The sequence below is a fragment of the Ursus arctos genome, unplaced genomic scaffold (genome assembly GCF_023065955.2).
Source record: "Ursus arctos isolate Adak ecotype North America unplaced genomic scaffold, UrsArc2.0 scaffold_6, whole genome shotgun sequence".
NCBI classification, from domain to species: Eukaryota; Metazoa; Chordata; class Mammalia; order Carnivora; family Ursidae; genus Ursus; species Ursus arctos.
The window spans coordinates 26095907-26240085 of NW_026623078.1; the positions used below are offsets into that span (position 1 = coordinate 26095907).

Below are 144179 nucleotides of genomic sequence, written 5' to 3' on the forward strand. Positions count from 1 at the left end.
AATACAATGTGAGCACAAATTGGAGCCACATATGTAATTTTCAACTTTCCAGAAGTTACATTAAAAAAAGGAAAAATAGGTAAAATTAATTTTCATAATAAAGTTTATTTAATCCAGTATACCCAAACTATTATTATTTCAACATGTAGTCAATATAAAAGTTATCAATTAGGCATTTTATATTATTTTCTTTGTACTAAGTCTTTTAAGTGCTGTGTTTACTTTACTCTTAACAGCATATCATAATTCAAGCTAGCCATTTTAAGTGCTCCATGGCAACATGCGGCTAATGACTAATGAATTGGATGGTACAGTTCTAAATATAGTGATTATATTAACTATATCAAATATATTATTGATATTTAGTTGCATGTACAGTTGTATGTTCTTATGTAAGAACAAATTAACGAGAAATGCATTTATAGTTATGAGTCATATATTTATGAACTTATTCACTAAATATGATAGTTGAATGTATTCATTTCAGTGAAGAGTATTTTATCAAAATTATATATTGTATTACATATAATATATCTCTCTGTATTATAGAGATTGTAACATGACTATGTTCAAAAAGAATATTTCTAAAAATTTTGTAGAACTTGAGAATATTGGTTTTTTTTTAAATAAATACACCTGCGGTTATCTTTTTTAAATATAGATTTGATCACTTTATCACCCTTCCTTATCTGAGGCTGAGCTCTTCTCCAGTGTTGCATCCTGACATCCCTATATATTTCAGGTTATAGTCAAATAGCTGAGTAACATTCCCCAAAATATTATGTACTTTTAAATCTGTGTGCATTTTCATGTTCTTCCATCCTTCCAAAAAGTCCTTTGCCACCTGTTCTGGCCTGTATTCTTTTACTCACATCTTACTTAATGTATCCAGCTTTCTAATAATTCCTTTATCATTCAGATTTCAGTTTGAGAACTGAAAATATTCTACATAATTAAAAAATAGTGCCAAGTGCTAATAAACAATATCTAGGAGTTTTGTCTTTTTTTTTAAACCTCAGTTTGTTGCTTTGTTATTTGTTTTCCATAACATTTAAAACATTTGCATGTTTTGTTTCTGGGATAGGGCTAATCACATTCTATTACAGTTACCTACCTTCTTAAGTAGACATTAACATCCACTAGATACTTAGATTTCAAAGTATCAAAATAGAGCAAGAATATTTTTTAAAATTCCCATCAGATTATTTTAACATAATATTTCTCTACCACTGTTGTCTTAAGAATCATGAGATTCTCTGATGAAAAATGTATTCCTGATTGCTTTAAAGAAATTTCTAGTTGCCTAGAGTCTCTCCTTAATAGACTGAATTTGTATCTACTTACCACAAAGATAGTATATGGTATATCGACTTTATCTATAACACTGGGCTGCCTATCATGGAGAATGTCTTGGAGAAATTGTGTTTAGAAAAAAGGCTGAGAGGGAAGAAAATGAAGGATGGAAGGAAGGGAGGGAGGAAAGAAGGAAGAAGGGGAAGGAAAGACAAAAGAGAAAGAGGGAGGGAGAAAAAGAGTGAGCAAGGGAGAGAAGAAGGAGGGAAGGAAGAAAAGAAGAAGGAAACGTTGATACCATTGATGTTCCCAGATTCCAAGTTTTCTATATTTAGAAAATGTGCTCGGCATTTCTTCCCTTGACTTATCCGGTATTGAAAATTCCTTGGACAGAATCCTTCTCAATGCTTTAATTTGTTTTTCTCTTTCTCTTTCAATTTATGTAAACTTTCCAAAATTTTTAAAGTTTAGGCGTTTCTGTTTCCTTCTTTTGATTTATTTAATCCTAGACACCTGCTCCCTATAGTAAAGTTGTTAAGGAAATGGAGCTATGGAGACCTAGATTTGTATTTTTTTTCCCTTTGAAAACTAAACATAGATTATTAGTATTCTTCCATGACTAAACAGGATGCAGGAATCTTTATAGTTGTATCACCCTTTAGAGCTTGGCAAGTATTCCGTAGTTTTCAGGAGCTTATTGACCTTCTGTGCAGAACTAATATTGGTAAGAAATGAAAGAATGAGTGTTTCTCAGAGTAAGCCTTCTCCCACGATTTCAAGAGCCAATTGCACTACCATCATCACAGCTGCACAGGACACTGGACAGCCACCACAGCTGCTGAGGTACTTAGCTTACAGCACCCTAAAGTCTCCAATGAACCAGCAAGTAAATTCTAGCAGGCTTCTCATTCTAAGGTTCTCTTTTTCTCCCACACTGTGATGGTTATTCTGAGCTAGAAAAAAAGATGATACCCAGATGGGGATAGGGTGTTTCGGCTATCTTCAAAAGGCCTTATGAAATACCCCTTAATTTGCAAGTAGAAAGAAAATTCTGGCAAGGAGATTCTACTGTTTGTTGGGGGAGGGGATGGGATGGATGGATGGCTTGAGGTATGTTTTGATTGGAAGTTCCCGGCATGGGGAACCTGGAGGCAAACTAACTAGAAGCAGACTGCCTTGTGCACTTGGTTTGGAGAGGATATATGACTTTCTCTGAATGGTTCTGAGTTGGAAATGGAGAAAAGGAGGAAACCTGGCCTTTATAAACCAAGTCCTGAATATTTTGGGGCTAACTGCTCTGAGGCTTCACTGGTTGATCCCAGCAGAGGTTGTGGATAGTGTTCTAATGTCTATATGATCTTTCCACTGTCTGTTTGTATGTTCAGTCTCTAAGTCCCCTCTTTTAGTCATTCTTTCCTTTCAGGAAGTTGGCCAAAAGATCCACATCTTCAGTGCTTGATGATTGTTCACTTGTCTCCATAATCAATTGTATCACAAGGGCTTCTTAATCTTTTTGATGTTGTATCATCATGGTGATCATCTGATAAGAAAGTGGCTGACAGAAGCATTTAAAACTTGCACTAAGTATTAAGTATTAACCTGATAGAGTTAAATGGACGGTATCATGACCACTGTGACATAAACAAGAATAATTAAAAGTCCATTTAAGATGCTTCAGAACCAGAAACCTGAATGTCCAACCAAGACCAAGAGAACAATCCCACAGGTCATAAAGATCAATCTTACAGAGCCAAATAGCTTTTTTCCTTAAGATGATATATAGCCTTCTCTAACTTATGTGTTTCATTGAGCCAAGTACAGCAAGAAGTATTAGCAGTGGCACAGATACCATCATGACTAGTGAACAAGAAATCTAAATTGTCTATTACTACTCTTGCCAAGGAATGGAGACTGATTTATATTCCATCTAGATTATAAGTGGTATAATTTTATAGCTTCTGCCAAAGTTAAAAGGTCTTACAGTCTTTTGTTTGTATGATTCTTATTATTGGAAACACTGCTTTGATTGTTTGTGTAAATTCTGAATTGGTAACCTCTAGGTAATGTGCTTGAATAATCAAGGGTAGCGTCATTTGGGGGCTTGTTTCTCAATTATAATTTCTAGATTTGATGATTTATAGATTTAGAGTGTCTGTTACAGATAATTTTGTAATACTGTTCTTAAAGTGCATGAGATATTAGTGAGACAAGCAAGACTAGTTATCCCAGCTGTAAAGGAAATAGTATCTGGTAGGAACACATGGATATCCAGGAAAAAGAGAATTATTCATGACTTGAAGTTAGAACAAAGGCTTTACATTGGCTGGCTTACATATTTGTATTTCTTTTAGTCCAGATGACAAATAATTGGCCCATCAACTTAGAAACGTCCCTCTCTTTTTCTGTAAGAAAGGGACACTAGCAGAGTCAGAAATTGATCTGTTTAAGGTCATTTGTCCCTGTAGGTACAAGTGAAAACACCATTGGTTATAATTCCCTTTGATCTCATTTCCCATAGATTGGAATTTCCCTTAGATTTTCATCATTAGGGTCTAGTGAGGAATAGTATATCTAGCAATCAGGAAGCTTGAAGGCTATTGCTGGGATAATCTGAGATTGGTGTTATAATGATTATGCTCTGATCAAATTTTAGTTAGAGGGAAATAAAAGAAAAAGGGCCATTATGCATGGGCATAGAGACCAGGGGTCTCTAGAAAATGAGGAATGATTGTAAGTAAGCAGATAAAAACAAAATAAGAATTAGGCAGAGGTTTTGATCCAGCATCATGTGAAGGAGCTGTCCACCATCTTGAGTGGATTATTCTAAAGTTGAGTCTTAGGTCATCTGTCTACTGGCAAGATCAGTTGCTTCTAGAGAATCTCTGAGAATCTTCAGCTGAGGTCCCCTGTTAGGTCAGGCTTCCAATTTGGTTGATTCTGGATTGCTTCTTTAGTCGTGAAATGTGAACCCAAGGATTTAGTCTAAGGAATTTTAATTCTGTATCTGTTGTTAACAATAGCTGATAGAATCCCTTCCAATGAGCCTCAAGAGCAGTTTTTCCCTAATATATCTTCCAAAACATGAAACCTCATAGTTGGATATCATGAAGAGGCCTTTTAAAAAGACTATTTGAATGTACCCTTAACCTGTAATATTTTGTGATGTCTGTGCGCATGAATATAGTATCCTAGGTAAAATCCTTAAACACGTGGGCCTTGAAGTTGCCAGCTCACAGCAAAGCAAACAACGTGTCCCTGAGGGAGCAGACCATACTGCTTTAAGGAAGGGTAGGAGTCCCTTTGACCAAAAGAGCTCAAGGGTTTCTGAAAGCTTTGTTAGTTTTATTTCAAGGACGTCATTGATTCTTTCCACCTTTTCAGAAGTTTGTAAGTGGTAAGAACAACATGGTTTCTGAATAAGGGGTAATACCTTACAGAGTTCTTTTATAGTATTTCTTGTGAAAGGTGTGCCTTGGTCACTTGATACAAAAGCTTATATTCCCAAGGTTAGAAACACAGGATTGAGCAGATTTTTAGCAACTGTAAAGACTGTAGCTTTTAGACAAAGAAATGTTTCAAGACATCTTGAAATTCTATAGACAGACAGTAACTAAAACAGAAATCTCATGGAAAGTGGAAGCCGTGTAAAATCCATCAGAAGGTTTTCAAAGGGTCCTTGAAGCTTTGGTTTCTGGCCATGTCCCACATTTACAGTTTTTCTAGAATTATGCTGGTGACAAGTTCATATGACTTAAAAAATACCTCAGCTGTCTTTTTAAAGTGTACCCAGCCATGTAAATTTAAGATAATAACCAATTTATCTGTACTATGATGAGTAGTTTCATGGAGAAATTTAGCTAATATACATTTGAAACCATATAGTGCCACCAAGCAGCTGTCTTGAGAGTACCAGCGATTATATAAATGAAGCCAGAACCACATTTTTTCCATTTTATGTTTTTCAAAATGAGGGACTAAATGTTGATATTTTATAATGGTCTTTTTGAATTCCTTTAAGGATTTATCTTTTGAGTTTAGATAGGATCAAAACCTTGGTTAAGGCCATTTGTTTGGCAAAATGATCTGCTAGAGATTATTTCCTTTAGCTCCCATATTATTTATTGTTTCATGAGCCCCAACTTTTATAATTGCTACCTCCTTTTGAAGAAGGAATGCATGTAAAATCATCTTAAACACCTTGTCTCTTTTTAATGGGGGTTCCAACAGGGTTGACCCCTTTGTTTCCAAAGCATCCCAAACTCATATTTTATATTATATATATATATATACTTTAAAATATATTTAAAGTATGTGTATATATTTACTCTGTGGTCTTTTGTCTAGTTGACAAGCTCAAGTAAGTGCAATAATTCTGCCATTTAGACTAATTTCACTTCACATACAGGGTTGTATTCCAAAATCAAGCTTAAATTGGTAATAGTGTATTCTGCTCCAGTTTGAAGTTTTGAGGTATGATCTATCAACAAATAACATGAGGCCAGACTTTTCAATGGGAGTCCTCGAAGAAACTGAATGGGGTATAGTAAGTTCCCTTACTGAGCTAAGAAAATCATGAGGTTTTCTTCTAGTAGGGGCAGGACAGCGGCATATCAAGGTGTTGCAGTGGTAGATAGTAATGCGAGGATGAGACACTAACAGAATCTCATAAAGGCTAATTAGCGAGCTGAAAAGTGCTGTGTTCTCAGATAGCAGTCATGTCTGTGTTGTATGAGGACCACAGATCCGTAAGATCAAGAGAGAAGGCTGTGTAACTAGTTCAGCAAAAGCACCAAGTTTCGAAGTGGTGGTTAGTGCTTTTAAAATAAAGGGAAGAAGATTTGCAACCAGGTAAATGTGGTGAGCTTTTATGACTCCCATGAAATTGAGTTAAAACTCAATGGGCTTGCGCAGATTGCTTATATGCAAGTAGATGAAAAGATTTTAGTTGGTATTGCCTATGGAAGGAGTCTATTGACAAGTCTTCTTCAGGTAACAGAAAGCCTGTCTATGACTTAAACTAAAAGTTGTCACAATCTCAGGAAAATTTGACACTTGTTGGTTACAATATCCAGTTAAACCAGAAATACTCTTGATTGTTTTGTGAAGGGTCTAAGATGTTTGGATAGTCTATGGTCTTATCAGGAGAACGTAATTTCCTTCCATATATAGGCTATAACCTCAAATAATGGATCATGTTTTGGCAAAATTGTAATTTATCTTTTGAAACTTTATGTCCCTCTTTTGCTAAGACTAAGAACAAATAAATTGAATCCATTTTAACAGAGTCCTTGTCCTCTGAATAAAGCAGGAGATCATGTATATGTTGTATCAAGACTGGATTGCAGGGGAAACTTAGATCTTGAAGTCTTGATTGAGGACCTGGGAAAAATAGGAGGGGGATTCAGTGAACATTGGGCATGGCTATCCAAGTATATTGTCCTTCCCACATGAAAACAAAAAGGAAACGTTAAGAGTGAAAACAGAGATGGCTTCAGATGTGCTCTTAATAGAGATTGTTGCATGGGGAAGCTGTGAAGGCAAGCTAATTAGAAACAAATGATCTTATATAATTAGTTTGGAAGACTACATGTCTTTCTTTGGTTGGCTCTGAGTTGGAAGCAAAGGCAAAAATTGACCAAGTCCTGACCATTTGGGGCTAATTGCAGCGGAGATTTTGGTGTGGTTTCTTTGAACCATTACGGAAAGGTGGCAGATCCATGTTCTGTAGTCATAGATGATGGTCTGCCCATTGTCTAAATGGATTCAGCCTCTCACCATTTTTCTTCTTATGTATGTCTCCAACTATATTGGGAAATGATTTGAAAGATAACTGATACTTGAGGTAATATTTTTGCAAAGTGGAAATACAATGTTTTACTTAAATACTGGCAGATACCTGAAAACATATTATTAATTCTATTAGGGCTAATTTTTTCTCTGCAATTGTTTATGTTGTTACAGAGGATCTTGATGATTTAAGAATGGAGGGAGTAACTACCCTTGTACCTTCTGGGAGCAAATTTAACCAAGGTCGTGCTACTCACCCTGCTGAACCTCAGGCCAAGGTCACACTGAACATCTGTTCAAGGTGTGCCAGGTAAAACAAATAATAGGTATAGTATATAAATATAATCTTAATTTTTAAAATCTAAGATTTTGATGCAAAGGGTGTAACTCCTCTGTGTTAAAAAAAAATGATTTCTTTCAAATTGTCTTTTGTGCTAACAATTGGCAAAGGAGTTAGTCGTGCAGTTTAACCTTGTCTCCAATGCCACTCAGACCAACAATGAATCAAAGAGTTTAGCTTGTCCTCACTACACAGTTGGGGAAATTTTAAGTCTTTCTGTCTCTGAATTTCATTTGCTGTCTGCCCTACTGGTTCCCTTTCAAGGGAAGACTCCAAGGGCTCTAAAGGTTCAAAGCCACTTTTAAAGCACCTGCATAAAGACAAGTTTGCCCAGGTATAGTTTAAGATCTGATATTATTGGCCTCTTAACCTGCTCCTCATCTTGTTCACCTCCTGGAAGGAATTTAATCAGCTTGACACTTTTCAGTTTTGGCAGCTGGAAGCAATCTTTGCATATACTGTATGTGGCCAAAGAAGTAGCTTAAGTTACTGCCAAGTCAGCTTCCAGTGCTGGTCTAGCAGAAACTCACCAAATAGCTAGAATTCATTCTTTTGTAGGAACTAAATCTCATTTGCAAAGAGGCTTTTAAGCCTGTTTAAATGATGAAACAAGCCTTCTAACCCTTATGTAAATGGTGCAGATTAGCAAGAACAATGCACTGGCTGGCCAGTTTTATCTCCTTTTCTTTATGTCTAGCTGTTCTATTGTACTGTTTGAGAGGGGATTAGCTGCTTGGCAATAGGGAGGGAGGGAGTGTAGGAAAATCAAATCAGATTCTTGTAGCTTTTCTTTTACCTTTAGTCTTTCTTTTACCTTGTAGTCTTTCCTTTTACCCTTTTGAAATTTTTATTTTAATTGTCACAGGCTTAGAAAAATAGAAAGGATACCTCTTAGAAAAAGCAAGGATGTTATTTGAGACCATTAGAAATGCCACAGCACAGTGGAAGCATCAATGGAAACATTGCTTCAGACAAGTAATATTTGGGTGACTTGACTTTGATAGGGCAAAGAAGACAACTTCTGTTTACATGATGGTATTTAGTTATCTTGAGTGTACAGAGTTATCTATGCGAAAGTTGTTTGGCAATTTTGAAAAACCTTTGTAGTATGGTTAAATAACAAAAATTCAACTGAGTAAACTTTGAAGATCTAATTGGCTTTATCAAATAATTCCTGAATCAAACAGCATCCCATGTAGCAGACAGAAAAGAGTTCCACAGAGCAACAGGAAAGGAAAGATTTTCAAAGGTACGGGAGGGGTGGGGAGCTGTGGGGGGAATTGTTAGCAAAGAATCCATTGTTTAAGGCTAGGCTGCCCTCCTGGGTGGAACGGAAGGGGTCTATCAGTAAACTTCCTAGGGCTGACCAGGAAATTCCCATGTTGACTGGTTAAAGGTTACACAGTCCTGGAGAGTTGAAACTGCAGTTAGGTTAAGTATTAAGTCTTGGTTTACTGACGTGGGGCCTTAACTTAAATGGCTCCATTATGGCCCTGTGGTTTCTTTTTAACAGTATATTTGTTCATTTACCATTTGACTTGAGGGGGATTAGTATTTGGTCCTTCATATCATTTGTAGAAGATGGTTTTTTCAAAAGGGAAAGCCTAGGAAAATGATACGTTTCTAAACTGCTGAGGATTTGAATTGAGAAAGGACCAAGCACATACGAACCCTGAATTATTCACCATTCAGCTTGCCAATAATAGAGTTAGACCATAAGTCGCAAATAACCTGCATTTAAGGTTGAGCCTTTAACTAATTTATTGAAGAGATATTCAATTGAATAAATAATCGATTACATTTATTGCTTTCTCACTATGTACCACATCATTAAATATATAAATTTATTTAATTCTCAAATAACACTAGGTGTTAATTACTATTGTATCCTCATTTCATAGATAAGGAAGCTGAGTCTTGAGTTAGTTAAATAATTTGTCCAAAGTAACAACACAGCAAGTAGATGGCAAAACACAGTTTCAAATTCAGGTAGTATAGCTTGATTCCCTCTTCGTCATTTTATTTTATTGCTAAGCACCAAGCTATTGTCTGAAGGCAAAGATGGAAGCCTCAAATACTTAGAAACAATAAGATAGGAAGAGATTTGGGTGTTTGAAATGATGGGAGCTCCTGACTGTTTCGATGGAGAATAGGCAATGTTGTACTTCGAAAAGCAAGATAGGGATATACTAATTCAAGGAAATGTGGTAAATAGTATGGAAGAAGACACTAGGCTGTGAATTTTATTTATTTATCTATCTTTCTATTTATCTATCTATTTATTAAAGATTTTATTTATTTACTTGAGGGAGAAAGAGAGTGAGTGAGAGGGAGAGGGAATCTGAAGCAGACTCCACACTAAGCACAGAGCCTGATGTGGGGCTTGATCCCACAACGGTGAGATCATGACCTGAGCTGAAACCAAGAGTCAGATGCTTAACCGAATGAGCCACCCAGGCACCCCTAGGGTGTGGATTTTAGAGAGCTACCATAGTCAGAATTCAGAGTGGAAGAAAAACTATTATCAGTTGCCAAGAACTCTGAAGAACCTGAGATTTTACCCTATTTGCAGCTGAATGTGTTACATGCCACTGTTTTATGAATGCTGGCAGAAGACGGCTGTCAGAGACCAAGGACTTAGCATTTACGACAGTAACAATTGCCAGAGTGTTGTCATTTTCACTGGTCCCCCAATCCACAAATTTCACAGAATGACATAAATAGGATCGTAGGTTGTAGTACTAGCGAGGAACCCTGAGTTTAGGAAAACTGAATGTTTTATAATGGCAAGTTAGCATTGCTCTAGAGGGAGACTTTGTATCTCTTCCAAGTCCGTTAGCAGTACAAACATCCCTGAAGAGATTGTCTGAAACAACGGCTGTCAGTGTCTTTGTTCACAAGATGTAGTAGCATGAGAAACTCATGGAGAATTATCTCCCAATACTACTTAGAATGCATTGATGTGGTATCTCCCTATACTACTTTTGTAATGCATTGATGTGGTAATCAAATTTTTCCATAATTAATTTTCAGACATCAATTTATATTGTTGGCTTGCCTCTACTAGTTGCAAGTAGGACTTTTAAGACCGTGAGAATTAAAAAAAAAAGACTGTGAGAATGGAAATTATACTTTTTAAGCCAGGGCTGAGCAATTATCTGAGGCAGAAATCATAAACTGGAGGACCTGTGGGCAGTGTCCAGTTGTTTTGTCTCTATAACATTTAAAAATACCATTGAAGGGCGCCTGGGTGGCTCAGTCGGTTAAGTGAAGGCTCAGGTCATGATCCCCGGGTCCTGGGCATCGGGCTCCCTGCCCTTAGGGGAGACTGCTTCTCTCTCTGCCCCTCCCCCTGCTTGTGCTCTCTCTCTCTCTCTCTCTTTCTCTCACTCTCTCAAATAAATAAGTAAAATCTTAAAACACACACACACACACACACACACACACACACACACACTGGATTAGTTACCAATTTTACATAAAATATTGAGATTTCTGTCTTCTCTTAAAAGTCCATACAGGTGATAACACTGGGCCCACCTTCTCAGATGATGACACAGTAGCAGCTTCCTCCCCTGACCCTTAGACCGCACAGTTGTGCACTAGTTCACGTTAGCTTGTCTGTCTAGCTTCATTCACTTCTGCTACCTGTCTTAAGTCTATCGGCCTTTGTAACCTCTGATTTGTAGAAATGTAGGAACTTTGAAGATAAGCAATGAATCAGGACTAGAGGAATGCAGGCTGAGGTACCTAGCCAGGCCACTAGGAGAAGATTTTGGTGCCCAGAAGAGGCAGACGATGCTGTCTCAGGGCTATGTACAGGAGTTTATGGTAGGCAGCTGGTAGGTTTAGAATGACCAGGGGATCACTCAGAACACAGAGAGAGTGAGTCAGTAAGAATTCCAGTGCTGCAGACTAGACCAGCATGGAGGAAATGCTTGCTTCATTTAGAGAGCTGTGCCCATTCTCATTGCTCTTCTTGACTGGATATTGGTACCCAGCCTGGAAGAGAATAAGAGATAATGTGGGCTTTATAGAGGAAGACAGGATATTAGATTTTTTGGACTTTTGGGGATCAGTATTTAATTCCAAATCTTACTGGATTGGAGACAGTGTGGTGCTAATAGATAAGAAAGTTTTGGAGAATTAATGTTCAGTTGTAGCATATAATTACCAACACTTTTCAAGGCTTTACAGCAAAGGTAAAATAGAAAGACAAGATCCTTTGAAGTCTGGCAAAGGGATCTTTACATACCCTAAATTACCTAGTGTATCATTGTGGGAAAAATTATGCAAATATTCAGAAAATCTGGTCCCTCATCTGTGAAATGGAGTTCTTGCAATCCTGGAGATAACCTCTAAGGACAATTGAAGGTCTGGACAGAATAATATATGCAAAGGCAGCTAGCAAATTGTTCACAGAGCAAGACTGTTAAGGAACAGGGGGCTTCCTCTTTTTCTCTCACTCACTGGAATAATTACCATGTAAATACTTAAGCAGTTTAAAATGCTTCGAGTTTTTTCCCCATCTTTTTGAGAGGGCTGCATTAAAGTGCTCAGGTATTAAAGAAAAAAAGAGCCTCATTTTTCTGACATTCTGGAATTTTCTCCTGCCTTAGGCTTCTAACTGGGAAAAAAAATATGTCCATTTCCAGGATTTCTGTATTTAATAAAACGGCGTAGGGTGGCAATATTTTTGTTGTTTGTTTGTTGTTTCTTCAAGTTTCAAGCTCAAGAAATCATTTTTGTCCATAGAACTGGAGAGGTAAAATACGTAAGTGAGCTTAATGGGTTTGTTGTGAAATAATACTATAGCTGCAAGGTACTAATAATCTCAGTGGAGCATCAGTGAAACTTAAGTGATGTTCAGAGTTTCTGCAAGGAACCCATCAATGAACAAGTTAGAGTTAAGAGGTAGTCTTCTCTATAGATTGCCATTTTTCTCCATCTTTTATTCAGGTACTGTACCACTTATGAGCCACTTCTGGGGTCACAGTATCTAGAAGTGAGTTTGCATATGATATGTCCAGAAAATTATCCTCTTATCAAGTTGAGGGCATTCAGCCCAAGGCCACAGAGCCCTTCTCATTCAGAACCTGATGGGAAGACACATCTATAATGAGACTGATACATTCTACTGGAATGATTGAGGGATATAAGATACATGTGACCACTGGAGAGACTTCCACTTTCCAAGACATCAGGAAAAGAAGAATTCAGCCCACATTAAATTGCTCTGTGAAGTTTTGTGTGGGACAAGGTGACTAAAATATCAAGAATGTCAAAAAGTTTATTGATTAGCCCAGTTACAAGAAATAAGAAGATTATAGATTTTTTTTTTCATAAATCCTTCACACATGGTTGGGAAAGTACAGATGAAAGAAAGCTTGTGTTTTCAAGCAAGAAAATTATTCCAGGGTAGTGTTACTCCTCTAGCGCTTGATGGTCTTGGTCTGATGTAGGCATTGCTGCAATTGGTGTGATTTAAACAAAGAGATGACATCACCTGGAAGTGGGAAAATGTTGGCTAGTAGAGATCTGACCAACCAAGATATATTAAGATTCTAACCCAGAACATCTCATCTTTCCCCTCAGGTCATAAAGTAAAGAAGCCATTATAAAACAGCAATTTTAAGTAAATAAGAATTTTCTGTGTAGGGTGTAGTGGTGCCCTTATAACTGGTGATTTTACTCATTACAAAGTAGATTTTTAATATATTCATTGAGTATCTTGGTTTGACTTTTAGAAGATTCCACTGATATGGCTACAAATCCTTGAACGTATAGGCAAAAGAAGTTTCATTTGTCTCTAGGAATCACACTAAGTACTATCAACTAAAAAATAAAGTGTCAGTAGGTCAATACTGCAAGTTATCAGTAATTATCAGCAACACTTCCGTGGTTTTAAAAAATAGTGGTTTGTAAAATTTTTATTTCAAATGAAATTTTTTATTAAATGTCCTGAATTTTTGTGGTAAGATAACAACTAAGATACCAATAGCAAGCAGGCAAATGTGGATACGAAGGCACCAAATTACTATTTCGGTGAAGTTTATAAGCCATTTTTCTGGAAAGACCACCCATTAATTCTGTCCACCCACTGCCATTCTGAGAGTTAAATCTTGTTTTCTTGGACTCCTGCCAGTGCGTTCCGGGTGGTAAAATGCTATTTGTTTTTGATGGTGCAAGTGTTTGCATTCATTCATGCTTAACATCAATAGTGCACACACAAAAAGAACTGAAAGCCATTTTAAAAGAAATTGGATTATAGAGAACATACAGCGACACGCTCAGAAACTCTAGCATGAGAATGCTAGGGGAAATTTGTTTCGAATAGCCTGCCGAGTTTTAACTGATTTGTTTCATGTTATCGTACCAACACTTGTTCCTCATTTTCCTAAACATCATGACATTAAAATACTGGATTTGGTTGTGCATCGACTTGATAAAGCAGAAGGAGATCGTGCTTGGTGATGACATGCTGCAGTAGGGGTGAATGAGAAGTCTTGTAAGTGTGAACTAATTTCAAACTGTCTATATGAGGATTTCCTAGCTGACCTGAGGACATCTGCATAATTAATCAGACATTATATTCTGGTTTTGTTCCTGGGCATTTTTTTCTTTTTTTCCCAACTATTTTTAGAAGGCTTGAATTCAGCAAGTTCCCATTGGAAGGAAAGGTGAGCAGAAGGGACATAAAGAAAAATGAATAAGGACAAAGTGGGATGGCTATCACTTGTTTAAATTTAAAAAATTTTTCATGAAAATTGAAATGTCATATTTTATACTATATCTACATATAGCTTTAGCTTTACATTAAATTTAATGCAGAAATCTAAACCCACATGGAATCAAATAACATTCCTCGAATTCCCAGTACTACACTCAGCTATAACTATACGAGTTACTACAAAGTAAAACTCTTAATTGCTTTCTTTTTTTTTTTTAAAGATTTTATGTATTTATTTATTTGACAGAGAGAGACAGCCAGCGAGAGAGGGAACACAAGCAGGGGGAGTGGGAGAGGAAGAAGCAGGCTCATAGCGGAGGAGCCTGATGTGGGGCTTGATGTGGGGCTCAATGTGGGGCTCGATCCAGGACTCTGGGATCACACCTTGGGCCGAAGGCAGATGCTTAACGACTGAGCCACCCAGGCACCCCTCATAATCGCTTTCTTAAAATGAAAGTAAACAAATACATCACCCAATTTCATTACAAAATAATTTTTTCCTATTGTAAATTACAAGGCATTTAATACAAATTCCTTCATTTTGACTGGAGGGAGGGAGGGAAAAAACTCCACAACAACAGCAATAGATTTAAATAGATTTAAAACTCGGCATTTATCTGATACGAAGGAGAAAGGTACTCATTCTACTCCCATCCTCTAGCATCTGGGCTTTAGCAGGTTAGATGCCCTAAGCTTTAGACCCAGGCCACTTTTTCATTCTTTGCCTGTGACTTTTTTTTCTCATTAACCTAAAGTTAAATTGTTCTTTTGGAGCTTAAAACTGCTAAGGGAAGGATAGAATTTTTGTTTTGAAAAATTTAACTCAGACAGGACCATGTCCAAGGGCCCTGTGCCAGTGCCCTCAAGCACTGCTGCTTGGGTGCTGCAGGCCCAGCCTCAGGAACCGCAGAACTTCACCTGCATTAGCTACTGAATCTAGACGCACCTGCTGCGACTACTGGTTTCTCTACACGTACAAAGGCTGTGACTTACTGCTGAGGGCAGCTGGCCAGCCTGGGATCAACTTAGAGAAATCCATGTTGGGCACACTCTATAAAGAAGCTCCCTCTCTGGAAATAGCACCCAATATAAGTGCGCAAAAGCAACACACTCTTGTGGACCTACTTCTTTCCACTCAATATCCTGATGCCTGACCTGTGTACAATTTAACAACATTACCAAGAACTGATGAGAGGGGAAGGTGGAAAGGATTCTAGTGACTTAAAATCCCATAGCATTGTCTCAGAAGAAGTGTGTCCAGAAAAAATAAATGTAAGACTGGTAGCCTTTCGGCAAGAACAATTCCTCAAAACGTTGAGACATTAGGAGCAACACCAACAGTCAATTATGTAAGAATTCAAATGATTTTACCTGGTTTCCCCAGCACTTGATGAGTTGACAGATGCTGCTCTTGGTGTTCAGTCGTTTATTCGTGGAGTCAACACCAGTTTTAAAGTGACTGAAGAATTAGCCTCTAAGAATAGTCTGCTTGGGGAGCTCCTGGGTGGCTCAGTCGTTAAGCATCTGTCTTCAGCCCAGGGCGTGATCCCAGGGTCCTGGGATCAAGCCCTGCATCGGGCTCCTTGCTCCACTGGGAGCCTGTTTCTTCCTCTCCCACTCCCCCTGCTTGTGTTCCCTCTCTCCCTGGCTGTCTCTCTCTCTCTGTCGAATAAATAAATAAAAATCTTAAAAATAATAATAATAGGGGCGCCTGGGTGGCACAGCAGTTAAGCGTCTGCCTTCGGCTCAGTGCATGATCCCGGAGTTATGGGATTGAGCCCCACATCAGGCTCCTCCGCTGGGAGCCTGCTTCTTCCTCTCCCACTCCCCCTGCTTGTGTTCCCTCTCTCGCTGGCTGTCTCTATCTCTGTCGAATAAATAAAATCTTTTAAAAAAATAATTAAAAATAATAATAATAATAGTTTTCTTGGAACAGCCACAGGTATTTTGTGGAAAATGTTTGAATCTCTCATGTGTTATTGACCTAGTAGTGTCATTGATAAATTTTTACTTACTGTTGTGGGCTGAACCATCATCAGTTCCATGAATTTTTGTCAAAAAAGCTGAATATTCTGACTCGCCCTACCCACATCGGTTTGATGTCCTGTTAGTGGTAATGTTTTCTTGCAATTTCCTGAGCAAAGGGCTGAGATGAAAAGTTTTCTGAATGAGAAGAATCACCCTCAACCATTATTACTGGACACTGAATAAGTTTGGAAATTAGCTTCTGCTTCGAACTTGATGATGTTTCCTACTGAATTCAACCTAATATTACAAAGTAAAACGGTGCTTATATGAAAACCTTATATTGTGTAAAGTCATTTTGATGACAACTAATACAGTTTGAATTACATCATGCCAAGCTGTTTTATATGCTTGTGTTTTATATGCTTCTGAATTAATATTTGTATTTGGTAGTATCTATCTATGTGAAAGGACATTTTCAAAGGTGAAATACATAAGATCTCATTACAGAATCAGCGTTAGCAGATGAAAATTTGTTAACAGTTTTGGTGAAGGGGGCCCCAATTTTGAAAGATGTTATCCTGCCCCCCAAGATTTTCATTAATAGACCTATATTACAAAAGATCGTAATTGTAATTTTTTATATATATTTATATATATAGTATATATAAATTATAACTTATTATATTTTGAATTTAATCACTGAAAACTTATGGAAAAATTGATTAACGTCATTTTTATTTACAGATATTACAGGTATTTACCCTGTGGCCCCCAAAATCAGCATACTGTATTCAAACACACTGTTTAAATTCACTTAGCAGATTTCATGTTTATTAACTTTTATATTGTAATTGTTTGATGTGAGGGCACCTTTCCAAACAGATAATGCTTGAAACATTCAGATCTCTTTAATTGTTTTTAATAGGATAGCATTATAATTAATTTGTAACACTGATCAGTGCCCGTAAAGAGGGTGTGGTCTTTTACTCTGAAGGGCATTTTAGAGTTTCCTGAGGATTCTTCTCCAAGATTTCTGTTCCTTCCCTCTCAGATTCTTTTTATTTTTATTTTTTTAAATGATTTTATTTATTTATTTGAGAGAGACTGAGATAGCGAGAGAGAGCATGAGCAGGAAGAAGAGGGAGAGCAGGATCCCCACTGAGCAGGGAACCTGACCTGGAGCTCAATCCCAGGACCCGGAGATCATGACCTGAGCCAAAGCCAGCCACTGAACCAACTGAGCCACCCAGGAGCCTCCCACCCCACCCCTTGAAGTCTTCAATGAGTTTCTGCAACCCTTATTGGATGTTTTTGAGAAAGACAATTAAAGAACTTCATTTTTCTTTTTATAGCTTTACGATACCATGATTCCGTCTGTCTGAGATAGGAGTTTGATATTTCAGGGCATCTTGGTTCTGGATTAAACCAAGGAAATCAAATAAATTAAAGACAAATAAAGGAAAAGAAAAGGGCTGGGATACCCTCCTGACCCTAGAACTGAGGAATACATTTAAAAACCTGAGTAGCCAAGGGACAAGAATAGTAAATTCCTATTTTTGTTTGCTTGTTTGCTTGTTTTTCCCTAGTGAGAGGAATAACAAAGGTAATAGACAAAGAGGCACACAGGTTCAGTTTATGATTTCCACCCGAAACAAAAAAGTGATTCTCTCTTTTTAAAAAATTTTTTAAATTCAAATTCAATTAATCAACATATAATGTATTACTAGTTCAGAGGTAGAGGTCAGTGATTCATCAGTCTTCTATAATGTCCAGTGCTCATTACATCACATGCCCTCTTTAATGTCCATCACCCAGTTACCCCATTCCCCCATCCCCCTCTCCTCCAGCAATACTCCGTTTGATTCCTATTATTTAAGTCTTTTTTTTACATATATATTATTTAATATTATTTAATCATGAATCAATACTGATATTTCCAATTAAAATTTTTAACATTGCAGGTTTTTCTTACCTTTAAAATTTTATATTTGCATCTGTTTTCCCCAGCAGTGAAAATTTTAATTCTTTTTTTAATAATAATTTTTTATTATACTATGTTAGTCACCATACAGTACATCCTTAGTTTTTGATGTAAAGTTCCATGATTCATTAGTTGTGTATAACACCCAGGGCACCATGCAATACGTGCCCTCCTTAATACCCATCACCAGCCTATCCCATTCCCCCACCCCCCTCCCCTCTGAAGCCCTCCGTTTGTTTCCCAGAGTCCATAGTCTCTCATGGTTCATTCCCCCTTCTGTTACCCCCCCCTTTCTTCTTCCCTTTCTTCCCCTACCAATCTTCCTACTTCTTATGTTCCATAAATGAGTGAAACCATATGATAATTGTCTTTCTCTGCTTGACTTATTTCGCTTAACATTATCTCCTCCAGTCCTGTCCATGTTGCAGCAAATGTTGAGAAATCGTTCTTTTTTATGGCTGAGTAATATTCCATTGTATATATGGACCACATCTTCTTAATCCAGTCATTTGTTGAAGGGCATCTAGTCTCCTTCCACGATTTAGCTATTGTGGACAATGCTGCTATGAACATTGGGGTGCATATGGCCCTTCTCTTCACTGCGTATCTTTGGGGTAAATACCTAGTAGTGCAACTGCTGGATCATAGGGTAGCTCAATTTTTACCTTTTTAAGGATCTCCACACTGTTTTCCAGAGTCTTTTATGGTTTGTCTCCGTCTATGATTTCGTTTTGTTTTATTTTTTCCTCTTTCCTCCTATGATCCTCTGTTTTGTTTCCTAAATTCCACATATGAGTGAGATCATAGGATAATTCTTTGATTGACTCATTTTGCTTAGTATAATACCCTCTAGTTCCAACAGAACAAAGTGTTTTTGGTCTGAAAACTGCCCTGGCATGAATCATAGCCAACCCTACCTGGAAGTAGAAGAAATATAAGGAAGAGAAGATGAAAATAAGAACTTGTCCATGTCCTGTAGGCTGCCTGTTGTATTCCTAGGGTTTGCATTGCCCAAATCCTACTCAGAGTATGACACATTTCATGTTAAAGAAAAAAAAAAATGGACTCAGTATCTTGAAATATGGTTTATGTCATTTCATCAAAATCTGCAGGCAGGAATAACTGAGTTGATGTACTCACCCAGCTTCTAGTATAAAAATCTTGAGAATACAAGACATATGTCTAAATTTCCTAGTCTTAGGGTGGTAGCTGTAGAGGCGGTGAGAAATTGTTAGACTTAGAAATCTTTTGAAGACAGAGCTGACAGGATTTGCCATTAGATTTCAGTGATACATATGAGTTAAAGGGAAAAATCACAGATGATTCCAAATATTTGCCAGAGTAACTGGAATATGGTATGCCCTTGGTGAGATAGAGAAAATGGGAGGGCCTTGTTGAGGATGATGAGGAATTAGGAGTTTTGGCACATGTTAAATTTGACATTCCTATTGGATATATGTGATCAAACTCTCCCAGCAACAGAACTGACAGTTAATAGAGTGAAAGATTATATTCTCTTTCAGCAGTATGAAAGAAATGAAAGAGTTTGCATGTCTTTCCAGAACAGGCTTTGTGATTGTCACTGACACTGGGATTAATTAGCTACACTGATCAAAAATCACCTCATGTCTCACAACTCTTCGCCTCTCCCAGCATGGTTGGTTCAAGGTCTACCATAATCTGCTTAACTTGCATTTCCTTGTTAAAGCATTTATCATTCTTTCACTCTCATTAGCATTTTAACTCTATGAGAGCAGGGACCAAATCTGTCTTGGATCACTGATACAACCTCAGCACCTTAAATAATCTTGACCTATATGAAATAGTCACTAAATACTTGGATAAACAGAAGATTAGAGGAATATCACTGGAATCTCTTTCTCTCTATTCCTCTCTTTCTGTGCCTCTTTCCATTTGTATCTCCATCTCTATCTCTACATTCATCTTTCTTTCTCTCTATCAACAACTCTTGTTTACCCCTAGATTTCACTTTCTGTTGGGCTGCTCCATGTAGATGGTCCTGGTGCCTGAATGCTCCATGTTTAAAATATCCTTAGAGCTTATGTCCTTTCTCCCTCAGGGTTTATATCATAATCTTTAAAAAGACATTGCTAACCTCTCCCCAAGTAATGTGCCTGCCGGAGTTTGGGCACTGCATGAGGGTGACGAGATCTCTAACTAACTTTTGGTCATGGGCTCACCCATGTGTTAGGGAAGAGACATCCCTTATTTGACAATTTCAACAGAATCATGAGAAGTTGGGGAGAAGCATTTACCAAAAGAAAAAGATTCAGCACAGACAAAATAAGAGCATGGCCATCATAATAAAATAAAATCAATAAAATGTTCCATTTCTAGAGAGATTTAAATTATAGAAAGAATTTTTAAAGACATTAATTTGTTTAAAACCAGTCCTCATAATTTTTATATCAACTGTACAAATGATGAAACTTGATCCAGAGAATTTAAATAACTTCTACACACAACTAATAAATATCTTTGATGGACATAAACCCAGGGCTTCCAAATCAATATTCGGTGTTCTTTCAGCTATAGTACACTGCTTCTGTAAATCACTCTGAAACTCAGTATCATTCCTGATTTTCCATTTTCTACCTTGGGGTTAATAATAACCCTTTGTGATTTTCTTTCCACTAACATTGTCATCACCTGAGACCCTCCCAAAATTTCCTTTTTCTTCCAACACACACTTGAGTTGTTATCCATAGCTACCTTGGTGACACTTTCCTTTCTCCTCTCTCAAGTGCCCATTGTCTTTACTTCAACCCAGTGCAGTGGATCCCTCTTCTTTCCTGGATCCAATCTCTAGTCCAAGTAGTTTTCTCCCCTTCAAATGTGAGAATTCTTATAGTGTGACACTAGATTCTTTGAGTACCAAGTCAGCAGGACAAAAGGTTAGCAGTTAAGTCCTGAAAAGTGGAATCTTCTTTTGGATTTTAGTAAGGAGAGTTAAAGGTAGGTATGTGAGAACAGCTTAAAAAAATAATAATTTTTGTCTTTATCTTTTAATTTTTTTTATCTTATGCCCTAACTCCCAGCTAAACTGGGTTTCGCTCTTTTTCCATAAAGATTCCGTGTGTGTACCCCATAGTCTTCCTTCCAAAATAAACTCACCTCCCTCTGCAGGGAAGACTTCTGCCCTATTCACAACCCACAAACATATCCAAATACTCCTTCTTCCAGCATAGCGCCTATTTGCTTACTTCCCTTTAAAGTTCTCTCTGATACTTTTAAATTGAAAACAATTACTTTTTTTTGTACTCCTGCTTAATTTTTTATCTTTACTTCTGCCCATGTTCACTTTCTCACTAGTTGTTACATACTTGCATTCTCTTCTCTTAGAGAAGAAAAGGTGGCAATCTTATATCCAATTCAGAGCTATAGCTCCTTAAGGGGATATGTTTGGAATGGCTGTCATTCCCGCCACATTTCCTATATAGATAATAAAGGGAAGAGGGCTGGAGCCCAGGTTAAGAGCAGAACTAAATAAGAAATTTGTGATGAAGATTGAAAGTTGGACAGTTTTCCATACTGAGTGCTCTAGTGAATATAAATTTCTAATCTGATGGTTTGAAATTGTCTTTATTGTGCTCTCATATCTCTCATATTTTTATTAATTTGTTGATTTTATTCACCTGCTTACAGCTGTTTTCTTCTTTAAGAGTAAGCATGCATTTTGTCCATGTTCTCCAGCCCACATACATCTTTTTTTTTTCCATAACAGTAATATCAAAATACTTTCCGGGGCGCCTGGGTGGCACAGCGGTTAAGCGTCTGCCTTCGGCTCAGGGCGTGATCCCGGCGTTATGGGATCGGGCCCCACATCAGGCTCCTCTGCTATGAGCCTGCTTCTTCCTCTCCCACTCCCCCTGCTGGTGTTCCCTCTCTCGCTGGCTGTCTCTGTCTCTGTCAAATAAATAAATAAAATCTTAAAAAAAAAAAAAAATACTTTCCTTTGAATCTCAGTAAGTTAGGAGATTTTCCCCGTTTAAAAAAACAAACACTTCTTGAAATTCACATTTTTTTTTTTTTTTTTACAATTTACTTTTCTTCTTGCTGTAATAAACCATTTAACAGTTTCTTTAGAGACACCATGGGTAGTAAATTTTAGCTTTTGTGTCTGAAAATGTCTTGAATACTTCCTTCCCTTTGAATAATGGTTTATCCAGTGATTAGTGTTTCCTTCCACTTATGGTTGTTTCTCCATTGTTTCTCTGTTTCTCCATTGTTTCTCTATATAATTGTTATAATTGCTATTCCTTCATAGGTAAAACTTCTTTATCTCTGGAAACTCTTAAATTCTTTTTTTGCTTGATATTCAACTACCATTTAACATAAAACCATCAAAATTAATGTTTTCCACCTGAGACTCATGGCTCTTCTTTAGTGAGGTGCTCAGTCACTATGCCTTTGGCTCTTTACTCTCCTCTATTCCTCCTCTCCTGTCCTTCAGGCACCCGTCTAGAGTTTTCAATCTATTCTCTATGTCTTCTTATGTCTCTTTGATCTCATTTTTATGTCTTTTAATGTCATTTTTTCTTAGCTCAATTCTCTTTCAATTTCTTGATCTTACTTTCAACTAACCAAATTGTCTGTTTATGTCCAGACAATATTAAATATCTCTATGTTCTTAGAATTTACTCTTTTCCCCCCTGCAATACGTATATTTAAAATCTTTTTTTTTCTTTCAACTCTTTTCCCCCCTGCAATATATACATTTAAAATCTTTTTTTTTTCTTGCTTTGAGATTCTTAAATATACTTATTTAAAGTCTTGGGGGTTTTTATTTTGTTTTGTTTTTTGGCTGGATGGATTCTTACCATTTTATTTTCAGTTGCTTGGTGATCCTACATGGCATGTCTTTTATTCCTATACTTTAAAGTTTTTAAACTTTTAAACTCGCTTCCTTTTCCTTACTCCTGTCTGTTTGCTGGTGTTTAATCCACCCTTTCCATCATCCACCCTTCCCTGGGGTGTCCAGTATATAATAGAATGCAAGATCTTATATTGGAGGCTCAGGGCTCCCAGCCATCAGATCACTTGGTTGGGTTTCTCACTGATGGCTGTCTCTGCTTCCTTGAGTCATCTCTGGGTCTACAGACCACCAGTGGTTTTGCTCATTACCAGCCTTCATTCACCAATAGGGCATCTCATTCACCTTCATCTAACTCCGTAAGCCTGGTTTTATGAATAGGATATTTTGCATTCCTTTCCAACCTCTTCTGTCTCTTTCTGATGCTGGGAGCTAAATAGCTTTTAGCTGTTGTGATTTTAGCCTCCTGTTACTGTTTTCCATTTAAGTTCATGATCGTGTTTTATCTTGTATTGTGCATGGTTCTATCTTTTAAAATATGTTTTAAATGTATTTTATCTCTTACTAGTTTGTGTGCATGTGCCCGTGCACATAAGCAGCAGGTTTTTTATATATATTTACTCTATCATCTTGATTTGAAGTTATCTCATTGATGAAATACTTCACTATCCATACACACAAGTATTTATGGAAATAGATGAATGGGGTCATTAGATAAATATGAGAATTAAAACAAGATTTTCTGGAAGAAAACAATTATAGGGATAGGAGGGAAGCAAATCAGAGTATCTTTAATATAACCACATATATGTTTACTTTCCTACCATATTTTTAAGAAAAATACTTTTTTTGTTGTGTTAGTCATGGACCTTCAAGTTATAAGAATTAGAAACGTTAGTGGGATTTACTTTAGCTAATGGGGATTTAAGATAAGGTTGTTTGGGAAGAAATAACAAAATAGTTCAGTCTCATTGACATCTGGAATATTGCTCATGACTATTTTGCTTACATCAGCTTCTCTCGACAACCGTGTTGGGACCAAACGAGACACCATTCTACTTTCCTGACTCCTCCAAATCTGCTTCTTTGGCAAGGTACTCCTTCAACTTTTTGCTTGCTCCTGGAGTTTAATTCCTCCTGTCATCTATTTATGGTCTTCTTGTCCCCCTCTGTTTCTACTGTTATAGAATAAATATTTGCCATTCCCACAAAATGGATATGTTGAAGTCTTAAACCTTCAATGATGTTTAGGAGGTAATTAGGTTTAGATGAGGTCATGAGGTAGTACCCTTATGATGGGATTAATGCCCTTGTAAGAAGAAGAAACAGGAGACCTCTCTCTCCAAATGCACACAAAGAAGTCAGGTGAGCACACAATGAAATGGTGATCGTCTTCAAGCCAGGAAGAGAGCCTTTACCAAGAACCAGATTTGAAGCCACCTTGACCTGGCACCCGGTCTATGGTATTTTGTTACAGCAGCCTGAGAGAAGACATCTTTACAATCATGTCTTTCACTAAATCTTATCTACAGATTCCTAGAGAGGGAATCTGATGGAATCCATCAGTTACCATTTGGTATTTGTCTAAATTTGAAGAGCAGGGTTCTTATTCTATACCATTTGACATCAGTGACTCAACTTTGAGTGATCCCTGGTATAATCTTCCAGAACCAGGGGATCTGGAGCCATTTTGTACAAAATGAGGGTATATAGGTTTCAGGAGACTTATGAGCACCTTGCCCAGAATTTTAAATTTAGTGACCTAGACTTTTTAGACTTTTTTTGTTCAACACCATAAAAAGTATTGCATTACTGTATTTTTAAAAATAATTTGCCATTCATTTGTAACAAGATTAGCCAGATGCCCCTTCCTCCTTCCTGCAGCTTACATGCATCCATGTGCCCTGTTCCATCGTCAGAGAAAGCACCATGGAATCCATTGCATGTCATGTTCTGCTGGATGCATGAGAGGATGTGCTGGTGGCAGAGTAGCTGCTGCTCTAGGAGATTCATATTTCAGTATGATTCACAATGTCCATTAACCATAAAAGGATGGGGGTACAATTCATATTTTAAACCATGCCAAGTTAGACTTTCTGATGTAGCTCTTAGGCTATCTTATATGTTTATAATGGAGAGAATACCTAGAACTTAGATTTATAAAAACATAATCTAATATGATACTCATGGAATAGGCTATGTTGTAAAAGCTAATTCTCTACCATAGATTCAGCCAGGAAAATGTGGGTTCAATTTAGTAATGTCATAAGATCGGAAGAAAAATCATTGCCAAGATGAAATTCACATTCGTGTAATGAAGAGTCCACTCCTTCAAGTGAGCTAATATAGAGGTATTTATGATATGTTTTAGTAAATCCATTTTGATTTAAAATACACATGGAAATAAGAAAGGCAACTTTCAATTGCGTATACAGGCAACATGCAACCATGAGTACATTAAATTATCTGGATATTTCAGGAAAGTACCTATTATGGGGTCAGGGAGGATTGTCCTTTGGATCCAGTCACTCCATTTTATTACCTTCCCTCAAAGGAATTCATGAGTTAATTACTTGACTCTCTACTCAGAATTCTCTACCTTTTGGAGAAGCAGGTAGGAAAGGCCGCAAGCAACATTTCTTTCTCCGCAGCTGCCTCACCTCCAGCTGCAGCTTTCCTTTAGTTGAATAAAGGCAGCTGGCTGATAGGTGTTGCGGCCAAGGCTTCCTCTTACATTTGCCCGAAGCACTGAATCCTGCTTACCTGTGAATACAGTGCCAGCCCTTTCCACCTTTCTCTCTCAGATCATTCGTACCATTTTCCACTTTCTCCTGACCAACAATCACACTGGCCTTCTGGCATTTCCTCCAACAGGAGAAGTGCATTTCAGTCTTGCTCTATGGCCCTTGCTATTTCCCCTGATAGGACACCTTGCATGGCCTACTCCTTCATTTCAAATGTCACCTCATGAGAGGGGCCTTTCCTGATCCCAACTCCCAACAAGTTTCACACTTCTTTCACCACATGCTTCCTCTGTCTCCCGCTGCTAGAATACCAGCTGCATGAGGCCAAGAATCTTGCCTGTTTTGTTTGCTGTTCTAATTCCAACACTAAGAACAGTGGGTGGAACACATGTAATTATTGAATGGTTGAATAAAATAGTGGCAAGTGTATAAGGCACATTACTTACTAGAATTAGAAATAACTGTTGATTTTTATAAATTTATATCAGATATTTTATCTACATCAGATATTTTTCTAAGCATTTTATATACTTTAATTCATTTAATCCTGACAATATCAAAGAGGTTGGGTAATTTGCCCAATGATACACAGCATGTAAATTGCAGAGCAGGGAATTTAACCAAGAAGTCGTGCTCCAGAGTAGATACTCTTTCTTCCTTTGCTGCCAACAATGGGGAGAGGTAGGTTTCAGAGGAGGCTGGGAAGGGAGAGTATGATGTCGCTGTGGCATGTGCCTATCCTGGTGAGCTAAATTTTTTATAATAAGTTATCCTGTCATTTTCTCATTAGCATGATAAATATTCAGTAAAAGTGAATTGGCCAATGTTACTTTGCCTGCTCTTGTCCTAGCCCCCTTAGGGTGTACGATCTAAACAGACATTGCTGTTTAAGCTAGAGTGAAGGGATACTCAGAGTTATCAAAGAGTTTGGAATGTTTCCAACCAAGTAACTTCACTATAATTCTTTAGAGAGGGATGTGTATATGAAAAAGAAAATTTGGACTTCAGAGTCACTATGCTAGACTTTGTGTTGGTAGCAGGGTTTACAAGCACTGAGTCTGCCTCTTATGAGTTGACCAGAAAATCATCACAAACAGACCCAAATTGCATTTGACTCATGTAGATTTGAAATAAAATTTGCTTGTATGTGTTCTTCTTAAGTAGGTTTGTCCCAAATTATATTTTGGCTTGCATACAAATTTCTATTTAGAAACTTACATTTAGAAAAAATTGACACTTAGAAAAAATAAACTGATTAGTGTTTTTCTTGGTTTTAATATGATTTTTGCTTTTTTAAAGTGGCTTAAATTTGAAACAGGAAAATACCACTTTTTATCTTTACTATTATTTTATCATCTTGCCATGATAAAAATTAAATAAGCCTCTAGAAAGGCTAACTAAGAAAAAAGAGAGAGGGCACAACCTATTACTAAATCAGAAATAAAAGAAGGGACATCATTACAGATCTATAGTCATTAACGATAGTAAAGGAATACTATTACAACTCTATGCCCACAAATTTGATAACCTAGATAAAATGGACCAATTCTTGGAAAGATGCAATTTACCAAAACTCACACAAGAATAAATAGATAATGTGGATAGACCTGTATTTATTAAAGAAATGGAATCAATAATTAAGCCTCCAAAACAGAAAGCACCAGACTCAGATAGGATTGCTGGTGAATTCTACTAATAGAATATTTAAGGAAGAAATGATACCAATTCTCTACAATTTCTTTCAGAGGATTGAAGCAGAGGGAATACTTCCTAACTCATTCTATGAGACCCAAATTGCCATCAAACCAAAAACACAAAAATATTATAAGAGAACTACGGACCAATATTTCTCATGAACATAGATGCAAATGTCAATTGCTTTCCTAAAGAACAGTAATAAGCAAGTGAAATTTGAAATTAAGTATACAATACCATTTAGATATCCAACCCCCAAAATGAAAACTGCAAAACTCTGGTTAATGAAGTCAAAGAACTAAATAAATGGATAGGTATTCCATGTTCATGAATGGGAAGACTCAATATTATCAAGATGTCAGTTTTTCCCAACTTAATCTATAGATTCAATTGCAGTCCCAGGCAAAATCCCATCCACAAAAGGTTATTTTGTGGATATTTACAAACCGATTCTAAAGTTTATATGGAGAGGCAAAAGACAGAGTGGCCAACACAATTTTGAAAAAGAAAAATAAAGTTGTAAGGCTGATAGTAATCTACTTCAAGACCTACCATAAATCTAAACTAATCACAATAGTGTGGCATTGGTCAGAGAACAAACAGATCGATGGAACAGAATGGAGAAACTAGAAGTAGGGAATAGACCCACGTGACTGTAGTTAACTGGTCTTTGAAAAGGAGTAAAGGTAATAAAATGGAGCAAAACCAGTCTTTTCCACAAATGGTACTGGAACAACTGGACATCTCTATGCAGAAAAACAAAACTAGACACAAAACTTACACCCTTCACAAAAAATGAACTCAAAATGGATCACAGACCCAAATGAAAGATGCAACACTGTAAAACTCCTAGAAGATAACAAAGAAGAAAACCTAGATGACCTTGGGTAAAATGATGCCTTTTTAGGTACAACACCAAAATATGACCCATGAAAGAAATAATTGATAAGCAGGACTTCATTAAAATTAAAAACTTCTGCTCTGTGGAAGACAATGTCAAGAGACAGAGAAGACAAGACACATTGGGAGTAAATATTTGCCAAAACATATCTGAAGAAGAACTATTACCCAAAGTACACAAAGAACTATTAAATCTCAACAATAAGAAGACAAACAACTGAATTAAAAAATGAACCAAAGATCTTAAGAGACCTCTCACCAAAGAAGATATACAGATGGCAAAGAAGCATATGAAAAATGCTCCAGAGCAGATGTTACTAGGGAAATGCAAATTGAAACAACAATAAATTTAAAAAAACTGAACACAAAATACTGACAAGGATGTGGAGCAACAGGAACTCTCACTCACTGTTGAGAATGCAAAATTATACAGCCACTTTGAAAGATAGTTTGGTGCTTTCTTACAAAACTAAACAGTTTTGTCATTCAATCCAGCAATTGTGTTCCTTGGTATTTACTCAAATGAGTTGAAAATTTATGTTCACACATAAACTTGCACATGGATGTTTATAGAAGCTTTTCTCATAACTGCCAAAATTTGGAAGCAACCAAGATGCTCTTTAGTAGGTGAATGAATAAATAAACTGTGGTACATCCAGACAATGGAATGTGATTTAGTGTTAAAAGGAAATGAGTTATCAAGCCATCAAAAGGCATGGACAAAACTTAAATGCACATTACAAAGAGAAAGGAGCCAATTGGAAAGACTAAACACTATATGGTTCCAACTATGTGACTTTCTGGAAAAGACAAAACTATGGAGACAATAAAAAGATCAGTGGTTGCCAGGGGTGGTGTGGACTGGAACAGATGAATAGGCAAACCACAGAGGATGTTAACTCAGTGCAAAGCTTTTGTATGATACCATAATGATAGATACATGTCATTATACATTTTTTCAAACTCATGGACAATGCCAAAAGTGAACCCCACTGTAAACTATAGACTTTGGGTGAGTATGATGTGTCCATGCTTGTTCATCAGTTTTAACAAATATACCACTTTTGTGGGGAATGCTGATCATGGGGGAGGCTGCACACTTGTGGGGACAGGGATTTATGAGAAGTATCTGTACATTCCCCTTAATTTAGCTATGAACTTTTAAAAATTGTTTTAAAAAATTCATAAGTTTTAATAAAATTTTAATGAAGAAAATAAAACAAAATACATCTATTATTTATAGTATGGGTTATTACATCACTATCATTTATGTTGATTTATTGTTTATTTGAAGATTTATTTTTGCATGTAGAAAGAATAATTCTAACAATGAAAGAAGAGATCTCACAAAACTCATGGTGATTAACTATCACAAGATATAAAAAACCTTTGATAGCCAAGATATAATTTTCCTTGCAAATAAATCAAACTAAAGGATACCTCCCTATTTGTTTATTGGTTTACTAAGTAGTGTATGTATAATAAAATAACAAACTCAAAAGTTTATAATTCTTTTTGTCTATCAAAATAAGTATATTCCTTAATGTTTACCAAATGATTTTATGCCTTAAAAGTTAAAAAAAAACAAAAAACCTTCATGGAGATGTTTTTTGCTTTCTTCTTTTAGAATGAATCAAGTCAGACAAGAACCAAAGCTGTCCAAATTAGATATCCTCTTCCCTGATTTCTAAATCCTTAATTTCAGTTTTAGGAAATACTTGTTAAACAGAAGATTAATGTCAACAGTTCAGTTATTATCTCAGTGGTTGTAGATTTTTTTTTCTCTTCTGTACCAGATTTTCCTGCTGAGCTAAGTCCAGGAGCAGCTGCTGTTGTTACAGCAACTTGGTTAAATTTAATCAGTATTTTTTGAATGCCTACCTTGTGCGAGGAACCATGGTACTAACTAAAGAAAAAATGAGACTTCATCAAGGATGCAGTCTCGTGAGCTGAATGTAATAAATACTTCAATGACAGTGATTTGAAAACTAGCCTAATAGCGTTCATTGTTCTTGATCCACTTTAATTCATTTTTATTATTAATGAAAAACATTTTACACCAATATTTTAGTCAATTCTTCTAATATGTGAATAGGTGTTTATCAATGGGCCAATTTTCTAGTCACTAGGTGACTGAAAAGAACAGGGTCCAGGGTAAATGTTTTTGCTTTGGATGAAGGAAACCAAATTCTCTATCCTAACTGATCAGCGAGCACACTTTGAAAGAGACTTCATAAAGATATGAAATCAAATCACTTTCCAACAGCTTAACTCAGTGAAATAAAAACCGAAGAAAAATGAAATGCCCTTGTAAAATATTTAACAATGTAAACCTGAAATTTTAGGTGAGAGTTACCTAGTAATTTAGAAATAATTGAGAGTTCAGAAATTCTAGAAAATAATCTGTATATTTAATAGATAATCAAGGAAGGCCCTTTTATACTTCTATTTTCAAGTATAAATTTATATAAAATACATTCTTTTTTTCTACATGACAATACAAAGCTACTATAATTAGTCTCAAAAATGCATGATTTTAGGGATGCCTGGTGGCTCAGTTGGTTAAGCATCTGCCTCCAGCTCAGGACATGATCCCAGGGTCCTTGATCCTTGGGATCAAGAGCCCTGCATCAGACTCCCTCCTCTGAGGGGAGCCTGCTTCTCCCTCTCCCTTAGCCTGTCATTCCTCCTGCTTGTGCTCTCTCTGTCAACTAACTAACCAAATAATCTTTAAAAAATGCATGATTTATTTATTTATTTATTTTTAATTTTGAACCTCCGTTAAAAATCGCCTTTGGGTCTAAATACCACATTGTCCAACACAGGAGAAATATAAAATTTTCCTCAGCTCAATGGTTCAAGAAAATAGGTGGATTTAAGGAGTTTATATTGGAAAAGAATAAATAGAGCTATATATATTTGAAAGGCAGTCCCATGGAAGAAAAAATATACTTATTTTTGTCACTCCAAAAAAGCAGTACTGGCACTACACTACAGGACACACAGGCTTTACTTCAACTTAAGGACAGTTGGGACAACTGGAGTAGTAGAAAAATAGGAAGGTCTGACTTCCAGCTAGTGTAACTGCTTGATTGCTTGAAGTGCAAACAGATGCTAAATAGCGCTCTGGTAGAGAATCTGTGCAGAATAAGAGATTGGGCAAAATGACCTGGTAGGCAGAAGTAATATACTAAGTAAATTTCTGGTGTTTAGAAGCCATCAGTTAGTGGTGTTTTGTTACAGCAGCCTGAAGGGACTAAGGCAATGTTCTATGCATTTTTCTCAGCTATGAATAGAACTCTGAACTGAGCTTGAAGTCCCACATCTATCATTTACTGAGCCACTTCTTCCAATCCAACCAGGTGGGAATCTTCGTGTATCAGTAGGGTGTTCTAGAGTTCCAAGGAAGAGATGCAGACCACTAATTGCAGTGATGGAGCTTTACTTTAAGGTATATTATCATCTCAGGGGGGCACTGTCCCTTCAGGTCCCCTTTACCCAACTCTGGGATGGGTTTCTGCTTCCCCAGAGAATTGAGAAAGATGCTTTTCATTGTTGAGGACAAGTAACATGAGCACAATACCTCTGTTCACTGAGCAATCATGCCTCCCGGATAGAGGGCTTGAGCTGACCGCATCAGAGCCACTCATGACTGTGGAGCTTCTGTATTGAGGCTGTGCTGCTGTCCTCCCTGGTCAGCAGGTCTCTCTTCTGTCCTGTGTCATAATTTCCTGACTAGGTTAAGTCACCCAATTATGTTAGGTGACTTAGTGCTAGGACTTTTTCTTATAGCACTTTAAAAAATTGTGACAAATCAATAGTTACTGATAATGATAGCCATTCAGTCATTGGGCTTTTCTCTTCTTTTTAGAAAGTGGGCTCCATGTAAAAATTAGACTGAGTCTGTCATACTGTCTCATTTATTTTTCCGAATATAGAGCAACGTAACACACATACCATGTGCTCAATGTTTTAAATAGCCAGATGGATAATTGGCACCAATACTTTCCAAAAGTGGAATTGCCGTGTCTAGAGTCACAGCTGGTGCCACCTCTAAAATTATGAGTGATAGTTAAGAGGGGAAATCTGACAGCCACTGAAGTTTCCTAGACGAATTAGGGTTTTTCAAACTACATTTTATTTTTGGATCCCCACATTTTCTTTAAGAACTAAAAATTAATTCTGTATTTTCATTTTAAAGATGAATCAGAAACTATGAGCATTTTCCGGTTCATATGGAAGACCATCTGATCCCTGAGAACTGTCACATGATGTGAGTTCCCACAGGTGTTTAAGATTTACCAGTGCCACTTAGTTGCAAGTTATTTAGAAGAACAGCTGAAGCTAATATTTCCATGACATGTTAGAGCTAAGTAAAGGCCAAAATATGTCTTAGTTTACTCAAGGAACTAAATTTCTCAATAGTTCAAATGGAGAAAAGTGGAGGGACATGTGAGGACATGCATAATAGCAGAGTCATGCTATAACTGTCAGCATCACATATACATTAATAGCTTAGTTTCAGCCAAACCTACATCTATAATTGTGTTAAATTATTGCTGACAATTTAAATGTTTATTTTATAATGTTGATTTTATTTAATTTACAATTTAAAAATTTTATAATTAAGAATTGTCTAAGGAATTTAAACTTAACAATATGGTTCATTTCTTATTGTATTAACATTTTAAGTTAATTTAAATTGATGCTAGGCTTCCAGAATTCTTTCCTTTTAAACAGTTTACTGAGGTTTGAAATTCAACTAGCTGGACTAGTGCATTCAGTACGCGGAATCACTGTGCTAGAGGCAGTTTAAGTCAGAAATAAGCAGTGTTGAATTAAATCAAGTTGCACTAAAGTATTAATTTGGAAATTAAAAAAGTAAGTTTCAGAGCCTAGACATATTCACATTATTTTCTGGCTAAAGGAATTTTATAATAGATTCATGAATTTTTTTTTCAAATCTTGTTTATCTTTTACAAATTGAGAAGCAGTCCGTTATATTTCCATTGAGTTTTCAGGAGAAACAAAATATTTTGTCCACCCCTATGTGGAAAAATACTCTTAGAGATTCCACAGTTTATTGACTCATTGGAGCCAAGTGCCAGCAAGAGAGACTGAACGTCAAGGGTGGCTATGGAGATTTAGCACTGATTATGGACCCAAAGATTTTTTTTAGTACAGTCACATTAAACAGAAAGAAATCAGGTGTTTTACAAATGAATCTGACAATAGTGAGAACACGGAGAACTCTGGACTCTCAGACCCCTGGACTACCAGGATGTTGTCAAATGATTTTACATATATCGTTTGGAATATTGTTTGCGCAGATTGGTTTTTGCTCAAGAGGATATTTATAAGATTTAGACAAAATTATGGCTTTGGATTGATTTGTGAATATCGATCCTCCTCACTGTTGAAATTTTAGAAACGGAACCAGCAGTCAGGCTCCATTAGATGGTAAGGAGCTTAAAATTGATTGCTATGAAGAGGAACAAAGACCCCATTGTAGCAAGGAGTATTGATCTGTTTTCTACAAACTACCCATTTCTCGAAGTGCTTGGAGAAAGGGTGATACAAAGGGGGCGATTACACTGGTTTGCTTTGCCCCTCTGGATACTAAACAGAAAGAGAAACAAAGAAGCAAAAACCCTGACATATACAAGTCTAAAACATGGGTAGAGATCAAAATGACAAATTTGATCAGTCTGAAAAGAGGTCTCAGTTGCAGAAAGAAAATGTATCTCCCAACCGCTTTTAAATATTTATTTTAAATATTTATTGTAGTGCAAAATCAGAATCTACACGTAATTTTTCCAACAATTAGAAGAAAAAAATAGGAGGTAGTTTGACAACAATAAAAAAGATGTTACATATATATTTTTTCATACCGGGCTTTGGGGAAACTTCACTTTCAAATTATGAAAATAATCATGAACGTTAGACGTGGGCAGAACTGCTTCTATAAGCCAGTGAGCGCTGACTACCCACAGGCAGTGTAACTCACAGATAGCAGGGGCAGACGCAGAGCGGCACTCTGCTTACCTTCAGGACTATTTTAAAGGTCGGCAAATGTCTTTATTTTATTTTAAATGTGTCTACTTTAATTTTTTAAAAAATTTTTATTTATTTATTTGACATAGAGTGGAAGAGAGAGCTAGAGAAATCACAAGCAGGGGAAGCAGCAGAGAGAGAGGAAGAAGCAGGCTCCCCACTGAGCAGGGAACCTGATGCAGGGCTTGATCCCAGGACCCTGGGGTCATGACCTGAACCAAAGGCAGACACTCAAAGGACTGCACCACCCAGGCGCCCCTGGTGAATGTCTTTAAATTGACTTTTAAAACAAACTAAAAAATATCCCCATGAAAACAGTAAGCATTATGTGTAACATCCAAAGGAGAGCGAGTTTGCTTATTTCTCTGTTTCTTTCATCTGCTTTATTTCACTTGTTTCTACTTCCCTTTTCTTTCAGTGTCTGAATGAAGTCCCCTGGGACCAACCAAACCTTTGTTTATTTTAAATGTTCAATGAGCTCAGGAAAACAGTGCGCTGGGGTTTTCTTCTGAAATTCAGTGTGTGTGAGTGTTGGCCTGGGATATGTCTCCTTCGTGGCAAAAATAAAACACAAGATTACCACTTAAGAAGAGAAAGAAAATTGGAGAGGACCTAGGTACCTTCTCTAGAATGGTTCCATATCACAGAAAGACAGTTTCTAATAGGCATAAAAGTATAAGGATTTAGGGGCCAGTTTGTGTAGATATTGGGATTGCAAAAGAATTCAAATTGTAAGCAATATTCTTAAATTTTATAGAGGAGTGTATTGCTCTGAATAAGAGACAGCCATTTAGATAGCTAGCCATTCTTCTTTCTCCAAAGTCATGAATTGTCTTTACATCTTTTATTTATCTTTCAGACTTGAATAAGGGATAAGAATTTAGAATAATTGCTGTTTTGTTATGTATTATTTACTGTATTATATGAACTATATATTCTATTAGTAAGCAGTAGTTAAAATGAGAGTATGATCATTTAAATAGTTATATAAATTTCAAATATCCTATTTTAGTCAATCTCAAAAATTCAGAGATTTGTACCAGTTGTTTTATTATTATAACCCTCTGAAACTAAGGCACTACATAAGCAACATAGTAACACTTTTCTGGAAGAAAACGATCTATGATAATGGCAGTGGTAAAAGAGTCCATGAATGAATGCGTTGTATATTTAATGTGTGAACCTATTGTTATCCCAAACTTTCCACTCTATCCTTCATTTATTTTTCGCAACCAGAGCTCCTTCTCACTATCACTTTCATTACAGTTAACACAAAGACTTCAGAGGCATAGAGTTCAGATTAAATTCAAGTAGTTGACTAAATTCTCAAAGTGCCATGATCAGGAAAAAAGGTGGGGAGGGAAGGGTGAGGATGTGGTAATTCAGGGTCAGAACTGACATTCATTCAACAACTCAGACTCAAACATCTTATGTCTGTAAAGTGCTAAAACAGATGATCAGTCCGTTCAAATTCCCAATGAATGAATTCAGCGAAATTGATCAATGCAGTGGCCTTATATGTAATATTGAAACAAATATGTTCCGGTGAGGCATGGATTTGGAAATTGCTTCAAAAACAAGGTGAAGGTATCCTTTGCTCCACAGCATTTTGAAGCTATGGTTGTTACAAAGTGCCAGCTGTGTACCAAACCCCACTGGAGGCATTTGGAAACATCGCTGATCCCTACAGACAAGTCTTCCAAGTGGGTGCTTTTTAGCCTTATTCTGCAGATGAGAAATAAAGTTCAAAGGGACTAGGTAGATTGCTTGAGGTCAGAAGGTTAGTAAGTGGCACAGGTAGAATTCCGAGCCCTGCTCAGACTTGAAAGCCCCAATTCTTGTATTATATGGTGCTGCCTCCTAGCTTTAAAGCAAACTGTTGATCCTAATTTAGAATTAGACACATTTTTTCAAATAATTTATTGTACTGCCTAATCCATTTTTAGAATAAAAGGCTAATGGAATGGAGTTAGGCATGTTATTTGTAAGAAATCAAAAACTTAATTTGTCAGGCTACAAAAGTACAAATAAAACAGAGATTTTTGCCCATGTTATTGAGATGAAATGATTATCCTGTTTTTATAGGTTATGAGCTTCATGACTTAGATACTATACTAGAAATTTAGAACTCAATGTAGTAATAGCTTTACACTGAGATGTCAGTTATTTAAATATCCTTTTTCTAGCTATGTTTTAAGATAAAATTATTTAGCTGCTACTGTGGAATGAAAACACGACAAATTATGAATTTTATAGGTATCTTGAGTCTCTTTATTACTGTGCTTCATATCAGGGATCAAACGCTTTCTTTCTAGTTCTTAGTAGGTTTATTTAACGTTCAGATTCTTTTTAGGTTTCTTCTCAAACGTTAGCTTGTCAGGAGACTATGCAGACGCTCTAGTTGAACGCTTGTGTCTCCTCAAAGTTCATATGTTGGATCGTAGACCTCCAGGTGATCGTACTGGCAGGCGGTGATGAAGTCATGAAGGTGGAACCCTTATCTTCAAATTGCATTGCTATGATTTGATAATTGACCCATCTCCCTGGGTGAGCCTGCAAAATAAGGATAGCATGTAGTGAAGGCCTTGAACCTCGGACTCTCTCAGTGCCCCCGGTTTGCTACTTACTGGCTGAGTGTGCTTGAGCAAGCTAGACACACTGCAGCTCCCACGCCATTGTCAATGACTTTTAAAATCCATTTAGGAAGGAGGTGAGAATCAGGAAAGCGCACCAAAAGAGTAATGTTGCAATGTACAAGATGCTATTTTGTTGTTCAAATAAATAATCTCTCTTCGCACAAGCAATATCCTCAAACATCTACTGATTTCCTATGGAGATGCCCCTGAAATTCCAATCTTTATAAGCCTTTTTTTAAGTGCCTCTAAGGTTTTATTTTATTTATTTATTTATTTATTTATTTATTTATTATTATTTTATTGGATGTTTCCTAAGGGCTATCCTCTTGGACATAGGAGGGCAATTGTTTCATCTGCAAATTAGTTACCTAGATAAAGCCCCTGCCTTAAAAAATTTTAGGAATATAGGAATAGACCTGAAGTGTATTTAGCATATTTTCCTTTCGGAACATTAAAACAAGGTGTTTGAAAGAATGACACACAATGAAGACATGTTATTCAAGTGATTTGATAAATGATGACAGTTTGGTTGAGAAAGGATTTTTACTTAAATGCTACCTCTATGGATAAAATAATCATAAGAAATTGCTTTGGCAGAAAATAATGAGTTCCTTCGTTTTGTGCATATATATATATATATATATATATATATCTTCAAGAATACCAAACATGATGTGAAAAGAGTAATTTTTGAAAGTCTGCTAATACATAGTCTTGCTTAAATACCTTTCTAATACTGTAATAGCAATAGCATTATGGACTTTATTTTGTTGTCATAATATGGGAGGATTGATTTAAACGACTCTTCCTATTTTTTCCCCCACTTTTGTTTCCTTGCTGGCACAAGATGAGGTATCTTATGTAAGAAATAGGGACAAAAGTAAAAAATTATATTTCACATCATTATCTATATCTGAAAGCTTATTTATTCACTTGCTTGACATTCTGGACCTCCCTGGTACACTTTGTAGTAAAATTGAAATTGCAGTTACTTTCAATTATTTGTTATGCTAATTACCTTTATAATTGGGTCACAACTCCTGAATAGCCTGCATAAGTCATATCAAAGGTATAATTATATTAATTTTATTTCTATTAGTGTCTTCTATTAACTAGCTTCAGAATTGCCAAATAGTTAATTAGCTTCACTAATTTAAAAGAAATATTTTAGAATCAAACCAGACTGGAGATACTATTACTATTAAAACAAAGAATACGAAATGTCATTAAATTCTGAATTTTCTGATAACATTGCAGAATAAAAACCAAAATTCTTAGAGTATGTAATATTTTTAGTTATAAACATTAGTGCTCAAAATAGAGTATGAAATTCCCCAAAAGAAAAGCCAATTGTTTTGATATCACTGTCCATGATGTATTATGTTTCAATAAATCTGTGTTTTTAGGAAAAGTCATTTGAGGATTTTAATGAATTTTCTTCAGAATTTTTAATATAATGATTTATTTTCTCACTTGAAACCAGAAATTCTAGAGCATCTAAATCATGCAGTATAAAAGTCAGGAAAATAAAATCTATGGAGTACTAACAAGATTTGAAATATGATAATTATACAACGATAAGTTAAGAAATACTTAAGACTCCTTGGAAAAATCTTATGTACAAGCTAGGTCTTGGTACCAATAGAAACCGTTTTTAGTTTCCTAAAGCAGAAGACTCAGAGAAAAAAAATTTCACTATAAACAAATTCTGTGAACTTCTTGAGAGATCAATCAATATGCACATCAGAAAAAATAAATTCTAGACTAAGGTAGCTAAAATTTAACAAAGCAGTGTTTAGGTTCCCTAGTAAGTCACTGACTTTATTTCTTTTTCTACAGTGTTATGCCAAAAGATGAATCATCCTAATATCTTTATGCTTTATTGGCTTTTCCAATTATGCAGACATTTGTATTCAGTGTTGTCCTTCTTAAGAATTTTAAAAGCATTGTTAAAAGAATAAAAGAATGCCTTTATCTTTTCTATTATAATCTCTTCAGGGATCCCACATATTTAACATTTTCTAAACCGATCTTGTTTGCCAGATCACCAATTTGCTTACCAGAAAATTTCATCATGCTGTCCAAATACTAATATGTATGACAATTTTATATTGAGGAATCAAAAAAAAAAAACAACCAAACTATTATTACACAGGGCCATGTTAAAAACAAACCTAAACCAGCCAAGCTTCCTGTCCCACAACAATCTTACAACATAGAAAAGATCTCAAACTCAGAGATAATGCTAAAGATTGGTTGACTCAACTGGCAACTGTTTATTGCCTGTTAGGGGTACATCAGGGCTACATTAAAGCATGGAGGAAAGGGGAACCGTGTTTGTATGCTTAAATGTTTTGTATTCTACTGTCCTTTATTGAAGCATGGAGAATTACCTTGTAGGGAAGTCAGGTTATAAATTCCCCACCTGGAGCAGCCTTTCAGTTTGATGTAGAAGCAAACTGGCTCACCTTTCTTAGGCTATGACTTCAGTGCACAGTGGTTTCAGATTTCTGAGTGTATCTTCTCAGATTTCCCCTGTCCTCTATCCACCATCCCTCCTAAGTAGATGGAACTTGGTAGGATTTGCTGGGACTTCCTTTATTTACTCCTCCCCAAAATGTACAACTTTATCAAGAAGGATTACCATGAGGCTGCCCATGGTTCATCCCTTCATGCTAGTTGCATACCCAGTAACAATTGCTCAGTTTGTGATACTGCATTTCACTGGCAACAGTTCCTCAGTTGCCATCTGTGAGCAGATAGAACCCTGCTAAAACATTACCTCTCTCTGGTACAAAGTAATAGCACTCATAATTTGGTAGTTTCAGTATACCTCATAATTCTACTAGCTATCACAACTGATACCAATTCCAAATTTTGTGAAATGGAAAAAACAAGGAACATAAACCATCTGACTAAGGCAGCAAGATTCATTGTCTCTACCAGCACTATAGCAGAAAAAAGTCTGACAGGGTTGAGTTTGTTTTTAACTACGAGAGAGTGGGAGAAAGAATGGCTCCATACAGAAGAACTCCGCCATCTAACAGATGCTTCCAGGGGGATATAGGAGAGAGGAGGTGGACTTCTGTCAGGTACATGTGTGAGGCAGCCTTCTGGTTTAGTACTGTGAGTAAGGGTCTCTGATTAAAGAAAGGAATGGCTAAGGAAGAAACAAAAGTTTTGGCAGTTTTCCAAAAGGGTGTTTTGACTCCCCACACAATCCCATTTTTCAACCTGTTAGAAATCAGCTCTTTAAAAAGACCTCACACAGCAGCCACTGACCTAGATGCCTGCTGACCAGGCAATTCTCTGACTTGGGCTAAGTATATAGCATCCTGAGCTCAAGAGGAATCTGACTTGGATTTTTAACCTCATTAAGATGGAATCATACATGCCTGGGAATAAAGTTTAGTGTTCAGCTAAAAAAGTCAATACCCAGTAAGTTCGAGTAGGAAAAATACTAACATCCCCTGGTAGATCCTTCTCTATTTTTGGTGTTCGAGGTTTGGCACAATACTATGACCACCTTGAGAATGGATGGGAGAAGCCATCTCCTTGTGTAGCTGTGAAGAAAGGAGGCACTACAGAGAGGACAGTCCCCTGGCCATCAGTATCAGCGCCACCTGGGAACTTCGTAGAAACAGAAATCCTTGGGCTGTAATCCAGACCTTCTGAATCAGAAACTCTATAGATAGAGCCCAGCAATCTGGGTTTTAAGGTCCTCTAGGGGAGTCTAATGCATACTAGAAATTGAGAACCACTGGTCTACAAAGTCAAATAAGCACCTTAATTGCCTATTTTGCTTAGATATATTTTTAAAAGGGTCCTCTCTAGGGATAATGGCAGACCGAAAGCATACCTTCACTTTGCCAGATGGTAGACATGAAATCGGGTTAAAAATGTGCATGAATGCTGTGTTGGAGGAAGCCTGAGGATTCCAATGCCCAGAGCTGCCTCTGGATCAGACCTTCTGTATTTGGCTGCTTTCTCTTGATGTTTCTTTAGCTCCAGAGCTGTCTGGCAATTTGATTTTAATCCTTTGTCTTGGCCACCTCAGTTTCCGGACGGTTGGAGTGCCTCCACTGCTGTCCTTTGTGAGTGTAATAATCTGGCCAAGATGTGGGAGTCCGTGGCCCACATTCTGGTCACATCTGCCTGGAAACTGCTCTAGTAGTCGCAAAGTGTCTGAGAATCAATCCTGCTCCATGCCTGATCTTCTCCACCTGACTTCGCGTTGACATTTGTACCTTTGAGTTGAGACAAAGCAGAGGAGACCGAAAACAAAATATCTATTTTCCACGTGTGCTTTCCTCAGATTTAGCTTTCAAATTCTTAAGCCTCTGCCAGGAGAGTAATTAGCAGCCCAGATTAGAGGCCACCTATGGCAGCTACATGTCTGCAACTGGCCCCGCAGGAGAGCACTCTACCTTTGACAGAGAGTTACAGAGTTTGCAGACCCATAGCTCATTTTCAGGAGATAGGAAGTTAAAAGGAAAATTTAGCAGGAAAGAGCGTGGTTTTTATCTCTGTGTTACCATCAATCCTTCTATTTTAGAGGCTAACGTTCAGAGGTTCTTGCGAATGAGGGAGAGAATTTAAAAAGCAATATTTAAGGGAAGCCCTCTGGTGAAGGAGGATGTTATTCTCCCGCCTTCTGCTTTCAGGAGAAAGGTGCTTCATCTTGTTACCTTGTTACTTATCCTCACGTGACCTAAACAAACAGAGTCAAGAAAGAACATGAGTGTCTCAGATGAATTCTGGAAGGAAGATTTTAAAATGACTATGCCAAGATGAGGGAAATCGAGGGATGGCTGGAAGGAGTATATGCTGGAGGCTCTGGGGGGTAGACCTGTGTTGGAGGTCCAGAGAAGGCTGCTGAGGAGTCAGAGAGATGGTGGCAAAGGGCCCGAGTCACAGTAAGCCGACCATTCACCTCACCAGAGGGTCAAACCGGAATGGCCAGGAGTAAGGGAGAATGCCGGAGTTGTGTCTGCGGGTTTGGAAAGGAGTATGGGAGGAAAAAGGTCCAGGTAATTCCCTGAAGAACTTAGGGAGGAGGACAGCAAAGTTCCCTAGACCAGCAGCTGTAGGATAGAAAAGCAATTACAGTAAGCATTTAGTGAATTCAGAGAAATGCCGTTGAAATGATGTCGTTATTCAAGGGGGCACAAAGGCAAATGAATATACGAGGCCCCAGTTGTGTCAGGAATCTCAGGCCTGGTCTCTGACTTCACGAAAGCTTGCAAAGAAATTAGAAAGATCATGCAAATCCATGCAGGTCTCATGCCAGATTGTGGGCTCAGTGGAGAGCTTGGCCTTTGAAGGTCCCCAATAAATTTTTGATGTTGATGACAATTTTGGCTTTTTTAAGACTTCAAAATTGAGTGAGTGACAGTAAGTTGTTAGAACTTTTCTCAAAAAATAATTCTGGAGACATACTGGAATCCTAAAATGGAATATTAACGTTTAGAAGGAGACTTAGAAATAACTTGGTGACTGATACTATGAAAGCGGCTTTTGTGAATTAAAAGCAGACTTTGGAGGGGGAAGATAAGTTCATTTCTAACCGTTTGAAGAAAATGGTTCAAAATTTCTGAAAACTGAAACTGTTTATTGTGGTTCACTTGCTCTAATTGACATTTATTATGATATATTATTTATTTTCCCATGAAACAGAATATCATATTCTTCAAAACAGCTGACCTAAATAGTGTATCGTATTCTGAAGTCCTTTGTAGAGGTTTTAGAATCCAGAAAGGACAAGCCTCCCTCCACAGCTCCACACAGTCTTTTCAGCATCTCCACCTCTACCTATATGTCTAAAATTCATTTTACATTTTTATGTCCCCAACTAAATTCCACTTAATCCCCAACAAATCATTGCCCCCCTACAGTCTGTGCTCAACACAGTGCATTCTTCTCAGAGCAGAAGTCTGATCATGTCACTCTGCTTCAACCCTCCACTGGCTTCCATTTTCATCAGGGAAGAAGACTAGGAATTTCAGCATCAAATTTCTAGATAACATTGTATAAAGTTCTGCTTCACCTAGCCTCAGCTATACCTATCTCTCTCTCTCTCTCTCTTTTTTTTCTTTGCCTAATCAAACGTTAGCCTTATCAAAGCTCAGTTCAAATACCACCTACTCTATTAATGCTTCTCCAATTAATCCAGATTTTGTTTATCATGTCCTCTGAACTATACAGGCTAAAAATCTTAGGGTTGGCATTTAATTTCAGGCATACCATAGTGTATTCAATTCTTGGTTCAGAGAAACATTTGATAAGTGTCCATTCTAGTTATAGGTAGATACTACTTTCTTCCAGAAAGTATTCAGAGAAGATTAAAATATGTAATATATAGCATAATAACATAAAAACAGAAAGATGACCGCTCACGAATTTGAGTGTCTCCTAGGCCAAAGCGAAAAAGTAAGAATTCACTTATTTGAATCTTCTCTCATCACATCACAGAGTTCAACTGGATTGACACTTAATAGCAGAGATTTAAAGAAAAGGGAAATATGTCTCCTTTTTGAGTGTTTTGGATTTTGTTTTTTAAGTATAAAAGAGAAGTGGCACTAATCATCTTTTCTATTCTCCTGCTGCTACAATATTCAAAATTTCCTCCTCTGAATGGATATGGAGTAGTATGTTTTTACTGACCATTTTGGACTAGGACTAGGCTGCTATTTGTCCCTGTTTTTGGTTTTCCTTGTTTCTTCTTACAGAATGAGACATTGGGATCAACTGAATCTCAAAACATCCACAAACACCAAAATTTGAGCCACTGCTATAGCTACTAATCTCCTAAATGAGTGTCAGCCTTCCTTTTCTTGACTGGTCCATCTTCCTTAAATTGATTTTGTAAGACCCAGGGACTTTTTGATAACATTTACTTAACCAATATCTATTGATCACATACATGTGCCTGGTACCATGATAGGCTCTGTGATAGACATTATAACAGTCTCTGAGCATGCAGTCTTTCATTGGATCAGTCACTATCAAGACTGAGTCAATGGAAGATGATTGTTGACTCACAAACTCACAGATAGAATATACTAATAGGTATAATAATAGCATTTCCTCTAGCCAGGTCTCACTGGTCAATATAAAATTAAATCTGATTGATTTCTTTTAAAGCCAAGCACATTTACTGTCATTATCAGCCCCACTTGTATGTCATTTCACATACTTCTTATTAACAACTATATCTGCTCATATTTCTAACTGTAGCAACCAGCTTTGTGCCCATGCAATCTTTAGCATCTCACTTTTGCTAGTACCTTTTATATCTCATTTCCTGCCCTGGGATGACCAATGAGAATCACTCAGTACTAATGTATATGCAATTTATAGGTTCAGGATTATCAGGGCTCAAGGATCACCATTGACCAGGAGCCTATGGATAAATTCTTTACCCTTTTGTCCTTCAAGTGGACACGTTTCATAAGGATCCTCAGAATTTTTGTGGGATTGTGCAGCAGCCATCTGTACAGAGGCTGGCTCAATAACACGTCCTTGTATTGGCTTTCTCTCCTTTTGCATTTTACTCCTGCCCCCCAGATCATACAAGCACTGGCACATAAGCCTCTGTCTCATGTTCTGCATTAGGGAGAACCAGGCTAAGAACTGCTTAACCCTAAATATACACAGGATAGTGTTACCTCTTTTCAAGGAAATGTAACTCTACTACAGTGTTCTGTAGAAAATTCTTCATATATACTGTGTGCCTGTTTTCCCATCCTTATCCCCAAGGTGAGCTAATCATTAAAAAATGCCTTAAGAAATCTCTTTTAGAGCTTACAATGTATCAAACTCAACCTAAGCTAGGTTTTAGGGATACAAATATGAAAAATAAAATTCCTGCCTTTAAGGCACTTGGAGTGTATTGACAAACAGATGTCTAAACAGACAATTAAAATATAGTTAAACAAGAGCAGTGGTAACGTTTTGTATAGATGATAAGACTTCTGGAAGAAAAGCTTCTGAAAAGAGACTCTAGAATGAAAAACTAGGATTATTCCAGATAGTAAAAGGGGGGAAAGTAAGTCATGCCAAAGATAATTATACGATAGTCTAGAGACTTAATAACCAAATATCTGCAAAAAAGTAAAAGCAGTGGAGTTTATGGAGTATAAAAATCAAAGAAGATGAATTTGCAGAGACAGGTAGGGGTTGTGCAATAGAGAGACTCAAATGACTTGGTAAGGAAACCATAACTCATCTTGCAGGTGATGAGAAGCTAGTAAAAATGGTAGCTCTTAAACTTTTCTGAGTCAAGGATTATTTTGTAAACCTGGTTAAAGTTACTGTCTCCCTGTCCAAAAAGAGCACATCTGCCAAAAACTTTCATTCTATTCATTGTGAATTATTGTGATTCCCCTAAAACCAGCCCATGGACCCTCTAAAAATACTCATGTTAAGATCTCTTGCACTAAAATATTTAAATCATAAGAGTAATATGTTTGGATTTGTTTTGAACATTCTGGTAGCCATATGGAAATGGATTTTTGAAGGGCAAGTTTCTAAGTATGACCATCAGTGTGGACACTACATAATAATCCAGGTGAATAAAAATGAGCAGCAGAATTATAGTAGTGTATAAAGAAGAAGTGATGGATTCAGGAAATCTCCTTAGGAGGCATAATTAGCACCACTGGGATTGATTAGCAAGACAGGGTGATGATGAAAATGAGTTTGCTTTCAGACATGTTGCCTTTGTGATGCTTTTGGTACATCCAGGTAAAATGTCCTGCAAAAATATGGCTACACCAGTCTTGAGCTGAGGACTCAAGATAAGGCTCTAAAAAAGTCAATCTGGGGCGCCTGGGTGGCACAGCGGTTAAGCGTCTGCCTTCGGCTCAGGGCGTGATCCCGGCGTTATGGGATCGAGCCCCACATCAGGCTCCTCTGCTATGAGTCTGCTTCTTCCTCTCCCACTCCCCCTGCTTGTGTTCCCTCTCTCGCTGGCTGTCTCTATCTCTGTCGAATAAATAAATAAAATCTTAAAAAATAAAAAAAATAAAAAATAAAAAAGTCAATCTATATGTGATTAAAACCATGAGTAAATGAGCTGATTCAGAGAAACGGTATAAAAGAGAGTGGGAAAAGAGTGTTCATACAAAGTATAGTTGAAAGTTAAATAAGAACAAGGTTTGAAAAGTTCCTGTTTTGTATGGAAGTTAGATCAGACAGTCATTTCAGAATGGCAGAGACACAAACCAAATTAAAATAGGTTGAGGAATGAATGAAAACTATGGAAACAAAGGCAATGAATGAAGAATATTTAAAGAGTTTGGCTCAAAGAAGAATGAGCAAGAAAAAGCAACAGTTAGATGTTTGAGATAATTATGGGACGGATTTTGTTTTGTGTTTGTTTTTTTTTTTTTTAAGGCTGAAAGAGAAATGAGCTTGCTTCTATGCTGTGGGAAATGAGCAGTGGAGATGAACAGAACGAATAGTAATGGATAAAATAAATTAAGGTCCAAGAGAGACGAGATGAGGAGATCCAAATCACCAGCCTAAATGGATGGTCTGAGCCTTACACAGGAGAGAGGGTCTCTATCTTCGTGAATTGGAAAGGTGGTGAATACTAGCTGGCGTGAAGATAATTCTCTAGGTGCTGTGTGAGGGGGACTAGCATATCTTTCTTCCCTAATATATCATTTTTCTAGGTGACCTAAAAAAGAGATAAAAATTTTGTAAAGACTTTGGAAGGAACGGAAGAAAAACAACCAAGAAGCCAAGAAGCCCAAGTTTAAAGTTGGAAACCATTGACTTTTACTCACCAATCCGGGAGTGTCCGATTTTCTCTCACATTGTTCCAGGTGCACATGTGTAGGAAAATGATGGATTAATACAGGATTAGGGTCTGGTTGGTCAGTAATGACAGGAGGATGTAGGTGCATGGGAACTGAGGAGAACGCAAGTCCCAGCTGAGTTGGACAGCACTGGAATGAGGGGAAGCCAGGTACTGGGAGAAAATAGAAATTGGGATCCATATTTGACTGAAGAGAAAATGTTAAGGAAAGTGAATTTGTGAAAGAGCCTAAAGGAGGTGAGTTTGTTGTCAGAGAACAGAACATTGGATTTAAAGATTGCTGACATGGAGCAATCCTGGGTTAACTGTCCTTGGGCAAGGGAAGGTGAAGTAGAAGGGAAGAGCTCCAGATCTGAGATCAAGAGACTTTGAAATTAGTGGGTAGATACACAAGAACACAGAAATCATTCAAGGTGATAATGATGCTTGAGTTGAAGACGAAAACTTTGATTCTGAGCAAAGTCTCCACAGGCAGAAAGAAGGAAGGTGAATATTTCTAATCCTGTGTTAGCTGAGGTTGAGGGATTAGGCAGCCTTCTTTGGAGAGGAGGCACCTCATATTCTTAGAAGAAAAAAGGATGTAATGTTCTTAGAAAAGGGTTTCAGTGACGACAAGGTGGAACAGGAAACATTTTGTTTAGGTACTGAGACTATAAGAGAGCGTTTAATATGGAAAAGGAGTTTTAGAAAGCAAAGAGAAAAGTTTTGGTAGTATAAGTAAAACTCTTGTAGTGTAAAGAAAAAAAAAAGATTGAACTTTTGCTAAGACTGTATTTCCCGGACTTGCCCACATAACCCTTGTTTGCATAGTGCCTATTAACCTCTTACAGAAGTAGTGCTGTGTGGATTACAGTTTGGGAAACCTTGGCGGAGCACTCAAGGATAGCAGGGCTGTGAAGCATTCCTTAATGGAGTTGCTGCCAAGTCACGGTAAATCCAACTCGTAAGGTATCTGGAGGGCAGTGTTTGGACAAAGATGAGCCAGCTTCAAGGCCACCCAATTTGTTGGGTTGTTTTCATGGTCATTTGTCTTTTTGACTCAGCTAAATTGAGAAGTCTGTGAAATCAGGATCAGTTGTAATTTATTTACTTCTCTACAACATCAGGGTTATTACTGAGCATATTAATAAACACAAAATAAATCTTTCTTATTGAGGCTTGCAATGAACAAAAAGAAATTTACAACTTAGTTTTTATTTCTTGTTTCTTTCTTTCTGCCTTTGTTGGAGATTTATTTTCCATTTAGGTTTTTAACCTAATTTGAAATACCCAAATGTGTTGGAGTTCGTTGCCAATTTTTAATAATACTTTTTACTGACACCTTTCAGTATTTCATGTTTCTATATACTTTCTCTTTGAAAATTTGATGAAATGGACTTAGACAAAGAAAATGTGAAAAGACTATTTGATCTTGCAGATTAACAAAGTATTTATTCTAATTATTAGAAATAAACAAAATAAGAAGAAATAATTGGACAGGTTTGAGATGTAGCTAAATCATTTAAAAGTGATGTTGTTCTTTCAAACTAAAATTTTGAAAATTAATTCAAAGTATAAAATCAATCAAAAAAAGTATAAAATGTACATATTTGACTAAAAAGTGTTATAACTATCAGGAAATTACTTTTGACAATTCTTTAGTTAGCTTATATAATACAGTAAATATGGTTTCATGTGTAGAAGGTAATAATGTAGCCACTAGCATATAATATGCACAAAAATGTGCAGAATTTAATATTAATATTAATTTAACATTAAAAGAATAAAGATGAAAACATAATTTATAGTATTTATAGTTACACAAAAGGTAAAAAGTCATGCATATGTGCTTGAATATGCAAAAGCAAAATGCAATTTAGTAGGTGATTCTACAGTGGCATATAAAAGCAAAGATGTAAAACAGTTGAAAAGTTTAACTTCTGAGCCCGGTACAATTATGAATTGTACTTGAGTTTGTATTTTTAAAAATATTAATGCTATTTGTTATGCATTTATTAATATTCTCCCATGAGGGCACTTGCCATCAGGTAAATACAAGAAAAAAATATGGGCACTGATAGAAACTTATGATCTCTGGATTATTTGATATATTGTCCTCCAATATTAGCAGAGTTTATTCTTAGGACAGTGTTCCAACAGTTATTAATAAGCTCTACCTCCTTTGATAGAGTGATTTCACAGTATAATATAAATCCAGACTGTTTGAATTAGATATTGCTAATCTCACTACAGTGACGTGGACACGGAAGTTCAGAAATATATTGTCTTCCCTTCCTGAAGACCCATGGCTATGAGAACCCCAGGGAGTCACACAGATTAGGAATCTTAACTTCCATTGTTGAGACTTACCTTGACCTGCTGGTCTTTAAGCTCAAGTTTGGTTGATTTGAAGAACTGTGTTTAATAAACTTCTGTGTAATCATGGAAACCCTCTCATGCCCCTGGATTCAGAAGTATGGTGAGCCCGCTGTGTTGGACTCCTGCTTTTCTTTCACTCATTTCCCCATTGTAGTTTTAGTGAAGACATTTGCTTATAAACCTTCCTCCAGTTAGGCTGAGAAGAAAAGCAAATTTAGCCTAGACTTATTCTTCCCATGTATATAGGAAAAAAGATGATGATGATGAAAGACTTGTCCTTAAAGGCTAGAAAAACAAAAACACTACATGACAAAGGCTTTAGTAAACCTGTATTTCTACTTTGAAGAAGGATTTCTGATTTTAAGTTTAAAATTTCATAGTCACATCCAGTAGTATATAGTTCATATTTCACAATTCGACATTATTCGAGGTTTCAATGATCATTTTTAATTATTTAGGCTTCAAGGAGACAACTTGGCAGAAAGGACAGAGGAGACATCACAAGCACTTCATTCTCCAGATGAAATAGTCCCAGATTCTTTGGGTAAGTTTTAAATCCAACATTATTTACTGTAATTGAATGGGACCTGAAGATGAAAGAAAGAAAGAAAGAAAGAAAGAAAGAAAGAAAGAAAGAAAGAAAGAAAGAAAGAAAGAAAGAGAAAGAAAGAAACTAAACAAACATCTTGCCCTTCATGAAATCATGGTAACGGTCAATCATACATACCTCGGGCTGTGTGTGTCAGAAGGTTAAGGGCAAAGGAGAAAAGGAAGCAAGGTGTGTGAATTCTGAGGAGCAGCCTCGTAATGTCTGTGCCTAATTTAGGTACAAACAGGTCAACTATATGTTCGCTCCTCCCCAAACTTTGTCTCTACTTTCAACTTCTTTCTGTAACTTACATTGCGTAGTCCCATTTTCACATTATAGATCCCTTCAGACTTTCCCCGTGGAAATGTCAACACCATACTTGGTTTTCCTCCCTCTATCTCAGCCCTATATTAAATTGGTCTCATAATGTGGCAGTGAATTTCCTCTCCAAACCAGCCTCCTCTTCATTTTCCCTGACACTACCGCCTTTATACTTCTGTCCTTTTTCTCTGCCTACTGGAACAAGCCTGTTAACAGGTACTCCTTGTGCTGTCTTATCTCTTTTAGTTTATTATCTTACTAAAAATAAAGCTGCTTCTTTACCCCATTTTCTATAGGACACAATTCAAACTCCTTAACACAGCATATTATGGAGTGCCTGGGTGGCTCGGTAGGTTAAGCATCTGCCTTCAGCTTGGTTCATGATCCTGGAGTCCCAAGATCACACCCTGCACAGGGTTTCCTGCTCAGTGGGGAGTGTGCTTCTCCCTCTTGCTCTCCTCCCCCGGCTCGTGCTCTCTCTCTCTCTCTAATAAATAAATAAAATCTTAAAAAAAGACACAGTGTATTAAGTTAATGTCAGGGCACTTCAAAAAATTCCTGCATAAATAAAAAAGTACATATAGTGCCATGACAGTGACGTCTAAGATACACCACCGCTTCATCATTCAGTGTTCTGTCTAGATGCGGCCAGTACATGCAGTTGAGGTAATTAGAAAAGAAGCTATGGGAAAATATTTTCCTTACATTTGGATAGAGAAGGACATATTAAAGAAGGTGAAAAAAAAATCCCAAACATAACAAAAAATTTGACTCAATTATAGAGTGTTAAAAACTCCTATTCATCAAAAGATGCCAGAAATAGGTGAATCAATAAACCACAAAAGTGCAAAATACATTTGCAATATATTTGTCACTGGTTAAAGATTAATATTTAGAATACATAATCAACATACAATTTCATAAAGATCAACAAACCAATAGAAAAATAAGCAACAGATATGAACAGATATCTCACAGAAGAGGAAACACAAATGATCAATGAACATATGAAAAATGCTACCTACTTTAGTAATCAAAGAAAAGCAAATTAAGACCAGAGAGGGATGCTGTTGTACAATCTTTGGTTTGGTAAATTAGGAAATCTGGCAAAAATAAGTGCTGGTGAAGACAGAGATGAAAGGAAATGCATACACTCTAGGTAGGGCATAAACAATTTTGGAAACAGTTTTCCATTATTTTAAAATCTTGAATATTCACATAATCTAAAGCTCAGAAACTCCACTTCTGGGTGAATAGCTTAGAGAAACAAGTCTCATATACTATGAAATATGAACAACCTTTGTCGATAAGCTGGTGGACAGAAAAATGGATACATTGTGGAATTTGTCCACACACACACATAGTATGGATGAAATCAGAGGTGTGCTGGTAAATGTTAACAACTATTTCTTTGAAAAAGAAAGCCCTGATTTATAGATTGATGTTTTTCATGATGTAAATACTACCACTGTGGCTGATTTAAAGCAACTGATCTGAAAATGGCAGGGGGTCTCCCAATCTGGTAGGAGCAAGTTTCAGCTCACAACTGAATGAGTCTTAAAAGCATAATATTGGTTGGAAAAAAAGCAAGTCATAGAACACCATTTTCATAAAGCCAGAAACTAGAAAATCTAAATAATATATTCTTTAGGAAAATATACATAAGTGATAAAATTATATTTAAAGAAGGGAATGAAAGACTCAAAATGGTGGTTATCCTCAGGGGATGGGGAAACAAGGAGATGGGATAAGGAAGGTGCTCACAGGTATATGCAGGTTATTGGAAATGTTCTAATTCTTAAGTTAGGGGGTGGTTTGAGGTGTTTACCATTGTGCTTTGTAACTAAATATACTATATATATATATATATATATATATATATATATATATATATATTTTTTTTTTTTTTTGTATAATTGACCCTTGACCAACATAGGGGTTAGGGGTGCCAACCCCCTGCACAGTTGAAAATCTGAGTGTAACTTTTGACTCACCAAACACTTAACTGCTAATATAGCCTACTGTTGACCAGAAGACTTACCAATAATATAAATAGTTGATTAACACATATTTTATATATGTTATATACTGTATTCTTACAATAAAATAAGCTAGAGAAAAGAAAATGTTATTAAGAAAATTATAAGGAAAATACATTTATAGTACTGCACTGCATTTATTGAAAGAAATCCATGTGTAAGAGGACCGGCACAGTTGAAACTCGTGTTATTCAAGGGCCAACTATATCTACTTTTTTAGATGTCAAATATTAACAACATTAAGCATTAAAAAGCAAAGTGTTGGGGTGCCTGGGTGGCTTAGTCCGTTAAGTGTCTGCCTTCTGCTCAGGTCATAATCTCTGGGTCCTAGGATTGAGCCCCACATCAGGATCCCTACTCAGTAGGCAGTCTGCTTGTCCCTCTCCTTCCAGCTCATGCTCTCTCTCGCTATCTCTGTTCCTATCTCAGTCTGTATCTCTCAGATAAATAAATAAAATTTAAAGGAAAACAAAGTGTTGTGGGAACATAAACCAATGCCAGTGTAGCACAAGACAAGAAATGATAATAGTTTCTTTATACTCAAATCTCTTGTAGTAATGATGAGATGACACACTCCCATGGTCGACCTTTAACATTGACAATGAAAGTTGAACCATGTGGCACTAGTGACATGGAGGACCCAGGTTGGCCATTCCTTGACATTCTAGGTTTGGAGTCAGCCTGGCTTCTCTTCACTGATAGTCTTGCATGTGTACCTTTACTTAAGCCATTCTTTCCTGATTCATAGTAAATTCTTTCTCCTACCCTCTGCCTAGTCAGATCCTATGCTCAAAAGATCATGTCAAGTCTCCCTGGTGTCCAGCCCACACCAATGTTTCCTTTACTTTTTTCCCCTAATAGTTTTTGAATTACTTCTTGTGTGTTGTTCTCACTCAATTGGATTATATGCTTCTTGAGGTTTTCTTGTGTCCCCATCATGCCTTGTATAAAACTAGATGAAAAAGCAGATATTATTTAATTACTGACCCATTACTATTTTTTAATTTTGTCAAAACCGCTGGAATCCACTAATCCACCAAGGAGACATATATCCTTCAGCAATCACATTTGCATAATAACTATTTTAATAATTTAAATTTTTTGGAAAATTTAACAATGCAGCATCACTAATAGGTGGTTGATTATACTTAATTGCACCCACTGGGGGGGAAAATATTCAGTAAGTTCCTTTCTTGGACTGCTTATATCCTGAATTCCTCACATGAGAATTTTAGTAAACCTAATCAGCAAATTACAAAATACAAGTTTCTAATTCAGTACATTCTTTTCCACTTGTTCGATCACTAGATTCAGTAACTATTTTTGGCATTATCCAAACGTGCTGGTGTGATTTTTATGTCAACTGTGCATCCGCATTGAGCTTGACTCAACAAACATACATATTTCTATGGATAGGTATAACTTTCTGCATAAAAAACCTGTTGTGACATAAACAGCAAAAGTAAAACTAATGAGAGGAAGAAGTTGGAGATAGCCAAACATTGTGATAAACTGTATAGATTTCTAGGTTCCTACCTGCATGCCCTATCAACCACACGGGCTAAGTTTCTCAGCCTAGTGCTGCCAGATACTATTAGATTTTGGCAAAATTACTTTGTCTTTCTTTGTTTTGATTTGTTCTCCTCTAAAATGAAAAGACTAGATAAATTCTAGTATTTGAGAAGTTTAGATACTCATTTTTCCCCTCCATGTGATTGAAAAAAGCTCAAAGAGTTAGTTCATTGCTTGTATTTTGAAAATCATTTATACTTTATAAGTACAGTAAGTAAGTACACTTTTATAAAGAAATTGTTCTGGAATAGAGCAAAATAGCTTACACATATGCATCCACCAATTATTGCTAATAAGCAATGCACTCAGAACACTTAAAATATGGAATGTGGAATGTATTCCCCCAAGCATTAAACATTAAGATTTTATTTTCATGATGTCTATTGTCCCTACTGGTATATTAGATTGATATTCTGGCACTAGATTTGGACCATTAAGAAGGGTTCTTTCTAACAGCTTTTAATATGGATATGTAAATTTGCAAATATTCCAGCAGCACTTCACCATTATCCTTCTACGCTAAGTTGAACAATGGACTTCACTATATTGTAGATCTCACTGGATATGGCACCAATAGCCAGGAAGAATTCAACCAAAAGAAGAAGAGAACAGAATATAAAACCATAAGAAGTTTCCACTAGCTTCCCTTTATAAATGTTCATTTTTCTTAAAAAATTAATATTGTAAAGGTGTTCAAGTATATTCCAAGAGAGAAAGAGTCATAGAAAATTATCTTGCTCAACTTGTTTCGAAAGCATCAAGTTGAATACCTGGCATACAGTACTTATTGAATTAAATGAATATACAAATACACAAATAAATGGATGAATGAATTGATTAATACATACATGCATTAAAAATCAAACAGAATGACAGGGTGCCTGGATGGCTCAGTCATTTAAGCATCTGACTTCAGCAGCTGACTTCTCCTTCTGCCCCTCCCCACGGCTCATACTCTCTCTCTCTCTTCTCAAATAAATAAAATCTATACAAAAGAAAAATCGAACAGAATAACAATACTCTTTAAAATCATTAACGGGGGGTGCATGGGTGGCTCAGTTGGTTAAGCACGTGTCAGACCAGCTCAGGTCCTGGGGTAGAGCCCCACATGGGGCTTCCCAGTCATCAGGGGGCCTCTTGACCCTCTCCCTCTGCCTCTCTCCCTCCTTGTGCTCCTTCTATCTCTCTCAAATCAGTAAACAAAATCTTTAAAAATAAATAAAATCATTAACTCACCAAGAAAAACTTGAGAATAGTGAGTATTTCTAACTTAAAAAATCAACAAATCCACAAGAGGGATGGTTTTCTTCTTCTGTATACATAGTTTGTTTTGTAATGTAGAATAGAACATTTTACTATTATTTATTAAGTCAATGTTCTACTTAATAATTTTAATACATAAGTGAAACAAAAAATAGTGAATGAATACTAAAATTACACTAATATTTGCTCATAGTCATATAGAATATAATTCAGCCTTGCAGGACTTCAATTATGCTAATTTATGAATTCTAATTTAAAGAGTCAATGTATTGTCCCCCTTACAACGGGGTATTAGTAGGTAGGGGTTCAAGTATTCTTCATAAACGGATTAATATTTTTGAACTTGTTGTAATTCTCATCATCTATCCTGATTTTATCAACAAAAATTTGCTTCTTTTGGATGTCATTGTTCTGTTTGGAAGGGTGGTAGGTAACATTTTAAAATTTATCTATGGCTCAAGAAAGTATGTTGTTCTCCCAAAGTTAGTTTTATGTTGGAAAGAATTCTGTGTTCTAAAAAAAAAATCTACATTTACATCTAGATAAACTATGTGCTCTGGGACTTAGTAATTTTTCTTCTTGAATGTAAAACTCTGAATTATTAGAGACAGAGCTCCATGGTTCAAAAGCTATGATTATGGATTTGCACTAAGTTTTCCACTGTCTCCCTGGTCTTAGGTGACCATTAAGTATTTGAAGGATTTAATGCTTTGATTTTCTTCCCAGAGTGTACATTTTACACAGTGGAAAAAATCCGCCTCCATATGTATGTGAATCTGAAGGAAAGTCTTCCTGAGGAATTCATATGGCTCTTTCAAATATTAATAAATATAAGAAATCAATTTTAAAAGTTTCCAGTGATTTAAAATACTTTCCTCTTAACTGATTCTTGAAATTCAAATAGAAGGTTATTAAAACACAGCCTTTTTCTAATGCTCCATATGTCTATCCTTATTGCAGAATCGTTTATAGCCCTTAGAAATCCTTGTTGTTATAATTAATGTAACTCAGTAGATATATGAAAAGAGTTGTCATCATTTTATTCACGTATTAAAAAGTCAGTACTCACCCACTCCTCAAATCTAGTCAAGCTAAGTAATCACAACTTCTCACTTGATACTTAAAATGCAAAACCCACCACCATTTCATGGGATGCGCCTTTCTCCAAACTTTTCAGAATTTTCCATCCCATTTAATAGGGAACACAAATTGGATCTTAAATTATGTAGCCTAAAAGGAAGAAAGAAAAAAAGAAAGAAAAGAAAAAGATGGTTGAGAGAGAAGACAAACAAATATAAAATTACAAGCCAACAACTGGACATTAATAATAGTTCCAACAGTTAGCTAAATCATATGCCGAAAACAGGCTTGCTCTGACTAACATAACTGCAACTGTCACACATTTTTTATTTCATTGTGTCCTTCTCAATTAGAAATACTTAACATTTTTCATATGTTGTCTTTAAATTAAATAAACAGCATTCTACTGTTTATTTTAACTCACAAACACTATGATTTTTCAAGAACCAGTTCGGTCACTTTCATATCCTTTTCATAATACGTTTACATATCACAGAGTTAGTAAGCAATATGTGACAACAATTTATTCATTCTTTTTGTAAAAATAGATTCTTTACCCGGGACTGAAGAAGCACTAATGGAAGAAGGTGAAGAATTTGAGAAGGCATCTAAATTAACAGGATCTGTAAGTACATTCATTTACTTACTTTTTTCTTAATTCCTAAAACTATTGGATACTACCAATAGGAAAATCTTAAAATAGGAAATAATATTCTTTAGATTAAAAAATAGTTTCAAATGTGCATTCAGTATATCATCCCACACCTTCGGGCTGAGTGCTTGTATTAGTAGGTGGCCAGCTTGATTACAGGTATAGAGAAAGGCTGGACTAAGCTCTTTCAGCAATTGGGGAAGAAGATTTTTTTAGTTTTAAGATTTTATTTAGTTTATTTCAGAGAGAGAGAGAGCGCATGCAAGAGAGAACAAGCGGGGGGAGGGGGTTGGTGGGGTGCAGCAGAGGGAGAAGCAGACTCCCCGCTGAGCAGGGCGCCCATGCAGGATTCAATCCCAGCACCCTGGGATCATGACCTGAGCTGAAGCCAGGCACTTAACCGACTGAGCCACCCAGGCGCCCAGGGGCCAGAAGATTTGAATGAGTTAGGAAAAGCTAAGTTTTGCTATTATTAACTGCTGGTTTATGCACATGAATATTCTCAAAGATTATGAGCTGCCATTCTAAACTTCGTTAACTATACACATCTTGATAAAAATGAATATTTTGCATATCCTGAAAGTTTACATATAACTTAAACTTGCTGTTATTGGTTATAAAGTCCTTGTGCTATTTTTTGTTAAAGTAGATCTCTTCAATGGAGTATACTGAGACAAAACCCGTTAGGTTTAAGCTTGTCGATGAAATTTAATGTTAAAAGAATAAACACAGAAAAAATAAAATCTGCATGTGAATTCTAAGTGTGAAGTTTATAAAAGATTTTGAGTTGCTGTAAAAATGACTGTGCAATCAGGCATGACCTTAAATTTAATATTTAAACTGGGTTTATGTACTACGATAGTCTCTGTATTAGCTTGCTAGGGCTGCTGTAGGAAAGCACCACAGAGTAAGTGGCTTACACAACAGAAATTTATTTCACACAGTCCTGGAGGCAAAAGTCTGAGAACCAACTATTAGGATTTGTTTCTTCTGAGGCCTCTCTCCTTCCTCTTAAGTGATCTTCAGATATTAAAAGCCGTTAGCATCTCTCATCCAAGACTTTTTTTCAGCCCAAACACAATCTGTTCTTTCAACAAATTCTTATATTGTGTCGTTTTCAAAGACTTCAGTACCTCTAATACTTTTCTCTGAGCATATCCTTGTTTGCCAAGTCCCCTGTAAAGTGTGGGTTCTGCCACAACCAAGCCCAGGGTTCCGGATAATGTTCCCACATCAGAGAGTATCATGGGGTATGCACTTGATCAAATATTATCTTTGGATTATAATCTGGGGTTTTACTAACTTTTTTAAAGGAAATTTCTGACATTTATAAAATTCAGTATGTTTTGATAATCTCATGATGAAAAAAGCATGTCATCCTTCAGGTTGTGAGAATGTTTCATTCATTACTTTTGGCAAACATTTTTTTTAATTCCCCTGTGAATTTCACCAAAGTCCGTGTATCTCCCTCATATGTAAAAGAATATCACTAGATTCTTTTCCTAATAATCACTTTCTAAAATCAAGATAGATCGTGCCCACGGTATTTGGCTTGCTTAGTAATACCTAATAACCCAAAGACGGAAAGAAAACTTCTCAGTGATTTCAAGCTGCCTGTGAGAGATTTTTGCTTTCTTTTTTCAGTGTTCACATAGTGATCCTAAAGCAAAAATTTGTTCTAAGCCCACTTTATTTGTTTTCACTTATCATTCATTAGATTTTGGGTTCTTAAAAATTCTACAATTATATTTAATGTCAAAAATAACTATTTAATTCTTTTTGGAAGCATGCAGATTATAAACAATACATGGAGAAATAAATTAGTATCAGGACCCTGAACATAATTTCTATACAACAGCTGATTTATTATGAAGAAAACATGGATTTAAAAAAAGTCAGATGATATTTTAGATGCACATTCCCTAAATAATATTTTTTAAGATTGTATTTTTGGTAGATCAAAGAGAAAATTGTGGCTTTATCTAAATATTAATGGAGAATTGGATGAAAACAGAACTTTTTTCCTTATTACCGTAAGAAATGCAAAATACTTCAAAGCAAATTTTGAGTCACATCCTGTAAAAATATAAACATGCCACAAATGTTGAAATCCATCTAGAGCAGTTTCAACACATGCTGTCTTATTTGCTAACTTTCCTTGTTGGGTATTGGATATTAATAAGTAGGTAACAGACTCTTGAAAACTGTTTTCCCCAGTGGCTTAACTTGTGTTTAAAATATTTTGTGAATATTTTGTGACTATTTGACTGAGGTAAAGGGAACATTTAGATTTACATTTTTATCCTCCCCCAAATAAACAAGTCATTTTTTTGAAACTTCCCTTTCCTCCTCCTCCTCCTCCTTCGTTCTGGAATGTTTCTTAGCATATGTACCTGTTATGAAGATTAAAGCTAGATTTGTCAGAGACATCTATTTATTAGAAATGAACCAACAAAAGGAAAATCTTAGGAAGAAAATGTCAAGGAGCAGATACTGGTTAAGGAACTTTTGTTTATTATATATAGTTCATTATATATATAGTGCATAAATACAGCACACAACTTTTTTTAGATCAATGATCCATAAAGATTTGATATTAATGATTTTTTAAATTTCACAATTTCTATAGCTTTCTTAATCTTCACAAGTCTATTTTGTTTTGAAAGTATGAAACACATATATAAACATAATGGGAAGATGAAAAGATAACTAAGAAAGACATTTAACATTCAACATCTTACTGACTTTTTTCTTTTTCCTTTGTAAATCTCTCTTATTTTATTTATTCGTCAATAACAATCAGCCCATCATAAGCAGATTCCTATAGCATTTTATGTAACTAGTCATCGTTTCTTAAAGTAGAAGAAAAATTTTAAAAAGGACTCCAATAGGGAAGGTTTTCCTCAAGTTTTCAGGAGTTACTAAAAGCCTGCTTTTAATACGTTTTCCTTCTGAAGAGTGTTATCTCTTTGAAAAGTTATGTTAAACTAACTAGAATGATAGTAGTAGTAATAATAATGATATCACACGTTTCTACAGCGCTTTTTAATTGTTAAGCATTTTTACACACTTAATATCAATTGTCTCGGAATTCTGCAGTCCTTGTGCACATGGGCTTGACAACCCGTCAGTGAAATCAGTAGTACTCTAAAGTTTAGGTGAGCGTACTGAGCTTCCAGAAGCTCTGGTGGTTTGTCCCATGTCATATAGACAGGGCAGAACTAAAACTCGCATTCCCAGTGCCCCACACTCACAGAACTCGTCAGGGTCCCTACAATTGCTAAGGCAGTAGGGCCACTATTAAATAGCATACGTAATATAGAAAAGATAAAAATTAGGCCATTATCAGTAGCCGACATCAAAGGTAGAATTATTCATTAGATTAAGTAGATAGTGAAAAAAATAGAAGTTTGAGTACTGGATCACGACAGGTAATTTTTAAAAATTATTTTATTTAAATTCAATTAATTAACATATAGTGTATTATTAATTTCAGAGATAGAGGTCAGTGATTCATCAGTTGCGTGTAACACCCAGTGCTTATGTCATCATGTGCCGTCCTTAATGCCCATCATCCAGTTGCCCCATCCCCTCACCCATCTCCCCTCTAGCAACCCTCAGTTTGTTTCCTATGGTTAAGAGTCTCTCATGGTTTATCTCCCTCTCTGATTTCATCTTCTTTTATTTTTCCCTCCCTTCCCTTATGATCCTCTGCTTTTTTCCTTAAATTCCACATGAGTGAAATCATGTAATTGTCTTTCTCTGATTGACTTATTTCGCTTAGTATAATACCCTCTAGTTCCAGCCATGCCATTGCAAATGGTAAGATTTCGGTTTTTTCGGTGGCTGAATAATATTCTATTGTATGTTTATATACCAGATCTTCTTTATCCATTCATCTACAATAGGTAATTTTTTATGAGAGGAAACAATCAGTAAGTTTGGAACCTAAAAGACTAGTCTGCTTGGGTCCTCAATTACTGAAGGAGTCTGAGAAACCAATGTAGCACGACAAGAAGGGGGAATCTAAAAATTAGGGGGAAGGAAAGGTAAAAGGAAAATAATAACACATCTTGGAAAAAATTCCCGTGACAAACGATTCAAAAGTGAAACTCAGGGGATTCTGGAATTTTCTGGATTAGAGGTGAACTTTGATTACTTTAAGCTTGAATAATATTATAATAATATTATAAAATAAAATAATATTTTAAATAAATATAATAATATTTGTTTAGTGATGTAGGGACAAGTAGATGGCCTCTCTCTCTCTCTCTGTCTCTCTTTCTCTTCATTGATTCTTTCTACTTCCACTCACAAGTAGTAAGGTGTAGACTTGATCGTCTGAAGTTGAAATTTCCCACACATACCACATTTTCCCAATATCCCATGAATATGAAGTTAAAAAAGAATAAATTTGGGTTAGATATAAATATGATTATCTTTTGATAACAACTAAAATTGGAAGAGACATAAAGATAAAGAAACATTTATATGCATACTTCCAGTAACACATGCTACTGATGTACAAATTCAGAAAAGAGTTTTGACAGGAAGGACACTGTTCCTAAATGAATTTCTTTTTCCTGGAAAAAATTAGGTGAATCAGTTTTTGTTAACTTAAAAAATTTTCTTAAGCTAATGAAGTACTTAGGTCAGCAAGGAGTTCCACATGTATTTCTATTCCTGCTCTGATCATTAATTAGTACTGTAGAATCTTCTTTTAGCCAATCCTGGGTGCCCTTGGGAATTACGTTAAAAAAAGAATTCCACCACACACAGGGAGCACTGATTGCTGAGAGTTAAGGGAAATTTTGCAATCTGCTGAAATCCTATGACTTTTCACATTACATAGGTTGCTCAAATGCCTTTAATATCTCTGCTCTACAAACCTACACTCTATTTTCAAGCCAAATAGCCTGTGAGTCTCCCCTTGGAGATTCATTTCTTTTATCCCATTTCTTCCTTCCCAGATCTTTATTTCTTCTCTTATAAGGCATGCCAAAAAAGACATATACATTTAAAAGATAAAAAATTACAAAATTATCACATAGACTTAACAACAAACATAAAAAGAATTGTAACCATAGCTTTCAAGTAAAAACTACAGGTAAGGGTATTGAGTGGACCTTTAGACTATTTCTTATGAATTTTGATATCCCTACTTTCTATCTTGTTTCTTACTAATATTATTCCACCCTACACACAACCCTCCCCTCAGGAAAATTTTGTCTTTTCATCCTTCGCTCAACTCAACATCTTACGTGTTTCCAATAAAACAGCTTCCAAATTCTTTTTTCATACCCAAGTATAATTTCATGATAAATAAATATTGTTACGCATATTTTGGAAAGTTTATAATTCTATGGAAATTGATTTAAAGAGCTGGTCAATGGAAGCAATGTTGGATGAATTGGCTAGTGAACATGTTGCAGTTTTTTCTTGCATAATGTGTCCAGGGTGAAAAAATGGATAGCAACTCACATTTGTGGAATTAAGACTAAACAAATTTCAACTTGTACTCTTGCAAAGTAAAAAAGAAAAATTAATGTTTCTTATCATCTCACCAAATAGAAGTAATAAATTAGGGTGGATTTCATGTCTTGAAAGATAATGTTGACAATTGTGGGCAGCTAATTGTAGCAATGAATTGTCTGCTAATTGGTATACATTTTGCTCAACCCTAAAGGTTTTTACCATTTCTTTTTCCTTCTAGCCTGTGGAATTTTGCTTGGCTTTTATCACTCACAGATCTAGGACACAAATAACACTGCTTAAAATTAAGTACTATCATAGGAAATTTATCTGACCAAGTTTTGAAATTTGTGAGATTTTTCCTTTTGACATTTTAGGCTGGTTGATTTCTAACACATTGAGGATGGAAATATTGGCCCAAACCTATGCAAATATTATTTCTTAAAACTTCTATGAATTTTTGAAATGTAACTTCTAAATGGCACATTTGAATCAGAAAAAAATGGCCTTAGATGATAAATTATGATGTAATAAATGTTAAAACGTTGATTGTAACTTTTGTCATTAATCAGTGTCTTTACATTATTTCACTGTTTTTCCTTTAGTAAAATTAGGAAATTATTTCTTAGGATCAGTTAAATTCTATATTTTATTTTTTAAAATAAAAAATAAAATAATTCTATATTTTATTTTTAAAATAATTTATTTCTAAAATAATTTAAAATAAAACAAAATAATTTTTAAAATAATTATTTTAAAAAGTAATTTTTAAAATTAAATAATATTTTTAAAATAATTTTTAAAATAATTTAAAAATAAATATTTTAATAATATTTTTAAAATAATAATTTATTTTTAAAATAATTAAAATAATTGAAGGGTGGCCTAATATGCATCGATGTAGAACAAGTTGATTACTAAACAAATGATACCCAAGAAGATGTAAGACAGCATGCTATTAATGTCCTGAGATTCCCAATTCATGATGATAAGTGTGGTGAACAAAAAAGAAAATGCATTTTGACATTTTAGGTATTTTGACATTATTGCTAATTCTTCATTAAAATGATTGCAAGCTACTGAAAATTTCATTTGATTGGTATATAAATTGACTTAAAAGGAAAATAAAAAACAATATCGATTATGTTTGTGTAGTGAGGTAAAACCCTTGTATGTACTCTGATTAGGAACTGTGCAGTGTGTGTGCTGAAATGGCCTGTTTTGTGTGAAACACATTAAATCAATATTCAGTCACTAAGTGGAGATGAAAAAACGTTAAGATCCCCACAGAAAGGTTTTCCTTTACGTGTTCATCTTCTTCAGCTAAGGGAATGACATAGATTACATAAAAATGATTAGATGCAAAGTGCTTTCCTACAGAAACCTAAACATTTGTGGGCTTCCTTTCCCTCTGAACCACAGTGATCTTACCAAGGTCTTTTTTTGCCTATTATAAGAAGTGGTCACATTAAAGTCTGAGTCTCAGGAATGTGCTGACTCAAACTGAAAAAAATATATATTCCTGCTATTATGTTGATCTAACATGATGTATATTAAAAGAGTATTTAGGAAAAAAATTATTTTAGGAACCATAAATGATCTTGATTATTGGGTCAGATTGAATGATCATCCCTTTTTAAGACAGTGAACACTTTTTGCTTCTTTTCCAAGCATCACAGACTTTTAAAGAGATTTCCAAATGGTAATAAAATACCAACATCAGTATCACATTCAATGTGCAAAATATTTTTAAGTTACAGTTTGGTTTAACTTTCTGGCATCTCTGTTACAGGTTTCTTTATTTCAAATTTGTTTACTTTTATTATAAATATAAAACTATTTATTGTATAAATTTTGGAAGAGCCAGTAAAGAATATGAAAAAAGATGAATTGTCACATTTTATTTTTCCAGTATTTTTAAGCACGTATATCAGTAAACACGTCATATCATAATTTAAATTTTGGAATGTAGTCACCAAGCAACTTTACATTCTACATTTCTTTATATAACATAATGACAATAGTCTCACATAAAATTCTTTGTAAAACTAATTTTAATACCTATATGTTATTGCAGACTTACCTGTTTTAGTATCAATTAGACCAAATATCCAACTTTTTAAAAGTTTAAGACTTTAATTTTTGCGTCAAACCATAACACAGAGTAGTTACATTTGATTTAATGTTAGATTTTTAGGCTGGTTATGACCAACTAATTTGTCCCAGGCTGATGATGGTCATGAATTGGCGATAGACACTTTAGGATCCAGGCAGTCCAGTCCTCCTGGTAATTGTTTTGAGTCCCATTCAGCTGCAAACAGCCTATTCCAGGACCCACTGTATGTTGTACAAATGTTATTTTTCATGTTTGTTTTGAGGTGAAAGGGCTGAGAATCACTGCTTTGGGTTGCTTCTGAGATTTGGGGCTTGGACATAATGCTTTAGAGACCAACCATGCACAAAATCCTCAGTGTCTCAGTGTTTTCCTTGGGCTAGATTCTAAAAAGTGTCAAATAGTATGAACTATTTCAAGTTCTTGATACATAACCAGAAAAAGTTCATTTGCCATTTTAACCAGAAATCTTCCAAAGCCTTACCAGAATTAACTATTCTCTTAAAATGTATAAATGAATAAACAAAAAATTCACAAAATTAGTTTATCATACTGATAAATATAAAATGGAACATTTTTGGTCCTTAAAGTTAGATTTCTTCGCTTACTAGTAAATTTCTTTGATTACTAATGAACACTTTTTACATTTATGTGTTGGACTCATGTAATTTCTATTTTTTATGAATTATTTTTCTTTGCCATTGGCCATATTTCTTTTGGGGCATTTTTCCCCCTTGACTTGTCAGTATTTATTAGGCATTAAAAATAATAATTTTATGTTTCTGGTAAATATTTTTAATAAACTTTTTTGCCTTTTAATGTTGTTTATGATAGTTTTTTTAAATTATACTGAAGCTATACTTTTTCTGATTTCTTTCATTTTTTTAGACATAGCTTTCCCTTCCCAATATTTGATAAACATTTGCCTAAAAGTTCTTTACATTTTCCCCTGCAATTCTTTTATCAATTTTGAGTTCATTTTGGTGGTTATTGTGAAGCATAGATCTAAATACATTCTCAGAGAAAATTTGCTACTGCCATTTGCTTTTGAGAACATTCCCTTTCTTATTAATGTATATTTTTTCTTTTCACTTTATTTATTAGGTATAATAATATCACAATTAATATTTATTTAATTTTAATTTTTACCAGGTGCTTTATAAACATTAATCCTTATTCTTTGCCAATAGGTCTTAATTATTACCCAGCTTACAGATGGGGAGACTAAACTTTAGGATGTGATAACTAGTCTCGTGTAACCCAGCCAGCCAGGATTGTACTTACCCCAGGTGGTCTGAATCAGGGTCTGCTCACTTAACCATTCTACCATGTGGGAAGTAGAGACACAGCCTCAGTTGACTTGTATACTATTTTTGTTTTAGTTCTTGTAACTTTATATGTTTTAATATAGAAAAGATAAAGCCCTCACTTTCATTCTTTTTTTCCCCCAAATCAAAGAATTTAACCCTTATACAATAACTAGCTGCTCTTTATTATAGCTCTGAAGCATGCCTTCTTATATATTTTTTAAATATAGGTTTAGGGTTTTGATCTTTTAAGAGAAGCTTGGTATATCATTTGCCAGAATATAGGAACCTATCCATCAGTTTCTGCAGAATATTTTAGTTTGCTTATATAAAAAGCATTTCACCTAGTGATTTTTATTGTTTCTAAAACAATGCTTCAATAATATTTACAAGAATCTTATAAATTAGAGACAGAACTGATATCTTAACTTTCAGTTATTTTGTTCCACATATTGGGACATTTTGATTCAGAAATAACACAAGCTTTTTGAGAAAAAGGGAAGCTGAGTAATTTTTAAGTAAATATCTCTCTGTGATGTCACAACTATAAAAAGTATTGGTATTTCTTAAGAATCATGAGTCAGATGCCTGTATTTATTTTATTTAAATCTGAATTTCTGGAAATTGTCATTTCCTTTTCAAGTTTTTTGCTTTTTAATATTTATTGAAAAAGTATTTGCATTTCAATGGTAAAAAAGCAAGCATGTCATAAAAGAGAATTTCTAGAAAGATTGCTTAATCAAAGAAGAAATATGAAGGTATTATTGTCTAAGAAGACAATCTTTAAATGATGTCAAGAAAATGTAATTAAGAATTAACAGACCTCTTTACTTGGAGACCACAGAAGTTGAGAAATAGCCATGTAGAGTCTACTTTTTCAAGAAGGGACAAAAGTATCCCAGCCTGGAGGACCTGCAGCCCAAGGACAATAACATGAGAGTGGACAGTACTCAGATCTTAGACATATGAGCCATTTATCTCTGCCTGGGATGCCATTCCCTTACATTTGTCTCCTTCCTGTGGTTCCACCACTTGAGATCCACTTGGGGGAAATCGGGAATACTTTGGTGGATTTGCGTCACTAGATTGCATTTCTGGTGGATCACAGGATACATGAACTCTTCCTGACTCCAATTTTGCTTGCAGTCTTTTCCATGCTCAACATATCCTCCACTTCCAAATCTCTTCTCCTTTCATTTCTGTCTTCTGGCCAACCACACTCATCCTTAGCAGAAATTTCTTCCTACAGAATGCCACCACTGTTTCTCCCAGTCAACTAATCTAGGAAGCTAGCAACCATCCTAGAGCCCTCTGCCTGCTTTGATCCTGGATCAGGGAAGTTACACTCACTGTTTTAACATCTCTCCACTACTCTGTTTGCATTTGTCCACATGGAAGTCCGACCCAGGTATTCTCCTCTGGCAGGTAGTGGACTACAAACCTTCTAGGAGGCCAGATCTTTCTGCTTGAGAGTCACTGCTATGGATATTGATAGGTATGTAGAAGGAATCTATTTGAGAAAGGCTAGCAACTCTCTTAGAGTATATTTCCCTTGAGAGCAGGGACCTTGGCTATAACCATGTGAAGTGCTTCAGCTTTATTTTCATTAGCTTATTTAAAATTGTATAACCACTCTGTGAGATTAAGTTTATCTCCATTTTTAGATGGAGACATTAAGTCTCAGAGAAGGTAAATAACTACCACTAATGGTGAAAGCATAATTGGAACCTGCTATAGACTAAATGTTAGTGTCCCCTCAAAATCTGTACGTTGAAACCTATTCTTTTAATCCCCAACGTGATGGTATTTGGAGGTAGGGTCTTTGGAAGGTGATCAGGTCACAAGGTGGGGGCTTCATGAATGGAAGTAGTGCCCTTATGAAAGAGACCCCAGAGAGTTCACTTGTGCCTTCTGCCTTATGAGGACACAACAAGAAGACAGCCATCTGTGAGCCAGGAAATGGGCCTTCACCAGACAACATACAGAATCTGCAAGTACCTCGATCTTGGACTTGCCAGTCTCCAGAACTATGAGAAGTAAATTTCTGCTGTTTATAAGCCACCCAATCTATGATAGTTTATTAAGACAACCTGAACAGACTGAGACAGAACCCAAGTCTGTCATCCTTGAGATTTTGAATGTCTTTAAGGTCCCGGAAAATTGTGTGAAGTTTGGTCAGGTAACAAACACATTCAATTATATGAAGCAAAAGGATATTAAACTTTATCAGGACTGATAAAATTAGATATAAGAGGCACTTATAATTTCTTATTCTTTAAATTATTTGCAAGTATGTCTGATGAATTCAGTCCTTAGAGATTCAATTAAATATCTGACTGCGTCTTTGAATTACTCTTCAACTTGAGAGAAAGAAAAAAAATAAAACCACGTAAATGCAATAAGTCATGACTAAATGAAAATTGTCAAAAATTCATGAGGAAGTGTTTTATACTCAGAGACTGACTATAGTCAATCTTATCACTTTCACTTTTAATGGACATTAAATTTTAACTGTCTTACTTCTGATCCAAATTTTCAAAACACCAAATTTTCATTTTTCTCTCTTTTTATGATAATGCTTAATTATTCAAATTCTGCCCTGGGGGGCTTTTTCTACAGAATGGAGTTAGTTCATGACCTTTGATTCAACAACTCTGTAGCATTTAGGAAAACCTTCTTATTCTACTGTTGACTGGTTTCCAGCTAGACAACAGAATACTGATGTTCTCCATTTTTTAGACAAGTAACTTTTTCATACCCTTGTTGACATAAAAGGAAAGCAAAGGAACTTACTAAATCATCTTTTATATATTGGAGATTCAAGCATAGCATATTCATTTTTATCTGTGGTTTTTTAGTCTATGCTCAGCCATGATGTGCAGATGTCAATAAATAGTTGACCTTTGATGTGTTTTCACACAGTTGGTAACAGAGACCGTAACAAGGCAAACTTTGTCTTTATGATTTGTGAAAAGAAGCTTAGAGAGAATAGTTGCCTTAAACCACATAGAACTAGAATTTCTTTAGGCTTATTCTGAATGTCTCTTAGAATTTCAGCAAATAGATGGCAGTGTCGCTCGCAAAATCACCAACCAAATTATTTTACCAGTGTTTGACATGAGTCCAGAGATTTCCATGCTATGGATTCTGAGATTATCACCATTATGATATTTTTACCAATAATATAATAAGGTAGAAAGTAAAATTTCTATTGTAATGAGTCATATTTATCTAAAGATATTCGATACCTAGCACAGTGCCAAGAGCAGGAGATGCTCAATGAATGCTTGTTGGATTGAATTGAAGGAAGAAAAAATACTCTTCGAATATTTGGGTGTTCTTTTATTCATTAGTCACCTTTTCCAAAGGTCTGATGTCCTAAGTGGAATATAATAGTGTCCTTAAACTTAACATTACAACTCTTTTAACTGCATGTAAAGCCACAGTTCTTCTGTCTTGGGTACCTCCCAATTTGCAGGAGCCTGTTGCTTAGGCTGAAAGTTATAGGATGATGTAGATCTGAATAATTTCCATTTTGTGGCCTTTAATTTCTTTTCAAATTCCTCCTTTTATCTAAGTAGGTAACAGTACCTCCTAATCAGATGTTTGAATATGATGGGATATTGTTAATGTCATTGTGATTATGATGTCAGCATAACTCTAAGAGATGGAGTTGTGCTGGAGTTGGCATTAGAAACCAGGAGGTCCTAGTTTTTCCAAGACATGTTCTTTCTTCTAAAACAGGCTTGGAAAGCACTCCCTAAGCAGAATGTCCTTAAAACTACCTTATTTTTGAACTCTTATCTTACAGAAAATCAAATGTCCAGTATCTTCAACCTTTAGTCAGCCATGTGATCATGAAAGTAATCAACCTATATATGTAAAACCATTCTGTACCCATACAACCAATCTGTTTTTCACTTTTGGTGTAGTATTCAATAAATTACATAACATATTCAGTACTTTACTTTAAAATAGGCTTTGTGTTAGATGAATTTGCCCAACTATAGGCTAATGTAAGTGTTCTGGGCATGTTAAAGGTAGGCTAAGCTAAGCTATGATGTTTGGTAGATTAGGTGTATTAAATGCATTTTTTGACTTAGGACGTTTTCAACTTACAATAGGTTTACTGGAGCATAACACCATTGTAAGTTGAAGATCTGTACTTTCCCAAACATGTCTTCATTACTCGTGCTTTTATGCAAATACTTATTATTTTGTTATACCAGTTACATATAAAAGGCAATATTGTATTTATCCTAGTTCTTCATTACAACTTACTGACCATTCGTTTTCAACTCTAAATAACAATTCTCTTCCTCTGAGGTTTATTTTATCTGATACAATGTCAATATACTGCTCACATTCTTCATTGAGGATATTGATATCTCTCATTACCAATCTATCCAACATGCTATCTTGAACTATATTTTACATTCTATTCCTCAAGAGCTTCCATCCAATATCTGGATGGATCGGTCTTCATTTCATTTAGTCTTTTCATGCAAATTGGTATAGTTGACTAACACATTTTTTCTTCTTGAAGCTCCTATTTCTTTTGTTTCCTAAAATACCATTCTCTTCTGATTATCTAGGCTCTGACCATCTAAGTCCTCATTGCTAGGTTTATTCCTCTGTCTACCCCTAAAATTTTGGTGTTTACTGATACTACTTCTTGTCTCTGTTGTTTTTTTCTTTTCATCTTGCATACTCTCTCCAACTAATGTCATTCACACCCATGACTTCTGTGGGCTTTAAGTCTAGTTCTCTCTTCTGGATCTCTCCCTAAGGTTCAGAATTATATATACCAAACCAAATCAAAATAAAACACCACCACAACCACGAAAAGAAAAACAACACAGAACCTATTCACCAGAGGCATTTCAATCTTAAAAAATCAAAGCTGAAATTCTTTAAATTAATCTGTTTTTGCCTCAATCCAGAGAACTCACCATCTCTCACCCAAGCTATTTTGAAAAATTATCATAATGCCTTTAGTCTTTTACTCCATTAGTCTATCTACTCAAAACTAAGGAGATTTTTCTGAAATAAAAATTTGATCATGTTATTGTTTCTGGTAGGGTAACATTCAGATTAGTTGTTGTTTTGGCATACATGATTCTCAATAATCTGGCCCAGCTATCTCTTCACCTTATATCCTGTCCTTGGAACCACAGGTGTTGGTTTCAAACTTTCATACATAAATATTCTATATTCCTACTTCCTGGAAAATTCTCTTGGCCTCTTTTTCACTTCTTGAATCACCAGGAAAATCCTTATCTTCTATCAGTGTTAAGCCTTCCAAAATTGTTTGGTAACTTCCCTTGCATATTTCCTGTGTCCCAGTTGTTGATGCATTCCTATGCCCATCTCAGTCGCATGTGCTATGATTCTTTAAGGAATTTTGTTATTAACCTATTTATATCAGCCTATTAGATTCTAACCTTCTGAGGTTAGTAACTGGTCTTATTTATCTTTATCCCAAGGTATAATTATGCAGAAGGATGAATGAATGAATGAATGATTCAACTATGGGCCTCTGGAAATAAAAAATTGTTATGTTTCTGTTTTCTAATGATGTGATACAATGTGTAGCTTCATATTGCAATTGTTCTCTGACTGTTGCATCCAAGTATGGACAAACTCAAGAAGATAGTCATTCAGGCAGAACTGGAAAAAACCCAACAATTCCATAATACTTAGCATAAATACAGAAACTCTGTTTTTCTTTAAGTTTTTAAAAAAAATTAGTCAATCAATAATTCAATAAATAAATAATTGTCTAGTGCTGTAGAGAACACACAGACATATCGGATATAATTTATAACGCAAATATATCATCTAGTCATCCGAATTAAGACATTCACTAGAGATCAGATTACAAGTTTTTGTAGAAAATAATAAAAATTTTAATAAGAACTGGCATTTATTGATTTCTTTCAATGTTCCAATTGCTGTGCTATGTGTTCTCACACATGACATACAATTTTTTGCAACAAATTAGTGAGAAATTATCTGTTTTATTGATGAGTAAATTAATTAAAGGTTAATTAGACTTGCTCAAGGACAGTGATGGTCCAGGGATAATTCAAACCAGATGATCTGTTTTCCTACCTTTCTATAGTCCAATAGCATCTCTGTTTAAGGGTACAAATCAAGAAGTAAGACAACTTTTACTACAAAACACTAATGTAGGCATTAGTGTTGTTGAGTAGGAGAAATAATGATGGATTGTGGGTCCTGAATGCTAGGTTGAGAGAAGGAAGTAGAGACCTTTGGATACCTCTGAGCTTGTTCTTTTTGTTTTGGAAGAGAGAAGGGATTACCCACCGGTTTCTTGACGTAGTTAAATTTGAATGGAGAGCATTATAGAGATGGCAAGGACACCAATGGGAGTCTTTGTAATCCTTGAGTATGATGATGAATTTCTGAACCCAGAATAGCAATGGATAACAAGGAGGAAAAGCATGATTTTTACCATGCATTTTCCTCTATGGAAATGTTTTTACTTTAGGAGGTACAATTTATGTATCATAAAAATTCAACCATTTCAAGGATATAATTCAGTGATTTTTTATTAACTTTCATGAGTTGTACAACCGCCATCATTATTTGGTTTTAGAGGGCACCTGGGTGGCACAGTAGGTTAAGTGTCTGCATTTTGGCTCAGGTCATGATCTCAGCTTCCTAGGATTGGGCCCTGCATCAGGATCCCTGCTCAGCGGGGAGTCTGCTTCTCCCTCTCCCTTTGCCTGCTGCTCCCCCTGCTTGTACTCTCTCTCTCTGTCAAATAAATAAATAAAATCTTAAAAAAAATAATTTGGTTTTAGGACATTATCATCACCCCAATAAGATAACTCATGCTCCATTTGCAGTCAATCTCCATTTCCACTCCTGGTCCTAGGGAACGACTAATCAGCCTACTTTCTGTCTCCACCATTTTGCCTATTCTGGACATTTCATGTAAATGGAAACATAGCATGTGGTCTTTTGCGTCTGGCCTCTTTCATTTAACATGTTTTTGAGGTTCATCCATATTGTAATATGATCAGTGGGTTCATTCTTTTTTATTAATGAATAGTAGTTTCCATTGCTGGATATACCATATTTGGATTATCAGGACATTTGAGGACATTTGATGGTGTTTCCAATATTGGACTATTATTAATATGCTATGAAGATTCACGTGCAGATCTTTCTGTGAATATGTTTATATTTCCTGTGGGAGATTCACATGAGTGGAATTGCTGGGCTGCATGGTAAGTTTATATGTAACTTCTAAAATTTTGCCTTTGCGGTTTTTAAAGGCACAAAATGAAAGCTGTGAAACGCAGAATTACCATATAGCCTAGCAATTCCACTCCTGGGTATATATCCCCAAATTGGAAACAGATGCTCAGAGAAAAATCTTCGTGAAAGTTTATAGCAGCACTATTCACAATAGCCAAAAAGTAGAAACATCCCAATTTCTATCAACAAATGTATTATAGATAAACAAAATGTAGAACAAAATTATAGATAAACAAAATGTAGAATAGCCTATTACTCAGCCATAAAAAAGTGAAATTCTGATACATGCTACAACATGGGAGAACACTGAAAATATTACACTAAGTGAAAGAAAACAGACACAAATAGTTACATATTGTATGATTCCATTTATATGAAATATCCAGAATAGGCAAATTCACAGAAACAGAAAGCAGATTAGGGGTTGTCAGGGGCTGAAAGGAGAGGAGAAAGGGAAATCATTGCTTAATGGGTTTGGGGTTTAATTCTGGGGAGATGAAAAACTTCAGTAATTACATAGTGGTAATGGTTGCACAGCACTGTGAATGTACTTTGTGTCACTGATTCATATACTTTAAAATGGCTAAAATAGTAAATGTTATGCATATTTTACCACAAGAAAAAAGATTAAAGCTTTGTATGATCCACAAACTGAAAATTTTTAAATCCACATGAATAGAGTAAATTGATTTGCTTTGGTACACTGCTCTTGGAGAGTCAGGATGCCAAGGGAAATTCTTCTTTCTTTGAATCAATTAATCATCATCATTATCATCATAGCTCACTTACTCAGTGTCTACTATGTCCATACATTGGTCTCGGGGCTCTACAGACATTATCTCTAATTTTCATAACATTTCAAACAGGCAGGCATTATCCCTAATTTTCAAGATTAGGAAATAGAAGCTCTAAGAGGTTAATATATCCACAGTCACAGAGTTAGTAAATGCGGGAAGTGTGAACTAAGAGATGTTCTCTTTTATTCTAAAGGCTTTGGATTTTATACGATATTTTGTTCTTAAAAATTGTTTGAGCATGTGCTAGCTGGAAGGCATCATGCACAAAAGAATAGTAAAACAAAGCATTATTATCGAAGAAGGCAGAGGAACCTGGAAAGGGACTCTATTATTGGAAACCTCAGTATTTTAGGAAATCCACATTGTGTTTAATGCTAGTGGACCCTGGATAAACTGAACAATGACCATAATGTATCCCACATTGTAACATGACAGTTCCTAGCTCAATATATGCTTACTATAAGCTGATTTCAAATATTCTGGCTTACTTCCAAGAAGAACACAGAGCTTATAATTTCAATTACATGGCATTTCAAGCAGAACCATGTCCTAATATTGGACTGAGGGATTAGAGTTGACTGCCAGGACAATAACACAGTTCAGGAGAGAATTATTATTTTTAGATCACTTTGGGGACCAAGTGGAGCAGCTTACCCTTGTGCTAGAAAATATCACAAAGGCTAAAGGGCTTAATACTTGGTGAGCCTTAATAGAAAAAGTAGGTTATGTGAAGTTGTGGTATATAGGATCTCAATGGAAAGTTTAAGGTCTTGCACTCCACATTTTATAGAGGGGTTAGAGGCTTGAATTATAATCAGCCTCCTGAAGTGTGGGTTAAGATTTATTTGACATTAAGATTTAACCGTTAGTTATTAGAGAAATATGAAATTATTTTGAGATATATTTAGTTACACTAAAGCTTGAATAGATAAAATGTAGGGATTAGAAGACATATGTGAATTATTTTATTATGAAGTTGCTTCCTGAAATTAGTAAAACTTATATTGCATTGACGTCTTAAAAATATAAAATATTAATATCTGTGAAATTTTTTTAAAAAAGAAATTATATTACAAATAATTTGTCAACATTTCTTATGTAAATTTAGATATATACCCACAATCCATGAACTTCCTTCAAATCACAAGGTGAAAAGGTTAAGATTCCTGATATTTTAGTTTAATTGCAGTCCCAGCTTCATTGGCTCAACATGTATGGAGAATCCTAAGAGCAATTCCATTCTCAAACATTGATGTTGAGGCTTTCCAATCTTACCTCAACTTTTCCAGGTTAAAGGAAACTAAGACCTCAGGTTGAAGAACATATCTCTATTAAACTTGTTGGACAGCTCTTTATTATTTAGAGTGATCAAAATTTGATCCCTTTGACCTCCCACAGATGGTTTGTATTGCTGTCCCATTAAATTCAATTTTCCTCCCTTTGAATTCTATGAAAGAACAACTCCCTGAAACCTTTCTAACTATTTCCTTGGCAAGGCTTATAACTGTAAGCTTGTTCCTTATCACCTAGGACATACTCTTCCTTTGACCAGACTGTTAGCATTTTGAGCAACGTGATGGAGCTGGCTCACAGTGGCTTCCTGGAGCTGGTAGTGCTGTCCTTTCCAGCGCTGTGTTCAATGACATCTCATTGATAGCCTGCCATCAGTACTCTGGGAATATTTACATGGCAGAAATCAGCAAGTGCTGCATAATGAGCCTTCGTTTTTCCCCTGTAGAACTAGTTGTTAAACTTTGACTACCACATCACTGATGTGAAGAATCCAGGTGAAAAGACAGAATGAGTGAAATAAGTCAGTCAGAAAAAGACAAATATCATGTGATTTCACTCACATGTGGAATTTAAGAAACAAAACAAATGAACAAAGAAGAAAAGAGACAAATAAAAAACAGACTCTTAAATACAGAGAACAAACTGAGGGTAGCCAGAGGGGAGGTGGGTGGGGGGCTGAGTGAAATAAAGGGGATTAAGAGTATACTTATCTTGATGAGCACTGAGTAGTACATAGAATTGTTGAATCAACACATTGTACGTCTGAAACTAATATAACACTGCATGTTAATTATACTTGAATAAATATAAACAAACAAATTAATAAATAAATAAAGCTTGAGCACACACACATGCAAAAGAAGTCCAAGTGAGAGACACAGAGAAGGATGCTGTAAACACTGACAGGTCGCTGCTCTGGGGTATCGCTGGCAACCTTGATTATGGACACACAGCTGGAGAGCCTATATCCTTATGGGGACTGCCACAGGGCTGTATTTATAATTATGATTAGGATTTGCAAATTTAAAAGGGGGGAGATTTTCTCCCATTCTTACATAAAATAGCAGTGCGATGCTGTACTCCATGGACCAAAGAAAAAGTGGTTGAGTTAGAAAATGTTTCTTAATTTTAACATTATGTGGCGTATTTAGACCAGCATTTCTTTTTAGTTAGCTCTTAAATTGTAGTGGGTTCTTTTTTTTTTTATGTTTTGTTTTTTTGAATATCAGGAAATCCCCCATAAATTCATAGGTAGGTCTTTTTGAGAATAGCATGGATCCAATTTCCTACCAATACACCAGAGGGTGTTGATGTTTTAAAATGACAGTATATTGTGAAGTTCTGCAGTGCTGCACATTATTTTGTTGTGAAGTAATACTTAAAAGAAAATGACAAATAGCATATTTTATGGTTATAGCACTGGAATATTGAAAACATATTCTCTTAAAGCAAATTATTACTATTTTGTAAAAAAAAATGAGCACCCTTGGATCATATAGATGTGTTGGTGAATATTAAGTATAAAATTTAATATACTATTAGAGCATGTATCCTGTTTTGTTAACCAACTGAAATTTATTTATTAAGTTGTTAATATGGCCCCTTCCACCACACTCATTGCATAAAGCCTCATAGAAGAAAAGTGGAAAGTGAAATAATTTTAGCCCTAAAGATATTCTAGTTCTCTTAGGTAGATTATCTAAATTCACTAAGAGGAAAACCATTGAGTAAACTGTATGATACAGACTGTACACTTAATGTCAGTTTAGAGGCAAGAGAACTTTCTATAGGTTGGAAGAGTTAGATAAGATTTTAACAGAGATTTGTACTTTATCTTTATACCACATAAGTCATTTTTGATTATTTGTTTTACTATATGACATAGTGTCTCTTTCTTTTTTTTTTTTTTTTTTTTTAAAGATTTTATTTATTTATTTGACAGAGAGAGACAGCCAGCGAGAGAGGGAACACAGCAGGGGGAGTGGGAGAGGAAGAAGCAGGCTCATAGCAGAGGAGCCTGATGTGGGACTCGATCCCGGTACGCCAGGATCACGCCCTGAGCCAAAGGCAGACGCTTTAACGACTGCGCTACCCAGGCGCCCCCATAGTGTCTCTTTCTATCTCTGCAAGTAAAGACATAAAGAAGATAGAAAACTAGAAGCCTCAGGGAAGTTTTGAACGACCCTCCTTTAGAAATCTGAGGATGTAGTTTACATATGACTCAATAGGCCTTGTCCTACAAATTATACTTTCAAAAAAAATTTTTTTTAGAAATGAGGTTTGTAATATGATAAAGAGGATTTTGATGTATAACATGCTCCATATTGTTGAGATTAACTAAGAACTAGCCTGTCATACATGGCCCCTACATGACATTTCTTAGTGTGTATGTTCTGTTCCTGGCAAGGAACAGTCATGGTCAGTGGGTCCGAGCCATTTCTGTGGCAGCTGGAGGGGTCAAGTCATGTTCTAGTCAGGAGCAGGCAGCTCTGAGAAGGAGCTGTGGTTTTCTAGCGTTTCGTTAACCGTGTTCTTTCAAACAATTCTGTGCATGTACTAAGTTAAAAAAAAATCACTTAAAAAAATGCCAGGAGTGATTTCATTAACCAAATGGATTAAAAAATATAGTGCTACATGCTAGGGGAAAAAACCAAACTAATAAATCATACAATAAACTAATGAGGCATACTGTTGACCTTAGAAATGGAAAAGTATATCCTGAAAATATATCCTGGAAGTGTTACATTTACATTTTTTTCTAAAGCTCTGTTAAATTGCTACCTTGGTTCAAAGTGGGGGAAAAGAAGCCAAAACCTGCTACCGGGAGTTAAGTCGACAAGTACGCTCTTTCATGATTACTTTGTGTTAGGGCATAGAATTCCTTTTCGATGTAAACAGGGCTTTTAAGAATCTGGAAAGGAATGTTAAACAGCAGGTGAAGGGTGGAACCTTGAGGCCAAAGAAGACATTAAGTAAACTTTACCTATCCAATTCACCCTGGAACGTGAATAAATCTAGAGCCTGGAAAAGAATACCTAAGGTTCTTCTGGCCACAGTGGATTAATGTCTGAGTTAACTGAAGCTGTACTATTTGCACAGAGAACTTTTGGGATTTTTTAAGATAACAGAAATGCAAAGATGACTCCAATAAGCTCTACCTTTGAAACTTTTAAGGGGATATGAACGTCATAGTCTACCAATCATAGTAAAAAGTACACTTAGAAGTGTTTACATAAAAATGCCTACTTTTACATAAAAACCAAGGTAGACCAGATTTCTCAGAGCAACTACACTGCATATATCCATGTAAGTTGGTTAGCCATAGAATAGACACATCAAAACTTTTTTTAATGGTTACTTAACCTTTAGCTAATAAATAGTACATTAATATATTTTTCTGTATTCAGAAACTTCTTGGAAATATTTAACCTTGTAGGAAATTCCGGAACGTACAAAAACTAGAAATTCTGTAGCACAAGCGGAATACATTTTGGGGTTGCTTATTCTGAAGAAATAATGTGCGCTATGGCATTATAAATACTCACATCATTTTGAATGTCTTCCTCCCAACTTGCAGTAAATATTTCTCACCAGGCAGGTATGAGAGATATTTCTAGAAGATAACCAGATCACTCCAGGTCCATGGCTTCAAAATAGAGCCCAAGTTCCGCTCTGGAAGAACTGTCATGATTTCACTGAAAAGGAAAGGTTTCATCCCAGATTAATGAGGTCTCCTGTTGAGAGTCTTCCTGACACTAAAACAATTGAATCTTCTGTAACTCCCTCTGGACACTGACAGAAGGAATAGGTATAATGGCCGTGTCAGTAATAACAGTAATAGGGTAATAATTCAGCATCAGGTAAAGAGCTGCCTTTATATTAAAAATGTATTATTTGCTAGTGACTGTGCTGTCTTCACGGATTCTATCATATAAAATTTTCATATGTGACGGGCATTGTTATACCAGTTTCACAGCTGTAGAAAATGCTGTCAAGAGACTCAATAATCTCTCAAGTTTACAAAGCTAGGGGATAGCAGAACTGGCTTTGACACAGGTCTACATGGTTCCACAGCCAGTACTCTTACTTTTGGTAGTTAGACTGCTGCCTTTCTCTAGATGCCCAACACCTACAATTGCCCAAGCCACCTGGTACCCATGGGGAAATACAGCCCCAGCTTTGTAAGAAGTAACTGCACACACACGTGCATCTTGGCTTAAAACTATGAGTGTCCCGAGTGTAGACAGTGCGTGTGAGAGCAATCGGCAGCCTTGCATTTTCCATTAGACCCTCCGATGTCCCTGCATCAAGTACAGTACCTAACACAGAGCGTATGCTTGCTTGAAGGCATGAGGTAGGCGGGGGGACTCTAGTTTCCCTACATTCATAGCCTGCAAGAGATAGAAGTCCTCAGATGCTATAGACCACTTACATAGAATTAATTCAACTAGGAACTAATTTATTCTGTTTTGAAAAGCATAATTCTAGCAAATTTCTGGCCTACTATTCATGACAAATGTAGAAAATGCAGGGTTTTTTCTTAAAAAATTATAATGAACACTAATTCCTTCATTATCATTTATATAAAGTTGATATATTCATATCAATATTCATATTAAGATCCCTAAATATTTGCTAAGCACCTATGCTGGGTATTATGCCAAGTAGAAGGGTGCAGTGCTGAGGTGTGGGGTGGAGGTGGGGCGGCAATTTTGCTTCTAAACTGAGTCCTTAAGGATGAAGAGAAGTCATCTCTGCTTAATGGAAAAGAACTTTAAGAAAGTAAGAAAATTTAGATAACATTTTAGTCAACTATCCTATACTTTTTTGGTTTTTGTTCATTTTTGATGTTCAGTGATGTGTTAATTGGAAAGATAGTAAGGAATGTGAATCTAAACAGGAAAAGTATGGAAGCGAATCTGTGCACCACAACACTCCAAAAATTCTATGTAAATAAATACCCTGATCAAAATCTTGAATAACTTCAGTGGTGTTGATGGATATGATTTTGAACAGTCCTAGCTCATTTCTCTGTGAAAATCTGGAGTCTACACATATGGATATTTCTTCCTACACATGAAAGAGAACTCTTATTTAGTTAAACACAGTTGACAGAGGGCTTAATAGATGATTTACACACAGGGTGATCAGATGCGTACCAAGTATACTATTCACGAATTGAAACAATTCCTCCTCCATAACACAAAAAAAGACATCTTGCCAACAAACTTGGAGTTCATCATCAAAATGTGATTGTCAGAGTGGAAATAAACTGGATTCCATTTTAAAGTCTTGCTGTGCAACTGATAACAGACAAAACTTTGTTATTATTATTATTATTATTATTATTATTATTATTTTGCATTTTTCTTAGAACCAAGATCCTTCAAGCCGGGTTTTAAAACGAAAGTCAAACCCTGTACTGCCTGTAGGAAAGTTTTGTAACATCTGTGTCCCTGTACACTTTCTGCTATCAGTCTCTGGAGGCAGTGGGGCAGGGATGCTTATTAACCAGCTCACTTTAAGAAGTTTGCAAAGTTAAAGATGTTCCCTGCCTTGAACATTATGCTGAATCCACGTAGAGTTTTCCCAAAACAGGCCAGGCCAAATCTCCTATGTATTCTGAGAAGTAAAAGACAATGCACAAGGGATAGAACATGGACTCTGGAGTTCTACAAACCCAAGGTCAAATCTGGCGTTAGTAGTTTTTAGCTTTAAGATACCGAGCAAGCTCTGTAGTTTCTCTGAACTCGGTATTTTCACTCATAAAAGCAACTCTGTACGATTGCAGGAAGGGTGAACTGAGATCATTTATAGGTAAAGTGCAAAAAATGGTAGCTATTGAACTTGGCCACAGTTGCTCCTCATTGTCATGGGTTCTTAGATTGAAATAGCCCAACAGGGTACGATTCAGTCAGGCAGCAGACACGGAGAGCGCGCCTGCTGGGTGCCAAGCATTCTGACCGCCCAGGGAACATAAAATGGTGATGAGGCCCTGCCTTTGTCCTCCAGGAGCTTCCGGTCTGTTCGCAGAGGTCAGGACACGCTGTGCACTTCCGCCAACCCGGGATGGGTGCTGCCATGACAGGAGGGAGAGTCACAGGGATAAGGCGGCTTGTTTTTATTTTTGTTTTTGCTTTTAAATTCTCTCTTCTTTATACAAACAATAAAACGACTTGCTTTTTCCCCAGAGGTGGATGTTTTTGTTTTTCTGTTGGCTCAGTGGTTTTGATCGGCCTACCCTCTGTATTACAATAGCAGATTCTCAAGCTCGACTAGAGTCAGGACAGACAGGAACACAGGATGAGTATTCCTTCATGAAGTTGAATTCAGGCCATGCTTCTTGGCTGGGATTACCAGGCCAGAATATCCTCTCCTAAAATGAGTGATGTATGAACATATTTACATTAGTTCTGAGAAATCGGGGAGTATAGTATCACTATTAAGGACTGTCTATCCTTTAATTGAGCTTTGCAGAGTCTGTTAACTTTATTCCAAATTCAGGCAGGCAGAGTTATAAGGGATTATGGCGGCTCGCTGTCTGTGTGGGAACCAGGGGCCTTTCAGAACTACACTTCCTTTCACCCAAAGCACAGATAACGTAGAGCGTGCGTGCAAATGATTCTTAGACTTATTTTCTTGTACTGCTCTTACAGGCTCACCCATTTAAATAGTGCGTTGTGTTTAATAGGTAGCCTTCCTTACCAAATTGTCATAACTTTCCTCAAAGGTTGGAAGTTGTTCTAAACTCATCAGTAAAGGCTATTGAACTTAGAGTTACTTTTTCTGTAACTATTCTTAGCAACATTGGCACAGCTATGACCTTGGCACAACTATGGCAATAACGATAAAAATAAAAACAAATTATTTTAGCCTAAACTATTTGCATTTCCAAGAAGAGTGCCAGCATTTTTTAAGAAAGCAATATTTAAAAATTTCTATATAGATGAATGTACACACAGTTTGTATTTCTTTTATTATTATTATTTCTTTATTTTTAAATTAACATACAATGTATTATTTGTTTCAGGGGTACAGATCTGTGATCCATCATTCTTTAAGCCATTCTAATATTTGTATATGTATAACCAAATTCATGTTTTCTTTTTCTTTTTCTTTTTTTTTTTTTTTACCCATTATATACACATCGATTTTACTTAGGGAGGAAAAAACATTAAATTATCAGCCTAAAGGTAAGTCTACTAAATTTGCAAGAGAATATGTCATCTTCATTCAGATGAAAACAACAATGGAGAATTTGGCCTTCCTTTGTGTGGAAGGAGTGAAAACTAGAAAAACATAAGTTACAATTTTCTTGTTCCTCCCCACAAGTCCCCTTGTTTCAGTCCCTGCCCTCCATGTGGGACTTCAGTAACCAGTCTGCCAGAAGTGAGAGTTCTCCCAACATTAAAATCTTAAAAGACTTCTTGGCTGTGAGATTATAAAAGTGTGGATAAGCACCTTGTTAATATGTATTGGGTCTATTGAATCCACACATACATGTAGAAGTAAATAAATGGTGTCTTTATTTGACTATCAGTGGAAAATGTAGAGAAATCTAACCTTTGATTTTGCTGAATGCGTTTCACCTTATCTTCTTGCTATGGTCTGAGGGTTTGTGCCCCTCCAAAATCTGCATGTTGAAATCCTCATACCCAAAGTGATAGTATTAGGAGGTGAGGCCTTTGGGAGGTGGTACCTTCGGAAGATGACAGGGTTTCAGCCCAGGAGTGGGTTTAATGCTCTTATAGAAGACAACCAAGAGAGCTCCCTTGCTCCTTCCACCATGCAAAGATACAATTGGAAGTCTGCAACCCAAAAGAAGGCTCTCACCTGGCCACAATGGCACCCTTGGACTTTCAACCTCCAGAACTATAAGAAATAAATATTTGTTGTTTATAAGCCACTCAGTTTATGGTATTTTGTGATAGCAGTCCAAATGAACTAAAATGCTTGCAAATGCACGTTTGTTCTAAGTCAGCTGAATTGTTACATAAGAGTTTGAGAAGATTCACAGATAAAACTATTCTTAGAGAATGATTTAGTATAGCACTGAAATAATATGCTATCCTGACCTTCTGGGCTTCGTGATCTGTTCTTTCAATAAATATTCATTGACCATCTTCTACGGCAAAGTATTCTGTGAGGTACTGGGCATCTAGAAATGAAAGCTATACTTCTTGCCATTAAAGAGCTGACAATGTGATGGGAAAACAGATGAATGAACAGACTTTGAGAGAGCACAGAAACGCTCTGACATGTACACACTGCATGCACATAGAAGGCGGAGCCATTTAATGGAGCCCGCAAGGTGAAGAGTGATCAAAGACAGCTTCCAGGAGAAGGTGGCCTGTGGGTTGATGGCTAAGTGAGTTCTTGGGGAGGTTCGCTACCAGGGAGCGAAAAGTCTGCCTGGGAGCGGGGGACTTAACATGCAGTTAAGCACAGCTGGGGAATTAGATGGCAGAAGCACAGTGGGTAGAGTGAAGGCCATGGTGTTGGAGTGCTGGCTCATAATCAAAGTGGGAGCGAATTATTGAGGGCCTAGCACCATACATATGGATATTACCCCTATCTTTCAATTGAAAGCATTCTTATTCTTTTTATTCTCTCTTTACAACTAAAAAAAGAGCAACTTGAGGATTCTAAGGAACTTGACCCAAAGGCCACATGCCTAATGAATGATATACACACAAAAAAAGATTCAGACCCAATCTTGTCTCCAAAGCCAATACTCTTTCTGATTTGGGGGCTTGGCTTCCCGGGAGTATTGAATGGCATGTTTATATACTGAAGGCCTTGAGGAGACATTTAATGATTCTAACACTTGCCCTTACTTCCTCCTCCTGGCAGAAATGAAATAATTTAACTGGGCATGGAGTTTTTGCAGTATTACTTTGTAAATTCTTATAAGAACTTAACACAAGCTTTGATGATTCATAGTAAGTTTTTTTTTTTTCTTTAAATTACTTTACTTGTACTTAAATGGGTTCATTGTCCAGAATAAGAATTTGCATTCAGGTTTATATAAATAAAAGTGTAAATAATTTGTTGGGTTGACCCTAGACTAGCAAAACTAAGAAGGAGAAAATTACAGATAGCAGAACTGACATAGAACTGGATTAGGAGTCTAGGTAGGGGCTTAATTCAACCTCAGTCACAGTCTAAACATTCAACTTGACTAATGCAATTGATTTCATTCTCTGTCTTCTAGAAAGATCATAGGCTTCAAGACCATAAGATTCAAAACCTGGCTCTACTTTGGAATTTTCTTAGTGTGTTTCTTAGTGTGTTTCTCTGTAAAATAGAGATAATTATTTGACAGGAATATTGTGAGGCTTGAGCACAGAGCCACATGTGTGGTCTATAGTAGCTAGCAGATAAAGGGCCATTTTCCCTTCCTTTCTTCAGATAACACAGTGAAAAGCAAGGCTAACTATTGAAGGTTTTTCCACCTCATTGTCCTGAATTAAATGCAACGGGGTTATAATCACGGGAAACAAAAGTTAGTCTGATTCTATCCCCTCACTGTCAATATGCCTCCGTGTAGATGCCCAGCTTGGGAACTTTAGGAAGATCAAGTCTCCTAAGAGAAGGAAATATAATGAAACTCAGTGTAAGAATATAAGGCAACTTCTTCCTCAATGAAGAACTCCTCCTGTAGCTCACGGTCTCATCTTGCTCCCAAGATTTCAGGCAACAGTCTTTTCTGAAACTTCCTGCTCCCACCCATGTTTTGTTACTGCTCTATAACAATGACTCCTCATTTTGAGAGAAAAATCTGCCTCCAAGAAACCTTCATCTATATGCCTTAATTTTGCTTTCTGAAATAAGAAACAACTCTACTTTCTTCTCCATCTTTTAAATCTTCTTTAGTTAAGTATCTCCCTCTTTCTTTAAGTCTTCTGTCCTTATGATGAAAAGTGAATAACTTCTTCAAATATTCCTTATGTGACATTCTTCCCAGACTTTTCTCCACTTTAATCATCTCCTTGCAACATACCAAGCCTAAGCACAATACTCTAACCTAGTCAGCTGTTTACAGTTCAACTATTAACAACCTGAAAGAGTTTGATTGTGCTTTTATGAACCATGCTTACTTTTGAAATAGCTTTTCAGTAGTTTCCATTGCACTACTATACATACTAATGTTGTAGTTACCTGAAGGTTCCCTCTTTTTTATATGAACTGCTATCTGGCTATGTTTTTATGATTCTATATGTGATCTTTTAAATAACATAGAGTATTTTACAATTAGTTTCACTGGGTTAGTTCCAGCTTCTTGAAAAACTTGAAAATGTATCGTTGTAAATTGCTTTATCTCACCTGCCATTGAAGCTTTTCTCCTCCACAAAAGCGGCCAATATTTGTCTCCGTCACCTCCTTGGTTGGGTTATATGCTGCATGATTGTGTGTGGTGGTCAGCCCTGAGTCTGGGGCTCAGCCAAGTGAGATTAAAGCCTCCCAATATTCTAAGACGAAATTCTTTCTGACATACCTTAATTAGCTTGATTTGTGTTGTCTCTGGGCTTCAAAGGGTATTCTGGAGGAGTAAAGAGAACTGTTTCCCAGGAGATTTGTGATCTTTGAAAATACTGAGGCTGCCTTCTCATGACTTAGCTTTGTTAAACTGATATGTTTAACTAACTGGCAGTGACCATAAGATGAGTTACATTTAACTTCTAACTTGCAGTATGGCTCTGGATAGGAGACAGGGCTAAGTATTTTGGCTCTGAAGTTAGTTCATTGTCAAAAAGTATCCAGGATTTCAGGTGTTTATCTCAATTAACATTGAGAGTATGTAAAATTAGGCTACACATGTTATTAGAATTATTTTTTTCTCTTGAAATTTCTGGCCTTTAGATTCCCAGACCTGGCAGCAAATCTTTTTGGCTTCTCTGCTTCTGATCCTAGCTGTTTTCACAAAATGCAAACACATGCAAAAACATTATAATAAACCTCAATGTTCAGTCATGTTCAGTAAGACTTCAAAAGATGTTTGCTTTGAACTTGGTTCTAAAGATGGGCATACCTTCATGAGAATGGAAGATATCTTCTTACTCTCTATGATGTGGTTTGGCCCTTTTCAGGGCCCCAGAGTAAGCTTTGTTCTGTAAGGCACATTAAATTTACTTTTTGGACTAAGAATTAACATAGCAATTTCTTCTTATAGAACATCTTGGGGCTCTACTTCCCAACGGGGCAAGGGTTTTAGACCACAAAGAAAAAACAGTACTGCATCATCATGAGCTCCACATTCTATGCCCTGCCTTAGATTTAACCAAGCCTTCGAACTGTGGTCCGCAAGGTTGTTGGGTGTTGGGTGATCCACATAAACGCTGGTATCACTTCATAGTTCACAGAAATGCGAGACGAGGCTGAGGAGGTGTGGTATACCTTGTAGCCAGCAGAATCTGATTGCAAGGGTACCTTCTCTAAACACATCCTTCCACATTCTTTTTCACTTTGTTTCCTTTCTAAGTTTTACCCAGCTTCTCTGGTAATCACACTGCAAAGCACTCTGCCTGTCCTAGAGAAAACTGTGCCTTTGACCTTTCCTCAGATAGACCATTTCAGCTGGTGAGACTCAAGGTCTCTTTTTTGATAGGGCAATTTCATTGGGTCTCACTCATTTATTGCTATTCTTATGTTCTGTCTTTATTTTTGTTCATCTATATTTCAGGGTCATTGTCCAATTAAAAAAACAGAATCTATTTTTAAAATATCTTTCTCTAGTTCATCTTTGAACCATATTTTCTGTGGATCCTAAATAGATCTAAAATATGACCTTTCTCCCTATCTCTTGCTACTAGAATCTCCATGATTCTGTCATTTCTGAAATATTCAAAAACTTTTACAGAGTCTTTGTCTTCCTATGTTTCTTACCACATTTTCTAACTATCTTTTGATAATTTGAACATGTAATTAAAAATTTGTGCCTTTTGTAATAATCCTCATTCGGTCAATAAAATATTTTGGAGTGACTCTCAGATGCCAAGCTCTGCTTTAAGTGCTATAGACAGTAAGGAGATAAAAGTGTCTACTGTCAGAGAGCTTCCATGGTATCCTTAGTCCAGGCCCGGGCTATGCCCCTTTGCATGGGATGAGGAGTCCCTATGTCAAGGGAACATACCTACCTGGAGCCTGACCATGTGCTAAATACAGGATCTTGGAATCTTCTGCCTAAATGATTTGAAGCCTGCTTCCTGAAACTGCATGGCCTCTTTCTTTTGTCCATCCTTCCCCAAGAGCTCAGTTTCCAGGCCTGAGGTGTGGACAAGCAGCAGCTACTTGGGAGTGAGCTTGGAGATGCAGGCAGGGATATCTACATATATGTTCACAAAGCCCCTGGTAGTACAGCATGGGGTGGGGGGAAAAAGAGGCAAGAATATGGTGCTGGGGTCACCACTGCCTTCCTGCTGTTCCTTTTCTGCCAAGTTATGGTGCAGAACCTGAAGGAATATAAGAATTCTGAATTTGAAGCTGGCCTGCCAAGTCTGTTTGAAAGTCAGAATGTATTTTATTTCATGGCTTGTTGCCATTTGGACATCTGCTTGACCTCTTGCCTCAGGCCCACAAATGTTAAAGATGTGGCTATGGAGCTGACAATGTAGTGGACAGGCCAAGGCAGTCAGTGTGGTAAATTCTCTAATTTTAGGGAGTCGGGGGAACACATGGGAAGGGCAACACAAATGTGTGGGTCAGGGAAGTCCTCTTGGAATGAGAGGCACTGCACTTAGCCTTGCCAAGAGTAGAATCTTGCTAGGTAACATCAGGAAGAGAGCATGGAATCCACAAAGGAATGGGTTGAGGAGGGAAGGAGAGACAGAGAGAAAGAGACAGAGATGCTAACTGTATGGGGACCTGGAAGTTACTCATTATGACTGGACTATTGGGGATGGTCTTGAGTTGAAGGAGAGATGGTCAGGAACAGAGTCCTAGTAAGGATGCTGTCTTACGCCCTTTTCTCAACAATTTCTCTTCACTTGTGTCATTTGCTTCTTTCTAGAACTTTTGATATCCAGTCTTGTAAAAGTCCTCTTTCTCTCACCATCAGTCAACCTTAAGTTACTGATGAAAATTTATTTGTATGCGAAGTCATTTGATAATTACCTGTCATTGAAAGTGTAGGATCCTTGTAATGAAAGTGACACCAAAATAAGACTAGATAAATGAAAAAGTAACATTTGATTTCCCCACAGTTGGGTCCCCTTTCCCGCTATCTTCTTGAAGAATTAAGCATATCTCTAATTTTCCTACCTTACATAGTATCACATTGGTTTTCTCTGTCTTTCCTTCACTGAAAACCTCCTAATACTGGTACTAATACTTATTATCCTGATTAATAATGATGCCAGCCAAACTTTCAAACTTGTCTTCTATACTTTATAGACATTATTTCATGTAATCCTCACAGTAACCCAAGAGGTACACATGGTGTTATCACCATTTACTGAAGAAGAAATTGAGACCCAGGGAAGTTATATAATGTGTCCAATGCGCATAAGCATATGTGGCAGAACTGGGTTATGAGCCCATAGTTGCTTGACTCCAAAGCCTGTACTCTTGCCTATCTAGGACATCACTTTTTGCCTCCTTCTGATAGTACAGCGAATCAAGGCCAAGTCTTAGTCCAGTGACCAACTCATATTAAACAGAAGAAATGCTGTGCAAATGTTTATACACCGGTGGCGAGTTCAGACATAGTAGTGGGTATTGTCTTTTCAAATTATCCTAGAGACTATGGGCAAAACTTCAGAATCAGTAATTGGGATACTTTGAATACCCCCTCCATCTTCCCTTCTAAGTCACTTTTCTTATTTATTTGGAGGTCACCTCTTTTTCTTGGAAAATTGATTATGCTCCAACATATTTCCTCTAAGCAAGTCACAACTCTCCTAGTGACACTGTTTATGACATCAGCTGCCAAGTTTGTGACAGGCTAGATAATGTTACTTCATACATTTTATTTATTTGGTATGAAATTTAATTCTACAGATAGCATTCTCCTTGGACCACTTAAGGAATCAATTAAAACATAAAAAATCAATACCCTTTAAATAAATGTTTTAAGGATTAAAAATACACTTTTAATGCAGTACTTCTGCACTATACTGCCTACATTTATTTATATTTACAAGTCAGTGAAAAAGAATTTTTCTTACTAAGTTTAAACTATTCTAGAGCCCTTTGATGTCTATTAAATAATGCAAGGGTGTCTGAAATGTGAAACTGGTCTTTTTGTTTTTGAATTAAGAAATCAGAGATAATGTTGAAGGAAACACAAATTTGATTCCATGATCTGTTAGAGAAATATGTTTCTTTCAATGTAGAGAAATGCCTAGTATTGTTACTTATCTAAAAAATCAATCATTTTTTTTTAAATTAAGGAAGCATAGGCTGAGAACAGGAGAGACATAAAAGTCTTGGTATTTCATGAGCATTGGGTATCAGTTTTCCTGCATGCTCCCATTTGAGTCACAGTTCAGGAAGTTGGTCACCTTAGCCATTTAGCCATTTTGCAGACACAAGTTAATTTAATTTTAAAAGAATACATTGTATGTTTGGTTTAAATTATGAGGCTGACATTCATATTTCACTGACCTTGGAGAATTTATACAGGTACTTTACAGATTCCAAAGTGACATCTATTGATTTTTTAAAAAGCTTAATGGAAGAGAATTTAAAGGCGTAATTATTTCAAATGGTAAAAATCAAAATTGCCAACTGGTTTTTATGAGGTCAGTGTTATAATTAAATTAGCTTAAGATTGAATCAGAACAATAAGAGTGTTCTTTAACTACTTGTCTAGATATATAACCAATAATTACTTTGTTACATACACCAAAAGATTTGGATCAATGAGAGGTTAGATATGTGACCATGGAGATGTAGCCAACAGCAAATAGGGCATTATAACATTTCACTGTAATTTTTTTGAGTTTCCCTTGTACCTTACAATTATGCCTGTAACTTTATAGTTTAACATTAGAAATGGCTAGCTCTAATTTTAAATATCTTTTTGTTACAAAATAAAATACAAATATACAGAATCACCCAAAACAAACATATGGCTTCATGACTCACTAAAATGACAACACTACACATGTCAAGAAATAGAATTTTGCTAGAAAACCTAGAAGTCCCTCCACTGTGCCCTGTGCCGATCACAACCTCTGCCTCTCCCCACAAATAACAGATATTCTAACTTTCATAATCATCAGTTCCTTCCATTTTAAAAGTAGCTTTATCAGTCAGATATGTATCTATTGACATTATGGTCAACTTTGCCAACTTTTTGAATTCATGTGTGTCTTTAAGTCTCTTTTAATCTATTGGTCCCTCTGCCATTTCTAGCATTTTCTTGCAGTTCAGCTGTTAAAGAACCCTGGCCAATTGACCTGTGGTTTTCTGCCATCTGAATTTTACTAACTTCATATTCCTGGTACAATTCAACATGTTCTTCAGTCCTCTGTATTTTCCTGCAAATTATCCCGAAACTGGATAAAGCTTTGCTTTGGTATAACTAGAGGAGGCACGTAATATCTGGTTGTTTCTCATGTTACCATCTTAACAGCCACTATTTCTTGATCTCAAAACCTGTCGATTCATTGATAGTTACAAAGTGGTGATATTTTAATTTAATGATTTCTTTTGTGTTTATTTGTTAGAATACTTTTGTTAAGAGACTCTCCCCTCATTTACCATTTGCTTAGCCAGTTATACATTTCCCATAGGAAAGGGAGGATAATGCTTGATTTTTCTTCTTTACTAGTTTTCTAAGATGATGAATACTTTCCCTATTATCCTCAAAAGATAACCAATTCTTTCTTTAAACTTACTTGACATGTTTTAACCCATGGAAATTACTGTCATTGCTAAAGCTCAAATCGTACCATTTTTGGCTCTTAAGAGCTTCTTCAAGTTTATTTTTGGGTCATTTTGTTATGCCCCTGGTAGTCTCTGGCAGCTTCTTTGGTATGACATAGCACAAGATGTTCCAAGCTTAGGTTTTATATATCCTGCCCCAAACATGGAATAAATCAATGTTTTTTGAAGAAGCCCTAGTTTCTTTTCATGCAAACCTGTATTTCCGGGTCACAGTCTGGACACAAGGGATGGTCATTGCTACTGGGTTGGTCATTATTTCTAGCCACTTCAAGTGGACATTTAGTTCATATTGACACTTTGAATTCAAGATTTTAATTAACTTTTTTATTATATCTTTATCTCTTTTTTTTCCACACCCACAATTTCAATCTTCATTGATAAAAGTGATATTAGAATTAAAATATTGCATAATAACTTATTTGTTTCAAAGCATTACACACAGCAGTCTCAGAATAAAAATACCAATCCATCTACCAATATGAATACTGAAAACAAACAAAAAATGCATATGCTTTCTCTATTCTCTCCCAATTTTTTAATAGTTGCACAAAATCCACATTGTCAGGGTATATGCTTAATGCATAATATATTCTCCCCTTTCAAACTGCCATGTGGCCTCAGGACAAGTAAGTCTGTAGTTAATGTTCTCTATCCATTCTTATGTGTAGGTATTTTGGTTTTTTGAAGCTCACTCTCCATAAGATTCCTGGGCTCACATTTTCTTTCCTTCAGTATCTTAAATATAGTACTTCATTTTTCTACTGGTATAAATCGCTATTGTTAAAATCTAATGACAATGTAAGTTCCCCTTACAAGTCATGTGATCTGTTTTTCTAAATGCCCAAAGGGCTTTTTTTCTTTTTCTTTAAAATACAATAAATTTGCTAGAATTTATCTTTTGGTAGTCAGACTATCTGGTTAACTATTGTCAGATACGCAGTTAAGTATGTAATTTTTTATTATTATTTCCGGGAAGTTTTCTGGAATCACAATTTCTTGCATCTATTCTGTTCCCTTGCTTTTGTTTTCTTCTTTAGGGTCTTCTTTTATCCATAGACAGTTGACCCTTGGGCAACATGGGTTTCAACTGTGTAGAGCCACTTATATAGGAATTTTTTCACCCATAAATACAGTAAAGTGCTGTAAGTGTATTTTCTCTTCCTTACCATTTACTCCATAACATTTTCTTTTCTCTAGCTTGCTTTATTGTAAGAATACAGCACATAATACATATCACATATAAAATATGTGTTAATCAACTGTTTAATATCATGGGCAAGGCTTCTGGTCAACGGTAGACTATTAGTAGTTAAGTAATGGATGGGTGAGACCAAGGTTATACATGTATTTTTGACTGGTGTGAGGGGAAGGGTTTAGTGCCCTTAACCCCTGCATCATTCAAGAGTCAACTTTATTTCACCTTTACCTATCTTCAGTATTTATCACTTTCCCTAAAACACTGTATTAAAAATCCCTTTCTTAATTTCTTTTTGATTAAAAAAATTCCCCCCCCCCGCCTTTTTTTTTTTTTACCTCTGGTTCTCCTAACGCATTATCTGTTGTGCTTGTTTCATCTTGTGTCTCTTCCGTTTTAGTCTTTATTTCTCAAAACTTAAAAAAAGTGTTTTTCCTTAATTCTGTATCTCATTACATTTTTAAAAGGTCAATTTTGAATATTTCCATTTTTCAGGTTATGAAAATAATCATCCATAGCACTCAATTATCAAAAATAATAAAAATATACTTATAATACATATTTTTCATATTTCAAGGTAAAAGTTCTATTCAATAACTACTTACAAATCCTAATTGATCCGCAGCTTCTTCAGTGGGTTTGATGAACAAGCATTCAATAATAATTTCTACTCATTGTTTTTAAAAGTGACTTAGTTCTTTTATCCAGTTATTTATAAATTTTGAATTGTATATGCTCTGTGTAGAATCCAGAGACACGTAAGATCTACAGATTGCTTGTTTATTTGTTTATTCATTCCTTCTTCAAACATTTTGCCATGCCCCGTACCAGCACATAGGAAGCAAAAATTAATTAAAATAATTTTTGCTCTCCAAGAACTTAAATGGGAAAGATTGAGCAAGTAACCAATGATTGTAATAGAATGTGATATGTGTTTTGATAAAGATGTCATAGTGTCAAAGGATAACATAGAAATTTGAGTAATATGGCCAGGGCAGGAAGCAGGAAAACCAATTGGTGGGAGGTCAATAGAGATACAGACATTTGCAAAATAATAACATTGCACTTCTCAGTGGAAATTTCCCATACTCTTACACATTCACTATGTCATATGAAACACAGCCCTGTGGTTCTATTGTCTACGTTTTGTATACGAAGAAACTCTGCTTCAGAAGAAAAGTTGACTCTCCAAGATCTTATGGCTGATAGTTTGCTCTGTTGGCACATTAAACAATTTTATTTTTGTTTTTTTTTAAAGATTTTATTTATTTGAGAGAGAGTGTGCACAAGTGGAGGGAGGGGCAGAAAGAGAAAGAGAGGGACCAGAAGACTCCCCACTGAGCACAGAGTCATGTCAGGGACATGGGGCTCGATCAGCTGCTTAACTGACTGAGCCACCCAGGCACCCCTAAACCATTTTAAAAAGAATGAATGAATACTACCTTCTGCCTGTGATAATAGTGAAACAATATGAATCATTGATATGATAAATTCATCAGCATATCAGAGAAGACATACACGAGTAGTACAATAATAGTTCAAGCTTGGTCAAATGGATTTTTCTAAAATCAATTGACCAGTAATATATATCTCTGTCTTTTCTATAAATCAATGCAATTAAATACCATTACCACTAGCCATCCATTCTTACAGCTGCACCCTCTCATCCTGTCCCTTCCCCTGTCCAACATCCACGGACAAAAGTTACCACTCTCTCAAACAGGGAGCCTCTCATTACCGGCTTTGCATTCCCACCCTTTTTTTGTTTGTTTGTTTTACGTGAGATTAAAGGAAAGAAAAGAATAAAATATTTTCCCCCATTTTTGCAACAGCATGGTTACTTTTCAGAAAATAAGAAGGAACACTAAAATGCCTCAAATCATTTAAAATGTAACATTTTAGTGATAGTCATTAACCCCATAATTACTCCTGCCTTTTTCCATTTTTTTAAGGTAAGTCTCTACGGCAAAAGCATTACCATAAGGGAATTTTTTAGTTTAACATAAAAAAAATTGGAAGAAAAATATAAATTGTTTTCATTTTAGGTTAACAGTTACATACGTGCTTACGGATTGAGTGTTATTTGTTCCTTCTGAGGAGACAAATTTGGCTTCTGATCGTCCCTTAGATTGCTGTACAGACAGACCCTGCAGCACCAGTGGAACTCAAAGAGAGAGTGAATCATGACATCTTATCCTAAAATGTCACTGTCGTTTAGCCCTTAACAATGATGAAGCAGTCAGATATCTCCTCTATTGGATAAAGTGTTCTTTTCAGAGAAAGAGGTGTCTGCACTAGTGTGGCATTTATTCATAAGATTATGGGCAATTTTTCAGAAAAAAATTTTAACTTAATATGAAAAGACATCAAGGCCAATTAGAAACAGCACTTAAGATGAGTCTGAAGACAAGTGTAACTATTAACTTATTGACTCCATCAATGATTTGAAAGACTTTTGAGCTTTCCAAAAATTTCTGAATTACAAACTACTGCACCCAACTTTTTACTAATTGGAAATAGATCACTGCCTGTTTTCTTGTACATCAGTGATAATTGCTGCCTGTAGAATTTGCTGGAGTTTGGAAAGCTGAACTTCAATTTCTGTAACATCTGCCACAAATTCAGTGATCCTGTGTAATAATGTAATTAGAAAACAACATATGACCTTCATATTAGCAGCTGTATTACAGGAAATTATAGTATAAAGTTAGGAATAATGCATGATGTTAATACCTCCATATCTAAAAATAGAGTGTATTTCTGTGCATAGTCTAATTAATGCTCTTCATTGTAATACTTGTGGTTTCATGTATTTGCTATATTGTGTCTGGGCCCCTGCACAAAATCTTCCTTCCTTCTAAGAGTTCTCCTCTTTATTCAGCTCCTTCATCTGGCTAATTGACTAAGTCTTTAAGATTAAAAATAACTTGCTCTTGAAAATTCCTATATTCCTCTACTTTGTCTTTCTGATCACATGTATGCAGTGACTACAAAAACTTCTAGCACATGAAAGTTCTCAATGCAACCTTATTAAATAAATGAAAGGCTAGGTGCCCTTGCCCCCAATTTGTTCCCCCGTAGCACCCTGGGCTCACCTATGTCAAGTAACATTTGCTCTATATTTGAATAACTTGTATATCTGTCTTCTTAAGGTAAATTTTTTATGGTAGGGGTGAGTTTGTTTTCACCTCTTTGTCCCCACACTGAGTGCTGTATGTAGCATGCAATAGGTACTTAATAAATATTTGTGGAATAAATAATGGGTGAAGTTTATGAGTCCCTAGGGTTTAGATATGCTTTGGCCATTCCTATCGAGCTCCCTTTCTCCTACAGGTTCTTCTTAAGAGGGTGCCGTGTTAGGATTATTGTTTAATTTCATTTGAAGAGGTGGGACGAAAGAGCATTCTGGTGAAAGTGGGCTCTCATGAAACTTTCTTTGGAAGAAATTCATGCCAGAGGCCTCAGACATAAAATGTTTGTGAATAAATATATTCTACGTGAAAGTGCAAGTCTATATGCATTTTATCTAAGGATTTGTAAGAGGTGAATAGAAAATACTGATTTAAATAAGAGAAGCATGGTTAGTGAAAAACAGTGTTGGATTCAGGAGAGTGTGGGCCTAGTCCTAGCTCTATCTCTAGGATATTCTGTCTCGCTGAGAATATTTTCTTAAATGGAAAATAAGTAGGGGAGCAGCAAGAGCCTTCATCTCTAACAGCCATAATCCCATGCCAAATGGTAAGCCGTAATGATACCAGTTTTTCTTTATTTTCTCTTTCTCTGAGTTTTTGCATTGGATAATTTTGATTTACTTCTGGGTAATTATCAAAATATTAGTTTGTTGAATGACTTGATATTTAAAGTGCTAGTTCTTTAAAATATAGAGTAGGATGACTTACGTGGGCAACTGTGTGCTTTGAAAGGGATTTTATTTCATTAGCGCGCCCCCAGAAGGGGAAGAAGGGAAGGTCGGCATCAGCATTTCAACAGTCCCGTGTTGGAAATGGGGAACCCGTGACAGACATCTTGAATGGAGCCTCTTGATTGGAGCCATCTATTCCCACCCTAAGAATTAGAGATCCTGACATCTTGTTCTTTGTTGTGTGCCCTTGGCCCTGTGCCAGATTTGTAATCCTCTGTGCAAAGTGTTTGTTTCCTCTGTATTTTCCTCCCAGAGTCTTTTTTACTTCGTGCTCCTCATTCATCAGTGCCACCCAGGTCAGTAATTTATGAATGGCAGTTACAGCCCAACTCCAGTCTGTGTGGCCTTTGAGACAAATGCTGTTGTGTAGGTTTCTCCTTTCCTGTGGTACAGATATTGAAAAGTACCTGGCACTGTGGGAAGAAGCAAGTCTGTCGGGAAGCCCTGTAGTGTACACCGTGCTTTGGTCATATCTGACCATCGAGAAAACCCTCAGTCATTACCAGGTCATAGCATAAGGCTGTAAGTGTCCAGACAAATGGGGAAAACCGTTGCACTCTAGCTCCAAGGAAACAGCCCTCTTCAGTGAGTACCCAGGGGCCCGCTCTGTAGCACCTCGCTGTGAGCCCTCAGATGTTCAGAGACCAGGCAGGCAGGCCTCCGACGCTGGCCCCTCCAGAAAGCAGATCCGAAACAGCCAGTCACTTGTCACCTTGTCTTCTTACCCCTAGCAACTCAGGCGAAGTGGGGGGAGGGGGGCTGCTGTTAGTACACAAAGGACTGGTTCTGTCACAGGGAAGAGCCAGACTGGAAGAGTCCACAGCTTTCTTTCTAGAATAATTATCCAAATAAAGGGAGATAGTATAGCAAGTTCAACTAGAAAAAGCAGTTTATCTGAAGAAAATTTCCAACTTTCTCCGTATGCTTTGGTTAAATTCCTCCCAGTTTGGGGGTTTTACATGGATTTGATTTTTCCTAATAGTTTATATTTTAGCTTAAGTAAATATAACTGTCCTATCTCTTTGACTGTCTTATCCATTGAAAAGCCCACAAGCTTGGAAGCATTTGGAAATATTTAAACTATAGCATACAAATTTTTCACCAGTGGAAACCATGATTTGGAAAAAATAGTATATATCTGTGATTTCTAAGCATTTAGGGAAACCAGCACTTTATTTCCAGCTTAATTTTTGGTTTGAAATGAGCATGCTTTTTTTCAACCCTCTCCAAGTGTTTTGGAGTATACAACACAACTTTTAAGAAATACATTTATTATTTATTTATTTATTTATTTATTTATTTATTTATTTATTTTTATGTTTTAAACTTTTCATTTCCATGAAAGAGAGGAGTGTCAGAGTTGAATCCGGTCCCAGCAGAGCTTTGCCTATACCTAGCCACTTGAAGTGAAGCACTTCCCTAAGCCCCTCTGCCTTTAGGGTCTTTGCATATCAGATTGGCTTGAGTATGTTTTGCCCTCAAGTTGCAGTGAAAAACTAATCAAACGAGATAATGTATGGAGAGCCTTTGAAATGTAAAAAAAGAGTGTCTTTGAAAAATTAGAAACAAATGTAAGCTTTATTCACACTTATTTAGCTATCTTTTAAACACACATGGTCTCCTAGAATTTATCATTTCATGATATCTCAGAATTTATTTCCAAATGTCTCTGGCCAGATAGTATAAAAATATAACTTATTCAAACTAGTGAGTTGTTTGACAGTTTTGACCACCAATGTTTAGAAGAATTTGGGATATATGTTTAATCCGATGTTAAATTTCTTTGGTTTAAATCTCAGTGATTACTAGCACCCAGTGAAGGTCTAGTGAAAAGCACAAATAATGGAGAATTTACTAATAACATACAAGCAAGGTGAGAAAGGCTGCATATAAACATTGAGGAAAGGACAGGTTAATTATCTATATTCTCCCCACAAAATATTTTTAAGTCCATGTATTAGATCTTCATACAGATTTATAGAATACAGAATGAGTGACTTTTTTCTTAATCTAACTTTTAACAACATAGTTATAAAACGAGTAACAGAAAATTTTATGCATCTCCTTTAGTATTCTGTCCTAAGATTTAGTTAGCTATTCTAAGTGGTTTGTTTATGTGACTTAAAATCCACTTAAGAGAGATATTGTTGCCTTAAAAAAAATTATTTCCTTTAGAGGAGAAAGTAGCCAAACTGATCGTCCCATAAATATCAACTGAGATGGTGGGAGAACAGTAAGGATTTGGTGTTGTTCCCAGGTTGCACTACTCTCCATGATTCATCTTCCATCGTCCCTTCTTTCTTCTTCCTCTGACTTTTTCAACTTCTTTTCCCCTTTGCCTCTAGGGAGAAGCCTCCAGTGGAGGACAGTCACTGAAAAACTACATGGAAGAAGTGAGTTTTAAGGTAGCCTCGTAACATAGTCTGAAATCAGTCTGTCATATAAGACGAATATTCACTTGGGCTTTCTCCATCCTGCTATAGGTTTTCCAGTCTATACCTATTCACTGGTCATGCCCACAAAAACAAGATAAAAAATAATATGTTAGCAAAATATTTTTTGGTCCTCGTTGATAGGGGGGTACTTTATAACAATTCAGTCATCCTGAAATTGAAGGCAAAACTGCACAAACCTAGGGCTATCATATATTTTCACTCACAAACATTTGTTGTTATCCTAATAAATGAAAAACATGTGCATAAAGTAATAAGACATGATCATTGCTGTTATGGAAAGAACAATCTGTGCCAAATTGGTTTTCATTCATGTGATAAATGCTCATCAAGGACATTACTTGTGCAGGCTATTAGGCAAAGTGCTGTCTTGACAAATAAAATATATGCTAGATTTTTGTTGGAAATCCGTTTAGACGTCTGGATTTATTTTGGAGATATCCAAGGGTGCTGTGTGTCACAGGATGTGTCTTTGGGCTGTCTGCAAATGGTATTTGGGAACTTGCAGATAAATCCGTGGATAGAATCCATAAGACTTGATCTGAAGCCAAACCACAGTGGTCACTAAATTAGATATCTGAATTTGTTGTAGGTGAGTGGAACTGGGAAATAGTTTGATGATGATGTCATGGAAGTACCAAATATTTGGTTTGAATATTGCTACTCAGAAAGATAGAATCTGGTTCTCTAAATATTTTATTCTTGCATGCATGCATCCATCCAAAACTCAGTTTGAGTGGCCTACTGAATGTGCCACTGAAAATTTATTCAAAAGAGCATATCCATACTTAAACTCACCCTTGCCTCCAAATACCACTTGGAGAGGAAAATCAGAGTGCCTAGCACCCCTTTAAGGCTCTAATTTCACTGGTTTGCCTGTTTGGAGGTGGTTGAAGTTTTGCCAAAGGCACATGGAGAAAAGAAAACGAAAGGAAATGACCAGGTTGATTGTCCGGGTTCAGGTTAGAAAAATCAAAATATATGGTGTAAAAAAATTGGAGGGTTAGAGCACCAACTTTAAATTTCAGTTTAATGAATTTGATGCAGAGATTGAGTAGAATACATTGAAACAATTAATGTTGCCAAAGAGAGGCAGACACTGTTTTCAATGTGTATACCAGTAACATTTCTCTTTAGGATTCTGTGGTCCCTGAAGCTCTTGGCTTCGGTGGTGGGACTGGGGGTGGTGGGCACCTCTACAAGAAGGGCGTCTGTTACCTGTTGTAATGCATCCTGTATGGGTCTAACACTGCTAGAGGAAGGGGAGAATTGAAATGCTAGCACAAGAAATAGACTGCATATAAGATGATGGAACTTTTAAAATAAATCATATTTTAATTTTGTAGCTCTTATCCAGGAAACAGATCTTTCTTCTCTCCATTATTATGAATGTGGAATCTAAACATACATGTTTCACACAATTGTGAATGTTCAGTGTGAGAACAGGGTTGGGAATTTGTGCCTTTTCATTGGAGGTTCTGGCAGGGCATTGCTCCTGAATGTGGTCCTCTGACGAGCAACATAGACAACTGGGGGCTTGGACAAAATGTAAAATCACACCAGATCCAGAAAATAAAAATCTGGACTCTAACAAGATCCCTCTGTGATTCAAGGCACACTAAAGTTCGAGAAGCACTGCCCTGAAGTGTTCTTTCAATGTTCTTTCTAGAGAGTAACTACATACATTATGGAAAACCCCCAATTTTTTATAATACAGGTAAAGAGGAAAATTCTATTAATAAATTTCTGAGTTTTATTTATTAATTTACTCTCAAGAACAAAATTTTTGTTGATTAGGGGTATAAAATCTCTCTAGCTTATGAGATTCATCACTGACTTCCAGTTTAGAATTACAAGTATGTGCGAACTGCCCATAAGCATTTTGGGGGGGTTCAGTATCACATAGGGTTTTTATCTAATATTGGTTGATATTAAGACTTTAGCTCTTTTTTAAACCAACAAATGATCATTCTTTACAATAAAACTAGAAATATGACCTTAAGTGGAGAACTATTAACTCATTACTAGTTGGTTTCTTTTTTGTGGACATTAATCCATTTGGCCTTTAGGAAATATATACTCAAATTCTTCTCCATTGAGAACATATTGAGAATGTGAGCCATAAAATGATAGTTGTTTTTTTTTTTCCCACTTGTGCTCTTATTTCACTTTTGCTCTCTTTCTGCATGTTAGTTGAATCAGCAAGCAGTAAGGAACAATATTTATACATGTTAGAAGCATTGAAGTTAAAACTGTGCTAGCAAACATTTGTTTTTATTTAGTATACACTAAAACTCAAATAAACCATAGTGTTTACATTTTTAATATATTTAACATTTCTTGTTAAAGTTTGGGCAACTCTTTGCAGATCAAAGTCTGGTTTTTTTTTTTTTAATTTAGTCTTATAATTAAACAGAATTATAACCACATGACGTTAGACAATATTGTTTAGACCTAAATCGAAACTAGAGACAATAGGGTCTCCTCTACAAAAGTTAAAATGGAATTTCCATTCTATATTTTCTGGTTTTTAATGTATTATTTTTCCAGAATAGGATTTGTATCTTTTTTGAGATTTTATTTGTTTATCTGAGAGAGCGAAAGAGAGCGTGAGCAGGGTGAAGGGCAGAGGGAGAAGAAGATTCCCTACTGAGGAGGGAGTCCGATATGGGGCTTGATCCCAGAACCCTGAGATCATGACCTGAGCTGAAGGCAGATGCTTAACCGACTGAGCCACCCAGGTGCCCCTAGAGTAAGATTTGTATTTTTGACCATATAAAAAATGAGATATTTTACAATAGTCTACTTTTCCTAATCTTCAAAATCATTCTTACGGTTAATTTCTTTTAAAGAAAGTATGTGCTCTTCACTTGAAAGACACTTCATAATTCAGGTAGGCATAATAATTTCATATTGCAGAGATTTCAGTTTCAAAATAATGTAAACATTTATTCAAAAAATCCGTATAATTTAGAGGAACTTACCAAAATCAAGTACCTCCAAAGCTTGATTGTCACACATTTTTATAGAGAAGCTAATCCATTTAAAATATCACATTTTCCAGGTGGATAATTGGAAAGCAGCACACTATACTGGCTAAAAATCCCCTAATCATGAGAAATTTATTAATTTACATATGAATTTATCAGAAAAGTATTGTCAATTTAAATGGTTGAGAAGCTATGAAGTACTGAAGACTCAAGTTAATGATTTTTTTGAAACTTTCTGAAGAGCAGTTTAGAGCGGTTCCCCACAGTTCAGGAAGTTAGCTGGTGAAGGCCGGAGGCAACATACATGGAAGCGTGAACTAACTCCAGGTGTCAAGAGGCAGCTTCGCAATCTGTAAAGGTGTCAGACAGAAAGAGAAGCATGTTAAGCGGGCACGCCTTTTCCAGATCTGTAGAGGTTGGCTTTGCCAGCTGTACCACCTGAACTGGAAAAGGGATCGTTTTTATGCAACAGAATATCTTAAAATCACTTCTCATGCCAGTTTTGGCCCGTCTTGTTTCTCCTGTGTTGTACTATTTGTGTGATCACTACTGTCGTGAAGTTCCTCCCAACTCTACTTCTGTGGAAAGTGCATGACATCATCCTATAATAAATAAGACATAATTAACTTTTTATCATGCACAGGGATTTACTTTTAGAAAAATTGATGTTACTATTGAATTATATGGTTTTATTCAGTTAAGAAACAAGGGAACAAGGAATTTTGTCAAGAAAACCCTATTTTGTCTTTGACATTCCTTAAGAACTAATACATATTGTTAAAAGAGTTACATTTTTAAAAAGTTATAACCATGGCTCTTAAACAGATATAAAATGAACACATATCAAAGATTTATTTAACTCACTCGTAAGGGAACCAGTAAAGTATTACAACCAGTTCAAGGGAGAATTTAAACCCTCCTTTAAATAAGGAATGCTGAAATGAAGTTATAAAGAGAGGCAAAAATTGGCAAAACTGACCAATAGCCATAGGGTAATAAACAATTACATTCAAATGGATGCAAGGTATGGACTAGAATCATTTGCACTACTATCAATGTCTATGAATTATGTAGTTATTAAACAGCTTGAAGTCAAGAAAAGACCCAGAGCCTCCACACAATCAGGTAATGAGAAGGACATGCTAGAAAAATGTATTGTTTTTCATTGTCTATACCCATAATCTTTCATCCATTTCAAAGGCTTACAATTTTGTCCTACAATTTTCTTGAAGAGAAAAGTCACCAAATGGAATGAATTAGGACATAAAATGGAGTGTGATCCCCATGCACAGTATAATATAGCAAATTTGTCAGATAAATTTATTTTAGCACCTTGCATTTATTTTGTAATATTTTTCACAATCTACCATTTATTTCTAACTAAATTATTGCCGTTTCTCTTTTCTTTTCCCAAATCCTATTAGTTCAAACTTACAGCTTCCTAAACTTATTACTTCCCTCTTCTTATGTCTTAATTGCCCTTTTACAATTCCCAAAAGAAATGGGCTGTAGAAGTATAATTTACTAAAAAATTATGGATTTCAGTCTGATAATACAAGGAATTTCATTAACAAATACAAAAAGAAAGATATTTTCAAACTTTACAGCCATACCTTGGTGATATTGTGGCTTTGGTTCCAGACCACTACAATAAAGCAAATGTTGCAATTAAGTGAGCCAAGGAATTTTTTGGTTTCACAGTGCATATAAAAATTATGTTTATAATCTACTATAGTCTATTAAATGTGCAATAACATTATGTCTAAAAAACGTATATACTTTAATTTGGAAACACTTTATTGCTAAAAAATGCTAACCATCATCTAAGCTTTCAGTAAGTCATAGTCACTGATCACAGATCTCCATAACAAATAGAATAATCATGAAAAAGTTTGGAATATTGGGAAAATTAGCAAAATGTGACACAGGGACATAACCTGAGCAAGGGCTGTTGGGAAAATGGTGCTGATAGGCTTGCTAAAGGCAGGGCTGCCACAAACCCTCAATGAGTAAAAAAAAAAAAAAAAAAAAAAATTCAGCATCTGTGAAGCATGATAAAATGAGGTGTGCCTGTATTAATTTGTGTGTAAGTTATATATGGAGAAATTCATTTTAATGGAAGTATAGTCTTAATTCTTTGTCAGTAGAAGCAGTCTATTAAATGTATCTGGAGAGGAGAGTAATTTTGTTTTGCTTTACATGCGACATGCCTCAGGGATTTTTATTTTATAGGGATCCAATGGTTATAGAAGTAAAATGAAAGTGATTAATCTTTTTTGAAAGATAGAAGCTGATGTTTTGTGCATTAATTTCATATTTAACCAAAGGGAGAGGAATATCTGTTGCCTCAAAATTGAAGTATCCAACGGTGAAAGTTTAAGCAGAGGAGCATTTTTTTTCTCTAAACATACTGAGCTTCCATGGCCACAGATGACATAAATCACTGATTGATTGCATTTAGAGAATCCAAAAATAGGCTATCCATGTGGAATAATAATACTGTTGAAGTTTATAAAGCACTTATTCTGTTGGCAGATAAAATGATATGCTGATATAGGGCTAGCAACTGTTTTCCATGCGATGCATGTTACTATTTCTCAGCACTCCTAGTCCCTGGATGTTTACATACTTATGGTGAAAGTGTTTTAGAAAAAGGATGAATGGCATTTCTTCTAAAAGCAACCCAAGAGCTTGCTCTTGGGCATATGAAACAGTTTGTGCTATGCTCAGACGTAGTTTAATATCCCTGTAGAAAAATTTTCAATAAGTTGACAAAGATGAACATGTCAGCTCTTGTTTTTAAAAATGTTCAAGATTTCAGCTTCCTGACCCCATCAAAAAGTCTTATGGGCTCAAGGTTGAACATACCTTGTATTGCCTGATGGCATTTGATGAAGCAAACAGGTGCATTGTGTTACTAATCGTATTTAAGGGAAAACCGGAGTAAAGCATTTAAATGATCTATTAACAGTAATATTTGTACTATCTCTACAATTCCAACAACTCAGCATTTTAAAGTTCTTCTCAAACTACATGTTTTATTGAGCTAATGTTCTATTTGTACTTTACGTAATTTGCAATAAACAAAAGAATAACTGAATGCTTATTATCTCTTGAGGAGTAAAGCCGTTAAAACTGGAAACCGATCAGTAGGATTGCTCAGTGTTCTGAACTATTGTGGGAAAAAGTAACACAAATGACTTATTAGCTATGTCTTTCCTTATGAAAACAGGTTTTAATATTTGGGCCCAAAAGGTAAATAACCAAAGTACCTTTTAAATTAAAAACATTTTTTCATGGTTACTTTAAAATTTCATGTTTTAAATGAGTAAGATTTGGCTATTTTAGCTTACAAAACCAAAAAGGTTATTTTTCATAGTTCTTTTTTAAACAGCAGAGATCATGTGTTCTATTTTTGATAAATTGTAGGAAGGTGATTTTCTTCTCTGTTACATGAAAAATTTTGAAATTATATTTCTGTTGTCCTCTATACTGCTATGGAGTTTTACATCTAAGTTGTTTTTTTTTTTGTTTTTTTTTTTGTTTTTTTGAGTTTATGCTGTTTCTTTGGTCGTGGCTCTGCAAGACCAAATCCAATAATTGATAAATTTGAGAAAAAAATAAGTTAAATTCTAAAAATAAACACTGATTTATACGTAAGTGTATATTCCAAGAATGACTCTCTTTATTTTTTCTTTGCTAACTTTCCCTACAATAGCCCATCTAGTACCTCTCACATTCTACTGGCTGTCTGAAGAATCTGGGCCTAGAAATTTGCCCCTCGTGAAATACTAGAGATCATATTATCCAGGACCTTCGCCCACTCCATTCCATCCCAAGAGGAGAAGTGACATGCCCTAAATTAACCTTGGTAAAAACAACTGTGACTCTGAACCCTTGAGGCAAGGACTTTTCACTGCAAAGGCCATCTCTCCCATGACAGCAATATACGTTTTTGGTTTTGTTTTTTTTTAAAGATTTTATTTATTTATGTGACAGAGAGACAGCCAGCGAGAGAGGGAACACAGCAGGCGAGTGAGAGAGGAAGAAGCAGGCTCCCAGCAGAGGAGCCCGATGTGGGACTCGATCCCGGAACGCCGGGATCACGCCCTGAGCCGAAGGCAGACGCTTTAACGACTGCGCTACCCAGGCGCCCCTGGTTTTGTTTTTATCTTTTCTAGTTTTTTGAGATGTAATTGACATACATCACTGTATAAGTTTAAGATGGTCCAATATACATATATTATGAAATGATTACCACAACAGGTTTAGTTAACATCCATCATCTCATATAGATACAATTTTAAAAAAATGTTCTCCTTGTGATGAGAACTCTTAGGATCTATTCTCTGGAATTTAAGTTTTAATCCTATTAACAGACTGTTTTCGAGTTGGTGGTGCTAAGAAAAAAAGATGTGCTTTTATTTTAAAATTGCAAGTCACTTAAAAATACTGTTTTGATTATTTTAACTTTTTAAGTAAGTCTTTTTATTTTAGAACAGTTTTAGGTTTATGGAATTGTTTGCAAGGTAGTGCAGAGAGTTCCTATAGACCTCTCACCTAGTTTTAATTATCATTAAGACCTCATATTAGTATATTTGTCACAATTAATAAACCAATATTGATACATTATTAGTGACTAAATCCATATTTTATTCATGTTTCCTCAGGTTTTTTCTAGTGCCCTTTTTCTATCCCAAGACCCCATTCAAGTCATCGTATTACATTTCGTAGTTGTATCTTTAGTATTTTCTTGGTTGTGACAATTTCTCAGACTTCCCTTGTGTTTGATAATGGTTACCATTATCAATACATTGAAGAATATTGGACATATATTTTGTTGATTGTTCCTCAGATGAGATTTGTGTGATATTTTTCTTGTGGTTAGACTGGGATGATATATTTTGAGGAAGAAAACCATAGAGGTCCGATTCCGTTTTCATCATATCCTACCAAGAGACCAACATGAATCATTGCTATTGATGTTGACCTTAATCACTTGGCTTTTGGTGGTGTTTGTCAGATTTCTCCATGGCAAAGTTACTCTTTTTGCCCTCCCTTTCTATATTGCACTCTGGTAGAAAGTCACTATGCACAGTGCGCACTTAAGGATTGGGAAATTATTCTCCACCTCCTTAAGAGCAGAGTATCTATACAAATTATTTGAAATCCTTTTGCATGGCATATTTAACTGTTCTTACCTATTAATTTATTTAGTTAATCATTTATTTTTATCAGAATGGACTCACAGATATTTATTTCATATTTCATAGTAACCCAGTGCTACCTTATTTATTTTGTTGTATAAATTGTGCTAGCTTCAGCCATTGATAGATTTTTTCAGTTGGTTCCTTTAACCCTTTGATATATCCCTCATTATGTGTGTGTGTGAGAGTTTGCGTGCGTGTGTATGCGTGTGTGTGTGTGTACATGCATATGTGAACACTTTCTTGCTTTCTGGCACTCCAAGATGCTTCAGGCTTATCTTGTATCTTTCCTGCCTCAGTCCTAGAATCAGTCATTTCTTCAAGAGTTCTGGCTCTTTCATTGGAGAATGGTATTAGGAATCAAGATCTGGGTGATAGTTGTGTTCGTTGCTATTGGGATGTCATTGCTTCTAAACCCTCTCAGCTACCAGAGCAGAGAGATATATCTGTATATAGTAACCCATGTATGTATAAATATCCATAAATATTTCTCTGTGTAGCCTTCTGTATATATAGTAAGCTAAACATGAGTTCCTACTGATGTCTCCAATTGTAACACATTATACCTGTATCAGTCTAGCTTTGCTTTCTATTAACTCCAGCTTCACCAGTGAAATATGTGGCTCCCAGCTTCTGTCATCCATTTATTTCTTTGTTCAATTCCAGAATATATGTATAGTAGTTTCAGAATTGTTAACATGTATATACATAGGGAAAACCTTTATCAATTAGTGTACAGTATTTGTGCATAGTTCTTTTTGCTTTTGGTTTTACAGACTCCACTCATTTTCAGTTACTTAGGTTAGAACCTTATTCCCCACATGTAACCTTCAGTTTCATTTCATACATCTGTAATGTATCTACTTTCTTTTTTAGTATTTTGCCTTCCATCTTGGGATCCCCCAACCTTCTAATTGATTTTTTTTGTTTGCTTACACTAAGTTTTATGCTGTTGTGTGAAGTTCTATAGGTTTTGACAAATGTTAGTGTTTTGTATTTACCATTATAATATCAGAATTGTTTCACTTCCCTAAAATATCCCCTCTGATTCACCTATTCAACCCCCTATTTCCCTCCCAAACTCCTGAAAAACTGTAACTTTTTGAGACTCTAGATTGGGACTAAACATCAGAGGTAACTGCCACAATCAAGAGATAGCAAATAGGATGTTTCTCTCATACAGGAATCATTTTAAGCAAAGTGGACATTCAATACTTGGTGATATCATCTTTCTTAGAAATCAGGAGTTGTGGGCCCTTATTTTTATCTTGTCAGTATTTGTTTGAACAAAATAAACAAAATACCTCAAGCTGGAGAAAAAGATTATTGAAAGAGGGGGAAGATGATGTGAATTTGAGAAGTCAAAAGAGTAAATTGACAGGTCATACTGATTTTGTTTGAACATTTCAAAATATATTTGAAAAGATTTTCTTACATCATGGCTCAATAAATTTGAAATTTAGAGGTAACAGAAGTTATCCATGTCTTTAGGGACTTTCCACATTATTTTTGAAGTAGGAGAATATGAAAGAGCAATTACTATGCAGTAATTATTACGTTGGTACAATAGGCACATAAAGGAATAGAGGAGTAGTTCTGTCTTCCCTGAAGAAGGCTTTCAGTAGAGATAACATCTAAGCCTTGGGAGAAGTGTTAATGTTTGAGACAGATTAATGAATGTAGGCAGGAAGTATAACATGCGAAAACATATTGGCAGATCGGACAGAATGACCAACCTGAGGAGCTATCAGGTAACTGTAGCTGGAGTGGAAGTGTTAGTTGAGGTGGGATGGAGATGGAAGTGGTGGTATAATGGGGTAGACACATATAGATCATAAGGGGCCTTGAGTTTAGATTTTATCCTAAGAATTATGAAGCCAATGGAAGATTATGAAAAGGTTATGAGTACATTATATGGCGTCTTCAAAAGCCCACACTGGCAGGAAACTGGTGGGGAGAATTACGAAGCAACTTGACCCTAGAAAACATCATAGATGGCTACGATTGCAGTCAGGGTGGGAGAAGATGAGGGTCTGCTTTAGGGAAATGACAGAAAGCACAGAGCAAGAAGGAAGTATGAGAAGTATCTTTAAAAAATAAGGAAGTGAGAAGAAGAAGAAGGCAGTGAAGTAAGTAGTACTGAAAGGTAAAGTTGAGAATGTTCTCTAAATCCTACAAATCTTTATTCTAATTAAAAGGAGTTTGAAAACTTTGATGGCAAATAGGCACATTTTGTGCAATTTTATACTGAATATTTCATTGTTGTATTTCTAAGCATAACTTGCCAAGATTTCCATAAAAATATTAATTCAGGAAGGAACAGAGTCTAGATATTTCCTCTTACTAAGATATTAAATTTTATTAAAAGGGGAATATAAAAAAATGAGTTCAGAATTTATGGCATGACTGACATGAAAATGAATTTAAACTTAGAACTCTTCTCCGTTGTGAAGAAATTCTTCTTCTTCTTCTTTGTTTTTTTTTTTTGGACATGTAGTTCATAAAGCAAAAGTATTCACCCATGTTGGTATTCATGATATCCATCTAGAGTTTAATCCAGAATGAACTTTTTCTTGGGCAGGATGAATCTTTAAAGCAATTGCAAGTAGTTCATCAGCCGTGGATCTTGCCAAGTGACACAGAAAGTGAAGGAGTAGAAGCAGAACAAGATAAACGTGAGTAGACATTGCTGTTTACTGACAAATTGCTCTTAGCCAAAGGAAATCCACAACGAAGGTATCTCCCTTTCCTAAAATTAAACGCCTGCAAAAAATTCAGGCTTGTTTAGGGAGACCATGGAAAGATATGCTCTCCTTCAGGTTAAGTCTTGATTCAGTGATGTTTTCATTGTGGTGCAGAAGCTGCAACCTGACCTTGCAAAGAGGGATAGGTAACACCTCAAAAGAAGGAATTATTCTTTCTGAAGACCAGCACAGAAAGTCCATTTGGAATGTGAATCTTTTATAAATATTGTGGAATTAGATCAGTGATAATTTGTGATTATTAAACAATTTTAAAATATGTGAAGTTCCTCTCATAATTTATTATATGTGAAATTATCATTGTTGGTTAAATGAATGAGTGCATGTACATAGAAACTCTTGTAAGCTCACAAAACAAATTAATATTATAGAATTTAAGACAAATAGAACATATAGCTCTTGATCTAAATCTCTAGATTATAATCTTAACAAAGGATGGATTACTCTACCTTAGCATGACACAGTGCGTGCTTTCTAGGGGTTTACTGACATTGTCAGATATATGGGCTCAGCAATCCAGATGACAGGTTGGAGTCTGGACTATATAGAAATAGCATCATTAAAAAAATAACATATCAAAATTTACTGTTTTTAATCAATGGTAGCCTGCAGAGAGAAATAAAAATTGTAAATGATAATGTAGCTCTCATGATAATTGGTGTGAAGTGATTACTTAAAAATTCCCCTAAGCCATAGCTACCAGGAATACCTACTATGTTATACAAACATTATGATTCCTTACCCAGGGGGATCCAGGAAATTACTCTTCGGGATTAAAAGGCATTTAAAAATATTCTTATTCCATTTCCATAACTGTAGGCTTACGTGTCAGAGGGAGCATAGACAGGAGAGGCACGTAAGACAGAGTGCTCAGGTAAGAGGAGGCATGTGCCAAGAAGTGTCACTTGGCTGGCACATTCAGAAACAGAGAATAATATGGTGACATTTGATAGATTCGCTTTGAGGGAAACAACACCTTCCTCAGACAACAGCTGATAAAGGCTCAGAAAGTAGGCTGTACTTTAAGCAATTACAAAAATAAAGAGAACATTTTGAAGATCTTCAATGCAAGCGATCCTGAGTAAAATGGTCTAGGAAAAGAGCAGCATGGACTACAAAGGAGAGAATCCTCCAAGTAAGAAAGAATTAATAGTAGCCCAAAGCTTTTATGAAAACAAATGCAAACACACTTATACCCGCTCCCTACTCTCCACACATTTAAATATACATAAACACTATTCTACACTTCGGATTTAGTCGTTTTCACCAAATTCTTTTGAATCCTTTATAAATTTTGTGTTTTAAAGAAACCCTTCAAGGTAATGTGTATGTGTTTTGAATAAATGCAATATATATACAATTTTGCTCTATCAGAATCAACGCATAGGTGCCCAGAGTGAGTAAGTCCAGTGGGACGCACAGTATGTTAATTTTATGAGTATGCTATAACTTATAATGAACTATAACTTAAAAGCAAGAACATAATCGGTCAAAATAGTGTATTTAATCCATGTGCAAATTTAGACTTATTTTATCCCTTAAATCCAATGCCTCCAATTAGTATTCAGTCTAAAAAATAGCTTAAAAATGCAAAGGAGATTAAAAAAAAAATCCCCAAAACTTTCTTTAACCCTTGTTGTCTAATCATATTGCCTTTCTGCATATACTTTCACAAGATTTTGATAAATTGCAATAATCTCCTCTTCCACTAGGATGCAAAGTTTTTGAAAGAATCTGTTTATATATTGACAAACACAATAAGACCTCAATAAATATCAGAATAACGAATGAATGAATATATTTCTTTGATTCTTTCTAATTCACTTATCAAGACAGTTGGAAATTTAAACATATAAAATAAATAATAATTGTGACTGAATAATTGCCATAAAAATTATTTACTGTTTTTAAAATTTTAATATTGGATTTATAGTTTAGTCATGGCATTTGCCATATGGTCTATCAATCACTCTAAGAAAGGCCATTCGTCAACTCTTCTAACCAGAGACCTAGAACCAAAAATATTTGATTTCAGCAGTGTTGTACTTGGAGGTGACCCTTGACAATGGTAAATTGTTTGAAATAAAATCAGGGTTTAAAAATAATTAGGTAGTAATAAGAACCATCTGGAAATGGAATGCTAGCTAGCATTGTAGCCAAGCTCATAGCACAGAGATGCAAATTCTTCTCAAGAACAGCATCCAACATTCAGGTGCTGGGACAAGTGTAAGATGGAGCCACGAAGGCACTAACATCTCCACTAAACTTGTACTCAATGCATGTGGTGTGTGAAACAGCTGGCAAGTTATGTAGAGATCATCTACCTCTTGATTTTCTCAGTGAAAGAAAATTAATGACATAAATATATGTGAGCCCAACATCTGATTTAGAGTCTAGAGGCTCATATATTAGAAATTTATGAGTGAGGAAAAGGACAAGATTCATCATTCCAACAGTAACACCTGTTTCTTGAGTCAGCTTTCTATAAATTATACCTAGGTAATTTTGTAGAATTTTTTCATTTCTCCTGAGACAAAATTATCATGGCAGAAAGCTTCCAAATGTGAGGATCTTTGTAGTAGTGCATATTTCTTATTGCATCATTTTAAAATAAGACAACTCAAATAAGTTAAAAGAGACAATTTTTAGGAAAAGATGTTTTGAATCATTAAATGGGAAGCTTTAAAAACTTTTATTATAAATAAGATAAGCAGAAGCTTTAATTAAATAGGTTTTTTCTTTATTCTGCTTTTGTTTAAAAGTATAAATCAAAATTTTAAAAAAGTCATGCTAGGAGTATGTTTGTTTTTAATCTCTTAGATTATAGTGTGAAGTCACTAACTCCTATCACAGATATTTGAATCTACTGTTTGATGTTCATATTCCTGGGCTTCATTCAGACCTATTGGATCAGAATCTCTGATGGGACTCTGAATTCTGCACTTTTAATACACCCTCAGGTGAACCTTGATTATTTTAAAGATTGAGAACCAGCGGAACGAAAAGTCCAATGAATCAGAGGGTTGTATTTTCAGAATTGTCTCCATGGTGTTGTTCGATTTTGGACCTTATTTCTCTAGGCTGCTTTTCTTATCTGTAAGTTAAATTCGGATGTAAAATGTGAGAATGGAGAAAGAAGGCTGAAATTTGAAGGAATGAATGTGGAATGAAATTGAGGTACAGGCTCTCCGGTCAGTAGGTTCAATATATACATGGACACAAATAGCTACCATCAAACCAGCCAGCACCCTCTAATTATATTGTGGGGTTTTAAAACTTGAAAAACCAAGCTAAAACAACAACAAAAAAAGAAAAATGTAAAGAAAAAAATGACAAATAGCAGATGCAAAGTGTGATGGCATAAATTAGTCCAAATACTTCATTAATCCCAAAAAGCTAGTGTATGGAGTAAAAAATAAGGCAAAGTGCTACTTGATTGTAGCTGAATTCCTGAGATTTGAGTGTAGATCAAACAGAATGATAGGTGTGAATATACTTTGTCAATTTCTGTACAAGTATAGTTTATTATTAATATAACAAAATTATATTCATAAGCTTTGAGGGTCTCCAGTGATCAAAGTAAGTTATTTTTCAGTCTATTATTGTTTTTTCTTGTTGTTATGGCCCTCGCTACTTTTTGTTTACTGACTTCCCTGAACTAATTTTTAAAGTCTATATTATTTTTGCTTTACCTACTGAAGTCTCTGCTCAGTAGCTGAGTAGTCAGCTAATGCCTGGACAAGGTATTGAGGCACACCATGGACACTCCAGCACTTTACAACGTTGCTTCTACAGAGCTTCTAGGTCAACAAGAGGTGAGAGATAGAGCCTTCCTAGGGCTGGGCAGATGCATTGTACTACACATACAGGGGGCCTTCTAGATCCTCAGGAATATGTCAGATCTTTTGAAAGCTGCTTATAGGTGTCTCATCCACAAGGCTTTCTTTTTTTTTTTTTAATATTTTATTTATTTATTTGACAGAGATAGGAACAGTCAGCGAGAGAGGGAACACAAGCAGGGGGAGTGGGAGAGGAAGAAGCAGGCTCATAGTGGAGGAGCCTGATGTGGGGCTCGATCCCATAACGCCGGGATCACGCCCTGAGCCGAAGGCAGACACTTAACCGCTGTGCCACCCAGGCGCCCCCCCCACAAGGCTTTCTTTTTACTATTTATTTGTTTGTTTGTTTGTTTATTTATTTATTTATTTATTTATTTATTTATTAATGTGTGTGTGTGTGTGGTAAACCCCTTGCTTGCCCCAGTTGGTATCACTGCTTCGGGCACATGGTAGTAAAACTGTTGCCTCTAATTGTTTTTGACAAATATCATAGGGACTGAGTTTTTCACTGAGTGAGCTCTAATCCAGGACAAATAAAGAAAAAACATTCAAGTGAGGATTTTGCAGATAGCTTCTATATAGGTCAAACAGTGATAATTCTCTAGATACAGGACATCTGGGGAAACTCCAAACACATTCTGCCCCCTCTAGTGGATCAGAAGCTGCTTTTTTATAGCTACCATCATTGCTGAGGCTGCTGGTTTTCAAGGCTACTGCAGAGTTAGAGAGAAGGCTATTGATATTGGGTAAGTTAAAATCCTACACGGCTAACTGTTCTCATTGAGATTCAGCTGCTTTTCTTTAATAAATGTTCTATGGATTATTGCAAGTCTTTGGTTAATTTCTAGAGTTGTGAAAAGTTGATTTTGGTGATTTTTGCTAATGTTCTCATTGCTTTTTAGTGGAACAAAATTTTGGAGATCCCTACACCCACATTCCAGAAGTGCTTCTCCTCTCCTATTTTTCCTGATTTCATCAACCCAATTTTCTCTTTGTTTGAATGGGAATATGATAGCTTCATAATGGGCTATAGGACCAGATAACATCTGTTTCTTTAAGTCTTAATTTCATGATAAGCTACTAAAAACAATTTTGTAGTAAAATGAGTTTTGGGACTTTATACATATTATTTAATTTGAGAAACTCTCAGTTGTTATACCAATGGTATAACAACTTTTCAAGAGGAGTGAAACAGTTCTACACTTTTAAATGAATAGATCAAGTGTAATCAGCATCTTGGCTTAAAATGAGACAAATTATTTTCCAATGTTGACTTGAAGACAAGCTATACAGTCTTTTCTAGAAGTCACTGGGTGGTCCTGCAGCAAGATCTGCTTGACTATGTATAGTCCAGAGTTTTTTGCATATTTACTTGAGTTCTTTTTTGCAGAATACTTATTAACTTCTGTTTTCAGAATGCTTATAATTTTCAGAATGCCTATTAACTGCTGGAAAAACAAATGTTCTAGGATTTTAGGAAATGCTAATCTAATCTAATCCTCTCAATCTCAGTTCTCTTAATTTAATGAAGAAGTTGATTCTCAAACAGATTGTAAGTTTGTTCATGTCACCTACTTAGTAGCAGATGCCAGGAGTAGAATCAAGAGTTCTTGTTTGGGCTCAGTGATGTTTACTCTTATTGCTTCATCCTTTATTCATGACTTCCTTTGTTCCTGGTAAGGGCGTGACACAGTTTATGCTGTCACCCTTGAGAGCCAAAGTGCTAGGGCAGTATAGGGCTACAGCATTCTACTGTCCACTCAGGATGTGGTGTGACCTTTGTTCTCCTTAATCTAACCTCACATTACTCCTTTCCAGGTAGCCTCCCAAGATTTGTATTTGAGCAATGCTTGAGGCGGTGGTGTTATTGTACCACAGCTGATTATTTTACCAGGTCCAAGATAAGGTACTAACATCCTATCAAACGAAAGAGTAGGAAAGGATATGTTAGGGACAGTGGAATGCAGATAACACAAAGACCAAAATGAGTTAATAGCCAATTATGGATAGGTGTCAGGCTTCATGAGACTTGGAACACAGAGTTTATGTATTAAGGTTGTGGGATCAGAAATAGGGACTAGAAATATATACCTCAGGAGATAAATGAGACAGGACTTCAGTATTTTGTTCTTATTTAAAGGTCAACCGGATTATCCTACACAATACTTGTGTTTGTAGACAAAAGACACACATTGGAAACAACCAAGAATAAAAAATAATAATAATAACAGTAATACAATAAAAATAGCACAAGAATAACTAGAAAGATGAGCTCTAAAAGTAAAAAAGATACAAACTTCTGGAAGACTGTATTAGGTTATTTTTAAAAACCAAAGGAAATCTTGATGATTTTTAATCTCACTTTTCACATTAAATCTTCTATGAGTGTTCAGAAAATTCTAAAGCTTCTCCTAAAAAATTCAGGGCTTCTGAACTCATACCAGGCAATAAATCCTATGAATTAGGCATTTGCATGTTTGGTACCTGTTATCATCATAAATATTTAAAGATTTATCTTTAACCAATAAATATAAAAGTAAGTTAATAATTACTGTTAATCGTTGCAAGCAAAACATTCTAATGTCAAATTGTAATTTTTCCATTATAATAGTGATTGTAGAGAATTATTTTAGCTATAAGTAAGTTTTTGCAATTTCTAGAGGCCAAATGCCTCTGAATTATTCATGGGGCATTCTTACTTTGAAAGGTTTCCCATGTCTGTGGTAAAACCTTGATATTATGAATGGTTCAACTGATTTCTATCCTCCTAGAAAAAAATTAAAGGGTAATATTTAATAACATATAACACTTAATCTCACCAAATAAACTATTATTAAGTGTAATAGAAAAAAGTGTCAAGTTCCTCTGCAATTTATAAAGTTACATTCTTCAGAACAGATACAAAGTTTACCTGCTCTATTTATTGACATTTCCTTGTCACACACAGTAATAGTAGTCAGAGCATTTCATAACAAGTATCAGAGAAGGCTGTATTTAAACAACAGAACCGTTCTTTTGTGATGCAGAATTCTTTGGATTAGAGTACTGTATGGAGTTGAATTCTTTAAAACTGAAAATAGAAGATACCTGGTCCAATTTTTGGTTATTTAAAAAAAAAATCAAAGTTATAAATGAGTAGCATAAGTTTTTAATCCTTTTACCAAACACTCTTTGTTTGTCTTGAAATATTCTTACATTTGCTCTAGGTGTAGCCTGAAAATATAATAATGAAAACAAAATGAAGGGAAGTCTAGTTCATTCTCTAAGCTTGATGGATTTAGCTTATAGGCAGTCTTATATTAGATGAGATATATCTTTCACAAATGAGAAGAATGTATTGATTGGTTGTAAGTAAAATCTATCTGTTCTCCATGAATTTTGTTCTGTGTATTTTCAGTTACTGTATGAACTTCAGCTTGTTCACACCAGACAAACTGGTTCCATAATTTTCCCTGACTTGTTTTGTAACAATGACCTGCTTCACTTTCACAAAAATGAAACAGACCTGGACATTTTTGTCCCAAACTAGGATTTTTTTTAGTTAAGATTCTCCAATATGTTCCATATGCTCCATAAACCAGATTACCTCCTTAGAATCTCCTTAGAATCATGTTTATGAATCTTAAAATTCAATACACATTAATGAGAAGCTGCTCTGTGTTGGGCTTTATAGTATGGGATATATAAAAAACAAAACAAAACAGAAGGTTATGCTCCCTTTTCTCTAGTAAGCTAAAGAGAAGTGCATAAGCATCTGTAGCATAAGGTATACTGTTTTTTAAAAGATAAATAGAACGTTAAGGAAGCCAAAGGAAGGAAATATCATATGAAGTTGGCAGTAGGAACATGTAATTAGAGAGATCTTAGTGAAGAAGTGGTGTTTGAACTAAGAGATGGGTAAGACTTTGAAGTACAGGGCTGGACAAGAATGTCATATGAGCAAGGACATGAACGTAGGAAGAGCATTGGTTATGTTTGGTGGCCCAGGGAACTAGCAATTCATACGTTTAGGGAAAAACACTAGACACGGGATCAGAGAGAAATAAGTATAGAAAGGTAAGTCATGAAAAGAACACAGAGGGTGCAAATTATAAGGATAAAAAATGTGAGTTGATAAAATAAGGAGTGGAGAAATCCTTACATAGGGAGGAACTCTGATGAGAAGATTCATGTTCAAAGCTTTGGATAACATTAACACAGATGATGAGGAGGTCCAGGTATTTGGCCCTTTACACATTTCTTAACTTGAGAAGAAAACTAGTTTTTAAACTACCTGTGCTCTAGTGCTATTTCAAAAAGAGATCACCATCTCCCTAAGACGTGCAGTTTTTAAAAGACTTATAAAATAAAGTGGTAGTATATGTATACAATGGAATATTAGCCATAAAAAAGAATGAAGTCTTGCCATTTGCAATGACATGGATGGAGCTGGAGTATATTATGCTAAGTGAAATAAGTCAGTCATAGAAAGGCAAATAACATCTGATTTCACTCATGTGGAATTTAAGAAACGAAACAGATGAACATAGGGGAAAAAAAGAGAGGGAGGCAAACTAGAAAACAGACTCTTAACTATAGAAAACAAACTGAGGGCTGCTGGAGGGGAGGTGGTGGAGGGATGGGTTAAATGGATGATAGGTATTAAGAAGGGCACTTGTGATGAACACTGTGTTGTATGTAAGTGATGAATCACTAAATTCTACTCCTGAAACTAATATTACACTGTATATTAACTAACTGGACTTTAAGTAAAAACTTGAAATAAAAAAATTAAAAATAAAAATAAAGTAAAATGAGTCTCTTGTATGCAGCAATAAATAATAAATAAGTAAATAAATAAATAAATCGCTTTTTAGAAGTTATGTTCTTTACTAGGCAAAGAAGGCAAACATGGACCATAATACAGCCCAACTTATAGGAGGTGAACTATATCATTGTCGAAGTGTTTTTTAAAACTTTGTTGTTATTGAGTATAGTTGTTAACCTATCAACTAAATATCACTAAATATATGTAACTCGAGCTTATAATTTTAATTCTTTGAAACATAATTAATTTTAGAGTAAACTCTTACCCAAAGTCTCAAGGTGTGCATGATTTATTTTTTTATATTTTTAATATTTTTATATTAAAAGACATAATTATCAGAAATTTGGTTTGCAAATGTTGTCTCCCAATCTTTAGGTTACCTTTTTTATTTTGTTGTTTTCTTTGCTGTGCAGAGGCTTTTTAGTTTGATGCTGTCCCACTTACTTATTTTTGCTTCTGTTGCCTGAGCTTTTGTCATGTCTAAAACATTATTGCCAAGACCAATGTCAAAGAGTTTTCTCCCTGTTTTCTTCTAAGCGTTTTACAGTTTCCAGTCTCACATTTAAGTCTTTAAAATATTTGAGTTGATTTTTGTGTATATTGTGAGATAAGGATCCAATTTCATTTTTTTGCGCGTGGATACACAGTTTTCCCAAAACCATTTAAAGAAGGGACTGTCCTTTCCCCATTGTGTATTTTTAGCAGTCTTGTTAAAAACTAGTTGACCGTATATGCTTGGGTTTATCTTTGGACTCCCTATTCTATTCCATCGGTCCATGTGTCCATTTTTATGCCAGTACCATACTGTGGATTACTATCACTTTGTAATATAATTTGAAATCAGTAAGTATGATGCTTCCAGCTCCATTCTTTCTCAAGATTGCTTTGGCTATTAGGAGTTTTTTTGTGGTTCCACAAGAATTTTAGAATTTTTTTCTATTTCTGTGAAAAATGCCATTGGAATTTTTATAGAGATTGCATTGAACCTGTATATCACTTTGTACGGACATTTTAGCAATATTAGTTCTTCCAATCTATCAGCATAGGATATTTTTCCATTTATTTATGCCTTCTTCAATTTCTTTTATCACTGTTTTATAGTTTTCAGTGTACAGATCTTTTGTCTTCTTAGTTAAATTTATTCCTAAATATTTTATTCTTTTGAAGTATTGTAAATAGAATTTTTTTTTATTTCCTTTTCAGATAGATCATTTTTAGTGTGAAGAAGTGCAACTGATTTTTGTATGTTGCTTTTGTATTCTGTAACTTTACTGAATTTTTGTATTAGTTCTAACAGGTGTGTGTGTGTGTGTGTGTGTGTGTGTGTGTGTGTGTGTGTGTTTGTGTGTCTGTGTATTTGCATGGAGTCTTTAGGATTTTCTATATATAGGATTATGTCATCTACAAACAGTCATAATTTTACTCTTTGCTGATTTGGATCCCATTTATTCTTTTTTCTTGTCTGGTAGTACTTTTGTAGTACTTTTGCTAGTACTTCCTGTACTATTTTGAATAGAAGTAGCAAGGATGGACATCCTTGTCTTGTACTGTATCTTAGAGGAAAAACTTTCAATTTTTCTCCATTGATTATGATGTTACCTGTGGGAGTTTCATAAATGACCATAATTAGGTTGAGGAAATTTCCTTTTATACTTATTTTATTGAGAATTTTTATTAAACCATTTATATGATAAGGGATTAATATCCAAAAAATATAAGACACACATATAATTCAATAACAAAAAAACCTAAATAATCCAATTAAAAGATGGACAAAGAAACTTAATAGACATTTTTCCACAGAAGAAATTGTCAATAGGTACACAAAAAGGGGCTCAACATCACTAATTATCAGGGAAGTGCAATCAAAACCACAATGAGATATAACCTCACACCCTTAGAAAGGCCTTAATCAAAAAGATAAGAGTTGGTGAAGATGTGGAAAAAAGAGAACCCTGTACATTGTTGGTGGGAATGTAAATTAGTATGTCCATTATGGAAAACAGTATGGATGATTTTCCTCAAAAAAATAAAAATAAAACTTCCTTATGCTCCAGCAAGCCCTCTTCTGGATATATGTTCTAAGGAAATGAAAGCATTGGGTCTCATTCCTGATTTAAGAAGGAAAGTTTTCAATTTTGCATCATGAAGTATGATATTTGCTATAGGTTAGTATATGTCTGTGTGTATACACTTTTTTTAGATTAAGAACATTTTCTTACCTTCTGAATACATTGAGTTTTTTTTTTTTAAATTGTGAGTAAATGTCAAAATTTATCAAACATTTTAATCCATCTTTAAATATTTTTCTCACTTATTATGTTAGTGTGGTTAATTTCATGGGTTAGTTTTTGAGGATGAATCTGGTATTGCATTTTGCAATAAACCTAACTTGATAGGGATCTTGGTAAAAATTTGTTTAGGATTTTTACATCTATATTTATAATTCAATTAGCTTATTTGGGCAAAAAAAGTTTTCCCTTTAACACAATTCTGTTATGCATTGGAATCAACATTAGCTAGCCTCATAAAATGTATTGGGGAATATATCCTGATGGATGCTCTGGAAATGTTTGTGTAACATTAAATTATTTTTTTAATGATTAGAGGAATTCAGTGGTGGAAACATATGGACCTCAAAATTTCTTCACGTGAAGAAATTTAATTTCTATGAATTTAATTTAATTTAATAGCTATGTAACTACTCAGATTTTCTATTTCCCCTTGTGACAGTTTTGGTAAGCTTTATTTTTCCAGAGATTTGCTCATTTCATTTGAATTTTCAAATTCATTCTTACAAAGTATTTGTAATATGCTCTTATAGCTTTTAGAAAAATGTGTTCCAGTTCTGTAGTGATGTCTCTTTTTTAATTAATTTTTTTGTTGATTATATAGTCACACATTATAGACTTAAGGTCAATGGACATGGTTCTAGCAAGTGATGGGGAAAATGTGAAAGACTGGGGATTATGTTTTAAAGTCACCACTGCCAGCAATTAACATATATTAGACATTCTAACTGTATGAAAAATGTGCCCCACCTCCATTTTCCAACCATTTGTTTCTGTGTATCATTGTGGATGTTTTATTCTGAACTATGTTCAAGTTTATTATTTCTCTCTTTAATGCTATCAGATCTGCTGCTTAACATATACTGACTTTCAAATTTCAGTTACTGTATTTATTTTAGCATTTTCATTGGTTTATTTTTAGTGTCTAGTTCTTTACAAAAACTCTAAATATTGTCTTTAATTTCTTATTACCCATACTTATTTTGAAATCTGTGTTTAAGTCCATTATTTGATTCCTTGTGGGTCTTTCTATTCTCTGTCATTTTCTCTTGGTTTTTGATCACATGGCCTTGTCACCATGTTTATATATTTTAGATTAAGTGTGAAATTGTATATGAAATTGCAAAGATAATTTGAGGCCTAGAATGATGTTATCTTCTTCCAGATAGGATTTTACTTTGTTTCTGGGGTATTAGCAATCCTAGGTTATTTGAATTCAACACATAGTTGAGAAGATTTTAAGTAGTCATTGAGAGGGCTGGTTTATTTCTATTTTACCCTTATTCTTATAGTGTAGCCCTGCAGAGTAGCAACCCCAAACCTAGGAAATTAATCTGGGTCATCTTCCTCAGTAAGCCTGGATCCCCAATTTTTGTCCTGCCTGCCTATGAATCTTTTGCAAGTTGTCAACTTCTCAGGACTTTCTTCTGCAACTGGTAGATACCTTTAGAGGAACCATGTCCTCAAATTCCATGCTTATTTCTGTTTATTTTCTTTTTCTCCTGGATATTGACCATTTAATACCTTATTATTGATAGATCCTTGATGCTCTATCTGAATAATTGACCCAAACAATCCTGGGTATTAAATTTCTAACTTCAATATATTTCATAAATGTGGGCAAAATCAGAACATTTTCACATAATTGCATTTAGTTTCCAAAGACTGAGAAAACTTTCCTTTTTCATTGCTTGAATTTGTGCCAAACATAGTGCCAGACACATAATATATGCTTGCTGTATATTAGTAAATTCTAAGTTTTTACTTTTAGGCTAAACGTATATCATATACAATGGTTTCTATTTGTGAAAAAAAAAAAGGACAATTTATCTTCTAAATCACCAGAATTTGTCTTTTGCTTCTTTTTGGGTTTTCTACTTTCTTTTACTGATATTATTTTTAATGACACTGTTTTCACTCCTGTGTGGAATTTGTTCCCAGATACCTGCTATGTTCTTACTGCGACTGACTAACGGACTCACTTTTTTACTGTGAACATACACGTGTGTCATTTATTATCTCAGTGGGAGGCTGGTTTTCTCTTTCTAGATGTTATGAGGGAGTGGGAAAAAACTAGGAGTCAGAAGACTATAAGGTGCTTCTCCATCCCTGTGGTCCCCAGGCTAATAAATTGCAGAGAACGGGCTCATACTCAGGCACATCTACAATTGCTTGGTTCCAGATTTTAATGTCAGAGGTACATTAACTACTTGGGAGTAAAAGAGAATGCTTTCCTTTAAGATTCTGTGCCAAATAATTTTTGCCTTTTACTTGCTAACCAGGAATAATGTGTCTTCATTTGTGAAGCTACAGTTCATTTTTCTGATTTTCTTAATTATTCTATGGCTTTTGAATTCAGCTTGTTGCTTCTAATATGCCTTGGCACAGGCAGAGGAGAGAAAGATTTTATAGTCCTACTTTGGGGCCAGAAGAGTGACCTCTCCCTTGGGAGGTTCATGGGTGGTAGGATTATCTTTTGCTGTGTTCTTATGTATTCTCCCAGGCTGGAAGATTTCATCTCATTTCTGCTAATTGGGGTACCTGCTGTCATACCATCATTGTTCCCAACCCACGTTTTTATTTCACTCTCCTTTTTCCTCTTCTTTCAAACATAAGTGCTTATTTACCTCAAACTAAAGGAAAAAAATCAAAGAACAAACTATTTCTTCCAGAAGATGCTCTATTTCCACTGTCCGAGCTAGACTAAAAGTGACTGGCATAGTCTCCTAAAAGGTGGAATAAAAGCTGAAATGTATTTGTTATTAGGATCTGACAAGAAATCCTAGCCTGAAGATAGGCATTGGGGCTGAAGAAACTATTTGTGTAGGCATAATAAAGAGGGTATATGAAGATAGAGGAGTTCTAAGCACAGAACTTCAGAAATAGGGCCTAATAAGTCTTTTCACGGAGAAAGTTAGTGTCTATTCTAATAGAAAAATGATTTAATAATGAATTAGGAAAATTGTCACCTAGGCTAACATAAAATAGAATTACAAAGTCTATTTGGGTAATTAGAATTATGTCATTCCATTTCTCCTTATAGCTTATTATGAGTAATGGACATTTTAAGGCTTATATAGAAACACGTGTCTCCAAAAGAAGAGAAAATGGAAGAGAACTTATTAAATTTTTGCGGGTATGTGCTATGTAGTATTTCCCTTAATCCTTGTGACAACTTAATATGTAGGTGATATTACTCTAGTTTTGTAAACTCAGATCTGTTAAATATCCTTTCCCAAGGATACACAAGAAGTGCAGTCTACATTCTAGCTCAATCCATGGCCATATGTTCTATTCCAAAAATGTCATTCCATCTCTATAAGCTAAAAAAAGGAGGGAGGGGGGATGTGTGCATAGATAGTATCAAGAGAGGAATTATTTCACTGAGTGCAGAGTTTGTATCATAAAGAAAACCCTATAGAGCATGAAAATAAGAAAAAGTGACATATAAAGAAACAAGCAGTAATACATTTGGGTAGAAAATCTGCTTTTAATATAAACTTCAACTTGATTTAGTTAAATTTACACTGTGTTCCAAACTGTTATCTACATGCAAAGTCATCCAGAAAATTAAGGGAGGCATACATGATAAACATAAAAATTAGGATTTTGACAGAATAAAATAAATAACATTTAGCAATTACATTAAGCAAGTTTTAAATCCCACAGTTAGATATTAAAAATAGAACAACTGTTCAAAGCAGGCTGCCAAATTTTTAAAAATGAGTTGTTTTGAAATGTTGACTAAATATCCCAAAACTATATATCAACTTCAGTATAATTAAACATTCTTCAGACCAAAAACATGGCTTTTCTTTATATTCTTAAACATATGTTGCATGTGACTTTCTCCTTCATATTAGGACACAAAGCATTATCCATTTGTTAACATTTAAAATAATTTTCAGAAAGTTTCTACTAGGTATGCAAGGCTTCATAACTTATAAGTTGCTTCCACGTATTTAATCCCAAAAATTAACCTATTAGGGAAAATTTATTCTTAATGTTCTTATTTTACATTGTAAGTATTCAAAACATATTTATTTAATAAATATTTATATATTCACTATTGATTTACTTACTAAATATTTACTGAATGAATTGAACAAATGAAGGAATGAATAAATTTAGTTCATATTGTTTAAGTGACCTTTGAAGATCACTTGAGAAATGGCCAAGCCTGAGTCTCTATCTTCTGATTATTCAGGGAGGCCACAATGTCTAGAAACATAGACATATATATGTAATAAGTGGTTTATCAGTCTACACAGCAGAACATGATATGTTCAGTGACATTTCATATGCTCAGTGTGTTGTTCCTCTGTCGTAATGATAATTTAGTCAGAGTTGCAATGAACATAGGGCATTAATGCAGCATTTACATCTGTCTCTACATATGCATTTGTGGTCACTTCCTCAGGTAATTTGTATCGCCATTTTTCACTGAATAGACCTGTACCTACAGCATTCAAGAAGAAAGTAAGCAGGTTCTAATCTGTAAACAGAAATATTACCTTTATTTCTAGACTTTATGACTACTCTCGCTTGCTCTTTCTTCCCCCCACCAAAGGTGTTTCATTTCTTAATCCCCCTAAGTATGGGTAATAATGAGCCATCCCCTGTATAAGTAGTGCTGCTTCACAGAGGGAAGCAGTGTAAGGCTGGATACCTAAGTCAGTTGCCACACAAGAGCAAGTGTTATGCAATTCAGAAACTTGAGATCAATTAATTCTGTCTTTATTTCTATTATCCTTGGCCACTTTGCCTTGCCCCCACTGCCCCTATCAAAATAAAATCTCCTCATGTATTTGTTTTCTTAAGCACTGTGAATATATTTCCCAGATCTTTCCACCGTGCCCTGTGGAACTGGGATTTTATTTGCAAACTGATTGTCCGTCAGTGCTATTCAGAGAACGCGCTTCATGCCCCCCCCCCCCCTCCCCGGCCAAACCACTTTCTTGTGCCTTATTTGAAATGGCTCCTAGAAAATACTGCTACCCTTATAACCTTTACCAGGAGAAGCTGCTCCTTCTTTCAATTGCCGGGTGTTAAATACCATGAAGAAACATTAACATTCTACCTGAATTCTCTTCCTTTTTAGGCTCTTGCCATTTGTCTGGCTGTCCTGTTTCTTTCCTTGTCACTATCATCCTACTGATCACTTCTCTTCTTTTGTGTGGGGTGTTTACATTCGATTCCTTGCTTTTCTCTCTGCTCCAATCTTACCATTAAGAACACTTAACTGCTACTTGGCAGACTTATCCAATGCTTTACTATTAGAGTTCTTTGGCCCTCTCAAATGCAGTGATCCAAGATAATGCTGCTGCTTCTTCTTCTTCTTCTTTTTTTTTTTTTTTGTTAAATGTGAAATTGCATCCAACTCTAAAATCTTAGATTTCTAGAATCCATTCTCTGTCCCAAACCTTCTGCCCTTGAGGTTATCTATTTCTTTCTAAACCTACACTTCAATCTGGTTCTATACCTGGACACTTCACTATTTTTTCTTCAAGTGTATCCAACCACAGCTGGCTTCCTCTTTCACCCAAAGTCCATGCTACACAGAGCAGCGACACACACAGTGTGGCCCGCAAAGCTGCAGCAGCAACAGCACCTCTTTGGAAATTTTAAGAAATGCAATTTCCTTGGACCCTGCTCCACAACTGCTAAGTCAGAAACTCTGAATAGGGAAGTCTGGCAACCTGCTTTTTAAAAAACCTTCCAGATGATTCTAATACACTTAAAATTTGAGAACCACTAATACAGAGCTTTGATTCAAGGCTCTCTTGTAAGCACCTTGACTATCTTTGGGTGGTAAAGAACATTTCAATATGAAGTCATTATTTCATTGAAAACCCTTTCGTGTGTAAGATTTCTAAAAGTTTATCAAGTTCTCCAGCTTTATTCAGCATCCACTTTCCACATACAATCATCGCTTTCAGTCCAAATCTTTTTGTAGTTCCTATCTGAATTTGAATACTACAAAACTGTCAAATATCCACTACTTAATGAATTCTTGCAAAGGTGTTTCCCTTACAATCATCCTCTGATGGGGATACTCAGCTAATTTGCTCAAGGTCATGTACATAGGAAGGGGTGGAATTAGAATTTGAAATCAGGTCTGTCTGAGTACAAAACTCATGCTTTTTCAGTTTTATTGCTGAATTATGTGAGACAGCAATTGCATTGATACGAGTGTTTGACTCTAATTAGAACAGAACTTACCAATGGATCTGTATAGATTTTTTTAAAATGAGTTATATGAAAACCTAATGTCAAATAACTCTGATAAATATCAAGTTAAATCATTTTATTTATTTAATACATAAATTTATTTATTTAACTTTGATAAATATCAAGTTACATAAGACTTCTAAGAGCCTTTATTTAATATGGTGTGTATTTTGATTCTCCAGAAAGCAGATATGGTATGCTGCTGTCCAAAATTCTTTGACCAAGGAACCATTTTTTTGTGGATCATTCGTATTAACACCATGCAGGACTAGCATTCCAAGATCTGCTTTGGAAAACTTGGGCTTAATCTATTTCCTTTCTCTTCAAGAAATGTGGAACTCCTTATCTCCCTTGGTCCCTTTAGTTCATCTGCTTTTATCCTCCATTCTATTTCCCCATTCTTGTAAACTAGAATAGTCTTGTCCCTTTATCCCACCAGGTACTGCTCTACTGCCTCAGGCATGCGTTCAGAGGAACTGCCTTTAGCATGTAATGTTACGTGCCCGGCATTATGAATAGAGTGCATATGTATTTATATGCACTACTTTTATAAATCTCATCATAACTTTGTGATGATGACATTAAATTGCAAATATGATAACATCACCATTCTGTGACATATATACAAATCTAATCCTGGCTAAGTTGTGTTAGGATAGCCGCCTGAACAGTGGTACTTTCTTGCTTAACCCATGCTGGACATAAGAATTATGGATATGATTTATGTGAGATCTTCCTAAGTCTGGATATATATTCATAACACTAGCTGGAGGGCATTTTGCCCTAGATTTTATTTAAAAATCAGCAGGAGTTTGAATTGAAAATGACTGGAGTATGGAATAAGAATATACACACCATTAAGCAGCTAACTTATATGTAATTGCAGCTCACTCTACTGTAGATTTTTGGTATTAATTTTGATTAATCTTCACTAGAAATTGTTTAAATTGCTAGGGAATTATGTCTAATAGATTTTTTCCCCCTGGTCCAGCATATTTTCTCTTTTTCTCTCACTGTGCAGGTTCTGCTGATCTTCTCCTTTGTGTTCCATGCTCTTCTTGTCCTACCCTGGTCTACTCTGGTATGTTTGCTCAGGGCACTTAGTATCAATGTCATGTAATTATGGGTACTATCTACAACTGTTTCAAGTTCAGATATTTTTAATGCATAGTTCTCATGACCTCTAATGAGAAAGAGATTTCCCTCCTACTCTGCATAATGTTACCTTTCTCTTTTTGCGATGTTCTACGGATCTCAGGCTTCTCATTGAGCCTGTATTCTCCAACGCTGAGGAAGTGGGTTGGGAATTTAAATCCCTTCTCCTTGGCAGGAAAATCCCTTTTAGATAGAATCGAAATGAAAATATATTCCTCCACTGTGTGAAGATCATGGACTTTATGACAACATTAAATATATCTTAGAGATGCAGGATTTCAGAACAATTTTATATCCATGGACATGAGGCTACTATATGAACTGAATACATAACATGAATAATTTACAGTTTCTTCTCTCAAGTGTGTCACAGAGAGAAGTAAAAGGTTAAATTTGTCCTTAGCATTCACAGATCACAGGATATCAAAATTAGAAAGAATTTTAGAACCATCTACTTATCTTCCAATCTAATGCTGATCTCTTCTCTGCAATGCCCCTACAAAATAGACATTCAATCTTTACTTCAATATCTTGAGTAATAGGAAGTATACTATCTCCTGTGGCTGCTCATTCAATTTTATTCTGGTCTAACTGCTCATTGACCTAATAATTCTATATTAATAACTCACCCAAAGAAATAATTTATGCAGTGCTTTACTCTGTAGTTTATAGAATGTTATGTTCATCGCACATGTTTTATAATAAAACAAAAAATGTATATTAAAATATGGAGGACATGAAAAGATGTGAACAAGCCAATGACCAATAAAAGAGGAATTGATTAAAAAAGTATAGCAATATATATAATGGAATACTGTACATCTTATGAAGGATGAGATACATATATATTCACTGGATAAATACATGTGTTTATACTGATATTAACTGGATCCATCTATCTATATCTATATTTTTATAAATATATATATATATTCTGATGTGGAAACATTCTTGTAACAATGTTACATTAAAAAGTGAGTTACAAAACAGTATATTAAATATAATTCATTTTTTGTCATATACAATGCACAGACCCATACACAATCATATATTTACATCTTCAGAATACTGTCTGGATTGTTACAAACAAAAATATCTTGAAAAGATATCTGCATCCCCACGTTCAGTGCACTATTTACAATAGCCAAGATACAGAAAAAACCTAAGTGCCCATCGACAGATAAATGGATAAAATGTGGTATACATATACAATGGAATATTGTTCAGCCATAAAGAATGAACTTTTGCCATTTGCAACAACATGGATGGAATTTGAGGATATTTTGCTAATCGAAATAAGTCAGAAAAAAACAAATAACATCTGATCTCACTTATGTGTGGAATCTAAACAAAAACAACAGCCAAGCTCATAGGTACAGAAAACAGATTGGTGTTAGCCAGAAGCAGGGATTGAGCAAAATAGGTGAAGCTGGTCAAAAAGCACTAACTTCCAATCATGAAATATATAAGTCATGGGGGTTCAACATACGGTATGGTGACAAGTAAGCAAGACAGTGTTGCATAAGTTATACAAAATATTTAAAACCTACTTTAAATGAAATTATTCTCTTTTGCTTCAAAATCTGAATCCTTGTAGCTGCCTTCTTTCTGGTTCTTTTTGTATAACAGACAAATATTTTCTCTTTCTTCCACATTATAATTCTACCATCATAGGAACACACAGGTCATGTTCTTTTAGTCCTTCACATGTTCTTTGTATAACATGTAGGTATACGGCCCTTGTATCCAAGAGATCTAAATAAGTAAATCATTCATTTGATTCATGTTTAATAGATACCTAAAATAAAACAGAAACTGTGCCAGAGAATAACATGTCACTATCATATGTGACATAAGCTTACTGAATGATGAAGTCACACACTGAACATGATTTACATAAAACACTGCAGATTATTGTTATGTAAGCATTAGGGTGAGATACGTGCATGCAGCAGGAGATTTCTACCTTGACTAGTAGTCAAAGTGCCTAGAGAAAGTGATATTGAAAATTAAGTCCTAAAGGAGTAAGAGTTAGTTAGATAAAGGAGCTAGCTGGGGTTAGTTGGGGTAAGTAAAGCATTTCAGATAAGGGAAAAGTATGTGCAAAAATAACTGGATTCCCTTCTTTCCTCTTTTTCTCCCTTTCTCTTCTCCCTCTTTCCCATCAAACAAATACTTATTGAGCAAGCACCATGTGCAAAGTATTCTTTCAGGTCCTGTAAGCAAGTTGGAGATTGATATTTCTCAAAATTTCAAAGTATTTATGGTCTAGTGGGTGAATCAGAAATATTAAATATAATAAATCATATTAATATGTTAAATAAATATTTAATATAATATTAAATGTAACAAAGCAGGAAAAGAAACATAAAATATTCTAAGAGCATGGATTTTTCCCCTTGCTATCATAATCATATTTTTCTAGGAAAAAAATAAAGGAATTCTTTTCAATCAAGCAGTATGGTCACATAGTTCCAGTGATGAAGTAAAGACTCGTACGGCCCGATCTATCTTATGCTGCTCTAGCTTCCTAAATTCAGCTTTCATAATTCCTTCCACGATATTAATTGTGCACATCCCTTGCAAGTATTTCTCATTGGCTATATTTCTCTCTTGGCTCCCTCCTATAGGAAAGGAGGGAAGCCAGTCTTTTTCAACAGACCGAGATAGCTGTAGAATATCTACTTCTAATTAAATATACCAAAAGGGTTTATACAGGTACCAGAAATTGACATCCTGGCAGCAAAATACAGTTGATAGAGGTGGCACCCTAAGGTCAGTGCCATTGTAAAAGTTCATACAGAGTATAGGAAAGCATTAAGGTCCCAAACTTTCTTTTTAATATGCTGCACTATAGATGTATTATTAAGCATATTTTCTTTTGTTTTGTTTCTCCCCTACAGGTCTGTGAAGCAGGCAGAAGTTGCAGGTGGTCCTTAAAGAAATTGCAATTATTCAAATCCTTATGTATAGTTCTAATTTTATTTACTATGTGTAATCATTTAGAGAATGGTTATTTTTATAATATCAATAATAAACAAGTACTCTTGTAACCAGGGGGTGCCTAAATGTGTAATCAGAGAACACTAACCCTGGCAAAGGATTCTGGGTGGTCAGGATGTCTGCTGCCTTTTGACATGGTTAGTGTCCTGGGTTTAGATTACTTTATACCTAGTTATTAAGATTACTATTTGATACATTAAATATTGCCTGATCCAAATAACTTTGCTTAAAATTTTTCTGTATTTTAACTTGTGTAGGGTTTTCTACTTCTTATATTTTTATAATATTTTCTCATTTTTTAGATTAATAAACATTATACTTACCCACATGTGCCAAGATGTGCCATTTAGGTCTCTCTGGAAGGTAGCTGTTTGGTATCATCACCTGCCATGTGTGTTTTGTGCAGCAGCAAGAGATACATTCCCTACCACTGCTCCTTCCTGTGATTATCTTCCCTGTTCCTATCAAAAGAAATAATTGGTATGTTAATTCAATAAAGCAGATCAATAAGGAATGACATGCATGCCCCAAAGCATATGCAATGAAACTTGTTTGACCATTTATTCAATGACTGAGCCCAATTAAGATTATCCATTTTGCATTTGATATGCTCGCTTTTGGAATATATTATGCATTGATGCTAGGTGAATGGATCTAAGTAAATCTATTGAGTATCTCTATTGTCTGTTTTATCTTATTTGTCTTAATCTAAGTTTGCTTTTTGGACCTTTAAGGCATATGGTTAAATTATAAAATTGCCTGTATTACTGTCAAAGAAACAATAGTAAAGGCCAGAACATGGCTAAAGAATAAACAAAGAAATTCTGATTGTATGAATGACATTATATTCCTAAATCAAATAATATAATAAATTTTCTTACAGTAACACTTTCATGTGTACAGAAACTTGAGACTAATTTTCATAAAATTTCTTGGGTTTTATAGGTAGAAACAAACTAAAGGATTAGAAAACTGTATATTTTTGAGCGGAAGAGAGAGAAGTCCAGAGAAAATTGATGGGATCAGAACCCTCCCCTATTTGAAAGTACTTATGATAAAGAATATCTCCAAAAATATTCAGCTGAGGATCCAAATGTTTTCTCTGTTAGGAATAGTCTTTCTTTAAAACATGTCATCCCTGATGCCTTCATCTGAGCCGTATTTTCCTCCAACCTTCACTTGGTCAGTGTTTGTCTGCCTCTTGCCCACTGACATTTTCCTGGAGACAGTCACACTTCTGAGTGCCACACCAACCTCAGGAATCAGATCGACCGGGATATCAGAATGTATGTTGCTGAGAATTCTACCAAAGACATACAAAGCTGGACACTAATTAAAGTAGTAAGGATAGATTTTCATCAGTGATAAACTATTACAATAGAGAAGAGGGTCCAGCATTAACTGAACTCAACTTCTATTTGTGCAGAGGTGACGGCATATTTCAAAGGAAGAGAGAGGGAGTCAGGATTGGAATTGCCAGAGCTTGAGGAGAGTCGGGGAAATGGAAATTTATGAAAAATAGGAAGGGGTGTTGACCTGTGTAAAACTCATTTGGATTCACTTATTGAAGTTTGACTTCTGTCCTTCCACAGAGACTGGGACACAGGGGCTCTATCTTCAAGTGTTGGCAGGAACAAACAGTAAATTCTTTTGACAGCCTTGCACTTTCCCAGGAAGGAAGTTAAGGGGGCTGCAACCATCATCCTGGAGATTCTGCCTTGACTGTTAGAAAATATGTTTGTGTTTGTTCATATCTTCTAATGTGGGAGTGGGTTGGAGCGGATGAATTAATTTGGGTTCAGAATCTGCAGTTTTTATAGGCTGAGGTTGAGGCCTGGTCAAGAAAAGAGCTCAGGGGAGTCAGGCTAGAGTTTGGTCAAGAAGAGAATCTTCATCAATGCCAGCCACACACACACACACACACACACACACACACACACACACACATAGACCACAGTCTCTGCCCTGTCTTCTTTGTCAATTACTTTTGGAGTCCAAGGACAGAGGCCAAGGAGAGTAAACAGCTAGAGCACAAATCAGAATTTCTCCAGGTTGCTTTTCTATCTCCTCTTTCAAATGTCATACATGAACTCTGAGTCTCTTTGAACTCACCTTGACTCCAATTACTCATTTTGCTTTTTCTTTTTCTTTCTTTCTTTCTTTCTTTCTTTCTTTCTTTCTTTCTTTCTTTCTTTCTTCTTTCTTTCTTTCTTTCTTTCCTTCTTTCTCTCTTTTTTTCTTTCTTTCTTCCTTCCTTTCTTTTTCTTTTCTTTTCTTTTCTTTTCTTTTCTCTTTCTTTCTTTTTTTTTTTTTTGCTTTATTTGTCTTTCTTAACACAGCTCCAAAACTATTACAATGGTAGGACTTGAGAACCCCACACAAAAATGGCTTCTAGAAATGCTCCTCACATTCCCCACTTTAAGACCACTACTATGGACAGACGGCTTTGGACTGTAACTCATGCCACGACCTCTGGGTGTCCCTGGCTGATAACATCTGCCCCCTGGACATGGCAGCCAGACCCTATTCTCACAGGTATCAGAGTCTAGTGGGGGAAATACACATATGAACAGAGAACTTAAAGAAAATATGGTAACACACAATGATGAAAACATTTACAAGCTAGACTACTGTGGGAGTACAAAAGAGCAGTTTGGAACCCATCTGAGATCTGGACTTGGATGAGGATGAGTTGTGGGGTGAGCAGAAAGTCAAAGAAGGTTCCAGGGAAGAGAAAATGCTTCAGCTGGATCCTGAAAGATGAGATGAAGTCGACTGAGCAACAAAAGCAGATAAGAGGGTTTTGGTGTGAGCAACAGAATGAACCCAGGATAGAAGTCTGAGTGGGCAGAGTGTGCATGGCAATAACAACAAAAGCATGGTGTTATTATTACTAAAGCATGTGCGGTACGGCATGGTATGGCAATTGGTGGAGCAGAGAAGTGTGCATGGATGGGGCTAGGAAAAATCATATGTTCTATCCAGTGGTCTCCATGTCTGGCTGCTCATCAGAATCACAGATACTTAAATCCTACTCTCTGAGATTAGGATTCAGTTGGTTTGAGGTGGACCCCAGTATTTATTGAAAAGCTTTTTATTTGATTCTAATGAATAGCCAAGGCTGAGAAGCCATAGCCAAAGAGAGCTACTAAGGATTTTCAGCAGTAGCGAGTAGAGTGACACTGTCAGAGAGATGTTAGGATAGCTTGCTCTGGTAGCTGTAGGGGAGAACAGCAGAAGTAGGAGACACAGGGAATGGGCAAACCTAGAAATGGGGAAACCAGTTAGAAAGTTGTTGCAGGAGTTAAAAAAATAATAACAAAGGCTTATTTAGGTCTATTAAGGAAAAATATTCAGGATCTAACTATATTTGGTATACTCTGGAATCAAGGGAGCAGATAGAATCAACGTCTATTTGAGCCCTAGAATTGTCAGTTCTTATGGAATTATTGCACATAGATGGGGACAATAAGGTATTGTCAGGAATGCCTCTCAGGTTTATGGCTTGGGTTTGGGGGTGGCTATAAGACAATAAAAGGAGCAACAGGGGAGATCAGCTGTTGGAGATGATAACTACAGCGTAGATGAGTTGAAGTGCAACTGCCTGTTTGATCTGAAATGTTCAGAACATATCGAGCCAAGTGCAGGGCTGAAGAAAAAGATTTATGACTCATGTACATATACTGGTTTATAAAAACTATAAAAAATGGGTCGTATTGCTTGAAGAGAGCCTTTGGATGCCAAAAAACACCTAAGTTTAGGGGTCAAGCCAAAGAGACTGCAGGAAGGAGACAAGAAAGAACTATCAAGAAAGATAAGAGATAAAACAAAAGCAAGGGGCACCAGCTACCAAGAGAATGGATAACCATGATTTTCATGCTGTTAGCAGGGTAGTTTTCCCCACTTAGATTTAAAACTTTCCTCTGACATTCGATGTACTATATAATCCCTAAGACATACTTCCTTAAGCAATGAATTGTTCTTCCTTTAACTTTTGGAAGGCCAGAAAAAGTGTCCACCTTATGTGGAGCTGCCAGGGATGAGACAGGCGGGGACTGTGACTATTCTCATGTGATATCATTATAGAGTATGATAAGGGACAGAGAAGAGAAATGTCACAGGAGTGATTGTTTTTCTACCTCCTTTGGAAAAAGGGGACATCTCCACAGGCTTTTGAGAGTATCTAACCTCCCATTCGGCTTCATCTAACATTTATTCAACAATGCTTAATTGTCAGACGCCTTACTACGTAATACCAGGTTAGACTCTGCAGCCTCGGCAGTAGTGGGACAGACATGTCCTTGAATTCATGTACCTACATGGCTAGTGTGGATACAGCACTGACAGTCATTTACAACAGAACGTTGGAGCAAAGTACAGGGTGTAAGGGACCACGCCTGAGGAGCGTGTAATCTAGACTGCAGATAAGGAATCTTGGGCTTTGGTTAACCTACAATCTAAAGGAATAGAGGGGTTACTCAGGTGAAATTGGGGAAGGTGAAAGGGAATTAAGGATAGTAATGGAGAATGGGGTTGGAGGCTATTCTGAGAGAACAGCATGTGTAAAGATCCAGAAACAAGGAAGAACATGGTGGACCAGGTGAAATGAACAATGGAGTATGACTGGAATATAGGGGACACACAGTATTGACAAGTAAGGCAGACAAGGAATTGCAGCCATTCTGCATAGAGCCAAACTATAAAGTATGTTACATTATATTCAGAAGACAGTGAGGGGCGCCTGGGTGGCTCAGTCGTTAAGCGTCTGCCTTCGGCTCAGGGCGTGATCCCAGAGTCCTGGGATCGAGCCCCGCATTGGGCTCCTCTGCTGGGAGCCTGCTTCTTCCTCTCCCGCTCCCCCTGCTTGTGTTCCCTCTCTCGCTGGCTGTCTCTCTTTCTCTGTCAAATAAATAATAAAAAGAAAAAGAAAAAGAAAAGAAGAAGGCAGTGAAACACAGGGAAGATTTTTGAGCAGATAAATGGTAAGATTTTGCATTTTAGAAAGGTGGTATTTGGCTTCACTGTGGAAAATGGATCATAAAGGGACAAGATTGGAGACCAGGAGAACAGTTAGGACACTGTTGCAGTAGTCAACATGAGAGACAGGAAGACGAATCTAGATGGGTAATGATTAAAGATGAGTGGAAAGTGTTGCAAATAACGGTCAGGTTTCTGGCCCAAACACCTGGTAGCAAAATATGTTTGGATTGGGGGGAAGATGTTGAGCTCAGTTGGGAACATGTAGAATTTAAAGAGACTCAGACACATCGGAGACTTTGAGCACCATCAACGTAAAAATGGTTAAACAGTGCCTCAGAGAAATCAGGGCAGTAGATGGCATCATCCAATGGGAGTGGGTGCAGTGAAAAGAGAAGAGAGCCCCAGGAGCACCCCAGCGCTAAAAGTACTGGAAAAGTATTTCAAGAGCAAAGATTTTATGTACACTGCACAGAGTGGGTGGCCCACACAATGTTTCTAGGAAGTAGAAGGTCAAAATCAATGCACTTCAAGGTCCCCGGTTCCTGTAAGCACAGCTGGATTTCAGGGGGGAGACAAGCTTGGGCTCATTTGCTGAACAACCTTTAGTAGTCTAGTTTAATGAGGCTGTAGAAACTTCCTGTGGGTGGAGAGATGGAAAAACAGCTATATGGGTGTGTGTGTGTGTGTGTGTGTGTGTGTGTGTGTGTGTGTGTAAGGAACATAGTTTCCCTCATTTAGGAAGAAAAACTAAGGTACTACTAATTTGAGTTCTCTCTAATCAGTGTGTAGAGGCATCTACCTTGAAAATTCCTTTCTCTTTGGTTAATAGTGATGAAGAGACAACTGAAATCTTTAGGAAAAGCTTAAGAATTTGTCCAGCTGTAACATTTTTACCTTCCTTTTTTTTCCCCTCGAACTAATCACACATAAGTTTTTGGTTGATTTTAAGGAAAATAACCACTGCCAGCTGCTGAACTCCGAGTCTTAAAAGGCACTCCTTTGAGGAAGAGGAGGGAACGTCTTTCCTCAGTTCTAGGGACAGAGCTGTTCCCCTGCTGCAAATTGTGGCTTGCCCACACTATAAATATTTGTTGGTTTTTCAACTTGCATTTGGCTCTCTTACACTGTTCTATTTTTTTTTTTTTAATGTCTATGATGGCTTCTTGTCTCTTTCAAGTCTTTGATGTTTATAGAACCCATGTCTGTGAAGCCAACATAGTGGTGTTGGACATGAGCAGAAGGCATGATTTGGCAACTTGTCTCAGTATTAAAATCATTTAAAATGTGCCTGAAAATCTCCGAGTGCTACAGGCACAACAACAGTGGTAAAATGACCCGCTACCTGAAAACTACGGTAGTCACACAGCAATTTTCTCCCAGAAACTGCCTGGCTAATGGCAAGGGGAGTGAATGGCTTTGTGGATGTGCAGTGTACATGGCTTTTCAGGGAAAATGGCCAACCTATAATTTAAAGTTCTTTGAAAGAACTTGCAACTAACAGGTGAGACTTGCCTTTTCCAGTGTCGTCCATTACAGCTGTGTCTGAAGGGCCCTTTGTAAACCATAGGCATTTCACTGAGTGACCAGCCCAAGGTTTACCACCTGGAGTCTGAGTCAAAGGGGGAACTGTTGTGCTCGTTTTAAGTGCTAATACTGTATTTTGCGAAACATTTTAGGTAAAGATAATGAGGATAAACAGGAAATGTTCCTTAGAACATCATCAACATCCTATTGTCAGTGGCTTAAATCGAGCTGTGGAAATGTGTGCTTCACTGTGGAAAACAAATATTTATACATCTTAAGTAAGTAATGAACCAAGGTTTTAGCATCTTTTATACACTTATTGTTTGGATTCCCTTGAAATATCTTTCTTGGGGTCTGTGATAGAGGTCAGTATTTTTTAGCCTAATGTAGTTCTCCTGTCCTTCCTGGGCATTTGGGAAGAGTTCCCAGTGCCCTGCAGCTAGCCAGGGTTATAGGATCAATTCTGACCAATGGGGCCATCAGTGCAAGTGATCGTAGCTTCTGGTCCAGAACATTTAGCACAGGTGTGAGCTCTCCACACTCTCTTTGTTGCAGTGATCGTGCGTGTTATCAACTCAGATGGACTGAGGTGACCGTGTCTAACAATAACCTCCTGAGGTTGGGAGTTTGTTATTACAGCCTAGTTTGGCTTATTTTGAACAATGTTAGATCAAATTCTCTACTTGCAGAAGATGATGGCTCCAAAATTTGCAGTAGACATTGGAGACATTCCTGAGCTTAGAGCCCGTACAACTGATCATTGTCCTTTTAAAGAAGCAATGAGTTGTACTTTGAGAAAAGGAGATTGCGACTAGGTGCATTCATAAAGTAAACTAAAAGGTCCGTCTAAAGTAAGTCTTCACTTGACTTATTCTTTTTGTTTGTTTGTTTATGGTATCACAGATTTAACTCTTCTCTACATTAACATATATGCAAGACGTCATGTCATTTCATTTGGGATTATATCTCCATCAATCTTTCTGGGATTTTGGATTTAAATGACTCTAGAATCTCAAGATAGAATCAAGTTTCAGATGGCAAATAAGGGAGTTAACTTCCCAAGGCTATGAATTTTATCAAGTACAGTTTATCAAGTGCAGAGTAGATATTACATTTCCATAGGCAAATTCCAGCTACAGACACCGGGGTTTATGGAACTGATTGTAAAATTTTATGTGCATTACTGCTACTTTTTTTTTTAAAGATTTTATTTATTTATTTGAGAGACAGAGTGAGCGAGCGAGCGAGAGAGCACATGAGCAGGGGCAGGGGGAGAGGGAGAAAGAAAAGCAGGCTCCCCTGCTGAGCAGGAAGCCCAACGTGGGGCTCAATCCCAGGACTCTGGAATCATGACCTGAACCAAAGAAGGCAGACACTTAACTGACCCAGGCGCCCCTACTGTTACTTTTTTAACACCCTGCTTTTTATCTTCAGCTTATTTTGTTTGCAAACTGGAAATGTATGCCTTGGAAAACTCTTTTGTTACTGACAGTAATGAAAGTCATTGGAAAATTAAGTTTACAGAGGGACTCTTTGCCAATGATAGCCAGATATGACCTTCATATTAGAAGAAATATTATTGTGCCAAGCAGACATCCGTTGAAGGAAGAAGGCAAGGATAGTGTATTGTAGTGATAAGATCATGTGCTTGCTGTTAGGTATGTGTTTGAACACCTGCATTCTTCAGAAGCTGTGTACATTCAGGGAATATAACTAACCTGTCCGAGGGTCAGTACAATAATAATGTTGCTGCTGCTGGGGTTATGGTTCTTCGCAGGGTCTTCTTCTGTGCCTTGTGTGCGTTATCTCATTTAACCCTCACCACAGTTCAGTAAGGCTTAGAGGAGCTCTGCTCTAGCCATCAATGTGGGGCAGCAGGTCCATCCTAGTGTGCCTTACTCTAGTGCTATTAATCACTTTGCCAGTGGGCTAATTTATCTACAAAATAGTAATAGCCATGCTTAGATGAGGCTGGGAATTCAAGATCAGGGTCCCAGCATGGTCTGATTCTGGTGAGAGCTCTTTTCCCAGTGTGCAGACGAGCACTTTTTCACCAAGTCTTGTGGAAGAGAGAAAGAGTTCTGGAGTCTTGTCTTCTTCTTATAAGGACACTAAACTCATCGTGGGGGCCGGACCCTCATGACCTTATCAAAACCTAATCACCTCCCAAATGCCCCATCTCCAAATATCATCACATCAAAAGATCAGGCCTCAACGTATGAATTTGGGGGGTGGCGAACACGAATGTTCAGTCCTAAACAGAGGAAGTGCTCAATAATGGCAGTAATTACTATTGTGGTAGTTACTGGTATAGTCGTGGTATTGCTGCTACTCATCTTCAAGAAATGACTGTAGAAATGTGGGTGTCGGCTGTGGAAATCTGGGTCTTCGGCAGTCGCTGAGGCTCTAGCAATTAGACATGATCAATGTAACACATCTGATATCAGAAAACTGGAATTCAGTTTCAGTGCCATGTTTGGCAAAGTAACCTACTTGACGATGACTCCCTTTGTCATCCGTAGCAGCTCAACTACAGAAAAACGTAAGACTGGAGCATGTGGCTCCAACTTAATAAGGACCAACTTGTATTTGGCCTTCTTCTAACTCAAGTCATTCACAAAACTAACTCTGCTTATTGATTGCTTAGAGAGAGATTTTTAAAATACTAGGGCTGGGATCCAATCCCAGAGCAATTAATCAGAATACCTAGGGGCAAAGCCAAGTCTTGAGGGTTTGCGACTCTTCTCAGATGATTCTTATATGCAGCCAAGGCTGAGAAATACCACAACCTGAAGGACTATGAACAGCGATGTAGCTTATTAAAGAGATTTGAAGGCTCCATTGCTCTTTAAGCAAAAGTTAAGCATACCTATAATTTCTTCATGAGACAGATTGGTAGTTACACATTTAAAAAAATTTTTTTCTTTTTTTTAAGTTTTTATTTATAAAAAACTTTTAAAAACCTACTATTTATTTGTTAGTAATATATGTTGAGGCCTTCTCACATATCAGCTGCTTCCCTAAGCATTCTGTGTATTATCTCATCTAATCTTTGCAGCAGCCCTAGGAGGTAGCATTGTGATTACCCTCACTTTATAGATGAGACAACTGAGGTGAAGGGAGATTTGAGTTAACTCATTCAGGATGATGCAACAGGTTTCAGGGTGGGTCTGTGAACCTCCAGACTCCGAAGGCCAGGCCTTTGTACGGTGCACAACCAGGATGAGGTGTACGCTTTCCAGACCTTAGTATAACTTCATGAAGTTTAGTCACGGGAAGATTGTTGATGATTCTGGAAAACAACCTCTGAGAGTGTGTCATGCTGCTGTTTACACGGCATATTTCTAGCACATTGCGCCTCGCCTGGAGTTACGCACAGACATGAGCAGATGGTCTCAGCCACTTGGGTTTAAGAAACTTCTCTAACAATGGTGTCTAACTCCTTTCCTAAGCTTGGCTCTTTCTTGAGGAAGCAATCAAGAGTTTCTTCTCCCTGAAGGATTGTTACCGTATCTTATCACCTTAAAAATCTAGCAGCTAGGCTCCAGGCAATGTGCTGATTTCTTACGTTGGAAAGGCTGGTGACATGAACAAATAAAAAGATATTAATAGTAATATTAATAGTCTGGGTGTTAATTAAAAACACATATAATTAATCCAAAGAGCCAGAGCTGCAAGGGATACTGCTGTTTGTCAATGGGGTGAGCCAGCTTTTCTGGGGAGCTCCAAGAAGAGAAACGGGTTGTGATGTTAAAAAAATTGCTCCCATGTCCATAAACGGTTGAGTCTAGCCTGGCATCCTGAAATGTGGACCTCCACTGATTGTGAACATTGTAGCCTGAAAGGATTTTGTCTCCAAAATATATTGGGAGAGGCCTCCTTGGATATGTTTAGTAAAAAATAATAGCTACCCACCTTTAATCCTTACGGTGAGACAAACATTGTACTAAGTGTCTTACACGCACAGGAAATCAGTCAGTTAATACCCTCCTCATCTGATGGATGAGGAGCTTGAGATGTAATGCTCGGAGACTTGGTCCGTGCCAAGAAGTGGTGGAGCCAGGATTTGAACCCCAGTTGGCTGATGTGTGAAGCCAATATATTCTGTCTCCTCTTCATTCGTGTGTGTAAGTACAGTGCTGTGGTGGCAAAGAGTAAGGGATCAGATGTACAGCAAACCAAGATGTGACCCAGTTTTCCCGCCCCCTCCTGGAAGAGCCTACTACCCCACTTTTTCCTCTGATGAGACTGAAGAACATGGAATTAAAAGTAAAGATTTATGATTGTTCTCTGGTCTTTAGAGAATTCCTGGTGCTCTCCATTTCTTTAATTCAGAGTTTTCAACAGACTTCAGATACATGCACAATTCAAGGCAGGCCAAAGTTGTGCGGTGTTGTATTCAAAGAGAGGGTATGGTTGAAAGATATGGTAGGTACCTCCCTGGAAGCCAGGAGGCCAAATTCTTTGCCATGCAATGAAAGCAAAGGATTTCCCATGTGGAGCCACAGCCAGCAGGCTTTGAACTTTGATGGTGCTTGAGAAAGAGATTATGGTTAATCCTGGCCCACCTCCCAAGTCGATACCTCCTTCCCTGACATTCCTGGCTGCCTCTATCCAGGCATTTTTTTCTTGAAAATTGTGGTAAAATACTTAGGAGTTTTTGTTTCCAGGTGGAAGTTAATGCTACATTAGAAAGAAGTTTTAATTGGGAAGGAGAGGGAATGACTTTCTGAGTTCCTCCTATTATTCTGTTGTATGTAACCTGCTCTGAGATGAACATCTTTGGCAAAAGCAGAATGAGCTCATAGAGTTTCCCTTTGATTATTTTTTTTAAGTCATATTTCAACAGAACAGATAATCTTTAGGGAAGAAAAAAAAAGTCTAGTATGTTCTGATCACAGATGTATGGGAAACACACCAAACTTGCTTTCACTACAAGTTGAGGGACTTCATCTGCCAAGTTGATTGGTTCCAAAAGCAGGTTCACTCTTGCCTGCCAGTGTTCCTCGTCTGAGCTGACAGAAGCCAAAGCAACAAATTTATGGCATCAACTCTGTATCTCTGTGTTGAAATCTTGCCGAGTGGAATGTGAGGGGATGAAAAGGAGCAGAGGGAGCTTGAGTTGGTCTAAGCTACATGGGAACACTTACCATGAAAATCAAACCAGATCCTTGTTGAGGGTTAAAGTCATTCATCAAATTCCCTTCCTGTTTTCATTTTCATGCTCTTTGTTTTGTTTGCCTGATCCTTTGACTTCATGGTTCTTGTGGAATCGGAAGTAAAGCAATACCACAGAAGAAAGTGAACCGAGCTTGTGGTGTCCTTCACTGAGCCAAACCCAAGAAACACTGGAAATATCCATTGCCAGTTCGTGTTTGTGAGATTTCCAGCCTGATAGCCAGACCAAAGAGGTTTGGAGTGATGTGTGGGCCTCCTCAGTATAAACCATTGCAAGGTTTGTGCTTATTATTTCACTCATCTGTCAGCGACGTTGACTTTTTGGGTTAACCTTTCTTTTTTTCAGAGCCATTAAGTAAATATCCTTCCAATAATCCAAAAGATATAGTTTTATAAGTTGTGAAATATTACACTAATTCTTTCCCTTCTAAGCAGATATCAAAATTCAGTCATAACCAGTCTGCATGTGTGATCCAACAACATCTGTTAAAGACCTAAGGCTGGTATAATTGCAGGGGACAAAGATGTGTCAAGGTTGTACTTGCGTGGTGTATTAGTAAATATTTCACAACCTGATCTCCCCTAATAAAAGGCTCTAATTTATAGTGTATGCCTTCCATGTAGTGTACCCTAACTACACCTGATTAAGCTTCAATGTGTCATCACTGACCACGCGGTAGGAAAGAGATGTTTATAATAGGCCCTTGCCAACTGTGGTGAACTGGCTCCCAGAATACGACTCACACATCACACCTAGCTTTGTCTCTACAGCGTATGCATGGAGATGTTAGGTTCCTTGGTCTTCTTGTGGGCAAATTGGGAAGAGAACTAGGGATGGGGGGGGGGGGTGATGACTCCATGCAACCTGCGGATTCATTGCCTGTATATCATATACATGCCTTGTGTTTTCTGGATTAACACATGTAGCTTATGGAAGCTTCAAGGATAATCAAGATGTACATTTCTATTTCTCTTTTTGCACGACTTAAAAAGCTGAGGAATGGTTTCTAATTTGGGGCAGTGAAAGTTGACCATCTGAAGTTAAACTGGGTCTGATTTCTGATGTGCTCCCTAGTCCTGAGGGCAGGGGGATGGTAGCTGACCTCAGTTCCATTCACCATGAGTCTGCAACCTTTCTCATTCCCATCGAAGGCTACTCAAAGCAGCAGAAAGAATCTCACAGCCCATCTCAGAGTGACAGCACTAGGAGGCAATATTTTAGTCTCTTAATGTACATTATCTCTAATCCTCTTTCAACCACGTAAGGCAAAGATTATCCGCGTTTTAGAAATGAAACTGAACCCAGAGAAATTAAGTTGCTGAAGTTTACAGTGATAGACCAGGGCTGGGATTCAGAGCCAGTTTTCTCTGAAGTCAGTCTTTCCATCTCTTTCTAAGAAGTTGTTGCCTCTTGTGTATATTTATTTGTATAAAGTACTCCTTTAAGCCAAATTCTGGGCCAGGAATAAAGATGCCAGTTCTTGCCATGGGTCTGGCAGCCTTTCTCAAAATGATCAAATCCAGAGGAGAGGAATTCGAAGGAGTTCAGAGTGAGTGGCTGCTGTTCATTGAGGGCTTCTGGCCCCATGATGTTCTGAGCACTCACAGCCTCTCCCCTGGGGGGGTCTGGAAGGGGATTCTTGCTACTGACATCCTTCCTGGCCTGAGGCCCATCGTCACAGTCAGTGATATGAGAAGGATACTGCACAACCAATCAGGGTCAGGTTCTGTGTCTGAAAAGTAGAGTAATACAGGCCTCAGAGATGATGAATGATTATTTACACTAAGGAGAGGGGAGTCCTTGAGTCCTCGGCTCAGGG

General features: G+C 36.1%; 1 protein-coding gene across 1 annotated transcript; it reads left to right on the forward strand.

Annotated features, from left to right (window-relative positions):
* The first annotated feature begins 280 nt into the window (after positions 1–280).
* LOC130542959 (uncharacterized protein C8orf34-like) lies at positions 281–109272 on the forward strand. Its single transcript, XM_057308163.1, has 5 exons — positions 281–308; positions 7255–7390; positions 49602–49687; positions 56556–56632; positions 109171–109272. The coding sequence occupies exons 1-5, from the start codon at positions 281–283 to the stop codon at positions 109270–109272; spliced, it is 429 nt and encodes a 142-aa protein (XP_057164146.1).
* Positions 109273–144179: the final 34907 nt, after the last annotated feature.

What these genes read in the sequence shown, in the direction of transcription:
- LOC130542959 (XM_057308163.1), top strand. Translation starts at nt 281, where the DNA reads ATGCGGCTAATGACTAATGAATTGGATG. An exon ending in AATGACTAATGAATTGGATG is followed by an intron (nt 309 to 7,254) that starts GTACAGTTCTAA and finishes ATGTTGTTACAG; the next exon opens with AGGATCTTGATGATTTAAGA. An exon ending in CATCTAAATTAACAGGATCT is followed by an intron (nt 56,633 to 109,170) that starts GTAAGTACATTC and finishes TTTCTTGGGCAG; the next exon opens with GATGAATCTTTAAAGCAATT.